Source organism: Corvus cornix, chromosome 6 (genome assembly GCF_000738735.6).
Source record: "Corvus cornix cornix isolate S_Up_H32 chromosome 6, ASM73873v5, whole genome shotgun sequence".
Classification (NCBI taxonomy): Eukaryota; Metazoa; Chordata; class Aves; order Passeriformes; family Corvidae; genus Corvus; species Corvus cornix.
This window is the reverse complement of record NC_046336.1, coordinates 32,291,891-32,396,503: the sequence shown is the minus strand read 5'-3', so window position 1 is coordinate 32,396,503 and position 104,613 is coordinate 32,291,891. Positions and strand designations below refer to the sequence as shown.

General features: G+C 48.5%; 3 protein-coding genes across 7 annotated transcripts; 1 reads left to right on the top strand and 2 right to left on the bottom strand.

The window, feature by feature from the left end:
* Positions 1 to 33,978: 33,978 nt before the first annotated feature.
* On the bottom strand, positions 33,979 to 50,006 carry TSPAN15 (tetraspanin 15). Of its 4 annotated transcripts, none has more exons than XM_039554307.1 (8): positions 49,870 to 50,006; positions 45,482 to 45,667; positions 43,498 to 43,572; positions 41,669 to 41,764; positions 39,972 to 40,088; positions 36,672 to 36,719; positions 35,149 to 35,265; positions 33,979 to 34,845 (listed from the first exon to the last, which is right to left on the bottom strand). In XM_039554307.1, the coding sequence occupies exons 1-8, from the start codon at positions 49,963 to 49,965 to the stop codon at positions 34,693 to 34,695; spliced, it is 888 nt and encodes a 295-aa protein (XP_039410241.1). In that variant the 5' UTR covers positions 49,966 to 50,006; the 3' UTR covers positions 33,979 to 34,692. The 4 variants fall into 4 exon arrangements, with proteins under 4 accessions (XP_039410241.1, XP_039410240.1, XP_019142160.2 ...); XM_039554306.1 differs by lacking the exon at positions 49,870 to 50,006 and adding an exon at positions 49,608 to 49,830; XM_019286615.3 differs by lacking the exon at positions 49,870 to 50,006 and adding an exon at positions 47,479 to 48,403.
* Positions 50,007 to 53,864: 3,858 nt separating this feature from the next.
* TACR2 (tachykinin receptor 2) lies at positions 53,865 to 64,917 on the top strand. Of its 2 annotated transcripts, XM_010400712.4 has the most exons (5): positions 53,869 to 54,998; positions 58,530 to 58,724; positions 61,790 to 61,946; positions 62,587 to 62,783; positions 64,033 to 64,917. In XM_010400712.4, exons 1-5 carry the CDS (start codon positions 54,595 to 54,597, stop codon positions 64,226 to 64,228), a joined length of 1,149 nt encoding a protein of 382 aa, XP_010399014.1. In that variant the 5' UTR covers positions 53,869 to 54,594; the 3' UTR covers positions 64,229 to 64,917. The 2 variants fall into 2 exon arrangements, with proteins under 2 accessions (XP_039409750.1, XP_010399014.1); XM_039553816.1 differs by lacking the exon at positions 64,033 to 64,917 and having other exon boundaries at positions 53,865 to 54,998; positions 62,587 to 62,787.
* A 1,699-nt stretch (positions 64,918 to 66,616) lies between these two features.
* HK1 (hexokinase 1) lies at positions 66,617 to 102,534 on the bottom strand. Its single transcript, XM_039553815.1, has 18 exons — positions 102,367 to 102,534; positions 95,702 to 95,864; positions 90,845 to 90,993; positions 86,041 to 86,160; positions 83,290 to 83,385; positions 81,999 to 82,098; positions 81,724 to 81,907; positions 81,361 to 81,516; positions 79,567 to 79,800; positions 78,061 to 78,365; positions 77,325 to 77,473; positions 77,105 to 77,224; positions 76,189 to 76,284; positions 75,320 to 75,419; positions 73,257 to 73,440; positions 71,344 to 71,499; positions 70,469 to 70,702; positions 66,617 to 69,754 (listed from the first exon to the last, which is right to left on the bottom strand). Exons 1-18 carry the CDS (start codon positions 102,427 to 102,429, stop codon positions 69,610 to 69,612), a joined length of 2,754 nt encoding a protein of 917 aa, XP_039409749.1. The 5' UTR covers positions 102,430 to 102,534; the 3' UTR covers positions 66,617 to 69,609.
* Between the last annotated feature and the right edge of the window lie 2,079 nt (positions 102,535 to 104,613).

Here is a 104,613-nt window from a genome sequence, read left to right as displayed (position 1 = left end):
ACAGCTGTGGAGCAGTGGAGTTTATCAAACCCCATTTACTACGTCCTCAGACATCTGGCTTAGCCTCTCTGGTATCTGATACAAGTTGTACTCACACAGTGTTCCCCTCGATTGTGCTTTTATTTTAACCTTTTTATAAGGTCACTCATTTTTTCCAAACCCTGAGAGAAGTGAAAAGCCTTGGGGTTTTCTCCCTCCCTGCCCTTAGCTCAGGCTGAAGCCAGCCAGCGGGGAAGACACATCAGATGCCCGTGCACAGAAGTGCTGCTGTCGTAGCTCACTTCATTTCTGCAAGAAGCTGACCAAACCCATCACCAGACACAACTGTGTGTAAATACCGAGTCCCTGCTCAATTCTGCACCTACATCCAGAGGCAGAGGGATATGAGTCACAGTAGAAAACACTACCTGGGGTGCAGGAGCACACACCTCTCTCACCATCAGCCTTCTCCTCGTATAGCACGGGATCTGCCACCCTAAAAATAGGCAGCCGTCCGACAGCTGATCCCCACACAAAGGGCCCTCCATATCCCAGGAATTCCACATGGCTGACAGGCAGGGGAGCAGCCCTGCTTTGCGCCCCGAATACCGCTGTCAGCCTGTCTGTCCCTGCCTAGCACTGCAGCATCCCCACAGCTGAGCTCGCTGCAAGCCCCAGCAGCCCCACACGCCCCCACAGATGCCTCTCCCCATGCCCTGCTGCCGAAAAAGCCAGCATGGATTTACACCAGCACATAAAAACCTGCGCTTTTCTTATTCTCACAGGCCAGGCTGATTTTCCATAGAAGAGGTCTTTCCACTCCTTTTCCTTCCTCAGCTAAAACTGTTCTTTTCACCAAGTCATTGTAGTCCTTATGATGGTGCTTTACAGCATCCATGCAAACTACTCAGGGCAGGGCATGCTCATCATAGGAGCCAAAGCCTGCCGAGTCCAACAGCAAGTTAGGAGACAAACCCAGACCCCAAACGGCACAAAGCTGCCTGAAAGGCATCAAAGTGGTGCCACGGGCAATGTTATGAAAAGGTACGGTAGTTTTGAAAATAGCCAGCAAGCTTGGAAAGGACTTGCTGCCTGCTAGGTGCACCACTCTTAGTACTTGAAATATCCTTGTACTGCTAGTGCTGCTATGGCAAAACATTGCAACACCTCGTCATAGTCTTAGCATTGTTAGGTTGGTGGTTTTGTTCCTACTCTGAGAGCAGGTAGGAAATGGAACATCTGGAGACCTGAGGGGGAAGCACAGCCCAGCCAGAGAGGGAAACAGGGGAGGAAAAGCCTAGGTGAAGCTGTCCAGAATGACCAGTGGTCAGGAGGACAAGCCAGGACCACACAAAGAGCCCAGGCACTCTGCAAGAGCAGTGGATAAGGCTGGATAAGCCTCAACTTGGGGCAGCACATGGCAGGTATCACCATAAATTACAAGGGATAGAGCTGAGACTAGCAGGGCACCTTTTTAGGACAGCAACAGCCTTGTGTAGGAGCTGTCTGAGCAGTCAAGGCAGGAGCCAGCGGCTCCAGGCTCTGGCTGGGGGGTCCATCTAAGTGCCACCTGCTATGGCCAGTCAGCACCGCAGAGCAAGCCCACCGCAGATGGACAGAGGTCCATAACAGGCTGATAAATGCCTTATCTTGTCATTACGTTATCCACATGCACTTAAATCCCAGAGCAGATTTCACTGGCTCCCCAGCTGCATTTCCCCACTTGCGCCTGCCAGGCTGGGCAGCAGAAAGGTGCGGGAGCTGCTCTGACACCAAATCTCTTTGTTGTCTATTTATACCCTGCCCTCTGGAAGCAGCTCACTAGCGGCTGTCACTTGGTGTCTTATCTCCTCTGCTTTGCAAACCGTCTCTTGGCAGCCCATGGCACCCCTGCCACCGCCTGGGAGGCTGCTCCCTTCCAACTCACTGAATTTTTGTTAAAAAGGAAAAAAAACCCGGAAAACATCACAAGGCACTGTTTGGTTAAAAGGCAAAAATCCAGGGCTTTATTCTTCTTTGTCAAAGGCATAAGGGTTTGCCAATGATCCCAAGATCCAAGCCCTTGCCTTCATTTCATTCTTGCATGCAGAAGTTGATGCCTCCTGCTGCAGAAGTGGATACCTAAGGCAGGGCACTGAATAAAATTAATCGCAATGAACTCCAGCAGTCCCTGCTTGCATAGCCTTAGATCTCAGAACCCTTTTAAAAGAATTTCAGTATCATTATTCTCGTTTTATAAAAGGCAAAACAGAGTCACAACAGAATCAAATGACTGCACATATGCACTCAAAAGCCATGATCCCAAAGCCTTTGAGCTTGTAAGAGCACCAGGTCAGCAGTGACTGACCCATGGTTTCACATAGCACCCACCTCCCTTCATGTCCCTCGCTGTCACCGTTTGAGGCCTATTCTGTTCACATCTACAGGGACTTCCAAAGAAGCCAAACCACGTTCAGCAACCATGACACAGTATTTGACTCAGCCCAGATAAATTTCCCATTAACCATCTCACCAGCAGTGGCTGATGACACAATCTCCCTCACACAGGAGGCCCACAGCGGCACTGGAGCCCAGCACCACATGGGGATGAGTCCCAGGGAAGGACCATGGTGCACCCTGCTGGGAACCAGCCCCCAGCCCTCTGGTTAATCCCCTTTTTCCCCAGTTCAGGCAGCAGACAGGCATCCAGGCACCAGGACTGACAGGGGATTTTATGAATAGCCCATGTCTCTGCACCCCAGGGAGCCTCCAGCTGTCTCTTGACCTGCTTGCAAAGCCACAAGGCCAGAAAGTGTCAGCTGGGGCTGGGGGAGCCCTCCCTCCCCAGGTCTTGTTGCACAGTCAACCGGTAGGGAGAGAGGAGGATGAGGAGGGCAGCCCCATAGGAAGCAACAGGGCTGTTGGTACCTGCTTGTCACAGAAGAGCAAAACAGCCAAAACAGGGAGTGAGTAGGAGCAAAGCAAAATTCGGGGCTGTGGCCCAGGTGAAAGGAAGGCAATGGGGTGCCAGAGATGAATGATCCCACCACAGCAGCAGGAACATGCACAGGAAGAGTGATTATCCCCCAGGAAGAGAGAATCATCACATCATGATCAGGGTTGGCAGAGACCTTAAATATCATCTGGTTCCACTCCCCAGCCACAGGCAGGGACGCCTTCCACTAGACCAGTTCACAGCCCTGTCCAGCCTGACCTTGAACACTTCTGGGATGGGGCATTCTCGGTTTGTCTGAGCAACGTGTGCCAGCGCCTCACCACTCCCACAGGGAAGAATTTCTTCCTCATATCTAATCTAAATCTCTCCTTTCTTGGTTTAAATATGTTCCTCCTTGTTCTACCACTATTTGCTCATGCAAAAAGTCATTCTCCTTCTTTTTGTAAGCCCCCTTTAAGTACTGAAAGGCAGCACTGAACACCACTGGGGACAGGCTTGCCCATCAACCCAGGAGCCCCCGCTGTCACAACAGTCACTATTGCAGCTCCCTCTTCCTTTCACCCAGCCTGGTCTTCTCTCCCCACTATTCATTCATCCGGCCTCCCAGCTGCCTATCCTCAGAAACAGGCTGGAAATGCGGTCCCAGCTCCGAAAAGCTGCTGCCATCTCCTGGAAAGAGCCTTCTTCCCTGGAGAGTGGCGACAGCGTTCTGGGACCGCCAGGACGCATGCCAGAGTCAACCTGCAGCCACCGGCACCTGCTGCTCCAGGGATGGCCTGATCCTCCCACACAATGTCACACCTCAGCCTGATGACCGAGCGTGATGTCAGAGAACAGGATTACAGGCTTGTACCTCAGAGAGAACAGGTGCAGTCCGTGGGGACAAGGGCTGGGGCCACCCTTGATGTCAGCACAGGCTTCAGGAACACGCTCCTTCCAGTAACCTTTAACCAGTACAACCAAGACTGAAGGCACAAGGACTTCCTTCTCCCCCTCCCAAGTGCAAAATCAGAGCTTTTGAGGAAAGGAAACAGTGCAAGATGATTCCCCCCCCCCACCAGGAACCCCATCACTGCCAGAAGGCTGAGGGGGAAATCATTGTGCTGCCTGGGTCTTCTTTCCTCTGCAGCACCCTGTAGGCTATGCATAGCTGCCCAAAATATAACCTGCCACTTCCACAGCTCCACACAGAGATAACTGGCAGTCCCAGAAGCCTCTCTCTGGTACTGATAAGCATTTTCATAAACACATCTGGCAAACAGTGCTGGGATGGCCTTTTTTTTCCCCTTAAAATAAAAAAAATCTAAGCCTTGTCTTCCTGATGCTGCTAGACTGAGGAGCTCAAATTGCCTTTCCTGAAGAGTGGCGCCTGCCAAGGCACAGCTGATGGCCCCACAAGCAGGCTGCTTGTGCCCAGGAGCCCTGAGCTGGCCCGAGTGAACGTCAGTGCTGTATTTTTATCCTTTTATTACACTTTAAACCACTGGGGAGAAACAGGTGCAGAGCTGTCTGTGAAAGAGTGGCCAGCAACTACCCCCCCCTCAAGCCGTGAGCTGTTATATACACCAGCACAGATACACGCATGAGGGAGGACAGAGCTGGACCTTTTAAATCCCTACTGAGTGCCAAAGTAATGGATGAAATTAGCCCAGGAGGAGGACACACACCAACTCACAGTAAAGATCTGATGGATAGATCAAACACAATTAATCTGACAAGGACACCCTGCTTCAGCCCATGCAGTGGTTCAGAGGGGTCACAGTCAGCTGGAGATACCCCCAAGTGCCTAAGGGAATCTTTTCTGGCCTCTTCAGCAAATAAATCACTGCTGCCCTTCCACTGCCACTCCAGGAGTGCAGTCTTAGGGGGACCTGCTCTCTCAAAGATGCCCAGAACAGGATGGAAAGGCCATTCATGGTGTACATAGGGCTTGGGCTGTACCTCTTACCATGTTTCTCAGCCAGCAGTCCTGTGGAGGGTTGCTGGGGTGAATATGTCATTCCTCTGCAGAGAGGTAGGGATGTCTCCTTCAGGATAAAACTCTTCTGGACACAGACCAGGCTCTGCCCATTTGAGATCCTCTGAAAGATACCCATCTTCTACCTTAGAAGGAGGTTGGTTGGCACATTTCCTCGAGGAGTCTCCAAGGAAATACCCTTTTACAAACCAGAGTGGAGCCACAGCATCCTCCAGGGAACCAGAACAGAAGCGTGGCCCAGGATGGGTAGGTTATCGCCCTCACCCCAGGCAGGATGTCACCATCTAACCTGAACTAAACCTGACCCAGACCTTCCCAAGGCAAAATTAAGGGACAACTGGAAGATACCAGTAGCTTTTTAGCCTGAAGTCAGCTGGAACAAGAGTCAAGTGTCCTCACTGAGCAAATCAGCCGTGCCACAATTTGAGTTGTATCTGGGGACACGTCCCAGCCCTTTCCAGCCAAAAGCACATTGAGAGGGAGCACCAGGTAATGTCTTCAGGTTCACAGCTGGCTGGCCAACACTCACCTTTCCTTAACACAGGTGAAGGGTGGTATTAGGATTAGCAATGTAATAGCCCAGTGCCTCGAGCCTGCCTGGCCTGGGGCAGTAGCAAGCTGGGCAGCAAAATTCAGTAGAAGCACATGGATTCAACTTGCCTGGTTTTCACCGGAACGACATAGGAAGCCTTGGACTAATTGATCCAGCATTAATACTTCACTGCTAGAAATAAAAGCTGAGTTTAGCTTTGAAACTCAGCTTTAATGGATAGAGACATTACCTAGTGCTGCACCATACTGTATTACCCCAGAGCAGGATAAATCCAGGTGCCACTGTGACAACTACTATACTGAAAATGAGCCCTTTTCCTTCCCTTTCTTCCCAAGCAGGGGAGGAGCAGGGGAGATCAATGTCACAGTCCCCTGCAGAGCCAAGCACCTCATAAATCTCCCCTCTGGAAAGCAGGGCAGCCCCACTCTGCTCCCAGGGAAGAAAGCGGGTATTGTTCAGCCCAGGCCTAGGTGCGCCACAGGGAATGTCTGTGCCGAAGCCCAAGCGTGTGTGCTGTGGGCCAGGCTGCTGCAACAGCCAGGGCTGACAAAGGACTGCAGGTTTCCTCCCCGCCAGGCTCCAGAGAATTGTGCTTCCGATTCTTGCATCACACAAGAATAACGATGCACTTTGTAATGTATGAAATGGAAATACTAAGATCAAGTTCACCTCCACCATTCCCCTCCTGCACATGTGATGGGGGTATCTCTTGCTGGACAAAGCTGGGGGGTTTCATTTCCCCCAGCACCATCCCCAGCAAGACAGAGCAAAGCTTTCATAGCCCACTTACCAGCATCCTTCTCCTGGACTTCAAGGCAAAACTCAGGGCACCTTTCCACCCCAACGGCCTGGGTTTGCGGATCTATATAACATCTGGCTCAGCAAGGGGAGACCCCAGTCCTCTGTGTCACTGCCATGGGGAAAATGCTTCCTCTCCCTCCACACACCTCCCCTGGGAAACCAAAGGTCGGGGGAGCCAGAGGGAAATTTATGGGCTTCCCCTCCTAAAAGATTTCTCCAGATGGCTCTCCAGTGGTGGATTTTTTTTCCAGGTGAAGGGAGAGAGGAGGAAGGAAGGAGAGGTGGGGAGATGGGTAAGGACAAGACCACAGGTCACGCTTTTCTTCTCACAGCAAGCACATCGGGCAGAAGGACCAGCAAGCAGCCAGGCTGCTATTCCCTCTCAAGCTGTGGTGGCAGCAGATGTCAGGCTCAACAGTGTGCACAAAGCCAGCCTAGGCTCTGCACTCTCAGCTCATACTAGACCAACAGCAGAAATCCCCATGACAGCAGCCAGCAGCTGGACTTGCCCCCTGGAAAAGTTCCTTGTGCACACAGCAATATTTTGGTGATTTGAAGCAATAGCCCACACTGGGAATAAGTGGTGTTTGAGTTTCACAGAGGCACTGCACTGTGCAACACTCTACCTCTATTTCAGCCAGACCTGCAAGCACCAGCTTCACCAAACCCCTTGGGCAGCAGGGCAGGGGTGACATTATTTCAGTGCCCCTGCTCTTCATACCCATCACCTGCAGGCAGCCAGCACAGCAGGACTGCAAGCATCATCCAGCCTCCCTGGGTTGCCTGTCAGGAAGAGGAAATGCCAGGCATTTTCCAGCTGCTTGTACCTGTGCCAAGTCTAAGTGCCACCCCTAAAAATACCCACGGGAAGGGGAGACATGTAACCGGCCGCTCACCCACTGCAGCCACACGGATATTTTCAAATGAGGCAGCAAGACGAAGTAGCTGAGCAAGACCCAGCCTGGACTTTTGCTCCTCCCCACACGGGTCAGACGGTGACAGCCCAGCATTACCCGCCACAAGGCAGCAGCAGAGCCACGGTAACACATTCAAACTGGCAGGAGTCAACATCCCAGAAGCTGTTCTCGGCATCCACGGGGCACCCCAGGGACTTTGACCTGTGCTTCTAATTAAATTAAGCTCCTGAAATGCTCCTGTCTGACCAGTGGCCAGCCCTGCATTGCTTTAGCCCAAAAAATGTTGATCTCTCTGGCAAAAGACCCCAGGCACCTTGCTGGCTTCCCCAAAAACCACAGCCTCCACTCCTCAGTAGAGATGGGGCAGTGGCATCCACACAGAGCAAAGCTGCTCTGTTTGCATCAACATCCAGCCACAAAAAGCATTTCTCAGCCCCAGACAAGTGCACCCAGTAGACCACAGCCTGGCTGGAGCAGCTCTCCTGATTTTTATTTTTTTTTAACTGAATAGTGCTTTATTTCCAGTTCTGACTTATTCTGAATAAATCAAGATGAAACCATGCAACTCACTAAGAGTTACCTTCTTGTTTTCAGCTGCTTTCCTGCCCCTAACAGGAAGAGATGCTTGGGACCATTCAGGGAGGCATTAGACACCCCACAGCCCTGGAGGGGCACATGGAAGGGCTAAGCTGGGTGTCATCTCCCTGCAGCCTGAGCCACTCCTCTGGGAGAGTTGCACCTCTCAAAAACTGGCACAATCCAGGGCTATCGCATTGCTGGCACTGGGCAGGGAGAGCTCAGCAGTGCCTCTTGCCTCCCCTCCAAAACAGATCCCTGCAGCTGGAGGTACCCACATAATCCCTGACATTGCTCTAAAATGAGGGGGAGCTTTGCCATTTGCTGTTGAAGCAGTGCCACCCTCTCACCCCGGCTCCTCAAAGATCACGGTGCAATCCTTCAAGAGCACCCACACACAGCAAGATGGACGAAACACCTTGGGAGCACCCAGGGGCAAGAAAGGCAACAGCTTCAGCTCAGCAGCCTTTTTGAGGGGGTCATCTGGAAAGGCAGCAGAGCCCACCTCTGCCTGCACCCAGGATATAGAATAGGCAAAACTTTCCTGCCCAATTAATATAGATAATTTAAGGGTTTTAACTTGCAGAGCTGAAATGTCAGGCTGGCTAGGCAGGACTCCGCAGTGCTTATTTAGAGCAAAATAATGTACTTTTTTCTATGCAATGCACTCCTGTCACCTCTTTGAAGCCACCTCAAGCCTTGCTTGAATGTCTGAACTCAGCAGGCCCACCTGATGCCTGTGAGCATCCCAGGACAAAAGGCTTCTGTGAGGATGAAGCGGGTGTCCAGGGGTGGGAGTGTAGAGGCCACCAGGGGCACATGTGCAGCTGCCCAAGATCCAAAGGGATGCACCAGCATGATGGGGAAAATTGATGATGATGAGGGAAGTCCATCAGGCTGCGTGCTGGCCCCACAGATTGATGGCCTCTGCAACGAGCCACACATAATGGCCAAGTTCAGGCTGCAGTGGCCAGGAGCTGAAAGGCAACAGCCATAAATAAGCTGGGAAAAAGAGGGAAGACAGAAAGCTGGCAGGGATAAATAAATACCCATGCTGCAGCAGGGCTGGGGGTAGGCATGGGAAGAAGGGCTGCAGCACCAGAATCGGATGCAGCCCACACTGGGATGGAGATGCTGCCACAGAAATGGCTGGTTTGGAGTGAGATCTCCCCATTCAATAACACTGAGTTGTTTCCTCCCCAAACCATCTTTTCACTCAAAACCACAGCCAGCTGCCAAGTGTGGGGAGGGAGGGTGTCACATGTCCTCCCCCCAAAATATAGTGCAGGGGGACAAAAGTAACCAAAGGGGCTTGGGACAAGGGATTTTAGGGTTATAATCCCACTATTACCAAAGCTCCAACTCACTCTAAGGCTTCCAAGACCTTGGCATCTCAGCAAGTTTCTCCCTGACTGACCTGGCCAGCTGGGCTTTCCTCATCACCTTCCTCAGCCGACAGTATCAACCTCAGACTGTTTCCCCTTTCAGTTATTGCCCAACAATGAATAGGGGAGATGGGGGTAGCGGAGGGATCGGAGATGGAGTTTTCCCTCATTGTCCCCCATCTGCTTCATTCAGGACAGCTACTCTTCTCCGGCGTAAATAAGCCCTTTGCATTTTGTTGTGGTCTTTTCTCTCTTTCGCTCGTCTCCGCCGTTTTGTCAGGAAAAACCTTGCCCAAAGAGCCACTGTGATTTACTGCTGCGTTAACAAATGTCAGAGCTCAGGAGCCTTGTAGGAACCGCTCGCTGGCAGCCTGCCTGGACAAACATACTAAAAGTCAACCCTGGCGTGGATACTTGAGGAATTAGTGTCCATACAAAGATGCATTAAATACAGGGAGAAAGATGGGGGATTTTTACAACAGAGGCTTGAAAGCTTCCTCTGGGCTATTTAACATATGGTGCTTCTTCCCTGCACCTGCCCCTCACTAGAGCAGCTCCTGGATTCCAGTCCTTGTCACTGGACCCAAATGCCACTCGAGTTACCGTTCCCAGTGGGTGCTGCGGGTCTGGCAGGGGCTGATCCACCTGCAGGGTGGGGGTTTGCACATCCATGTGTTAACAGGTAATTTTGCCCCAACCCTCTTAACCAGATGAGCTTTGCTGATAGTGGACACATAGAGCCCTGCTCAGCCAGGCAAAGTTCCCCACTTGCTAACAAAAATATTTTTTTTTATAATTCAACACATAGAGAGAAAAATTTTTTTAAATCCATAAATCAAACATTTTGCTCATGAAATCCTTACATCCAGCTCAGCCATAGGGGAGCACAGACCCAGGGTACAGGCAGGGAGAACCATCAGGAAAACAGAGACACAGTGGCAAAAATAACAATGTTTAAAAGCTGTCAGCATTTCCTCAGTGGCTGCCAGGAGCTCCTTAGCCCTGCCTGTGTTTGGCTGGACCCTTGTTGCCTTCAGCCCAGGCCAATCATGCATCCCACACAACCCCACCACTCTGTTATTGTCATTTGCTCAAATCCCAGGTGCTGCATTAGAGAGGACTATTTTGCGTGTGCGTTGTCTGTATGTTTTAAAAGTTAATTCCTCCTCTACCACCTTCTGCTCAACAGATTTTTCCAGCATCACTGTAGAAAGCAGCCCTGTGCCAGGAGAGATACACTCAGCCTTGCAAAGCATGGCCAGGCAATGTTCCTTGGCTGATGCCAAATTTCCAAAAAACCAAAAACAGAATATAGAAAAATATCACATCCTAAAATTAAAAAATGAAGTAAAATAAATACCCCATGGGGCTCTCAATTGCACAAAACATTTTTCCCAAGCAAGTCCATTCCCATATATGCACTGTCTGGGCAGTGCATGTATGGGAATGAATTTGCTTGGGAAGCAGAGGTGGATGGGGAAGGCTCTGGAAAGGCAGTCGTAAGAACCAATGTGCTGTAAATCTCCCGCATTAAGTGGGATATCATAACCCGTGGTAATTTGGCAACTTAGGAATCATCATGTTTACCCAGCTGACGTGATGTTACCTTAGCTTACCTCTACGTTCTGCCTCCAAAGCAGAACTCCTCACCCATCAGGCAAGACCCACAGGAGCATGCAAATAACCATCCCAGGAGTCCTGTCCCTGCTGGGGTTCATCTTTGGGGGCCTCACAGAGCTGTCTGCCCCTATGCTGTGCCCCTATCACCATTCCCTGGTTAATCCTACACCCAACCCCTCGGCACTGTTGGATCCAGTGCAGGATTAGTGCACACAGACTTTCCCATCTGCAAAGCTTAGTCCAAAGCCACCCTTGCTCTGCAGAGCATTCACTGGCTGAGCCTGCTGTGATCTGTAGGGCAAGGACTCAGGGCAAAAAGCCTATTTATTTGTCCTGCCAGGCCGACAAAGCTCAGCTCGGGCATGAGCCGAGCCCTGAAGCACAGGGAAAGCTCTGGCTGCACTTCCCGCCGCAGGAAGCCCCGGCACCTCTGCGGGGCCATTGGCTCTTCCCCCAGCCACTGGCAACCCAGGTGCCAGCCACATCCGGCACATCCCAGCATCACCAAAGCCACCTCTCCAGCCAGCGCGGGCTGCGGCACCTCTGACAAAGCCCAGTCTGTTCCTCGCCTTTCCACCGGTGCCGCGTATATCACCAGGCTGCCCCTCGGCTATTCCATGGGACACGGCTCCGCGATGAATGGGTCCCTGTTCCGCCCTTGCTATGGGACAAGCGGGAAGGTTTCAGCCTCCGCAGCACTTCCTAACTCGGGATTTTATTAGCCCCCGGCCTCTCCGATTCCGAGAAGCTCTAAAAAGAGACTTTGATTTCCATGGTCTGTTTTTTCATTGGGAGTTAAAATATCTTTCATCATCACGCACAGCAGAGCAGAGTTATAGAAGAGGGGAGGGGAGGGAAATTAAAGTAATTGGGAGAAATTACTGGTATGCACAAGGCCTCTCCAGAGTCATCCCTGCCATGGGAAAGGAGCTTCCATCCCATCTCACTGTGGCAGGAGGAGCTCTGACTGTCCAATAAGCATTTCTCAGCTCATTTGAAGGACACAGAGAAGCTCCTCTGCACAGAGCCAAGGCAGAGGTGTGGTAGGGAGCCCTTAGCAGAGGCTTGGGGCTTCCTGCCATGGGCTGCTTGCTCCCAAAATCCAGCTTTTCAGAGCTTTTACAAGCCCCTAGACTCTCACAGAGGAGGAGCACGGCCATTTAGTCCAGGTGAAAAAAGTTTTTCAGCTGAAAAGTAAGAAAAAGAAACTTAGGAATGCTGACTGGAGTTAATATTGTCATTAAAACCATATAAACAGTAATAAGTGTTGAGAAAGGGCTCTTTAACTTCTATTTTGATACAAATATTAAACCAAAAGTATGTTGCTGTGCCTTAGTGGTTGGAGTACACCCATCAGGTTGTTCTGACAGAGGTCGTGCAGTTTGGCTCTGGAGAGATAAGCCCCATGGCCAAGGTTTTTTATTGAAACGGAATTCTTTAAAAATCTTGTAGGTATATATAAAGATATAAAAAGAACTGGGAAAACAATCTGGCTTCTAGGAATATGAAAATGCTGGGCCAGTCCATACCTGGCTGATGCCCTTCCAAGGTGTCTTACAGGGCAGAGGTGTCTTGGAGGAGCACAGGGTTCCGAGGCTGAAAGCAGGGCTTTAATCCAAAATGCCCTGTAGCAAAAATGCAGCTCCCCAGCCCCGCTTCTGCCAACTCTGTTTCCACGGGTTAGATTATCCTGGGAGGGGTTACACCAACAGTAATCAAGAAGCCACAGGGTTCCCCCATCTGTGTTTTACAGGGCTGACCTTGCCGGGGTGAAAAGTACAGGGGGAGCAGTGGGAAAGGCAGCGCAGCCCCTTCCCCTCCCAGCTGCTTGGATTTTTAATTCACTTTCTGCAAATCCCCACTTCTGCACCAAAGCCAATTCATTGCTGTGGCCTTACCAGGGCCAGCACTGCAGATGTGACAGTGGGAGATGGGATGGAGAAGAGCAGAGAACAGGAGCAGTGCCAGTGGCAGAGGGGACAGACATGCTGCCTTCCCACAGGAATCCCCACGCCAAAGGCAGGCGTGGGGGAATGAGAGGTGGCAAGCATTGTCAGGGCACAAACTCAGGCCACAGAAACCAAAGCTGGCCAGCGCTATAAGAAACGCATGTTTTTCCCCCTCAGACACCTCCCCAACGTTTCTCCATGCACCATTAGCAGATCTTATTTCTGCCTGGGCCAGCCTGCTTGGGAATAGTGCAAATGCAAAAATTGAGCAGTTTGATGAAATAGTAAATTACTGACAAATAAGTAGATGAAGAAATATGTGGGGAGCTGCAAACGATCTCAGCCACTTCAGCAACGAGTCTGGACAGGACAGCCATAGCCATGCCATGGCACAGACCTTCAGGCCGGGAAATGGTCTAAATCAGGCTTCTTCCCTGCAGTATCCTGGGCTGCTTCCTGAGATATTGTTGTTGTTCTTCACCCTCTTGATGTATTGTCCTGCAGCATATTTGGGGGCTCCCAGTGTGTGCCAAGAAGCCTCTGGCTGTGACGCATCAGCCTGTTTTAGGCAGCCAGCAGCCGCTCCTTCCTGCAGGAGCCAGGAAGCCAGGGTTCCCCAGGGTTCCCCCACCCTCTGGTCCAGGGAACCTGATGCATTCATTTTTAACACCATCAAGGGCTGTGGAAAATGGCAATTTGAGGGAACGAGGACTATGAGCAGCATCTCTGTGGCCCTGTGAATTGTCTGGAGCTGTCTGAAAAGCAGGGCCCATTGCGCTGCTCCAAAATGTAAGCCATCCCCTGAGTTTTCCTGGATTTGGTCAAATAAAGATAGGGAAGGAAAAAAAAATAAAAACAAGCCACACCTTTCCTCAACGTGGTTCCCAGACAATAAAAATGTCTTGGAGCAGGAGCCCTGGCTTCACAGCTTGGCCAGTGACGCAACTGTGCTGTGAGCCAAGGCAGCGGGGAGCTCACCTACATTGCTTGGCTTTGCTTTTCCATAAGGTGGATTTTGAGGATCCCAGTTCCCAGGCAGCATTGGCAGAAGTCATTTGAGTAAGGAAATTAATGGTCTTCCCTTCCTAATGCTCCCACGGACCCCTTCTCCTCCTCCCTGTCCATCACCTGCTTGGAGCACTGGTGAACCCCTGCAAAATCCCATAGCTCTCTTGGGGACCATACACCCGGGGCACATTTTTCCAAGTGTCTCTCCAAATATATATGTCAGCTGCAGAGAGGGGAGGAGAGCAAGAAAAAAAGCATTTTGTGAGTATCCGTCTGTTTGCAGATCATTAATTCTCCCTGGGGAGTCCCAGAGCTCTTTCATCTGCTTTTTGCTAAGTTCAGGTCACAGAGGTTTTTGGGTGCATGTGTGGTTCAGGGAAAGGCAAAGGCACTTTGGGCTTTAACAGATCACTGAGGAAGAATTTGGGCAGGCAACAGGAAAGCTCTTTCCCCGGCTGGGAGGCATCCAGTCAGGACAGAAACAATCCTGGCTGCTGGAGGCTTTTACAAAAGTAAGAATAGATGTTTACTCGCAGGAAAGCGAGGAACGGAAAAAGTTATCAACACCATTGTTTGCCACAAATAATTTCACCTTCTCTAGTCATACGGTGCATTCAAAAAAAGCCCTGCTGTTTCTTATTTAACATCTCATACCGGGGGCAATTACGTAGCCCTTACGTAGCTGGGCTCACCCCGGCCAGCCCTGAGGGCTCAGCTCGAGCCCACCCCACGGCAGAGCCCGATTCCCATCACCTCTACATTGCTTTCTTGCTCCCCAGCGCCTGGTGGCCAAGACGACCTGACCTGAGATCCGGTTTTATGACGAGCTGCCCCTCTGCGGCTGCATTTAGGGAGCTGACAGCTCTGTAATTGCCTTTTATGAAACACCCTTGCACAACCCCGAGTGCAAGGAACTTCTCAGTGCTCAGCTAAGAAACCGTCTCTAACACATGCTGGCTGCAGCATCGTTTGCCTGGAGTCCCTTCCCCAGACTGCAGTGGGTTTTGGGGTTCATGAGCGAGCTTAGGCAATGTCAGAGCCGCAGGGGACCAAAAACCTCCCCAAAATACTGCTCTTCAGGCAGAAGTTGTGGTCTGTCCTTCTCTGAGGCCTCCCCGGCATGTTCCTCCTGGGGAAAGGTCCTTCCCGGTCTGAACCACAGCTCCCTGCTTTTCCATCAGGACCTTGTGGAGGGCTCCTTCCTCTCCTGCCATGACCTCCCCCGTCCCCTCGCAGCCCGATGGCTCCCTGAAAAAGGCAGCGTGCCCAAAGCCCGTGTCCGGCCAAGGCCAAGGGCGCGGGATCCCAGCACCACCTCCTGGTAAGGCACAGCCATGCACGGCCCGCAAATCCCCCAGCAAGCCTGGGGACCACCTGGAGAGATAACCCGGAGCTGCGCAGACCCCAGTCTTCCGCGTGTCTGGCCAAGCATGGGCATCTTCCCCTTTGCCTAGCACCACGTCCGGCCCCGGGTGGCTGCGGGCGCAGGACCGCCGGTTGCATCCCCCGGTGAGCGGCAGCTGCCTGCTGTGGGGTGAATAGCGGCGCGGCTCGCCCGAGAGGGGACCGAATTTAATTTGAGATGAATGAGCACCTCCCTGCAGCCCGTGACATTTTCATTGCGGGCTAACAAGGGTTGAAAAATCCAATTAGGTGACAAAGACGATCCCTAATCGGCCGTGCAGCCCGGCGTGGGGCAGCCAGGACAGCACAGCATCCCACAAGCGAGCAGGGACAGACCATGGGAAAACAACAAAACACTCCAAAAGATCCCTCTTGCGATAGTGCAGAGGCCATAGTGCAGGATGGCAAGTGCACTCAAAAAATGCATTTATAGCGTTGCTATTTGCACCCCCAGGGTCCCAGCTGTAAGCCTCCCAGGTCACTGAGATAAAGTGCCCCAAAGTGAGCTCGGCAAGGCAGGGACATCTCTCAGCTAGAGATTCCAAGGGCAGGGGTAAGTAACCTGCAGCCAGAAGCATGCTGCTCCTCAAAGAAAAAATAAAATTTAGCAGATTCCTCCCATGGCACCCACCTGCCACCAAATGTTGAACAAAACCAAGTTCCAGGAGCAGGCAAGGATGAACCACATCTGGGTTTATTACCGCGGCAGCTTTTTCAAACCACAAAAGGTTTTGGATAGCCTGGATTGCAGTTTTTTCCATCAACAGGTGCCTTTTGACAGTTTGAATGCATGCAGCCAGCAGTACCATTTATCTGCAAGCTCTGGTGCCTCAAGTGGGGAGGATTGATGGTGGGACCCCCACACATGCAAAGCCCCCTCCTGCCAAAATGTGGGGGCATTGGGGCATCACAGGATGCAGCAAGGGCATAGCAGAGCACTGGGAAAGGCAAGGGGGCACGCGCATAAATAACAGCTGGGGTTTGGAGGAAGGGTGATAAATGGGAATGCCGCAATCCCTCGGGAATTATTAACGGTGGGGGAGGCTGAAACCTTGGCTTTGCCCCAGGAGTCGGGCTGTGTGGAGAAAGCCGATGGGTGGGAGCGGGCAGGGGGAACAGATGGCTGGGGGAGGCCTGGGGGTCCAGCCGGGAGCGGGGGCTCTCCACCAGCACAGTGCGAGGAGCTGTGGTGAGGTACAGCAGCTGCATCTACCCCAGGACACAACTGGGCTGCACTGGGGGAAGGACTCCTGTGCCCTCTCCTCCCTGGAGCCCCTCAGGTGGCTCCAGCCACAGCTCCAGGTGGCCACCGCTGAGTATTGACCCAGTGCTATCTCAGCTCCCACCTTATCAGGGCAAGAGCCAGCTCTGGGCACCAGCACCTGCCCCATTAATCTTCCCCCTGTCCCGCAGGCGTGAGGTCTTGGTGCCTGAAACAACCTGCCCAGGGGGGAGCAGCCGGGCTTGGGCCCTGGTGCCCAGCACCTGGGGATGATGGATTGGTACCTGGGAGATGACAGGGAGAGAGTTTCTCTTTTCCTCTTCAGCTCATGCTATTGTCCCTGCCCTAGAGAGGGGATCACCCTTTATACCAAGGCATATTGGTGGCAACTTTTTCCACTGAAATGTGTGTACTGAAGACTGGGGATGTGGTGCCTTGTGGAAGAGAGAAAATGAGCTCCACTTGTGAACACAGGGTGGGAAGGAGGGGAGAGATAATTCCCCTGCAGTTTCGATCTGAAATAACAAGCTGAAGCTGGGCGAGCAGCCCACATTTCACCCACAGCCTTTAGGCTTAAGGTGAAGATGTGCCAGAGCTGCACAAAGTCCAGGCAAAATCACATCTGAGGCCCCAGAAAAATGAGGTAAAGCCTCACAGCTCTGGCTGAAATGAAAACAAAAGGCAGTGATTCTTCATGGCTGCAGCTGCAGAACCACTGGCTTCAAGGGTTAAATGCACTCAGAAATATCAGTGGGGACCATTAAGCACAAAACTTCTGTGTGTCCCTCAGGGAGAGAAGCCCCATGCTTTGACCAGGCAGAATCCCCAGCGATGATGGGGGGGCTGAGGTCTCATCCCCAGCATTCTGCTCTCGCCTGTGCCCCAGGAAACACTGCTATGGGGGTGTATGGAGCTTAGAGGAGCCAGAAATTTCCTAGTGGGAAAACTCATACTCCTGCTTGTCCCCACATGGGTTTTCTAAGGACATTCCAGGTGCAAGTATAACCAGGGAGGCAGGGTGACCCAAGGAAAGGCAACACTGAGCTTTTGCCATAAAACCCACCAAAGGACACTGTGTGTCCAGCAATGGAGAAAGATGCTGGGGGTGTTACCACACACCTCCTCACTGCCTCCTCTGGGAAGGAAGAGCACCACTAAATGGTCTAAGCTGGGAAGGGTCCAACTAGCCAGCCAGGAACTTGGATTCACAGGCAGACAGGACCTGCTCAGAGATTAGTTAGCACAGTCTAGCCCAGTTCAAAATACAAGTGCACATTTATCTACCCTTCTCCTGTGCACTCTGAAGCCCACAGCTCCCAAAGGGCAATGCAGAGCAGTCTTGTTAGAAAGCAATGCCATCGCATCAGCACTGCAAAGCCTTTGAGCAGAGCAGAGGACACTGTGGCAGAGAGGCCGTGTCAGTGGCTGCTCCTCAGGGAGCTCACTGCTTGGTCAATGCTTTTGTCCTCTCTTTAAAAGCCCCTTAAACCCTCAGGTTGTGTTTCCTTTGACACAGGAAGGCCCAGCTCTTTTGGTGAGGGCACCACATGAAGGCCAGGCAAGGCTTAAGGCAGCTTAAGGGTACTGACACCCAGTACTATACCCCCTCGTGCCCTCCCTGTCTATGCCATGCAGGCGAGATGGAGTTTCCCCCTTCCTTACACAAACTTGGGATCTCTTTTCAGCCATTGCTCTTTTTTTGTATTGATTTTTAAAAGGAGGCACTGCAGCTTTAAAGAGCTTCCCAGACTTGCCTTTGTGACCGGAGGAGAGGGTGGGGTGGTGGCGGAGGTGGGGACCCAGAAGAATGAAATAAAGAGAAGTACAACAAAAAGAAGTTAAAAGTGTGAGTGACAAGTTTTCGGCAACAGGCTTCAGCCCCTGTGGGGTCGTTTGGGCGAAGAATGGCTACAAATGAACAAATGAGCTGGATTTTCATGCTTGGTGGACGGTGAATGAATAAGCATCTTTTAAAACCCTATCAGGAACTCTTTGGATTGTCATTATGGCTGGGAGGAGGGGGGGAAAGGCAGACTTTTGAAGGCTGATCATGTGAAAGAATCCCAATTCTTCGCCTTTTTCTCTGCCGGCAAGCACGGCTACACTGAAACGTGAGGATAGTGCAGCCGCAGCCAAGCATCCTGCCATAGCCCAGCACAGAAGCACTTCTGGGGGACACTGGTGTGCCTCCATGCACTTTGGAAGAGGTGAGAGGGTCTGCTTTGCTTGCAGGAGCCCCCGCTGGTTCCCAGTGTCCTGGAGAGGACAGGCAGTGGTTTGCAACCTCCTCCTCCAAGAAACCTGACTGCAGTGTCAGCGGCAAACAATGTGAGAGGGCAGGAAGCAACTCACTTAAAGCCATATTTAGAGCACAGAGTGGAGGCCTAAGGTCAAAGGAATTGCCCCGGGATTATGGGAATCACCTTCATTTTCTTGCCAGCCTTCAGACACGAGGGAGCCGACCAGGAGCAAGGAGGAGGGGGATGAGTCTGTTGCTGAGGGAAGGACCTGGGTGTTTCCCCTTCCCTGGCCCTGACAATGAGCCTGGCCTCTCTGAACCATGCCAATAATTTACAGCCTGCGTTTTCAGCTGTTTGTTATCCTCAATCCCCCATTTTAACCTAGACTAGAACAGAGCATTGATGAGACAGTTGCAGGAGGCTTCACAGCCAGAATTTGCTGAATACCTGCAAAGCCAGAGTTCAGCAGCCACAGAGGAGAGAGAAGATTCAGAGGGAGACAGGTATAAAGTCTCCTTATTTCTGCAATAAATGATAATACCGTGTATTCAAAAGCTCATAGAATTGTAGAATTGTTAAGGTTGGAAAAGACCTTTAAAATCATCAAGTCCAACTGATATTTAGACTTTCTTGTCTAAACAAAATGGGACCTAAAACTGAATATTGAGGGCATGAAAATATGAGGTTGTAGCGAAGCATTCTCCCCTGGCTGCAAAAATAGAAGTTGAGTTCACCTGGCAACCAAACCTGGCAGGGCCCAGGTTAAGTTGGTTTTCATCCTGTCGCCTGTAAGTATGTGAGGGCACAAGCCTGTGCCTCTGAAATGGTCGTGGTCCCAGCAGCCACCTGTTTCTCCCACATCAAAAAGTCCGGAGGCCGTTACAGCAGCCGTGGTTATAAAAGCCGGGCACTGGCGCTGGGACTGCCCCATCAAGAGAAATGAGACCATCATGCACTAAACATAGAGAAAAGATAAATGGAAAAGGAGTCTTTCAGTCTTCATTATCAAGTTTCCATGGGTTTGCCAAAACCATAGCAACCAGTTCAAGCAATGATTAACCTAATAATGTGGAGGCAAAGAAAAAAACCGCATTCAAGCCCCTAAAGAAGAAGTCACTAGTTCTCTAGAGGTAGTAAATTCGTCCACCACCACCCCCCCCCCCATCCACCCCCAACCTATAGCCCCACGGCTGGAAGACCAGCCACATCCTAAGTCTCCAGAAAAAAAGAATCAGCAGCACAGTAAAACCCACTAAAGTGACCACTCTCAGAAAATATAGCAGTATAGACATCTTTGTGAACTTTTGTAATACCTGCTCTTCACTGGAGGACTGTCGTGCTCTTCTTGCTCCTTTTCTTGCCCATGTCCACCCTGAGCTCTCTTTTGCCATTTTTCACAAAAATTATACTTTTGCAGATAAGTGAGTGTGTTGCGATCCTCCTCAGTCCCACAGTACATGCAGATAGCAAGGACAATATGATACCTCCTGTAGGGAGATATCAGAGTGGAGCTGCCCTAGCAGGGAAAAAACATTAAATGATTTTATCACCCAAATAATGACGGTGTTTCGCCTGTGGCCACACACAGAGGCCTTGGAGCACTTTGCAGACTGTTAGAGTACGAAAACAATACACAATTCAGCCAGAAGGGGGGGGGGGGGGGGAAGGGGCAGGAATACTATTAGGTCTTTCATTCTGCCTATCTGATCTACGACACAGATAGATCACGTTCGGGACTATAAGAGTACACACAGAGATAGGCACACACGGCCTTTTCCTAGTCCTCAGCCTTGCCCCGTGGCCTGTGTTTCTCCAGCAATGTGGGTATTTCTTCTCAAAGCAGTGAATAGGCAAAAGAGGGGCACTCTGCATAGATGGGCAGGTCCCAGAAGGCAGCAGAAAGTGCTGATCTCCAAAAAAGCTCAAGTGGTAAGTGAGATCTGTTCACCTGGCCTGTCAACACTAGCACAGTGATGCCCTTGCTCCCTTCTCATGGGTGTGTGGGACACCTGGAGCTCCTCTCCGTGGGAGTTTGTTGACCGAGGCTGGATCAAGTGCACAAGTAGAGGTCACTGCTTCTCCAAAATCCACCAAGCCCCATGTGTTTTCTGATCTGCAAAATGTCTGTCTGGTTAACACCAGGGCCATGCCGGCCTCTCCCTTCACCGCAGGACTGGGTGATGTCCCCAGACAGCCCACCTGACAGCACCCCAGCAGCTCCTGGGAGAGACGCACGGGGAGCGGCTCTGTATCACCCCGTGTCGGCTCGGGCAGACCCCAAAGGCTGAGCCCCGTCGAGGGGACAACCGCGCCGTGCCCCCGGCCCGCCTTCAGCACCATGGCCAGAGCCCGCGGCGCCGGTGCGGGACGGGGCGCCGGGGCTGCTCCGCGCACCCACCACCACCACCCAGCCCTCCCTACGCCGCTGGGTCTGCCCCACGCCAGCGCGCCCCATGGCCCTTGGGGAGCGGGAGCAGCGCGCAGGAAGGGCAAGGGGGGGAGGAAGGAGCTCCCCGCGGTTGCCCCCCCATCGGGACGGGGGGTGGCAAAGCGGCGAGACAAGACCGCCGGGATGCCGTACCCGGTCAGGTTCCACTCTCTCCTCTTTTGTTGCGGTGCGGGAGGGGGAGGTTGTTAGGGGGGGGGGGGGGGGGAAGTGTGTTTGTGCATCTTTGTTTCCAGTAACCAAATTTCTTTTGTTCTACAAATTGCCTCAATAGCGTCTCTTTGCCGCGGGCAAACGGGCTCAGCTGAGAACAATTAGCATCACAATGGGCTTTTGGCCTCGCGGGCCGCTTTGTCTAGCGGCGGCCGCCCCGCCGGGGCAGCGCGGAGCGGGGAGGCGGCCCGGCCGTAAATCTACCAGCTACAAATTGAGTCCCGGCAGGAGAGGGCCGGGAAGGGCTTACGGAATTCATGCGGGTTCTCTTCTCACCGTGTCAGGGGAGGTAACGCCCTTCCCATCTCCTGCGCTTTTAGCTGGCCTGACTCTCCCCCGCCTCCCCGCTCCAGCCCCCGCTCACGGCTTCAGGTTCCGACTGATACTCCCGGTCCCGCGCCTGCCCCGGCTAAATTCACCCCTGGGGACGATGGGGTCGGCCCTGAGGCGACGCTGCCCCGGGCACCCGCACCGCTCCAGATGCTGAAGCGCTGTGCCCCAGTGACGTCTTCAAAACAGCCCCGCAGCCGGGCACACCTCACCTGGAGACGGTGGAACGGGATCGGCCGCAGCTCTGCGGGAAAAGGCACCTGCAGAGAGAGGCCGGTTTTAAATCCGAACGTGGGCTTCGATGGGCACACGCCGGCGTGCGCACAGGCGCGGGACCCCGCTGCGCCGCTCGTCTCCCGCAAGGGAGCGACCCCGCACCGGGCACACCGCCCGGGATCCCGAGGAAGCCCCCGCGGGGCGGGCGCTGCCCTCCCCGGCATTGGTGCGCGCGATTTTGAAATCCCGGAGAGCGCTCGTTGATAAAAACACGGCGTTGCACAGGTCTGGCCGCGACACGCTTTATTTTCCTCTTCTTCTTCAGAAAACCCAAAATACAGCTGCGGGTACAGACCGCTGGACCACCGCTGCTAAAAATACTCTTATATACAAAATACATATTTGTTACAAAATATAATCAATAAATACCGATAGCGACAAATTAATATAATTTACCGTTAACGAGTACAAAACCGTGATTTGTTTTTGTCCACCCGCTCCCGCTGCGCTTTCCAGCCGAGCGGGACGGGACGGGGCGTGGGGGAGCGGGGCTCCCACCGCCCCCCGGGGCGCAGCGCCGGGAGTCCCCGCTCCGCCCCGCCGGCTCTTTGAAGGCCGCAAGCGGGGGGGACATTGGCCGGGCGGCGGGCTCAGAGGAAGGCGGGGAAGGCGGCGGGGCCGCGGCGCAGAGCGGCGGGCGGCGGGGCCGCAGGCAGGGCGAGTCCCAGGGCCCTGGGGAGGCGGTGGCAGGGGGTGGCGGCGGCGCGGGGGGCTCGGGCAGGTTCTGCTCGGCCAGGCGGAGGCTCTGTGTAAGCGCCCAAATGTAGTTGTGGGCGAAGCGGAGCGTCTCGATCTTGGTGAGCTTGGCGTCGTCGGGAAAGGTGGGCAGGACGCTGCGGAGCGCGTCCAGGGCGGAGTTGAGGTGATGCATGCGGTTTCTCTCCCGGTCGTTTGCCTTCATGCGCCGGCTCCTCTTCTGCTTGCTGAGCAAGCCTCGTTGCGCGCCTTGCCGCGGCCTCGCCGCGTCTTCCCCTTCCTGCGGGCCGCCGTCTCCCGCGGGGCCAGGGCGGTGCGAGCCGGTGAAGCGCCCCGGCTGCCCGCGGAGCCCCCGCCGGCCGCCGAGGAGGGGTCCTCGGCGCCACCGAAATACGGCTGCCCTTCGTCCGGCGAGCGGTCGCTCTGCGGGGCCATCCTGAGAAGCCAAATCCGCGTTGGCCGGCCCGGGAGAGCCCTCTCCCCCGTGGCTGTGTCTGCTGAGCCCAGCCGAGGCTGCAGGGCAGAAGAGCGGCTCTGGCTGCGCGCCCCGCGCAGCTCCCCCCTCCCCGCAGTCTCTCGAGTGCGGGCAGAAGTTGTGCCGCCGGCACACGACTGCCGTTAAGCCCCTATATATAGGGCCGGCAGACAATGGGGATTTCCCCCGGGTGGCGTGTGCGCCCCCCCGCACGCACCCACCCCTTGGCACGCTTTTATCTTATCAGCCCGACGGGAGCGTGCCGGGCCCGGCACCGCCCTCTGCCCCGGCCCCGCCACGCGAGACCCCGCTGGCTTCCACGCACCGTCGTGCCGCGCCGGGACCCCCCGCCCCCGCCCGCCCCTCTCCCCCGGCCCGGCCCCGCCCGCCAGCCCTTCCCTGGACGGGACCCCGGGGCCGAGCCGCCGACCCGGGCGGGGGGGCTGCACCACGGCCGGGGCGGCCGCACTTTCCGGGGCTCTGTTGGGGTGCAGTGGGGGTCGGAGCGGGGTACAGAGCCCCAGCGATGACAGGAGGCTCCCCAGCACTCGGCTGCGTAGCGCAGGGAAGCGCCGGGCCCCGGAATAGCCGGGCACGCACCGCCGCACCAGGCGGTGTCTCCCCCGGTGCCAGACGTGAAGGTCCACATGGCACCATTCCAGCTCCGTTCCCCTCGGCACAGCTACAACCACTTTCCGCTGCTCTGGCGCCGCAGGGCACTCTCGGGACATCCCCTCCGATGCCGGAGGGGAACCCCGCCGCTTCTCGTCACCCTTCTCCTCTCCCCTGCAGCGCCGGAACATCCTCGCGCATCGACCGGCGGAGCTGTGGGCGCTGCGCTGCGGGCGGCGAGCGCCAGCACCGGAGGGGACGGGACGCCATTCTCCAGCCCTCACCCGCGTCGTGACTTTGCTCCCACAAGGGAAATAGGGGCTGGATCCCGCGGGGAAGGCCCTCCCAAGGGCCGAGGCCACCCCAGCCCCGTCGGCCCGGTTCTGGGCCGGGGACAGCCGCGCTGCTGCCGGAACTCAGTGCGCAAAACGTGCCGGGGACTTTTGCGCACTGGCTTCGGCGGCGGCGGGAAGCGGCCCGGGCCCGGGGCACCTTTCCCCGGCGGAGGACGAGGGATCGAGGGCAATGGGGCCGGGGTCCCCCTGCACGACACGATGCCCCCGGGGGTGCGGGCAGGGCCTCCGGGACGGCGCAGCCCCTGCGGGGCGGGAGTCCCCCCTCTCCTTCACCAAAGCGGCGCGGCGGATCCCGGTCCGGGATGCCTGTGCCGGGAGCAGCCGGAGCGGCCCCGTTGGGCCGCGGCGAGGCGGGGGCAGCTCCCCCTGCCCGGCCTGGTCCCTGGCCCCGCGGGGTGGCCTTGGCCGGCGCGATGCGCGGCGGTGTGGGGCTGTGCGCTCTGCCTCTCCAAGAGCGCGGTACGGCGGGCGGACAGCCCCGTGGGGAGGGCGGGGGAGGGTGCCGAGGGGGCCGTCCATCGCGGCGGCTCGGGCGCCCCTTCTCGAGGGGCGGCTTGGAGGGCAGCGGAGGATGAATAGGAAGGGCCCGGCGGGGTTGGGGGTTTTTTTTGTGCCTCTGCAATTGGATGACAAAAAAATCTGGCGAGCGAGTTTCCAAGCCTCAGACTGCCCACTTCAAACGTCCTTCAAACAAAAGCTGAAGAGGAAAAGAAAGCCCCACCTGGTACCGCTGTTTGCTAAAATAATAATAAATAGATTTCGTTTAATAAATAATTACAAGAGATTGTAAAGTGGAGTGCTTTGGGAAGCATTAATCATGGGGCTAGGGGCAGACATCACCTGCTGGCAAACAAGACAACTTTATTGTTAAATCACCTTCCCACTGCCACTTTCCGATAACTCTCTCCCGTCGCCACAAAGCCCGGCCGGGGATGTTTACTCATAGTTAGCATAACAAGCACCATATTACCACGAACGTGATAAAAACCTGCGGGGGCACTGCTGCGGGCTCCTGCTCACACCTGGCCGGGCCGCCCGGTGCGGAGCTGGCACCCAACGGCCCTTCCTGGAGGGGCCCTGCTGCCGTTTACATTGGCCTGGTTTATGCTGCTTTATAACAGGTTTACTGCAATCCCTATCTCCCGGCCCTATTTGTCTTATTTTATTGAAAACATATGGTAACCAGAGCGGCCCCGGCGCATCCCTCGCCTGCCAGGCGTCGGGAACGTTTGGCGAGCCGGGGCTCGGCCGCAGTCCGCCTGCCCGCCGGGGCTTGTTTGCTCGGGAGAGGGAGGGCAGATAAGGCTGGGCCCGCTCTCCGTCCTGGGGTGATCTCAGGGTCCGGGGCAGCCGGCCGCTCCGTGCCCTCCACCCAGCCCGGGCCACCGTGTGGCCGCCGGCGGGGCCGGTGATGAGGCGGCAGCGGCGGGCGCACGGCGGAGGCACCTGCCCCGGCGCCTCCCCGTCCTCCCCCCGCTCCCCCCGGCCGGGCTGCTCAGGAGGTACCGTGATTTGCGGTGCCATATGTCGGGCGGGTCGGCGGAGCAGCTGCTGCCCCGGCCCTACCACCCGGCGCATAATACCTGGGAGCCGCAGCCCCGCGTCCCCCTTTGAGAGGGCAGCGCGGCGGGGCGGGCCCGCGCCGCTGTTTTGTGACTTTATTGTGGCGCCCAACAGATGCACGCCGGCCCCTCCTGCCCCTCGCCCCGGTGCGAGCGCGCTGCTCGGGACACAAGGAGCACAGATGCCAGGCGCAAGGTGCACCAGATGCCCCCCTTTGTGAATTCAAACAATATTTCTCCCTTCCTCCCCCCCTTCCTCCTTTTCCTACAAGAGTGAGAGAAGAAGAGGCGCAAAAAGAAATATATATATAAAAAACAAACTGGAGAGGAAAGGCGAGCCCCGGCAAGAGGCGGCTGGAGCGCGTCCCCGGCGCCGCCCGACGGAGCGCACGGGCGGGCGCAGCGGCGCGGCCCCGGGGAGGGAGTCGGCCACGGGCAGGGACCAGGAATGCTCGCCGGGATGGAAGGAGCCGCCTCGGGAAGTCCTTCATTACCTGGTGAGCGCTGAGCTGGGCACAACAGAGCACGGTCTGTCCGTTTAATGGGCAGCTGAGGGGTGGAAGTTCCAGAGCGAGCCAATGTGACCAGTCCTCAGCACTTGTTACATTATCATGCATCCAAATGCCCCTTGGGGCCACGAAAATGCCCCAAGAGCTGGAGAACCTCTGCTGTGAGACAATCTGAGAGACCTGGGGGTGTTCAGCCTGGAGAAGGGAAGGCTCTATGGAGACAATATGTTAAGAGCCCATTCTAGTGCCTAAAGGGGCTCCAAGAAAGCTGGAGAGGCCCAGGCACAGGTTGCCCAGAGAAGTTGTGGCTGTCCCATCCCTGCAATTATGCAGGGCCAAGTTGGACAGGGCTTGGAGCAACCTGGTCTACTGGATGGCATCCCTGCCCATGGCAGTGGGGAGTGGAACTAGATGATCTTTAATATTCCTTCCATCAAAACCATTCTATAATTCTGTGCAAGGAGAAATAAGCCCTGGGATAAGGAATGCTGTCACTTCACCAGAAGAGAAGCCCTGATAGAAAGCCCAAGAGTTTTCAGTGTGCCATCCCACTCTACAATAAACCTCTCTCCATACTTATGTGCCCTTAAAACAGCCTGAAAGGAGATGCCTTCATAAGGCTGCAAGAGCAGACAGCTGTTCTGAGACATTCTGGGTCAGAATGCAACAATCTTTAGCATAGAAAAAACCTGAATTATCTCTGGATAGGAGAGAGGAAGGGAAAAGAAGTACCGTGGAGAGAAAAGGCAGGGAACCAATGCCAAGTACAAAAGGGTCAGTTAGGTTCTGGTCTGTGATGCCTACAGGTGAGTCCCGTGAAACCTGTTATCTTAAAATATTTACTCAACCATCCAAGCATCTACCCAGGTAGAGAAGGATGCTCCTCACTTCTCTGGGAGCCAGTCTCTGCCAGGCTTGCTCACCTCCCCATCGTGGGCAAGTGGCTCCTTGCCCAAGCCTGTCTCATCTGCCAGAAAAAAGGGTTTCTCCTCCACCCTGATGATAACCTGAGCAGGCAGGGTGGGTTACACATCTCCCTCACTTAGGTGTTCCAAGTTCTTTAAACTTCACACCAAGTTTGTGGTGAGATCTGGCAGAATCCAACACCAGCAGCAGCAGCACTCAGACTTCACCAGCTGGCAGTGGTCCATTTACCAGCTACCAGTTGGACAACACAGGCTTGAGGCTTCAGTATATGCTTTCATCAACTCTCCTTTGGCCATCAGTGAATAATTACAGACCATGGATATGTTGAGCTCAAACTGCCACCTTCCTGACCAGCCCTTCATTCCCATAAGGATAAAAACCTAACTTCTAGCATTTTGATGCATGGTGGGGTTATAAGCACAGCAGACTGGTCATATGGGCTCTCTGAAACTCCTCACTCTGCAGCTGCCCATCAAACAGACAGATGGTGCTTCCTGACCTCCAAAAATAAATAAAGATGTGCTTTCCTCTCTTGATTTAGAGGCTCCACCTGTCAGACTTTGAACATAGCAGAATGCACCAGAGCTGGCTTTAGAGAAGCAAACAAGTTGCTAAAAGCCAGGAGTTTGGAAGGAAATACTCTGTCCAATCTGGAAAAAAGGGCAGAGGTGCCCTGATGGACTCACATCACTCACCCCTCTACAGAGCTTCATCGAAGCCCTCAACATGAGGCAGAGCAAGATGGGGGGGCTTTAACCCTTTCTTTGCCAACTGAATTTGGTGCCAGGCCGCTGCCACCACAGAGAGATGTGCCCAGTGTGGTGCAGGGGTCACTGCTTAAGCCAAACCCCTGCTGCCAGGAGGGATGTGACTCAAAGTTGTGGTGTGGATATTTTCCCACTGGCCTCACGTACTTACTGGTAACCCCATCGCCATTCTCAGCTGTGCCAGCCATATCTTGTAGCCTACAGTGCTGTGATGACTGGCCCACAGGGCTGAATGTCCTTGCAGCCCCCACACCAATCCCAGCAACACCCACGCTCCCGGTGCATGACCCCATCCTCTCCCTGACCAGCCCTGTGCCAGCCTGGTCTTTTCCCATCTGCTCCCTTCTTTCAGTCTCAGGAAGCATCATCCCTTCCTCTGCTCCAGCTTTGCTCCCTTCCCCACATCTTTACTCCCCTGTTCTGGTACATCTTGCCCTGGTGTCCCTGTCAGGCAGCCATGGTGCTCCATCGCAGCTTTCCCCAGACATGCCTGCCCATCTGCACACACCCTGTGCTGGTACCCCTCTCCCAACCCTTCATCCAGCACTGGGCTGCCTCTACCAAATCCCTAACCTTTGAATTGGAGCCTTCTCGTGCCCTGCGCTTCTGCAGTGCTGAGAAGACAATTTTAGATCCAGATGGGACCATTTCCTTCCCAAGTCCAGGTGTATAAATGAACCTGGGGAGTCCATAAGTAGCAGAACCCCTCCTGCTAGCTCATGCCAGGACCTCTGCAAAGGTGAGCACCCAGCCTGACTCCTGGATCTCAGTAAGAAATTATGTATTTGCAACAAAAATTAAAAAGAAAAGATCCGTGTATTTTCACACAAAACACTGCAGTTGTAAACCAGTATTTTAGCTGCAGCCCAGCTCTGCAAGACAAGTTACCACCAGCCAGTGTGTGTGATTTTGGTGAGCCACAATCTAAACTCATGCCAATAGGTTGCAGCAGGAGAAAGGCAATGATCTCAAGGCAGGTAACAGCAGGGAAACCTCGAAGCACTCGCCACCTGCGTGCGGCCAGAGCACTGCCACCATCTGCCCCAGCTGCAGGGAGGGGAGCGCAGGACCAGCCCTTCCCGCGCAGCTGGGCTTGAGCACGAGCTGGGGGGGATGCTCCAGCCCTTGTCCTCAGGGGTCCCAGCAGCTTCCTGGGTTTTATCAGCAGCCTCATAATTTTCCTTCATTGTCAGGCGCCCAGCCCCAGCTACCCCCCGCAGCTCCCGGGTACCGGTGTTTCTCGGGGTCTCTGGCTCCAGCAAAGCCCCCGTGCTCAGGGACACATTATCTGACATCCCCTCATCATCTGACATCCCCTCTCTCCGGGGGCTACACCTCCCTCCCCCAGCTCTTCACCGCAATCCCCACCATTTTCCACCATCATTTAAGTTTCTGAAGTAATTTCTTTTTTCTTTTTTTGTCCTTTTTTTTTTTTTTTAAGCAAACCATCTACCATATGTTCTCCCCTGAAAGGGGCAATTGTTAACAGATCATTAAAACACCGTGGCGAGTGCTCTGAGATTCCTTCCCTCAGTCTTACGCATTATCCCGTCTCTGTCACCCTTTCAATGCGGCTTTGAGGGCTCTGCTTTTCTAACTTCCTTCTCGGGGGGAAAAAAAAAAAGAAGAGAGAAAGAGCCACTAAAATGACCCTCTTCACAGCTCTCCTTGCTTTTCAATGTCTTTTGCGACACCCAACAATAATTGGGGTGGGGGGCTGGCGTGCCGCTGCTGCTGTCACCAGGCTGGGGGTGGCAGGGCCACATCCTGCCCTGTTCACAAGGTGCCAGGGTTGGGATAGCAGGATGAGGGGTAACAGGGGTGCTGCAGGCACCCCGTGGGTGCTGACAACCTCTCCTTCCACTGCTGGGCAAGGGGACTGCTTGTCATGGGAGGCTCAAACAGCACATCCCACCCAGCCTGGTGCTGTCCCTGTGCCTGGGGTGGGGGCTGTGGAATGACCCCGTGACACACACGTGTACTGGGCTAAGACAGGCAGTATTCCTTAGACAGCTCATTCCCTCAGGTGCATTGGATGCTTTCAGCAGCACAAATACATTTCATATGGAAATAAGCTAACAGCTGGCTGGGAACTGAGCTAAGCCCAGAGATGGAGCTGTTTTGGGGGCTTGGATATTTCACCTCCCTTTCCTGGAGAACTAACACTATTTTAGGAAACGCCAAATGATGGGAAGCTGGGGACCATCAGGAGATGGACCACTTCTGCCTCAGCTTAGTGGAGCACGGGCACAACACAGGAACCTTCCCAGGGTTGTGCCCATGCACCTCCCAGCCCCACGTGCAGGGAGAGGGACCCTGGGAGTGCTCCTTGGATGAGCCAGGAGGACTTGCAGCTTCATGGCACCTCACCACCAAAGTGGGGCAAGGAGAAGACCCAGCAGGGGCAAAGGCACATCCCAACCGCAGCATTACATAGGCCCAATTCCAACGTGAGGGCTGCCAAACTCACCATGAGCACCAGCAGCATTTGGTTGAGGGGCACTTCCTGCAGGCTCTGTACTCTTGTGATCAGGAAGGACAAGGCTTTCAGAACTCACACAGCAGTTCCTTACCTGCATTTTCTCCCCTTCTGCCATGGATTTGGCCATTCCTCCAGAGGATCATGTTCCCTGACCCATCCAGCCAAGCTCTAGGCACGGTTTGTACCTCTGCTCTGGCACAGCCACCTTTCCCAGCAACCAGCATGAGGCCCTTTGAATTTGCACTTCCCTATCCCAGCAAAGGAGTGTGCTGCATGGGACCGGAGAGAGCACAACACCCCAGCTGGCAAAGAGGGGGAGAGGTAGCTGTCCCAGTCCGCAAAATCCAGTTATGTTTGAAAAACCCAGAAACTTCAGAGCCCTGCACACAGACTTCTCCCAGAACCAGTATTCCACAGCAGCTCAGCAACTTTGCCAGTGCCTGCATGTAGCTCCAGGGACCTCAGAGGGCTCCCTTCCTCACCTGGCAGCCTAGTCCATTTCCCCCAGCTCTTGCCCTTCAGCCAGGAGGTTTTCCCCAGTACCCTCCAAACCCCTCAGGGTGTTACATTTATTTTAACCCAGGAAGGTGTAGCCTCAAGCTGGGGGAAATGGTGCTGCTCCTGCTTTGCTCCAGCCGAGGGTTCTGCCCTGAACAGATTCCACTGCAGAGTCCCTGAGCATCCTGGGAACACTGCAGCAAAGCGATGCTCAGCTGCTGCCAGGAGATCCTTGTGCTTGCCCAGGCAAAACCTCCCATCCCAGCACCCGCGGTGCTGACCCACAAGGAATTTCCAAGCAGGGCTGAGCACTGTGGTGGGGGTGGGATCAGTAACCAGTACCCAATGCCCGGAAGGATGAGGCAGCTTTGTCCTGGCGTGCACATCCCAAGCAGGTCGGCTCCTCTCCCCCCCTTTCCAGGATGGCAGCTTTTAGCTCTTCATCAAGGACAAAACTTTCTACAGGAAAAAAGTACCTCCTTCAAAGAAGCACACTGGAAACGCAGAGGACTCCCACTTTCCTGAGGGGATTTAACAGCTGCCTTTGCCGAGGGCTCTTAACACTGCTGTGGGGCAAAATGTTATCCCTTAGAGCTGCAGAGACAGACTTCAGGCCAGGAGCTGAACCCAAACCCAAGCAGTACTTTCATCCGAGTGCAAAAACAGATGGAGCTGTGTCAGTTTTAAGCAGCACGATGGACTGAATGTAATTTTGACAAAACAAACAGCAGCGTGGCTCTCCCACTACAGATGAAGACGCCGCTTTCTCGCCCCCCTCTTCCCCAAAAGGCACAGACATTAAATGAGGATGTAAACCCAAAACACTCTTGTCCTTGTGGTCGAGGTGATCTCCCTGGCCCAGCACAACCCACAGGGTCCCAGCAAGTGAGAGCACCTGCCCTCTGCAGTTGAACACCCACCACATTATTTCTTAGCGAAAAGCAATTCCTGAGCCCACACAGGAACCTTTGAATAATCAGCTGGTGCAGAAAAGTTGTGAACATTGGGAAGTCCTATTGAAAAAAAGAGATTCAGGAACACAAATCCACAAAACAACTTTTAGCTAAATGGGCTTTAGATCTTAAACACTGATATTTTTACCCATCGAGGGAAATTAGCTCAACCCACCTCCGAGGCATGTTTCCCGGGTGAAGTTGTAACCAGCAGCTGTATCCCGAGTGTCCCTCTCTGCCTCACAAACAGATGATAATCACTGCAGAGGTTTGGCCCTATCGAGGGATGTCCTTGGAAGCTGTGCCTGCACAAAGGGGCTCTTGAAGCAGAGCAGGGGAAAGGGCCACTGAAGAAACCCTGGTGCCGTATGGATGTAGAGATTTAATTCCCGGCGAGCAGAGATTTAATTAGTGCCTTGCGGTATGGCATATCCACACCACCAGAGGGAGATCTGCTTGGCCTGTCTCCTCCGGATCTGTGCTAGTTAAAAGTTTTTATTAAGTAGCGGCAGCAGCATATGCAGCAGACACTGCGCACGATGCTCCAGCCGGGCACGCAGCTCACCAGCGTGCATCGCCCAGGTGCTGTGCCAAGTCTGTGCCTCTGTGGCCTCTAGTTACTTGAAATAGAGAGGTAAATCTCTTTTTCTAGCTGAATGGTGATGGAAAGCAGGAACACATGGAGCATGAACCACTGGCAGCTCACAGTTGTCAGAGCGCTTTAAAATTATACTCACAGAATAATCCACAGTTCTGGGATTTTGTGGAGTCATCTCAGTCTTTTAAACAGCAGCCAAGGACCATTTTCTTAAATCAGGTTAAGGATGCATCTGTGAGGAGCAGCCCAGCTGTGGCTGCTCCTGCCAGGAGGACAGGGATTGAATTAGATCAGCATTCTTCACCCATCTGAAGTCAATTTTCTCATCAGCTCTCTGGAGAAGGCAGCTGAGCAGAGAACTGCTGCATCTCTCTCCTCCAGCCACCTCCCAAGAGGCATCATCCCTCCCTCCAGTCACCATGGGCATGTAAAGCCAAGAGTTAATTTCCTCAGATTCGAGGGAATGGGAAGGGTCAATAGTTTTTGAATCAATCTATTATTAAACAAAATCACACAGGGCTTACTTTGTGATTGTCAGGGTGACATCACTCCCACCCAAATACTGTGAATGACAGTGAGCACTGGGGATGGCTGAAAATTCAGCACAGCCCATAAATAAAGCAAGTTGCTCCCTTGTATCCCCAAATACTCTCCCCATTACATTTAAACCACCTAAAATTTAACTATGCTTCTGTCACCTCCTGCTTACCTGGATATCTCATATTTCACACCACCACCACATTTACAAGACACTATTAGGTAAAAAAAATACTTTTGATATTTGTCATTCCCACCTTCCCAGCCCACTCTCCCCAACAAACCAACTTCAGCTTCAATTTTCCCACCCTTCCCCAGCAGTCAGCTCCATCCTCCCAAGATGCTCCTCCTTTTCTCCTTCCTCTCTTTGTACACAAATCCACCCTTAAAACATATCTCGCTTCTTAACTTACTGGAACACATTATCCAAGACCGAGACCAGGAAAATTTGGGTGACAAGGACATGGAGCAATTAAGTAAGTAGTAGCCATGTGCAGGGCTCAACGCTAGAGTGTGCTGTGTAGGAAACGACCTCGCACTGCCCGTGCTAGACTGCGATCTCTCTTCCTAGAAACCACCAGGAACACCAAAGAACTGGATGAGTCCTTTTTTGGTTCCTGGAAGCCCATGAAGTTTGCTCAGAAATTCTTGGTGAAGGCAGTGAGTTAAGCAGCAAACGCTGAGTTTTGAAAAAAGCAGAAAAAAATATCCAGGACAAGAACATTTTTAAAAACAACAACAAAAAGCAGCAAGGAGAGAATAGTATCAGATATTGCCCTGTTTTTCTTAGTGGAGTGTTCAGAAAAGCAGAGATTTAGATTCAGGATATAAATCTGCTTTATTCTCATCCTGGCTTTGGTTTAATTGAAATATTATGATAATTAAGTTTTGCATTTTGCCTGCAGGCCTGGCTGGGGCTGGAGAGGCTGTAGAGAAATGCTCAGGACAAAAGAACACCAACAAAAACCCCAGAGCTCTTGGTAGACTTAGAGAAGCAAGGGAGGCACAGATGTTCAGTGACTCTCCAAAACCCCAGGCAGGCAGCACCCAGGCCAGAATCACAGCTCCTGCTATTTCTACCTTTTGATTTAGTGTTTGAGGGACAGGCTTAACTTATCTAAAAGAATAAAAAGCATTTTAAACAAAACCTATGTGCTTTTTTTTTTTTTTTAAGAAAAACAACTCATTGTTTTTATTTTGACAGTAAATTTTAGAAACATCTGACATACAGAACTCCAAAAAAATAGAAGGTCATAAATCATCTAGTTAATTTACTAACGGGGAAAAATACAGTACATCCAAGACTCAAACATCCTGTAAGTTTATACAAAAGCCAGACAGTAATAAACTGCATTAAAAAATATATCAAGCATTACCTGACCGATTTGACATTGGCATTTGCCCCATTATTAAAAGGCACAGAGGACTGAGCAATGAAAGCGATCAGCATCACATCCATTATTGTCAGTAAATTCATAATGATTAGCATAAAACTCCATTATTAAACACATTTAATATTCACCATGTAGATCGGTAAGAAATCTCTCTTCAAAGGAGTAAGAAAATAAAGTTGGAAAAGGACAAACACTTAAATACGACATCCCAAGACGCAAAGACACTTCCTAGAAATCGACGTTCATATCTTCCCAGAACAGATTTTCTGGCTGTGTTATCACTCAGCAATCACTCAAGAGGAGATTTAATGATCCACAGACCCACCCTCCGGCAGCACCGCGATCTCGTCGGCAGCGCAGGGCCCTTCCGGTGTGTCCTGGGTCGCACCCACCGCCGGCTGCTGGCTGGTTCACCTCCCCACAGTCTGCAACAGGCAGCACGAACCAAAGCTGGTGGGTTTGCCTGGGTTTAGCTGCGTTTTGGGTTCCCCAAGTCACCCCGGGTAACACATGCAGCAGCCAGCTCCAGCTAACTCGGGGGCAGATCTGTGCCGCACATCTTCGAACAGGCTCTCGCTCAGCTTGTGCTCTGTGATGATGTCCTCCACCCGAGTGATGTACAGCAAGGACAGCAGCACTCCCAGGAACTGCGAAAGGAAGGGGCAGCCCCAGTCAGACATCACATGCAGCTTATTCCATCAGAGCATTAGAAAGTCCCAGTTGTCACAGCTAGGGGAAGACTCAAAAAAAACCCCAAGCAAAAGCAAATTACCTCACCAAATCCTGCAAAATATCACAGTGATGCTACTAAATTACCAGCGTGCCACCTCAGCTTATCAGTTACATTAAATTCTAAAAGAAAATGACAATTACAGTCAAATGAGATTTCACATACCGTAGCAACAAATCAGATGTTCCCTCTCACAGTTAACGCAGTGGCCCTCTCTTACCTGGGGCAGCAATATGCCGAGCAGCACGCCAGCCATGATGCTGTAGTTGTCCAAAAACCAAATGAGCACAGCATTCGTGCACCCTCGGACGTAGATAACATGCTGAACACTCAAGCGCTGCAAAATATCAGAGTAAGGGTTCAACAGGCAGTTCCACTGGTATGTGATACATGTGGCAACTCAAAGTTCAGGGAGGCAGATTTGCCTTCCCACCTCTAAACCCACTGAGTTTAGCAAAGACCTCATCACTGATTCTTCCATCTGTTGTTAAGCTGTTCCCCACCTCAACAAATTACTCTATTTTTTTTAAGTTATTCTACACTTGAATAAGTTATTTCATTGTCTTAAACCTGTTTGTTGCAGCTATTTTTCTACAAGAAATGCGCCCAATTCTCATTTAAGACCACTTGGAAAGCAGAAAAGTCTCTCTTTAGCTTTCATCTCTGCTTCCAAGTTGAAAGTACAGCAGAGGAAAAATATAAATTGTGGACCAAGTGCTTTGCAAAAAGACCCTAAAAAGGGCAGGAACAAGAGGATCTCGGATTCAGTCCTGCAAGCTGTGTTGCTCTGTGACCCCAACCCATAATATAGAAAGCACTTGAGGCTGCAGAGGATCCTAAGCAGATGAATGGAGTAAAGTTAAGCATATGCTTAAGTGCTCCGTGTTAGAGCCCGGCTGGAGCGTTCAGATGATTAAGCCATAAATCAAGGAATCTAGATGAAGATAAATTGTATTTAAAGATAACCGGTAATCCCAAAAACCAACAACCGAGGCTGGCATTGTGCTCCAAGTGCCTCAAATGAGCTGGGGAGAGGAGCTTTTTCAGACCAGCACCGCCCCCCCCGCCCCCCCCCCCCCCGCCCTGCCCCAGCACTCCAAAGCCAGGAGTGGAGAACTCAGGGCAGATCCAATTACTGATTTCCCTTCTTAATCACTCCGCAATTATTGCCTTGAGCTGGCAGTCTCTCCTCTGGAGTCACTGGGGCTATTCCCAAAAGGGAAGGCTGAAGGAGGAGGCCCCCATCCCACTCCTGGAGGGAGGAGAAGGCAGCCAACACAACCGGGGAAGTCCCACTTCTCTTCCAGGAATAACTATTATAGGCTTAAAAATAAAACACCCACTACTGGGATATAAAATACTTAAGACACAGCTAAATTGGCTTTATCAATGCCAATTTTACTGAGAAACTTTAGCTTTTAATACTAAGAGCTTTCCCCAACTCAAGTCACTGCTTAAAATTAAGAAAGCAGCTTTTTGTGCATTAATTATGCAATTAACTTGGAGAAGTTGTCAACAAACAAGGAATCGTTGAAAATGCAAAAAAGGGAAGATACAAAAATCAAACAAGATTAGTTTTTTCTCATAGATAGAAATTATTCTGGGGAAAAAAAAAAACATTTTAATTGCTGATTTAACTGCATGGCAGATTTAAGCACACAGAAGACAACTTTATAACAGACCAAAAAAAATGCAGAGAAGCAGCCCTCTCTGCCATGACGGAGTGGGCACTGGCTATGTTACCTCTTGGTCGATGGTTTTGTATCCGCACATAGTGTTGATAATGTCTGTCTGAAAAGAAAACAACAAATATTAACTGCAGCAGAAAACTAAAACCACAAAAATATTATTTTTACTCCTTTGTTCACCCAGCTCATGTAACAGCAATGGCAGGGTTATTTCCCAGTCTGATACCAGTTTATCCCAGCAGCCCCAGTGTCAGATTTAGTTAGAGCTCTACACGATTTTAGAGGAACGAGTATTGTCAGCGTGTCACAACACAAGACATTTGAACCATTTCTAGCCAACAAACCCAGGGTGGCACCAGCAACCAACACGAGCTATGACAGAGCTGTGACACAGCTGTTTCCACAGAATGAACAGCTGGATTTCATTTTAAAGCCTTAATAGCTAAATATATCTTATTACTAAAATCAGGGGTTAACACGGCCTTCATGCCAACACAATGACAAATTTAAGCTTGGAAATATCTTCAGTTTCAAATAATTTCCAATATTATGAATGCTTTTTACAAGACTAAATTCATTACAATATAATTTTATATGCCATTATATATATGTTAATATAAAACTCATATATTTAAAAGAGACTGAGTGCTTGCATTCACCACATATTACTAATGCATTTTCTGTAGCCATGTAATGTCTTCCATGGGTTCTACCTTGAAAGCCTGGAAAAACGAACCTGAAAATACTGTCCACTTACAAATCATCCAACATAAAACCCACCAGCATAAAAGGAAGCAGCGAACAAAGCCAAAGACATGCAGGAAAATGAGAATATGTAAATGAGGAAAATAAAGCAGAACGAACCCTGCATTATTGATATACATTCCTAGAATCCTAGAATGGTTTAGGTTGGAAGGGACCTTAAAGACCATCTAGTTCCCACCCTCCTGCCATGGGCAGGGACACCTTCCAGTAGACCAGGTTGCTCCAAGCCCCGTCCAACCTGACCTTGGACACTGCCAGGGATGGGGCAGCCACAGCTTCTCTGGACAACCAAAAACAGTCCTTCAAAATTAAAACAAAATGTAAGAATGAAGATTTCTAAATGCTGGTAGCCTCTGAGCAGTAGCCTGGGGGTGCCAGGTTACCTTCCCAAGAAGGAAGAGGAATGTTTTCCAAAGATGGAAGACGGATGGTACAAAATGGCAGGAGTATCAGTCAGGGGCAAAGTTTTAAAGACCCCGAAAAAAGCTGAGCTCTCACCTTGAACGTGCAACAGTCTGACAAACAAGGTTCAGCACATTTCTAGAAGAAAAAGCTCAGACTGTTCCACGGGGCTGTTGGGAAACTGTGTGGGGTACCTATCTGCCAACCACAGGTAATAAATACACTTGGAAGTCAGTATCAGTATTAGGCACCAGCATGCTGCCTTGGCTGTGAGTGATTTCATGTTCCCAAAACTGCTGAAGCCTGACTGACTGACACATGGTAACTCTGAAAATATGTGACCACAAGGAATGCAGTCCCACCATTTAATCTGAAACACAGAATTTGCTAACAGGACATTGTGGCATAAGCAACTGTATGCAGAGGAGATAAATGCATTGAGAACAGAGGATTATAGGCATTTGGGACTACCTTCTATCTGCTACACTAGTGTAAGTCTTTAATAAATAATTTGACTTAAACAGTTCCTTTAGAGTCCCCCCAGTACGAGCTGGCTCATGTTAGCAAAAGGCTTTTACAGAGGATCAGAATCCAGCCACCAACATTAGCGGGAGTTTTCCATGACTACAAAACCAATGAGTAATCACAAACCATATCTGTAGCTTTGCAGGACAGAAACCAGCCTGTATTTGGACAGATTTGTCAAACATATAAGACTGATGCATCTTCTGGTTGTTTTTCCCCCAAGGCAGCCATGCACACAGCCCTGGTGCTGGTGTCACCGTGCTGCACTGCCCGGACTCCACATGGCACAGCAACAGCATCCCCCTGCTGCAGAGCCACTAGCCCTCACACACTGCAGCATCTGGAGGAACTACACTTCAATTTGGGGCTTCTCCTTGCCTTTCAATTAACTTCTCTGAGCTTAACACTTCATGGGCTACAAGCAGCCTAATCCCCCCATCCCCAGCTGTCAATGAAGCATATGGAGAATATACTCCCCCTTTTTCCTTGAAGAAGTTTTTATTTCAGTGCTTTCCCTTTTCTGAAGGCAAAATCCTGAGTTGTTCTGCTCCATGCAGCTGCAGATCAGCAGGTACTACTTTCACACACACACACTTCTTCCTCTCAAACACCTAAGACTCAAAGCATAACTGTTTAGCTTTGGTTTCTGAGAATAAATCAAAGCTCATTGCAGATTTAAACAGACCCATTCTCACACACCAAAAATGTGTAAGCATACGTAATAAACACCCTCCTATGATACACATTTCTCAGCAACACCTAGCAGGGTTACTGACACAACCATTGCATTTATTTTTCCTTTTTAAAAATTAAACAGCCATGCTCAAGGCAGATGTTGAAAGGGCAGCCCAAACCAGGCAGCAGCAGGATACCCATCATGAGCTCTACTCTGACATACACCGAATCTCTCTGACTCGTGTTCAGACCAAAGCCCAAAACCCAGTGAGACAGGGACTGCCCGTACTGGAGTAGTTGAGGAACAGTTGTTTATCAAATTCAGCATTATATGCACCCCTCAAATGAAGAGCAGTGAATTACAAAATTTAATTAAAACACATTTACATTAAAATCAATGCCTGCTCCTAGGTGCTGTCAGCACCAGTTAGTACCAGTTCATCACAGACTGAGAAACTGGTCCAGACTCCAGTCCTTCCAGGATTTTAGAGGCAGGTAGTTCTCAAGGATGGGTTGGGGCAGACCTGTGCCCACAAGCATGCCCTGACTCTGAGGTCAGTTGCCCACATTTTTTGATTATTCTGGAGATGACAAGGTCATTCTGTTTGGTTTTTAATTCACACAGTAGCTGGAGCACATAACTCTGACCCGCACCCACAGCAGCAATCAGGTCCCAGGCTTCCTGGCAAAGCTGGAGCAGCAAACCCTGGGGAAAACACCAGCAAAACTGAATTTTAAGCAGCTTGGGTTCAGGCAAGCCATGAGATTAGAGGAGCACCCAATATCCCTTCTGGGGCTGGGAAGTGAGTCACTAAAATGGACCACAGCCAACACATCTAATCCATTATTTTCTCCTTTGCAAGCTGTCAAGACCCACAGATCCACTAGGGGAGGGAAGGACCCATTTTCCTTCACTTCTTACCCCAGACTTCCTAAGTCAGATACCTTCTTAAGTGAACACCAGTGATGCTGAGATGCTGGGATTTACCTTATTTCTGATGCAGCAAGTGTAGGGCACCCCACAGGCCAGTGGTCCTGGAGCTGCACAGTTGTGGTACACGTTTTGGGACCAATCTCTATAATCTTCCCCACCACAGCACTTAAACTGGATTTAAAAAAAAAAAAAGATACCAAACTCAATGATCTTAAAGGTCTTCTCCAACCTAAATGGTTCTATGGTTCCAAAAGGAAAAGGAAAAAAAACTTTTATCTTAAACTCTTTGAATAAGTAGAAAACAAAGTAAGAATAAAACAATTTTAAAAACCCTGAGCTACCAAAAACTTCTTTTGTTTTATCAGCAAGGCATGTATGAATGTATATCATAAATACAATTTAAAAGAATTAAAGATATAGGTAATATTCCTCTGTCAGTCATTGAACTATAACCCAGAGTGCCAGAGCAAAGTACTTGGTGCTAAGTTCCACCTTCCATATTTTCTGAGTTGAAAAATTATCTTTCCAGGTCTGGACATCATTAAGCAATGTTTTTACATTGACTCTATCTTGACCTGTAATCTACCTCTGCAGTTGTTTTCAGGATTATGACTACATTTCCAACTGGGCCTAAAAGACAAAAGCGTTGCTATAAGGCACAAATTAATCTCACCAAAACACTGTGGGTGTAATTTAGAAGAACTGAAATCCAGCAAACAAATACTGTAAAATTACACTGACTTAATATAAATATTCTCTTTATACTTTAAACGAAGGGAAAAGGAGGAATTCATTTAATCACTAACATGTACATTCGCTGTACGTATCCATAATTTTGGGCAGTGCATGGAAACTTTAAAGCGTTATGAAGTCTAATGACAAAATTTCCTCAGGATGGTCTGCTTTTGACAGACTTTCCATGCTAACTTTGTTTTTCAAAGCAGGCTGCCATCTCCATAATGATGTCCTAGAGTATATGTATCACTTCCTAAGTCAATTTTTTTTAATAATCACTACTTGGCACGGTCACAGACATCACATGGGCCCTGACATCACATTTCTGAACACGTTTTGCTTCTTCTATGGTCTCTGAACTGCATGGCAGAGCTCTTTAATAACCCAATAAACATTTCAACAGACTAGCCTTATTAAAAAAAAAAGGCTGTGAGCCAACGCCATGTGCCATTACGTAATGCTCAGCTGGGCTCACCACAATTCCTGAATTTTAATTACAGGTAGATACTCTTCCACTGGTATTTCCTCCCAATAACCACCTTGTCGAAGAGCTCTCTGCATGCCCTCAAGCAGCCACACAATGGCCCAGGCTGTAACAGCCTAAATGCCACCTCACCTCTCTTTATCCAATGCCTCCTGTTAACAAGAGGCTTCTCAATGTCTTGGACCAGCCAGAAACGCTTAGTGCAAGGCCGTGGGTGGACTTTAGACTGAATTTGTCTGAATCCAGCTGTGGGGCCCCTATAAACCTAGAGGTTTGTAGGATCTGACCTTGAGCATCTGAATTGCACCTGCCAAGGCAAAAGCTGCATTTTGGCCCTCTCTTTTGCAGTGAGGTAAGAGGGTTTTTAATCCAGCTGGAATGCTGGATGAGCCCTGACCTCAGCAGCAACACCATAAGAGATGACACACGAGATCTCATCCCCCTCATCAGTAACAACTTGATTGTCACATCACTGGAAAAACTCAAAGCTGTGGCTGAGTTAGTCCAAGGAAAAAAAAAAAAACCAGCAAACCTGCTTTTGAACAGAATCCATGATGTTCTTGAAGTCTAAATCATCATAGTAATTCTCAATTCCTCTTCTAATGTTATCGTTCAAAAATTTGATTGTCTAAAATGCAAAAGGAAAACAAGATTTATGCGTTGCACAATGGGCACATGGGCTGGAACAAAATTAGAAGAGCATGATAAAGTCACAAGTGTAACTGATGAGCACAAAAGAAAAGGTGCTTTTTTGGCCTTTTTTTTAGAGGAAAAAACAAAACACTAGTTAAAAACAAACCTTAGCACAACCCTGCAGAGACCAACCATCTGTTCTCTTTTATAGAAGCAGCCTCCCTGCTGGGTTTGGGCTGGGAAGTGCCAGCAGTGCGACTCCTCTCATTGCTGAGACTCTCCAAGCATCTCCCAGAGATGGTCCCATTATCCCCAGGCATGATCCCTCCCACTGGGCACTGGGGACCCTCACCATCTTTTGGGTGACAGAGCAGTGGGTTTGGGTGCTGGATCTTGGCACTGTGGTCTGCACCACGCCCTGAGCGACAAGGCTTGACTGTGTCACCACCATGAATTTTATTTTCCATGAATTTTCCATTAATTTGATTTTCCAAAGAGTCCATAATTGCCAGATGGAGAGCTTTATTCCACATTAAGTGGAAAAAAAGGTGTATCTGTATGTTTTACAGTGGTTGTTTTGAGAAATATGGCAGTGGGGCGATGGCAGATATAAAATGGCATCTCCTCAGCATGGCATATTAGAAATTAAATCAACAAAGTGTTTTTAAAGTTCAGAAGATGAGTGAAAAGAAAAAAAAGAGCATTTAGTTTTCAAGATCCAGCACAATCTCAGCACAGCAAAACCAGAGACTAATCATAACCAGAATGTAACAACTTTTCTTTCAATCCAGCTGCTGAAATGGACAAAGTTAAAGCCTTACAGGTCAGAAAACCTGAAATACACCCACTCATCTTCTCAGTATTACAAACTGCAACACTTACAAACTAACCAGAACAAAAAGGATTATTGCATCAGTGACAAGAAATAACACGGGACCCTCCTAACTGGTCAAGAACCTCATTTAGTCTCTACAGATTTGAAAAGGAAGTAGAGAAAGGAATGGGAAAAATGGATGAGACATGCAAAACAAATAGAACTTAAATAGAGGCTACTACCCTAGCGTCCATAAATGCTTCCTTGCCCTCCCTACACTGACCCAAACTTCTCCATTAACCTTGAAAAACAAGGAGAGAAACCTGTCCCTAAGCACAGCTGTCCAGCTATAAATCAGAGCATAGCAATCTAGTACTTGCCATAGTGAATACATTTATGTTTTAAAGCATTTCTAACTTTAAAAAATAGTCTGCTGCTTTCTGTGCAGAAAAATCAAGGATTTAACACAGTTATAGCGTGCTTGTCAGTGATGGAGTCTCCTATATAAGTTAGTTATGTTGCTTATGGATGTGGGCAGGGAAGAGCTGTCCTTTAACTGAGGCAAAACATTTTGGCCACTAACAAACATCCATCCAAGTCCATCTGGAAACTTCCCAAATCAGCAGTCAGACCCAGACGGCAAAGCAGAAGAAAGCATTTTTTCATACACGAAGAGCTGGAAACTCATTTTGCCTGTATTACACATTTGTAGTTACCAGATTTTCTCCAAGTTCTTTAATCCAGAATTCATCTCCAGAATGGTGGCAAACCCCACCATTGCTGAACCCTGAAGACTCTGTCTGGAAAGTCTGGACCTGTCTTCAGACCTCTATCAATTAGTGCTCAGGTGACAACTTGAACAGCTGTTATTTAGCATAGCTGAATGACATCAAAACCTAAAGCAAGCAGCTCACCTGGTTCCTGAAGATCAGGGCCACCACTCCGCCTGTCAGCTCGATCAGCAAGCAGATACCAAGGATGTACATGAACTGCAGGAAAACAAGTGCAAGTGAGTCATTAGACAGAACAACTCCAATTACTCTTTCAATTAGTGCTCTTACATCTAGCATTCAATTGCCAACAGACTTGGCTTTCAGCATGGCATTTTAAAGGAAAATATAAAATTATGGGGTTGTTTTTATAAAACTGTCAGTGTCACAAGAAAGCCTTTTTTCCTCACTTAAACTGTTCCGGGCTTTGCCCAATTGGCAAGCACATTATTCTTCTCCTTTGAACAGACTCAAAACCATTAGATCTAATTACCCTGCCGAGATACTCCTTTCCACAACAGCATCCCAGAGAAACACATTGAAGGACTGCTACAAACCACACCAAACTTCATGATTTTATGTCCCCTACAAAACCAGTACTTACCTGTTAGCTTCCAATTAGTGGATTAAGCAGCACCTTAGGATAATCCAAACCTACCACATTGCCAGTGCTAAATCAAAGCAAAATTCCAGGCTTTGTACCTTTTAGTGCTTCCCAAATTTATTTACCTGTGTATATACACGTGCTCACAAATGCACTCACACACAACCATGTGTGCACCCATGAGTGCCCACCAAAGCGTGTGTAAAATGTGAAAAATATGAAGAAATCCACAGCACCGTGAGAGAGCTGCAACATGCCAGTACTTTAAACGTTTTTCCAACCCTTCAGGCATAAAAGTTGGGCATTATGTGAATTCAGGTCTGCTGTGTAACAGTGAACTGCATCAGGTGTGAAGTTTTATGATCCCTCATCTGAAAATAATCCCTAATTCTCCCCTCTGAAAGCTGCTTTAACTTCCGTGTGCTCAGTGTCAGTGTCAGGAATTCGCCAGACAGGTATCTTTTCTCCTGCTAAATCTGGAATCAGCCTGGGAAGCTGGCACCAGGGACTTGCTTTGTTGAATACCCAGCTGGGTTTGCTACCAGAATGGGAACAGAAAATGTTCCCGGCATCTGACACACCACCACGCTCAGTGGGAAAGGAGCCTAAGGAGGGGCTCTCAGTAAAATTCCAGTATAACTTCAAAATCCATGGTTATTTCTGGCTTTGCCCTCCATAACAAACCACGTATTTAGCACTTTGTTAGACTGAACTGACATGACAAGGCCAGGCTGGGCTGTGTCTTGAGCAACCTGATCTAGTGGAAGACGTCCCTGCTCACTGCAAGGGGGTTGGACTAGGTGGCCTTTAAAAGGTCCATCCCTTCCAACCCAAACTCTCTGTGATTCTATGCAGGTGAAAACTAAGTTTGCACACTTTAATTTTAATTAGTCACACATGCAGCTTCCATCTGCAACCACAGCGTTACCCAGGAATTTCCCTAAAATTCACCTTTTCAGAGGCACTGGGGAGAAAAACCACGTCCCTTTCATTTCACCCTCAGGGCTCTTCTTGCAAAGGCCCGAGCTGCACATCTAACTTTGAACACACATTTCTCCATCTCCCCACTCATTCCACTTCCCAGGGGAGGACAGACAGACTCCAGCTACACTGGCCTGCCGGACGTCAGCCTGAGCCAGGCTTTCTCTCTTGAGCTACTTCCTCTGGGTTGAAACAAGAAGCCAGCATCAACTGGTACGTCAACAGCTGAGTTTGCACAAGATACACACCGACTGATAATTCACATTCCTGATTATTCTCCATAAAACCTTAACTACTGGGAAGCTGCTTTTCTCAGCACTGGGCTCGGACTCTGGCTGGTTCTGTTGCTGGCAAGACCGAATGTTGCTGCTCCCTGATGGAGGGACCACGGCCACTAAATTCAGATTTAATTAAAATGTTTTAAAAAGCAACTTCAGTAAAATATTTTTCAATGCAGACACAGTTCTGGATATGAATTCAGAGGACAGTGAAAAGCAAAAGCAACAAGCCTCAGAAAGTAGGAACAAAAATCCCAACACTTACTGCTTGCAGAAGGCATAAATTATCTCTTAGAGAAGCCAGTACACCCACAAAGGATACCAGGAACATTATAATGCCCAAAAGTATTAAAATAATTGCTGGGGCTAGAAAGGCACTTTCTAGAGTTTTGTACTTCTGTCTTTCAATTTCTGCATAAATCCCAACAGCAAGGACGAGGGCTCCGATCACCTGGAAGAGAAACAGAGGAGAGCACGGATGTTACTCTTTCTCACAGTAAACACAGAGGTGACAGGTTGTGAGTACACAGGAACCTGTCACTGCTCACTTCAGGATTCATTATAAACAATGAAACTCCCAAAGCAGAAGTTTGGATCAAAAAAATTTTAAAAACCTCAAAGACTAAAGCAGAAAAAGAGATGAGTTGGGAAAAAAATGAAACTTGCTCATTTCAAAAACATATTTCATCATGTTTTAACATTCTGGAAGTTAAACAAATCAAAATGTACATCACTGGCTGAAATGTAATTTATTGCCACCTGAGATCACATATATTACGTATATGAGCAACTGCCATGGCATTAATGACCCTCCTCTGAGTGTCTGTCTGTCTTTCTCTGTGTGTGTGTATAAACATATAGAAATATACATGTGTCTCTAAAATAACACAGTTTCTAAGCTGGTCTGCAAGCAGCCTATCTGTCCCTTCGTATTATCTCCTATTGCCTTTAGGCTCAGTAAATACAGTCAGGTATTTCCTATACCTCCACTCCTCCTGCCATCAGGGGAAAGGCACCAGATAAAAAACTAAAAAAAAAAACCAACCCAGGTTTGAAATTATGTCACTTTCTTGAGCAACTATCAGATAAAGCTGACAAGTGAAATAGGAAGAGACATATTTCATTTAACAAGGTAAAGCTATTTCAATCAAAATAATTAATTAAGTTAAAATCATTTGGTATTAAAACTATGGTGTGCTGCAAATCACTTTGAATTATGCTGAGTTAATTAAAATTAAAAATAGCCCACAATACTTAATCACAAAAATTGCAGTGGAAAAACTTTCCTGCCGACTCCAACAGCCAGACACGTCCTCAGGGAAGAGACCAGACAAAAATCAATCATTTTGGCAACCTGATAAACAACATTCCCCTTTCCTGACCTGACATTTCCACAGGAAACACGAGTCTGCTCTCTGCACACCAATGCTTCTTAATTATGCTTCTTAATTTTTAATTTCACTTCTTAGTTTTGGGTATGACACACTATAACCCGGACAAAGGGCTAGAGGGACCCATAATGTGAGTTACAAGTTCATGAGCCAAACAGGTGAAATACTTTTTAAATTATGAGATATGTTAAAATAAATAACAACTTACTGAAAGTTCTTGATTTTCTATGGGAATGAAAAATAACACCAAAGGACAATATGGAGGGAATGCCACCAGCTTGTCATTTAAAGAGAGAAAATTCTCAGAAGGGTTCATCCATTAAAAGTAAATATACTGGAGCTATTTTAAAAGCAACTGAAAATTTGACCAAATTGAGAGGAACCCCAAAACCAGATTCTCCTGCAAACACTAAAGTGCCACTAACAACAGTAACTCTTGCCTGGTAGATCCCTTGCTTAAAAAGTAAAAAAGCCAAACACTGGACATAAACCTCAAGTATTAAAGCTTGATAGGGATGGTCAGAATTTCAGGAGAAATTCTTGTTGTTTCAAGACGAGAACTTTTTACTGAAATGTCTTTTTCTTAACCTTAGTTTTCTCATCAAAGCATTAAATTTCAAGGGGTTTTTGACTGAAAGGTGCCTGTAAGTAAAATACAAGATACTTCCTACTTTAAGAGCTTAAGATACATAAATGCATCTTTATGTACACATATCTTCACCGCTTTTCACTTCCATTTTTGCCCCCACACCCTCCAAGATTTAGGCTTTCATTACCTTCTATTTTTTTAAGCATTTAATAAAAATCTTTTAAACCTTTAATATGGTCAAACCAGCAGCAGCAATTATTTATGGCAAGCAGATGTGCTAACCCAGAAGTCATCCCTCGAAGTCTCTTCTCCGATCTGTGCTCTCCCTTCCTGTGCCTGGAGGTGGAACACAACTCTTACATCGGGAACCCACTGACACACAGACTGTTTACATCCTGCATCCTTCACAACAGCTCCCAGCTTGGCAATTCCAGCTGCGTACACCGGAAACATCAACCGCCCTTGACTCACATTAAATGAGCATCCACCAGCAAATACCAGGGGATTTCTCAGGGGCTTTTGCATGCACAGAAGCTGCTTTCCCAAGAGAAAAGAGAAGCATTTATTTATTTATAAGCAGAGGCATTAACCCTGTATTTACAGTTCTTTTTCTTAAATAAAGCTCAACAACAGCACCTTCTGTTTAAAATGCTGGATTTTGTTTCAGCTGGGCAAGTAAATTACATTACAGCCCCATTCACCAGCAAGAGTTGTCTGGAAAAGTTACAGTGACAACTAGTTTTTTAAAAAGCCCTGGGTGACAGGGGAAGACCACAAGGCCTGTAGCAAACATCCCCTCCAACACTCCCAGCAATCCTTTAATTTTCTTTCTGCTTTGGATAAGGCTGATCTTTATTTCCTGGTGGTTTAAAGCCATCCTGGGGCCTCAAATCTGGGCGTTCATCACTCATAACGTACCAGAGGCACAGCAACAGCAGGGAGGGAATTGAATGAACTCAGCATCCAGCAGGTCAAAGCCCCAAACAGCAGCAGAACATCACAAACCACCCAATGTTCAAGCAAGCCAATACTCCCACAGCCAAGCTTTACTTCTATTTACACTAATCAAAGAAAAAGAAACAAAAAACAACAAACTCAGCAAGAATAACAGTGCTGAAAAGAGAACGAGGCGACTGACATTTACAGCTGATGAGATCTGCTTCGCTAAGCTGGAATAAAAGAAAATTCTGAGAGCAAAGCCCACACGCCTCACACAATCCAGCGTGTGCTCGGCCCCAGCGCCAGCAGGATGCTGCCCAGCGCCAGCCTTCCCAGGGAAATTCCCCGTCATTCCCCATCCTTCCTTTCCCCTCTCGCAGCCCCCATCCTCCCCCCTCCCAGAGCAAACCATCTCCCTGGCACAGCCAACAAATGGAAGCTCTTGCTTGTAAACGAAGGCAGAGCATTGAAAATCCAGAGCAAGCAACTACAAAGAGTAAATAAAATCCTCAGGCTGCCTGAAAGAGGCTTTGTCCTCCGAGGACACTCTGAGAATGGTTTCAGAAGGGCCCTTTCTCTGCCACCAGATGAATGTTTACATCCCACCACCAAGGGCCCTTGCTGTCAGCAGAAAACGCAGAGCAGACAACGCACACGGTCCTTCAAGAAGGACATACTGCGAAAAAGGGGTTTGAAAAATAACAAATTTGAATTTCTCTTTTCTAAAACTCACAACTGCAAAATAGCTGTGGAGGAGCACGGGGAGTGCCAGGAGCCTAAACCTAAGGGTTGGTTTGTCTGCTAAGACAGACAAAGGATAGCCAAGATCCTGAAAAGCCTGAATTACACCTGAACACTTTGCATTTCAATCTTTGTTCATAAAATCATAGGTTGAATCTGACACTCACTATCAAACTTGCAGGATCTAAGCCTCTTCTCCCACGCAGCAAAGCAAAAGCCTTATGCTTCCAACTGGTAAATACCATGTCAGACAGAAACAGACCAGCCAAACTAGAACTTAAGCAACGTTTAAAGTGAAAACGCCAGAAAGAAAAAACCCTGCCTGAGCACCTCTGACATCAGCACCACCTGAAGCCAGCATGTTCCCAATACCCTAGAGACTGAAAAAAAGCACCTTTTAAAATCACGGTGCTTACAGAGAGTACATGCAAAGAGCCCCAGGGGCTCCATCAGCCCACGGGGTGCCTGGTGTGGATTTACCACATGTCAGAAGTCGGTGGTCACAGTCTGGACCCATCATCTGGGACTTTCTGGCTTTACCAAACAGCTGGATGAGGACAGCAAGTGCCACACATCTGTAAACTCTGAAGCGTGGCAGCCTCACCCTGCGAAGGCTCAGGAGAGGACATACCCAACACACCGAGGAGTGACGTTGTAGGGCAAAGGCTCTATTTTCCCACCTCCCCTGCAGGAGAGAGCTGCATTTTAATACGCACATGAATGATTTTTACCTGCCAAACTTCCAACCTCTGCAAGTCCCCATCCGCCAAAACCAGTTTGTCAGTCCCTCGGGAAGGACGGGGCGCTGCACCCACAGCCACGGGTGTGACACCCGCGACCACGGGCGTGACAGCCGCCACCTCAGCCGCGGAAACATCCATCTATTGCTACACCCCGGAGCCTTGCGCAGGGCGGACCGCGCTCCCCGCGGCACCGGGGTGTGGGACTCCCCGCTCCGAGCCGCGCCCCCCGCACCCCCGGAGCGCCGCTCACCCAGAAGGTGGTGGAGTAGGTGATGAGGGTGAGCTTGAGGCAGAGGTAGGAGAGCCGCCCGCAGTACCGCGCCTGCTCGGGGTCTCCCGCCGCCATCCTCCCGCGGCACCTGCCGCTGCCGCCGCCCCGCCGGGCCCTCCGCCCCTTCCCGGCCGCCCGGGAGCGGCCGCCCCGACGGGCGGGCCCGGGGGCGCCGCCGCTTCCGGCAGCGGGGCCGGGGAGCGGCACGCACGGAGAGCGCGGGGGAAACGTCGGGAGCGACTGACGAGCTCTGGCTGCGGCTTCTCCTTTCGTCTTTTTCTCCTCTTCGCTTTTTCTCTTCTTTTCAATTTCCTCGGCAACATCCCGGCCACTCGGTCGGGATTAGCCCCGCAGCTGAGGCGTCAGGAGAAATAGATCTGGCTGCTCCAACAGGAATGTCGCAGTACTGCCAGAGCCCTGCACGCATCCCCAGACCTCTGCCATCGCCATTAAAACAGCCGGGACAAAAATACAGCCATGGGAAGCTGCTGCATGGACGCTCAGATTTTTGGTCGAGCATCCAAAACCATGGGAAAGCAGAATCCCTACACCCTACACCAGCACGAGGAGGCATTACCAGGGCATTTACCTCTCTTTATGTCACCCACGCGATTGCACATGCAAAGAGGGTCACGTCCTGCCAATAACAACAGCTACTGGGCATATTGCACCGGCCACGTTTTGTGCCTACACCGACGTTCATCCACGTCCCGCTGCTGTGACAGTGGGTCGGTGTTGGATCTGACACAGCGATCATGAACTGCAAACGCCATTCATGCCTCCGAGATGAAATAAGCCCTTTCAAGCCCGCAGTACTGCACTCCTGTCCCACAAAGGGCTATTTTCCCCCGGGGAAAAAAGTCTCATTCAAAGTGGCAGACAACTGTCACAGAGTTGGTTGTTTCATCCTGGCCTAGAGCAGAGACAGATGGCATTGAAAATCAGTGTCTGGTGTCAGAGGAGATGAAGTGGGGCAGCATTTATCCTTAAGTTACCTAGCAAACAGACTGGAAAACCTCTGAGCTGTGTATGAGAACTGTGTAAATGTTCAGTCACACATCATTTCTTTAGGTCATACAATACACCAAAACCCCGTTTATAAAGGCTAAAAACAATCCCTGGATAATTCTATTATTAAAAGTACCATTGCTATTGCATGCAGTGCTACTACATTCTGCTTCTGGAAAACAAGCCAGCCCAGGACACTCCCAGCAACAGAATAGCTCTTCACCGCTAATGTCTCTGACAGTAATACAATGTACTAAAGCATTCACCCTCTAAAATATCAACAACTTCCATTTTCAAAGAGATTTGCAAATATCCCTGACACTTAGCAATGGCAGGCTGGAAATCTCATCACATATAGTTGCTGGGAATTAGAGTCTGTCACATGGTCTTCATGTCTCATGGGCATCATTCATATCCAAGCATGTTCCTGTCAGGCATCTTCCTCGTTTGAGTATTTAACTAAATTCATTGTTCTGGTTTGACTTTTTTAATACCTTACCTTGTCATTTGTGCTGATTCCTGCACATGAAATTTCAGGACATGTCCTACTGGATGGGGAAGCTGAGTAAAGCTGTGCCTGTTTTCATGTTGTTTTCCCTCTGAACTGAGCCAATGTATCAAAACAGGTTCCTGTTATGAAACTGCATGAAAAAAATTGAGTAATCCCTTTCTTTTCCTGAATCCCAGACTTCGTCTACACAAACGGCAAGATTTCTGGACACAATTATAGTTTAGCAGCAAATGCTGGTTAAACTAAGATGTTATGAACTGCCTGAGGGTCCGTCATGGCTGTGTTCTCTCCCCCTCAGCCCAGTGCAGCACAGGGCTGCAGTTTTCCAACCAAGAGCCTGGCAGATTGTGCATTACAGTATCTGCTCCTGGGACCATCCAACAGCTCAACTAGCGGTGGTTTTGTTTTGTTAATATTTGTGATATTAAAGATCAGTAACCCTCACATTTCCTCACTCATCTCCAGGGGTTGTCCTAAAGACAGTCACCTAAAGCTATGGACCTCAGAGCATTTGACCCAGGGCTTTAGGGGCTCTGCAGAAAGGAAGTGAACCACAGCTAGCCGTGCACCAAACCATGTCAGAAAGACCCAAAGCCTTTCAGTGCTACCAGAGGCATTTTTGCTGCTTCCTTCCATCCCACATCTGACTGATGAAGTTGCAGGCCAGCTGCACTTTGTCCCACCCAAGGTGGATGCTCATGGTCCTCACATCCTGCTCTCAGAGCTGTTCCCTGAACAAAGGTTCTTCCTCCAAAAGCAGAGTCCAACTTGCAAAACAATTAAAGCCTCTACTGCCTACATTATCTGGTATTATGTTTCCAAAACACCCCTTAATCACCCTTCCTGACCTTGCAGACCCGCATCTTTTGTTTGCATCTCTCACCCTTTGCTCAAACCTGGGATTGGTGACTCAGCACGGTAACTTTTGGCCTTGACAATCCTGCCCGTAATAAAAGCAACAGTGAAACCAGCCAAACCCAAACCCCCTGCTCTCAGACAGTCCCTTTCTCTGGTATAACTCCAAAACCACTGGTGAGGCAGGTTTACCCACTGTCTCAGGCAAATGCGACTTCCCTGAGGAATCTGGAGCCAGCCTGTGTCAAAAATTGCTCCAGTTTTCAAGTCAAAAGTCTGATAGCACACACTAAATCGCTGGCTGGGCTCCAGGATGATAACCTTGTCAATGCACAACCAGCAAACGAATAAAAGGTGTGGGTGTGGATACAGGAAAGCAAATCCCTCCTGACTCATATGATGAAATGTTGACCAAAGGGTGGCTGCTCTTCGATTATCACCTGAGTAACAGATCAGGGACCGGGGCAGATGGTTCAGAAGAAGGTTCCTAAGAAACCTGAGCACCTTGACCATCTTCAAAGTCAGCCAAGAAAGGTTGCAGCTTCACCAGTGAAGGGTAAATAAGTGCAGCCCTTTTTCTAAGTGATTGCTTGTGTTCTACTTTCCGTAACTGATAAAGCACTTTAGTGCACTCCCAGCTGAATGTACGGAGGTTTTGCTCCTATTCTCCTTCAAATTTGCAGAGATTTGAGAGAGAAGATAAAAAAAAAATCTGAAGAACACTATTAGCTGTTGAATTCGTATTGCAAGTCATGAAAGTCACATTTGCCCTCCTGAACTGTGCGGGGAAAGTGAAAGGTCCAAAGCTGTTTAGTGAAGTGTCAGTGTAAGACTTTGAAGAAGCACCCAGAACAGCTTTGCAATGCACATCAGAAGATAGGTACAAGTGCACCTTCTCAGTTTCTGGGTAGGGAAGTGAGAGGGATTACCTGCAGGGAAGTCTCTCGTGAAGAGAAGGAGACATTACATGCAGGACTACAGGTATTAATTTCTTTAAAAACACCACTTGGGCAATATTGTATCAGAGAAAACCTGTTTGAAAGAGTTGGTTAGGTGATGGGTTAACTCAAGGCTGCCTCCAGAAATTAATGAAGCAAGGAAAGATTCCAGGCTGAGCTGGTGCAAAGGATCCTGAACTGATAAACACTGCCCTGTTACAGGAGAGCCTGGCACAAGCTGCAGCTCCAGCAGCTACAGGAGCTGGAAAACTACTGCCATCCCAGCACAGCAGGCACTTCTGAATCCTGAAGGCAGGTCTTCATACCTGAAACACCTTCAGCTTCCCATAGAGCAGGCATGAGTCAGTGCCAAGTACTCTTGGAAATCTCAGCCTCAGTGTGTCCCTTATGTTTATGTCCTTAGCTTCAAAGCTGACAGCAAGCAAGAGTGCTGTGCTCTGAGCAGAGTCAGCGGTTCCTCTTTCCTACAAGAACCTGAAATTTCTGCATGTATGCATTCCTACAGCAGACACTGGGAAAGGGGATGCAGCCATCCAAAAGGAAGGGTCTTGCTGAATTGCACTGAATATAATTTCTCTCTTACAATGGGAGCTCACAAGAAGTCAGGCAGGGTCCTGGAAACACGAGGATTGCAGGACTGGTAAGCCTGTAAAGCCCTGATAAAGCAGCATGGCCATTTCAGAGATTATTCAAAACTAACTGAGAGTGGGGATGTGGGGGGGAAGCTTCATGTACCACTTTGCCACATTTCTTTTGATGTTAAATTGATTGTTTAGTTTCCCCTGCAAGAGACTCCGCCTCCTTTCAAAGTCCCCTTAAAACCTGCAGAGATTTTATCCCAGTGCAACTCCTGCTTCGCGCTTAATAGTTACACAGGGAAAGAGCAGCAAATGTCCTCAGTCCCACTGCAGAGGATTCAGACACCTGGTGCTTTAGAAAACTGCTGCCCTGACAAAGAATTTCTACTTGCATTGAAGTGTTTTTTGGCTTCCATTTATGTTTTCTTGACTCTAAAAATAATTTAAAGGAAGGCATCGCTTGTTGCTGGCCTGGAAAACACCTTCCTTTCCCTTTTTTTTCTTCCTTTTTTAGAGTGAAAAGAAACCTGAAGAAGAGAGTTGTTCTTTAGTTTCTGCTCTTCAAGTGTAGGTTAAAATGCCAGGCAAGAAGGAGGAGGCCCTTGGCATCGCTCATCTCCTCCTGGAACTGCATTGCATCACTCGGAAAACAGGGCGAGAGGACATGAGACAGCTCATCCCGATGTCTTTTTAACAGCTCTTGGTTAAAGGCATGGAAATTCATACCACCAGCATCTACTGCAAGAAAATGAGCAGATGCCAGAAGATTTTCTGTTACAAGGAATGAAAAGCCATGGGTGTGTTTTCTGTTTTTAACACCAGCAACATTTCGCAGGCTGACTCCCTCGAGGACAGCGGCAACTGGACGGCAGCAACCCAGTTCACCCAGCCAGGATGGAGGATTGCTCTGTGGGCCATCACATACTCCTTCATTGTTATCACATCCATCATTGGCAATGCCACCATCATCTGGATTATTCTGGCACACAGGAGAATGAGGACAGCTACCAATTACTTCATCGTTAACTTGGCTCTTTCAGACCTGCTGATGTCCACTTTCAACACCATCTTCAATTTTATCTATGCCAGTCACAATGTCTGGTATTTTGGTGAGGAATTCTGCAGGTTTCAGAATTGGTTCCCCATCACTGCAGTGTTTGTGAGCATTTACTCCATGACAGCCGTGGCTGCAGAGAGGTAAGAGGCGAATGAAGAAGAAAAGGTCCGAAAAGATCCCCTGCAAGTCATAAAAAAATCATTGCAATAGTTTGTGCAATTGGCCCCCACTCTGTCAGATGCCTTATCAGCAAAGTGGGAAGAGGGCCAGACTGTGGGGTTTGATGCCTATTATGGCATGATCTTCTGTTTTATCCCTGGTCTGAAATCACACCTAAATCTGTAAAGAGGGGAAGTGGCTGGTATTTTGTTGTTCCCACATTATTGACCATAAATTTTTTCCCAGTCATCCTGAACACTCTTTTGTGCGTTTGTTGGGTTTTTTTAAACTGTGAGACAGATATACCCGGAAAAAGGAGAATATGCTGCAGGCTGCTGAAACTATCAGCACCCCCAATCCTGCTGTGAGTCCAGCAAACCACTAGAAATAATGGGAGTTAGATCAGAAATGGCAGAATCTGCTCCCCTGGTTCACTAGAATGACTTATTCCAAGAGGGAGGGCAGTAATTACAGTGATCCTGTTTGACTTCTGGGGTAATTTGGTATTTTCATAAAATTCACTTCCATCTGCCAAGTCACTTTTACTTGAACTTTCATTTCTGGAGTCTGACTGTGTTTACAGCTCATTGTTAAATAGCATGAAGCTGTTTTGCTTTTTACAAGAAAGTGACCAAAAGTCTATGGAAATTTCCTCTCTTAAAAGCGATAGTGTGTGCAAGAAGCAGAGAAGGTTATTTCCCTTTAGGCTCTCTACCCTCCTTCCTTCCATCCCTCCATTACTTCCGCCCTCCCTGCTGCAGCCTCACGGTGAAGGACTTCCCTGGGGCAGCCTGACCCGGCACCCAGGAATACCGGCAGTCCTTTATCGAAGCCCTGCTCTTGACTTTGCAGTTTCCTTCAGGTTTCCTGTGATCCTTATCAAGCGCCCATATCCACAAGGGTCCTTCCAGCTCCCTCGGGAGGGGAGCCAGCGTCCCTCTGGAGCCGTCCGAAAACTGAAAAGCATTGCTCCCTGAGCCATCAGGGTCACTTCCCCAACTCCCCCCCCAGCTCGCTGCTCAGATCACCCCGGCACACCCAGCCTCAGGAAGCAATCACGGACCAATCACACCAGATAAACAGGCTAGGAGAGGGAAAAGGGCTTTTCCGCACGTGTAATGCCCGCTGACACCTGTGCAGGAGCTGGGGGCACGGCACAGTACAGGACAGCTCATGAGGACAGGGCTGAGGGACGTGTTTATCAGCCTGCAGTTGTCCAGATGAAAGCAAATCCCTATTTAGAATCAATGGCAGCTCACTTTTAGACTCAAATACTCTTTTGCTGCTCCTGGCTGTAAACCAAGGGTTGTTGATAACTGCTATTTTATACATGTTGTCTGCCAAAGAATACATTTAAAAAGCCTGTCCTCATAGGTTCCTACTCTTGTTCCTTGGGGATTTTTGGTGAAAGCACCTATATAGGCAAAATCTCTTTAGTCACATGTCACGGATCAGAAAGAAAACTTGGCACCTCACTGCAAACCATATTTAGCTATTCTTTGCTTAGCCTTAAAATAGATCCTGACACAGTCTCCTGGAAACTCAACACTTCCATTTATTGTTATGAGAACCTGTGTTCACTCCAGCTCCAATGTTTAACTTTGATAAAACAACATCTTTTGAAGTGGTTTATTTTAAGGAAGGAGGCTAAGAAGTGACAGCTCCAAGTGATTTTTGTCTGCCATGGAGAAGACCCTGGTGATTATTGCTCACCATTGGAGTTTCCCCATTACCAAAGCAGCTGTTTCCACTGCAGCACTCAAGGCAGAAATGGAGTCTTCTCAATCAGCTCAAGTTTCACATTCCAGTTAACAAAGTCCCCTATGACCTGTTTGGAAAGTGCACAGGAGTGTCCAAAATTCAGCTTGTTTCGTCTACATGGATGAGGACCAGAGAAAGCATGCTAAGATTGTGGTCCCAGCATCCTGGGATGTCACACTGAGAGAGGGCACAAGGAGCACAAGCAGCAGGGGAGCAAAGGCAGTGCTGCCACACAGCATGAGGGACCAGGAGATCTCAGCAGGTTTGGTAAATCTCCCAACTTGCAGGAGCTTGCCTTGGGGGTGCATCCCTGGCAGAGTGGGAAAGCCTCCACCCAGCCCTGAAACACCTTTGATGTCTGCAACATGGGCTGCAGTGACAGCACAGTGGCTGGCATCATTTATTCCTGGGACTTGCCATTCATTGAGGGCCACAGATCATAGTTTCAGGCACTTCTGTGGGCAAATACTGGGGAGAATATCCACCAGTGGATTCCTCCCTGACCAGACTCGAGCACTGTGTAACACTGCCTGTGGCAAGCTAAAGAAAAGTGAGGTGACATGAAAATTTTATAGCTAAATAAGGCCCTGCTGCTGTGCAGCCCTGGACTGCTCACTGTGCTGCCTGTCCTGCAGCAGTGGCTGGGCCAGAGCTCCCTACCAACAGCCTGGCCAAGAGACAGCACAGTTTGTCAGATTTTTGCTATGAAAACCAGGAGGCAATGGGCATTTTCCACTCTATTTTGCCTTTGTAACATCCATGACAAAGAATAGGGAAAGCATGACAAGAAATGCATAATTGATTATGTACTCATTACAACACTGTGCATTTCCACGCAGGGAACTTAAAACCAGAGAGCGCCCCGGGCTCATGAGTAATCCAATAGTCAGATGTGCCGTGAGGGCTCGGAGCAGGTGTGGGATGGAAAGACAGCCCTTTCCTCTGCTGCAAGCACAAGTGCTCAGGCAGTCACAGACAGAGGTAGACAGCACAAGTTTTCCACAAAAATCAGCGGGGGAAAAAGTCGAGGTAAAGGATACTCGAGACCCCAGTCTGCTCTTGTGATAATATGAAGCATCAGAGATTGACATAATTAGGAGGAAAGAGCACTCTTGGGTGGGCAATTTTTGGTAAGGCACTTTAAAAAGTAATTAACAAAAAGATCGAGAATACTTTTTACAAGGGCCTGAAGTGACAGGACAAGGCGGAATGGCTTCCTGCTGATAGAATGTGGGATTAGATAGGATACTGGGAAGAAATTCTTCCCTGTGGGGGTGGGGAGGCCCTGGAACAGGGTGCCCAGAAAAGCTGTGGCTGTCCCATCCCTGGAAATGTCCAAGGCCAGGCTGGATGGGACTATGAGCAATCTGGTCTAGTGGAAGGTGTCCCTGCCCACGGCCAGGGGATTGGAACTAGGTGATCTTTAATGTCCCTTCCAATCCAAACCATTCTGGTATTCTGTGAAGAATTCCATAAAGGGAATGCTTGCAAAGACTATATGCAGAAGACATAAAGGACTGCTTCCTCCTCACACCAGAAGCATCCATCCATGTGGGTTTGATGTATCCTGCCCTAAGACTTGCTATCATTCTCTTCAGAAAGAATTTAGTTCCTTATTATTTATGGCCTGGAGCCTATCAAAATGTCTGTATTGATAAAGCCCACTATGCTGTCCTGTGAGTTTTTACACTTGCTGCATTTGTTGTAAAGATTGCCAATTTCACTGTAAAAGCACTACATGTTTCTTGCAGGTACATGGCCATAATTCACCCCTTCAAGCCCAGGCTCTCTGCTGGAAGCACCAGAGTCATCATTGGGATAATCTGGCTGGTGGCATTCGGGCTCGCCTTTCCGCAGTGCTTCTACGCCGAGATCATGATGGACAATGGAACCATGAAATGCATCGTGGTCTGGCCTGATGACGTTGGATCCAAGCACCAGCTGACGTAAGAGAAGTGATAAAACTCCCAATTCAGGCAAAAGTCAACCAGGAAAATAATTTCATCTCCAAACTGTTGGTTATGAGGAGTGCTGGGAGAGAGAGCAGGGGGATGTGGGGCTGGGGCAGCCCATCTAAGCTCAATTTAAGCCAGCTGTGGAAAAAGCTGCCAGGTGATCATGGGTCAGGGTAATCCTGAACCTGCCATCCTCCCCTGCTTTGAAAACTGGTTATATTATCTAGAACCCCTACATACAGGGCTCAGGGAATTGAAAAGAAACCAGGGCAAAAAGTCTCTAAAGAAGCAATAAATCCTGGTTTCAGAGATTCTGGATTTTCTTCCTCCATCAAGCAGGAGGAAACTGGGTATCTTTAATGCTGAAAAGTCACATATTAGTTAAAAATTATGCTGTTCTTTGTGGGGGTAAAAGGAAAATAAAACCCGAGAGCCGCATGTTTCAAACATCCTAAGGTTTTATAGACAGATTTATCTGGGTACACATCTGCGCTCCCGAAAGCTCCTAAGCCTCACAGCTATTTCCTCCTGCTTGAAAGCAAGATTGTTCAAACAGATGAAACAAGCCATGCCCCGCATTTAGGGGATCTGCTGTGATTACTCGTTATTCAAAGCACGCGATGCACGGAGCAGTTTGACAGCTTTATCAAGCAAAATATATTTATACAAAGTAGCAATGGAAGAACTGAGGAACAGCAACAAATCGATTAACAAAGTGGAAACAATTTTTCAAAACCAAAACCCGTTGTGAAGGCTTTTGCCCTGCTCCATGCACGTGGGACATTTTCCCACACTCAGTCTTCATCTCTGGCAGACAGCTGGATGCCTCCTCAACTTAGCTATTACCAAACTAACTGGTTTTCACACTAACATATGCCAGTTCCATGAGCTTTGTATAATTTTGGCCAAGCTGCAGCATATTCAGCCAGTGGTTGTCAGTTGTTCCCAGTTCAGCAAAGAGTAAAATCAGGCTCGAACCTCTCATGTTGGGTGATGCTCCTCCTGGGTGTCCTTGTTGGTACCCCTTGGCACAAGCTGGGGAACAGTGTGCGCCAGGCTCCTGTCAATTGAGGAGGAGGGAGAATAGATAAACACTAATATGTGAGTCACTGATGACTATTTCATTCAGATGAAAGGTGTGAGGTTTATTTCTCCCACATCCATGGCATGGAAAGGACTCAAATGAGTTCCCCAGCATGCTGACAAAATCCCTGTGGGCTGGAAAGGCTGGTCCTGAACATGGCAAATAGCAGGGCAGATTCTTTCTGGGATGTCCAGCTGAAGAGCAGCAGCTCCTGACCAGAATACATCACTCACTAGCTCTCTCTCTCTGAACAGCCTCAGATCCACAGGTTTTCATATCTTTCTAAGAAAGGAAGTTGGAAACATCGCTCCCCAGAAATCATACTGAGTGACAGGTTTGTTGGGACAGATGCCTGCAATACAGACCATGGAGAAAAATCCATGTGCAGCCATTCATATACTAGTCCAAATAACAAGGAAAAGAAGTATTAAGAAACTCAAAGAAAAACAAAAAAAAATTGAGAACTGGGTTCCTATGTTGACTGTGGGTCCTCTGAATCCTTTGCAGTTGACTAAAACCAACTTTCAAAATTTCTAGACTTCAGAACAAAGGAAGATCTTTTTCTGCAGGAAAAATGTGTTTAATTATGACAGAAACAAGTAAAAAAAAAATTTAAAAACCCAAAGAATGCACTACTGACTGCCAGTGCCTGAAAAATATTTGATATAAAGGATATAGAAGTTTAACCAGAGTAAAGAACCTTAACCACACAAGATTGTTTTTTTTTTTTTCTGGTAACAGGTTAACTTTGCAGCAAAGTAGTAAAGCTACAAGACTAAAAGTTTCTTTTTACATGTGCCCAAGCTTAGGCTCCCATCCTCCCTTCCTCCTCCCAGGATGGGAACCCTAAAAGGGCTTTGCTGCACTCCACACACAGTATTAGACCTTCAGAAGAGGCACCACTCTGCAGACAATAAGAAAAAGTGGAAGACGGGCAGGGACAAACTCACCACATTTCACAAATACAGTATTTTTCCTTATGCAGCCACCAGTCTGGTATTTGCAGCCACCCCGAGGAGCAGATACCCCTGTGGACCCAAACACTCATTCCAACAGTGCTCTGCAAAGCAGCTGACCCCCCTCACTAATGTCAGGAGTAACCCCAGAGCCTTGTCAGACTGAGAAAGACCACTTGCACCCACCCAGCCTTTTGGGGTCACTGCCAGCAGTGTATGCCACAGCCCTCCCGCCTAATCCTGCTTTTCACACTGTTTATGTTAATTTGACAGTTGCTGTAATGGAGTGAGCAGGTTGCTCCCTTCCCATAAATGGTGGTTGCTTAAACTAATCAGCCCCCAGCATGAGGGAACCGGCAGAAGTTTGTGGGGTGACATGGAAAACTGGAAAGGGCTGAGGTAAAATACAGCTGAAGGGGATGCCAGTGCTTTCAACTGGAGCAGTAACTGCGTAGCCTGTTGGTGATACATTAACCATGTGTGCTCACACAAATAAAAACAGCCAGCTACACAAATACAGGCAACATCCCTTCCTCACTGTCTGCAACTTTGTGCACCCTGTTAGCAGCCAGATACCTTCTGCAGTCCCTGATCCAGCTTTTTTTCACTCTTGCCACTACCACATTCATCAAGTTACTCTGTAGTTTTTGGACTATTCCTTTTCCATACCTGTGATTTAAGGGCTTGTACTTTTACAGCTGTCTCTCTCTCCCGACTGCAGTGGGATAGCAAAGCTCAGTGCAGGTGGCCATGGACTGCAACCCTCTGCTAAAAGATAGGTGATGTTACCCTGTCTTGAAAGAGCAGTGAATCCAGCCCAAGGACTCCTCATCACACCACAAGAGAGAGATGAGCTTTTGCTGCTTACAGAAGTCCCTGTAGCAATAATTATAGGCAAAATTTCTTCTTTGTGGTTTTGTTACTAGAAGCCAGCATATATATCCAAAAGACAATTCCTGAAAGAGCCCTCCAAGAGCCATACTGACTGTGAAAATCTGCTTGTTCTTCTCTTTCAGGTATCACATTGCCGTGATTGTCTTGATTTATTTACTGCCTTTAATGGTGATGTTTGTTGCATACAGCATTATAGGAATTACTCTGTGGAGCAGCACGGCTCCAGGCAACCACCTGAACAGAGTCTGCTATGAACACCAAATTAATGCCAAAAAAAAGGTCAGAAGTGAAGCTTAAATATAATTAACCCCAGCACACTAGCCCTGCTAGTTCCAGTTCCAAAATGGAGTTTGTGTTTGATATGAAATCTTGTGGGATTGGGCATGAAAGGTTAACAAAATATTTTGGGTCCAGGGTAAAGGGCATCACCCTGCAAGTTTGAAAAAAATGGTCATTGCATGCACCAGCCAGCCTTCAAGGAAGAAAGACTCACAGCAACAAGCTGGCTGCCAGCAGCCCTTAGAGAGTAAAGTCTGGTGTCCAGTGAATCCACAGGTTGCAGGATAAACCAGGGTAAAACTCTGGACAGGGTGGAGCAGTCTCAGTATAACAGCTGATATCTCATTTCCCTGCACATCTCTCTGATGTAGCTACAAGCAGTTCCTCTACAGAGTCCACTCAGTGCACCAGGAAACATTTGCTTTAACCCCTCCCTGTTCCCATCACCAGGGCACTCCCTCCCTGTTCCCAGTTTTCATTACCAGGGCTGGTTTCTTTGCCACAACAGTCCGGGTCTACATTCTATACACTGCACTTTGGGAGAGCAAACCAGACTCAAAGTGAAACCAGCACTTCCCATTGCCCCAGCAAGCCCAGTCACCCAGAGCCCAGCAATAACCCCTTGCTTTTGTTTTCCTAGTTTGTGAAGACGATGGTGGTAGTGGTGATCATTTTTGCTGTCTGCTGGCTGCCCTATCACATATACTTCATCCTGGGGAGCTTCAAGGCAGACATCTACCAGCAGAAGTACATTCAGCAAGTGTATCTTGCAGTCTTCCTCCTTGCCATGAGCTCGACAATGTACAACCCCATCATATACTGCTGCCTGAACCAGAGGTGAGTAGTGTGCACACATATGCACAGAGAAAACTAAAATCTCAGCCTGAAAAAATGTGAATCTCTGGAGGTGAGAACAGCTGTGAATTTCAACTACAGTTCATAGGCCGAGTAGACAATTTATCCTCTGCTAATAACATGAGGTGGGATACCCTCTGAGTGAGGTTTTGACTCAGCCCTTAAGATTTTCTGTCTCCAAAAAAAAGCACAGACAGTAGGCATAGGATCAGCACAGCCACATTTTCACCCATTTCCACATGCAGACCATCCTACTTGCAAGGGAGGAATCTTTAATCCCTGCAATGCATCTGCTGAGCTAATGCTGGGCTGGCTCAGCCACCTGCTCCTCCCAGGTCGCCCCACCAGCACAGCCGTGAGCCCCCCATGCAGCCCTGGGCTCACCCCCATGGGAAGCAGGAGCAGCCCACGGGTGACCTATGAAGGTCCCATCGGGCCGTGTCACCATGAGGGAGCAGCTAGGGGAGCACAACCCCAGCGTGCCAAGAGATGTCCCTCTTGCTCTGCGCTGAGAGGGCTGCAGGATGCAGAGCGCAGGGAGCTGCTCTGGCTGCCCCGCGGATCTCCGTGCCAAATCCTGCATCCATAACTCCCATCTCTCTTCAGCCTCGCTGCATGCAGTGAGCTCCAAAGGTAATAAATGCTTATCAGCACATTTCCTGCGCAGTTTCACTGGGATTGCACCAGCCAAGTTTAACTCCAGAGCGGTGCTGCAAGGCTCACTCCTTTGAGCGCTTCAAACAGCATCCTTGCCTGTGAGCTTGCAAAAGAAGACAGTTTTGCAGCCTATTCACCCAAACTGCATTTAACAAGAAACACACAAACGTGTCTTCCCCCTCCTCTCTCAGAAAGCAGACAGCTTCCTCATTTAATTATTCATGGTTTTTTAAAAAGCTCCCAGTGGGTAAACACATGTATTTTCCTCAGATGCTCTGTATCTCACAAATGCTGTTACCAGCACGGTCAGCACCATCTACTGAGCACATCAAAGATCCTGCCATTTCACTGATCTTTTATGTTTACTTAAAATACATGGAAATCTGATCATAAACTCCCATTGCACCTCCCTCCACTGTTTTATGCATTTAGCTTTTCACTTCATTCCTTTGATTTCAGTAGAAATATTTATTTCCATAGTCATTCATAGGTAGAACCAAATAATGAGTTTGTTCATTCTCTGTGCAATTAGAAAGATCATTTCACCATTTAATTTCTTTTCTCACTTCTACAGGTTTCGGTCTGGCTTCAAGCTAGCCTTCCGGTGGTGTCCGTGCATAAAAGCAACAGAAAAAGACAAACTTAAACTTATGTCCCCATCTCTCTATCAGACAACTCACAGGAAGTCAAGAACAACAAGTTTCAACACAGAAACTCAGCTGAATGAGAAAGAGAAGACATCATTCACCCTCACCCGATTAACACTTTGATTTCCTGCTCCTGGTTCTGGCTCTATCCCCAAACACCATGCCAAGGCAGCAAATCTGCAGAAGCCTGAGCCTCTTTTTCTCTGGAGCAACTGTTTCCTACAGGACCTCTTTAGATGCCATCAGCATGAAAGGCAGTGTGTTGATAATACTTACATCCATGTAGGTCCAAATATCACCCAGCTATAAACTCATAAGTTTAGCCCTCCCTTACATCAACAGCTGCAATACAGAAAAGACATCATGCCCAGGAGGCCAAAAAATCAGTGGAGCAGATCTGAGGCAGGACCAATCAGTAGAATATAAATTATTCTCTTCTACATTGGGATCTCCTGATTTCTGTTCCACCAAGACACTTAAATTCAGAAAAGAGGCGATGAAGTAGAAAGGCTGGGGCTCACATGGCCCAGCTGGGATGGACCCCCGGGGCTGTGTGGGCAGCTAAGTCCCATGGCTCAGCAGCCCCAAGGCAGATAACATTGTGGACCAAAGCCTGTTTACAACAAAGGCAAATACTAACACATCCAGACTGAAAAACACAGCTTGCCCTCAAAATTTCCTGAATTCTGGGATTTTCATGCCTGCAATTTCACCAGCAGAGAGAAACAATTCCTTAAGACGTTGTCATTACATGAATTTCTACAACCTTGCCCCAAAATATGTTGTTGTCCTATTAAACTGTGCTCAAGTGACTCCTCCTTCACATTAATTGTGGTGCCTAATTTGGAGAGCAAGGCTCTCAGAAGAGTCAGTAGCCAGGGATACCCACTGGCTTGGTCAGGGCTCACGGATCCAATCAGAATCCACCTCCTTTACCTCCTTTTAGTACTAACAGCAGTGACCCATTGCTGTCTTTTTCCAGATAGTCCCTTCATCTTCCCAGACGTACCCCATATTTACCCTCACTGCTCTTCCTAGATACGAAAATAAAAGGCTGAAATCTGTCATCTTCCCAGCCTGAGGCATTATGTGCAGGCATGAAAAACAGGAGAAGCTGAAATATAAACATTATATGAGAGTAATACAGCATTTGATAGTGGTGTGATAAGTTAGCACCTCACAATCACCTTCACCTCTCATGACAGGGTTGTAAACAGTATCACAGAGCCATTAAAAAGCTCCTGTAATGTTGACAAGATCCAGTTATTTGAAATATTCTCCTTTGCTCTGTGAAAACCAAACTACAAAGTGCTGCCAGGCTTAAATTCTGCAGTAAATCCAGAGAAAAGGTTCATGGCTTGAACCAAAACAGTACTCAGGGATGTGATTTTCCCAAGCCTGTTCCAATACAGGAACCAGATGCATGTTCCTTCTCCACTTCTCCACCTCCCTGGCTCTGTGGAGACAATTATGTTATGCAACAAACTTGTCCCACTAATGGACAAGAGAGCACAGGCCCCTCTGAAAAGGTTCATCATTTTAAATCATTCCAGCAGGTAGTTCCTAGTCCAGATGTTACCCAGCCAGCCTTCTCCCCTGGCCAGCCTGCTCTTCCCACAGCTGCACTGCTGGTGTGTGAGCAGGGCAGAGGGAGAGCAGCAAGAGGCATTTACAGACAGCCACCACCAAGCCATTCTGCCAAAGGGATTGAGAACCGTTTGGGAGGGATATTCTGCCAGGCACACATTGCTGGGACCAGGCTAGGCATGGCAAAGACTCCTGCTCTGAGGAACTGAAGGACCTTCTCACAGAGTTCAGTATTTGATACACATGAGCTGTACCTCCCCCTGCCCAGCCGGTGTGATTCTAAGGCCTTTAAACTCTGCAGCTTTCTAATGCAGAGCTTTTTAGACCAAACAGGCCTATCTTGAGCATCCCACCTTCCCCTCCCTCTTCCATCACACCTGAACAGCCACCCAGAGCCTATTCCAGATGCCCTGGTGTCACACATGTGCTGCCAGTGCATCCCCTGTGCAGTCCCTGACTGGCACTGATGTTCTCTGACAGCTCAAGGCATCTCTTTCTCTTGTTTGGAGCAGAAAGCAGAGGATGATTTCTTCATGTTGCAAAAGGAATTCTGTGTCCTGGAGGACTCACAGTGCAGATCCTGAGGTTTCATCCCATAGAAACAGCAATAGCTAAGGAAGCAGAGATACTCTGAGCCCTTGCTATGTGGAAGAAAAGGCAGCTCAAGGCAGGCTACCTTATTCCTGTGATACATGAGGCAACAGGAACACCATGCTCCATAGTAAGTACATGCAATTCTTCATATAAATATAGACAGGACTAAATACCATGCAGCAATAAAGACATCCAGGTCAGCAATAAATCCCTCCTCTGCATGCTTACTCGTGCTCTATGCAGCAAAGCAGTCCCTGCAGTCAGCAAAGAAAAACACTTGAAGAATCTCATTTTTATGGCAATGAAATGAACAAAAAGCACAGAACGGGGTTCAGAAGTTCAGAAACACTTTATTTTGCCTTCTGCTATTTTCTTAAGAAAACAAAACAAAACAAGGTCTGCTTATTTTAAAACCCATTCAAAAGGCTTCTGAGAGAACCCCAGAGGAGTAAGGAGCAGATGACATTACAACAGTGGTATGCAAATAGTCTTTTCCCCAGGAAATATAAGATTTTTGTGTTCATATTGCAGTAATTACAGCTTAACAGTTAAGAGGACTGTGATTTTATTCACCAAGCCTAAAAGCTTAAAGAAAGACATCTCAGTCATTGCTTGGATAACATTGGAGACATTTCTTCAGACAGTTATAGCTTGTGATTCACTTGGAACAGTTTCCTAGGGGTAAGAAGTAGTCTGGAAATGAAAATCCCACCAGGTCTCCCTTTGGAAAAGAACTGCCATGTCTTATCAAGTACATCAACTATGGTCCACGGTAGGAAAAGTTAGAAACACAAACTCACTCCCTATTTGTTATGAGCTGGATCCAATAAACAAAACGACCTATGCCAGCATCTCCAAAATTCACAGTCACCCTGAGACCAAGTTTAACTTCCACTTCTTGTTCACCCTCTATCCTGCACTGAGCCTGGCCCTCAGATGCCGAAGAGCTCCAAACCCAGGTCCCCAGGCACGGCTCACACCACCCCTACAGCACTGCCGACGGCAGGCACAAGATTTGCAAACCTTCAAGCAATTCAAATGCAACGTGTCCCCTGTGCCCAAAAGTTTCTCACCTTCTTCTGTCTCCTGTTTGGGGTCATAGCTGCACATCAAGGCTGTCAGAGATTATTCAAGCTGTAACATAAAATGGGTTATTGGAGAAGCACAGCTTCAGTGTATGAAAAAGGGGCTTTCATCTACAACTCCAACACAGGCTGTGCCAACCAGTGGTATATGAGCACCTGACACCAGGACTCTGCAGACATCAACCCTATGCACACAGGGAGCTCACAGACACGTTGTATCCATCACAAGCCTAATGTAACCACACCACCCTTGGTGCAGCGCCCCGAGGTTTTCCTGCACTGCAGATCCCCCTGCACAAGACAGGGCAGGAGGTGCACCCAGACAAGCTACACAGCCCCTAAGATTTGGGCACTGTCAGCGCTGTGCCTCTGCTGAACTACATTAGGAAACACGAGGCATGGGGACCTGTGTGAATCTGACCCCGAATGCCCGGGAATAAAAACACACACACAAAACACAGGCACCACTGGGATTAGGTTGCAGCTCTCCCTACACAATAGCTCTTCCCAAAGCACTAAGCCACCAGCCAACAGCACCTCTTCCAGAAAGAACCACTAAACACCAGTTAACGCACATCAAAAAAGTTTAATATTTTCACAAGTATCACGTAACACTAGTACCGGAGCTACTAGTGTGCAAAGTAAAAAGACCCTCTACCTTTGCAAAACCAGTTAGGCATGCAATTTTTCAGGTAGACACACACTTAAAGCTGCAATGACTGTTTGTGACTCACAGGTTACTTTACAACATTCACTCACAGTGCACCATAATGCATATTGAAATGTTATCGATAGGTAGGGCAATCCAAATCTTAGGGGAGTGGAACGAGAACAAAGAAGAGTAGCCTGCAAATTTCCATCTACTTTCTGCAGGAAAAGGCAGCAGGGAAAACCATGCGGACATCTCAAATTCATTTTTGGTAGAAGAGTGGGAATTAAGGACTATTGTGTGGTCTCCCTCTTTGCAGAAAGTGGTGTCACTTGCAAATGTTACTCGACATGTACCTTCCTAACTGCTTCTCAATTTAAGTGATACAACTGGTATGCAGATATAATAATGGCATCGACTGGACAGAGGACAGGGTACACCATGTGTAAATGATCCTTGCTGTTGCTTTCATCCTTGGAATAAGCTGCATCCAATTTTGGCTTTGTGGGCTTTTTATGCACCCGGGTCCTCAAAGGCAAGATCAAAACGCAACCCTCCTCTTCCTTTCTGCGCACTAACTCTAGCTGAGTGTTTGTGTTCTGAGTGACTGCTGGACAGTATTAAAGATTAAAGCTCTGTGTGGAAGCAAATACCCATTTAAGGCGAGAGACGGGAGTAGGCGCATCTGAGGGACGCAGTCAAGCTCCAGGTTCGATGGAAGGGCAGCTGCAGTGCCCTGACCCAGACTAACAAGAAGAGAGAGGAAATACTTTTTGTAAGAACCTAAAGAGAAGAATACAGCACAGCCGTGTAGGGACCATAGATCTACCGATTTCACAGGTCTGGAGATTTGGATTACCCCAGTCACCAACCACTTGGCTTTACTCTTTAGGGATTTCTCGCCGAAACGTGACAGATTTCGCCCAGTAATACAACACTACTCACATAAGCAATGGGGAATACCAGTGGAACCAGATCTGTGGGACAAGGGCATTTACTTTCACCATGACAAAAGAGGCAAGAAGGAAGCGAGTAAGTCGCGGTGTCAAGTCCCACTATAGAGTTACGTGCGTGCACAGTGCTGACACACCATAATGTGTTCACAACCGCTTTAGACGAAACAACAGCAGGTAGATATGCAGGAGGGAACTGTTGCTTCCCCTTCACTTAAAAGCATCAACACCCAGGTCTGGTGGTCAGCGTGCTGGCAGTGCGCTTAACAGGGATGCTGCAAAGAGCACGTTTGGTACGATGCAACGGTAGCTCTCAATGCACATCACTTGGGGGCAATTTCGTCTCAGACAACAACTGATTTTTGACAACTGCAGAAATTATAGACTGTTTTTTCCATGACCTACAGATGGGGAAGGTACCAACAAGGTGAGTAAGAAACATGCAGATTGGGGTCCAGAAACAGGAGATATTATTAACAGCACACATTCTATCTTGTATCCTATTTTTTTATGTCATTAGTTGTAATTTTCTTTTCCCCTGATAAAGCAGTGAGTTCTGGGTTTTTACCAGTTCTGACTATGCAGTCGCTGCTTTATGAGAAACACAAGACAGAATTGGGGCCAGGATTGTGGAATTCAGTTCTGCTCAGCCTCACGAAGCCTGCATCCCACCGCTGTGATGAGCGCTGCCCCTTTCCCGCTGCCGTCCTCCGACAGCAGGAAGGTCACGTCGCAGTTGGGTGCCAGGTCTTTGACTGTTTGGTGCATGATCCTCGAAAAGCTGTGAAAGGAAACAAGGGCAGTGGGTGAGGAAGGTCCTGCAGCACCTGTGGAGTGGAGCACTGCCACGGGCATTTGCACTGCATCCCCTTTCACTAGGGTAAGAACTAAAATACTGGAAACTAGGGTGGATTTGAAGCCTGGGAGCAGTAGGAGCTAAAGGAAAAAAGCACTTGCATCCCAGCCCTGCCTGCGTGAGGTTAACTGGGATCACTGATATCACAGGAAACGGAAAAGAACAGACCACATTAGCCACCTTCTTCCCACCCATCTGCCTCCATGCACACCAGAGGTGGGCACTAGTTCTCTTCTCCTGCCCCCAGCTCTTTTAGACTCCTGCCCTCACATGCATTGCTCTGCAGCAGCTCTTCTCCGCTGGACACTGAACAGAAACATCCTCTAAAGAGGTACCGGGCATTTCAGCACTGCTCTGTCATTGCCTGTCCAGAGCCAAGAGATCCTTCCCTTGCTATACAGCTTCCAATTCACTCAGCAAGCTGTGTCCCCTTCAGTTTGTCACCACCCCAAGAATCTTTCACAAGTCATTCTTGATACTCTCATTGCCCTTCAGAAAGCTCTAAGCCCCCTGATTAAGACCTTTTTTTTTCCTGGCTCTTATCCCAGCAAGTGAGAGAGTCCAGTTTGGTGCGTCAAGAGGAAGGACGTACACGCAACACGCTACAGGCAAACGAATGCTGAGAAGGCAAATACTCACTGTGGGTGTAGTTTGTACAGGGTGCCATCCACACCAACCGTTATCTCCAGGTGCTCTAACCCTCTGTTCTCCCTGATTTTATCTACGATGGCAGCCATTCCAGCACCACACAGCTGAGCTGCTCGCCTTGACACTGCTCCGCAGACTGTCTTGACAATGATACTGTCATCACAGGTGCTGTTGAGCCCCAGCTGCTGGAGGATGGTTCGCACCTGCAGCAAGGCTAACCTGTCACTGTAGGAGGAAAACACGGTGTTACAGGTTTCCCTCAGTGAAGCCATAAACCCCACTGCACTGATGGCATGCATGGATCCATGCACCCACAGCAGGCAGCAGCCTCTACTGACAGCACAAGTGACCTCAGAGAATACAAATTCAGTCACCCTGCACTGTGCTGCAAGCAGCAACAGAGGCTCCAAGTCCAGCTCCACACTGTCTCCCCTTCTCTTTTTAATTACAACCTTGGGGGGTTTTTCCCCCGTGAAGCCTCAGAGATTGCTTTAAAATACAGAGTCCAAGCAATAAAAGCACAAAAACACCCAGTAAGCAGTGCTCACTCAGCTAGTGTTCATTCAATTCCACAATCGCAGCTAAACACACACAAGGGGCCCAGGAAAATGGCTTGATTTCCAAACAAGGAAATAAAATGATAGAGTGAGGGAATCCTTGACAGCCCTTCCCAGGGTTTAGAAGTGAGCATTGCTAGAAATTCAGTTGATGTTGTAAAGAATCCTCCTGCACACACAGACTGAAACAAAAATTATCTCTAGAGAAGCAAGCAATGCTCTCCAGCTGTCCCTCCCCTCCAGCAGTGTCACCAGACGAACACTACCACACTATTTCACTCCAAGCAGCCTCCCCTGCGGTGCTCTTACCTCTCAATCTGAGAAAGGAACTTGGTTTCAAAGATATGTCTGGTCTTCAGTGTCTCTGAAATCTGGCCTCGGAACAGGAAACCCCGTTTGGTGAAGTCGATCAAAATGTTGCGGACTATTTCCCCCAGGTACATCCCACTGATCATTTTCTCATACCTGCAAGGAAAGACAGCAGTCCAGCTCAGAGGGAACCTGCCCATGTTTGCAAAGGCAGCATCACAGATGTGCTATCAGCCAGGTGTCCTACCCACAGAGGGCTGCAGGTAGCAGCGCTGAGCATTGCTCCTGAGACACTCCTTATCCTGTGCTAGAAAGGTCTGCCAGTGGAAGATATTTCTTCTCTCTAGCTTGATGCAAGACAGCAAGTGGGAAACTTGGGTCCTGTGTGCAGAGTTGGGGGCTGAGAGGGCTTCAAGACAGCTTGGTTCCTCCCTGTGGTTTTGGGACTACTGGTTTCCTACTGGAAACCAGGTGCTCAAATTAAATGAAGAGCATAAACCAACCCTGGACCACCAGCTTGCCAACTTGCAGGTCAGTGGTCCTGTGAACAGGCTGGGCATGCCTTTTTCCATCCTTTATCTTGCACAGGGCTGCTTTTGCAGCACGGGACTCCCTTAAAAACACTGCATTTGCAGTGACTGTACCTTATGGCTTCCCTGGAATTTTGCTGCATGGAGCCACTGAGCTTCTTCTGTTTCAAGATCTCAGTTGTGTTTTGCACTCCCTCCCTTCCAGCATCACTCTGGTTTGAATGGAGCATTTTGGGGTCTGTGACTTGTGTCCTTACCAACAAGAACTGAACAGTTCGATTTCTTGAGAAGGACATTCAGTGCTGAATCCTTTATTTCACCTCCTGAAGCTCTACAGCAGGGTTTGTGCCCTGGGTTGAGCAGAGCCCAGCGCACCATCCTGCTGGAAGCAGGCCATGCAGTCCATTTAATACCGTGAACTCTCTCAGGCTTGTACCCAGCAAGTGTCCTCCCTCTTGAGTACCTAACTATCTCTGGAACAAATTATTCCCCCTGGCAGTCTTCACTACTGCCTTTGGCTGCTTACTCCATGCCAACCCTGCTGCTGCATCAGGTTTGCTCCACGTCTGCCTCTCTGGGTCTGTTTGAGCCTCAGCTTCTATAGAGCTTCCCGTGGGACTTGCCAACTTGTCTGTATTCCTCAGGTTTTTGTGGACAGATTTACTCTAGTCACAAAATCTTTTTAAAGGCTCCTGGCATCAAAGCACTGCTGCAAAGAAATGGTGAAAAACTCTAGTCCTAGCAAGCAACAATCTCAGCCCAGTTTTATCAGTGCTGGGTACACACCTCCCTGTCAGCCTTTTCTTGAAGGGGACAGGGAAGCACTTGCCCAAACGCTGAGCCCAAAAAAGGGGACCAAACTCCAGGAGCAAGAAAGGCAGGTCCTCTAACATGACCTAGTCCATCCAGAAAATTGTCTGAAACAAGAGCTGGCAGCAACTTCTAGAGAGCTTCTGACTGCTTTACAGTGAGCAGTTCCAAGCTTTAACCAGCTGGTGTATGTTCAGGATTTCTACAGGCACAGTCCTCTAAAAAGAGCATTCAGCTAAAAGAGATTAACCTGAGACCCTGAGCAAAAGAATGACCAGCCATCTTATCCCCCCTCAGTACAGCACAGGATGAGAAAAAGGGTCTCTTCATAATTTCAAGACTTTTGAAGCCCTCACCAAAAGCCCTGCTGTGGAGTCCCATGGCAGCAAATAAGTCACAAAAAAGCAGTGACCAGGAAAACCACAGAAAGAGGAGATCCCACAGGATAGCAGGACTGCAGTAATTTTCTACTCTTAACCTCTCCTTTCTCAACTGGGAGAAATCCAGTTCTCTCTTAAAAGCACTTAAGGCAGCCTGGCTTATATGCATAGCACACCATTTATCCTGCAGTACCTTTGCTTTCCAGCATTCAGTGAGAAGTCATCAACTGCTTTGTCATATATTGTCCTGATGTCGTCCAGGCACCCGTTATCCCCGAACGCTCCCCACTCCGTGTTCACACACATCCGCCCTTGCTCACCATCCACCATCTCTATGTTTCTCATCTCTTCCATGTAACAAGCATTGCTGCCCGTTCCTGAAAGAAACACACACTGAAATTATTCTTTGGTTGCAACAAAACAACACTAGAGCCAGCACCACAGCCCTGATAAACCTTCTGAGAGATCTCAAATGTGTTTTTTTTCTGAAAGAAGTAGCTGAATCATCATTTGAAACATCAGAAAAAAACCCAAACCCCCACTCTTCAATAATCCTAAACTGAAGGAGAACATTACTGCTGTGGTGCATTGCTCAGGGTGGCTCAGAGAGGAAGCTCACCCAGGCCAGCTGGCTGAGGGTCCCACACAAAACATCACATGCTTCTGACCCCAAAACTGCAAGAAGCAGACAGCTGGGTTTTGCAGCTCGGAACCACCTTCCACAAAGCCCATGGACCCACAGAATTCAGGGGAAAATGTGCTGAACTGAAAACCTCAGCAAGTTCTGAGGCAGCAGAGGTTTTACCAGCTGATTGCTTGGGGGGTTTTTCTGATTTTAACTGCTTATTTTCTCTGGCAGAAAGGTTACTCCCATGTTGAGATGAGGCAATATCTGATACTTCTTACAGGGGATCCTAAGGAATGTGGCTAAATGCTCCATGTACACAGAGGTCTTGTGGAGCAAAGCTTTATTAGCAAAGAGAGGCAGCTTTAGCTGCTAATCAGGGCAAAAGTTCTCTTGGAGTTACTTGAACTCATTTAATCCTGCATCCCATATTCTGTACCAGTTGCTACAGCAAGTCTGTTTTCTTCTGCCATTTTTTAGGGAATTATATCAATACAGTCTGAGCTAAAATAGATCCTCCCACAGTACGCCCCTGCTGCAGGAGAGCTGAGCCACAGCGCAGGGTTTGGCGGGGGGAATGTCTGGGTTTGCAGACTGAGAGCCAGGTTTGCAGGAACAAACCTGATCAAATCCAATTGCGGATTGCCACCAGCATCCAACCTCCCTCAGGTGCCATCAGCCAGGCAATCCAGGCAGGGCAGAGGGAGCTGTCAGGGCCCCGGAGCTTTCATTCCCATTATCCTAGATGTACCCAGGCCACCTCTGACCCCCTGCTCTGCACACAGACATGCTGGCTGCACAGCATATCTGGCAGGGCTGCAGCAGACGGTCCCCAGGGGATGTTCTCAGCACCCCAAGGACACGTTGTCCTTCCTGTAGGGAACTCTGATTCCTGAAAATGCCACCGATGGAGCTGCGCAGACACGGCTTCCTACCCACACTGCACTGTGCTGACTCATCCTGGACATTTTCCAACTGTCTGGAGGAGAAATTGGTGGCGTTTTATTTTCCTATAAGCCACCTCACAACTGAAAGCATTCTTAAAGCTTGCAGGTTCCTTGTCCCCTTCTCTCCCATGGAAAACTCATTTCTCTGGAGAGCTCTGGGAATTCACACTGCCCCGTGACTCAGGCTCCCCAAGCGTGGCATTTGCAAGGGCATCGGCAGTCGCCTGTGGAATTACTTCAGCTGTCTCACTGCCGGGAAGGGAGCTCTGCGTCACTGCACTCAGTCTATCAGAGCTCTCCACCACATGCCATTTGGGAATTGCGGCTGCACTTTGCACGTTTACTCTGAGACACCACATGCTTGAGGGAAGCTGTGGACCACCAGAACACCCCAGCAGGGAAACTCTTACAGGCTAAACTAACAGCAGCTCCAGGAGCCCACATCTGCTCTCCTCCCAAGCAGCACCATGACTTTACCAAATAAAACAGGCAGAATTTATTGAGCATCACAGCCTCTGCTTATCTCAACTGATTGTGGACAGAACCAAGTTGGCTGTTGAATTCTGCTCTCTTTTCCTCCTGGATATCCTAGGTTTATTTTCAGTTAGCCACAGGGATGCCTCCATGAGAATAGAGACAGATGTGTGGATGTGCTGTTTAATAAAATGCAGCTCTAACACATACCCACAATGAGTCCAATCTCACAGTTTGGATCTTCATAAGCACAAGTCATCATTGTGCCCACTGTATCATTCACCACAGCCACCACATCCAAGTCAAATTCCTTTGGGAAAGAGAAAATAGTAGTGAGAACTCTGGGCTAGGGGCAGTCCGTCACACCAAAGGGGACACGAAAGGAGCACACCAAAGGGGAGGCTGCCAAAACACCCTGGAAACAAACAACTGAAATTACCAGCCTAATTTCACACATGCAAAAATAGGAACCTTGTCTACCAGCAGGCAGCTAAGGTACATGCTCTACCTATGACAGACTGTCTTCAGAATGAAGTATATTCCTGGCTGTTCTCCTTGGCTTAGGTGTGTTTAAGCACACATCTTTTACACAGGCACATGGTATAAACATTCAATATCACAACAATTATGTAGCAATTCCAGTAACAAAGGTTTTAAGACTTCCTTTTCACTGGCTGGTAAAAACTGTGCAAAAGTAACATCCTCCTCAAGCTATTTTTCTTCCCTTCCTAGAAAGTTTTGGCTAGACTGGTTGAGGCTTTTTCAAGGTCAAGAAGAGGAGGAGAAAATTGTCCTTTAGGGTGCACTGAGGCGCATTCCTACAATCACCATTTTGAAAACTCCTGCTTTCTCCATGTGTGTCACAATTGCCACAGAGTTTGAAAGAAGCCTTGAAAGTTCAAGCAAATGTGAAAAGCTAGAAGCCTCTGGGGGAAAAAACAACCATCTGTGCAAGACAGGAGACAGCCCATGTCTACAAGGCACACAAATCCTTTGAGAGGGAGCCAGCTTGACCCACAAGGTCTGTCCATTCTGGAGAGGAGCAGAATGAGGAAAAAAAAAAAGAAAAGAAAAATCACCTCTCTTCTTTTAATTCCTTCTCTAAGCAAATATACCACATCTTCTCCCTCACAGTCTGTAGCTTTGAAGCCTTTTGTCCAATTGAGAAGGATACCCTAAAAAGCAAGAAAATAGGTTATCAAGTTGCTAGGACTCAGATGTTATTCTGTACACTTAACATTTCAAATGCTTTAGTGCGATGTTTTACGGAAGAGTCCCTGTGAAAAGGAATATCTCTTTAGTATGTGGAATTGTCATCTAAAACAACTAATTGTGATCGGGCTCTAAATTTCCAGAGCAATGCAACAAACTAAAAGAAATAAAAAAAGTGTGACAGGAACTCAAAAACCCAAAAGTGTTACAGAAATTATGCCTTTCATTAAAAAAATCCCAGCTAATAGGAAACTATTAACAGCTGCAGAGGTTGGGCTGGTGTAAATATGTGACAGTGAAGTTAAACATGTAAGTGAAAAGAACACAAGTCTATTTGTCAGGGATGTGCTTCAGGCCACACTGTCACCCTTAGGGTGACACAGCCCACAGATTCTGGTGCAACCACTCCATCCAGTGAGACAAGATCAGCTGGGAATAGGCGCTGGCAGCAGGGTTGGACTTTTGCTTACTGCTTGCAAAACCAGGGAAGTGTCACACACCAGCAGGTTTATACAGTTGGAAAAAACACAATGTCTTAAAAAAGGGATATGACCACCATGGAAAATTTAAATGCTCTTATCTGTCACAGTCACGGGCTGAGCAGCATTTGCATTACTACCCTTAAAGGAACTATTTATAGGAGCAGCTGCACTGGTCAGGGTCAGAGCATGAACCTTCCCCTTGTATGACCTTCCTGTAAGTGTCACGTGGATGACATGAAGGCAGAGAAATCAGGCCTGGCATAAGCACAAAAGCAGATTCAAAAGGTACTAAGGAACTTACAGCATCCAGACTGGTCTGCTTGCAAGGGAAGGAAAAGGTGAAGCCAAGAGGAAGACGTGCGCCTTTTATCCCCATATAATCCAGGAAGTCAGAAATGCAGGTAACGATGTGATCAAACAGCTTTAAAGAGAAAAGTCATAATATTTGAAGTTGTACATGTTATGTGCTCTTAAGGAGCTATTTAAAAAGCAGCAGTGCAGCCAAAGAGAAACACAAATACCTCTTCTCCTGTTCCCTGCATCACCTCTATGGGAATGGCATAGATCTTGTTGTGCATCTCAACTGTTCTCCTTTTACCGCTGCGGATTTTCACCAGCAAAACTCTGAAGTTTGTCCCTCCAAGGTCAAGTGCCAGAAAGTCTCCATTCTCTGTAAAAAAATATGTGTGTATATTTGAAGAACCACAAGTAAAATCTGAATAAATGCTTCTCTCAAAGTATTTTGATAGAAAATCTCCTAAAAACTCAGTTGGGAAGATCTTCATCAAAAGAGGACTTTAGATGCGGCTCTGATTATTCCAGCTTTCTTTTTTTTTTTGTTTTATTTTTTGTTTTGTCTTCCTTTAAACCAACAAGCAAAAAAGGACCCACACGACTGTTCCAAGAGAAAGCTGGAATTTGGCCAGCCACCCTGAAATGTAAAGTACCCAAGTAGTGTGAACAGGGTTCATGTGGGTTTGGGTTTATGATCCCAGTTGTGGTTTTATGATCCCAGCTGTGCTTTTCTCAGCTCAAGCTGTGACTTTGCTTGCACCCTGAGGCAAGGACAGGGGGCCAGGCTGCCAGCAACCAGCACAGGCCAGCAGGGCCAGTGCTCAGCTCTCCTCCTTTGCACAGCTCAGGTTCTTCTTTGGTCGCACCAGATCTGCTCACCCTCCACCAAACCCCACACTGGGAGCCCGTTTCAGCGCCCTGTAGCTGAGCCAGTGTCCCCACTCCAGCAAAGGCACGCTCTACCTGTCCCATCCGGCGTGCTGCGGACGAAGGTGGGCAGCATCTTCACTTTGGCAGTCTCGTGAGTCTTCTTCTTCAGCCCCGCTTCCATCTCCGCCCTCATTCTCTTCTTCACCTGCAGCAGCTGCTCGTGGGTGAGCTTGAACTCAGCCAGGGTCTCGTCGATGAGGCGGTGCTGCTCCGACAGCCGGTACGCCACGGCCGTCACCATGGCCGCTCCCTTCCCGCTGCCGCTCTCCGACAGCAGGAACCGCACCTCCGAGTCAGGCACCAGGCGCCGCGTGGTTTTGTGCAAGCGCCGGGCGTACCTGTGGGGAGGAGAGGCTGCAAGCCCGGCCTCTGCACTGCCCACGCCCCAAAATCTGCACTGCATCCCCCCAAAATCTGCCCTGCCCACACCGACCCACTGCAAGGGGAATGGGGAGACTCACCATGCCCAAACTAGCTACAGCCTCCCAAGCAGAAAAACTAACAGGGAAGAGCAGTTCTTCCCTACAGCCTCCTTCCTCCTGAACTTCTAAGCAAAGCCAGAAAAATGCAGGGGAGAGCATCAGTCTCATCCCCTGAACCTGATCCTGGATGGGAGAAACTCCCTGGCTGCAATGCTGCTCCAACTCCTTCTCCTGGGGTCCTCTCCTGAACTTGCTGGTTTAGATGGTGTGGGTAGCAGTTAAGAAACCAACAGTGCCCAGTGTTTATTATCTTAACAATCCCCAGACCTTGCCCCGTCTGGAAGAGCGAGTCAAAACAGCATTCTCGGAAATTTTTTTGTTTGCTGAAATTTTATGGGTTTTTAAACGAAGGAAAATATCTTTTTCAATAAATAATGAGAAACTGGAAAAGAAACATTAGGCATATTTCTCCTTTCAGAAGTTCACCCACAAACATAATTTTCTGATTTCTACAAAAATCTATACAGCTGTTTCACTAAAAATGTAACTTTCAAGATGGGGGAAAACAAGACAAAGTCAGTTTGTTACAGGCCATGGAAATCTAAGCACCATTTCTTCCCCTCACCCCAGTTTTCAAGCGTATCTTCAGAAAAGACTGGCAAAAATAGGGTTCAGCATGGGCATTAAACTGGAAATGGAGATGAAGGTGAATTAATTTCCTCAGGTCTCCTCACAGCCCAATCAATGGGCACAAAGCAATGTTTTGTACAAAGAAACTCTCCTTCCAAGAGGTCTCTTGAGGATCCCTTAAGTTATCTATTCAAACCACCATAGTTTTCCCTGACATTGCAGTATCCAGTTACTCAGAGGTTTGGTTCTTTTCTGTGTGGTTTTGTCGGGTTTTTAGAATCTGACACAAATTTTTCACTTAAAAGATGTCTCCTTTCCCCCCTAAGCTCCCCAGCTCAGACCTAAACCCCCATGCCCATGCTTTGGGTTCATCATCTCACAGCCTGCCTGGGTGACGTCTTGGGATGACATGCTCACCATGCTCACCCCTTTGCAAACCAGAGCCCGTGGCAGGTGAAGTGTTAGTGGCAGGAGCAGAGGGACTCACTGTGGATGCATCTTGTAGAGGGACCCATCCACCCCCACGGTGGTCCGGAGGCGGCCGACCCCCTTGTTATCCCGCAGCTGGTTGAGGATGGCACCCAGGGTGGAGGCCACCAGGTTGGCTGAGCGGAAGGACACAATGGTGCAGACGTGCTGGACAGCGATGCAGTCCTCGTGGGACGGCTCCACCCCCAGCCGGGTCAGGATTTCTTTGGCTTTGTTCAAACCTTCTTTGCTCCTGCAAAGTAAAGGGGACTCCTTAGTGGGGATGTACTGGACTGCAGGACTGAGGTGCATCCAAACATAGGTGTCCCTGCCTGGGGTTTGAGAAGGTTAGAAAGAAAATTTCTTAGAGATCTGGACTAGAAAGCTTCATGAGGCTTGAAATAAAATGCTCTAAACATGCATTCATTCACAGATGGAAAAGCTTTCCATTAAAGCCTGGTGCAAACATGCCACCTACAAACAATGCAATTCCAGGTACTACAGCAGCCGCACTACAAGGAGGAACTGGAGAAATTAAAATGCTTTTTCATTACAGTGATGCTTTAAACTGCAAACAGCTTCTCTTGAGCATGAAGCATCAGCCCCACAATTCAGCACGGGCCTGAGCACACACCTAATCCCACACTCATTCCCTCACATGTCTCCATAAATTAAGCCCAGTGCAAAAAACAAAACCCTGAGCTAAGGTTGCCTAAGCAATTTCATGCTAACGGGTCTCTTTTCAGGCTTTTACAACCCCACTGAATCCCTGCCTCTTGCATTGCTTTTTTCCTCATTAGCACCCAGCCTGAGAGCAAAGCTTCTGGCAAAACTTCTCCTTGTCCAGCTCAGTCATTTCCCAGACAAAAACACAAGGAATATATCTTGTCATCCCTAACTATACTCCATACATCTTTTTAAGGACTCTTGCATCTTGCTAGCACTAGCCAGAAATTTGAGGCTGCACAGGAATGTTCCCCCTACTTATAACCAAAGTTAGGTTCAGGAAGCAAGGTGGGATTTCAGGGCAAATTTTTCCTCTTAATAACTGAATTTCTCAACAATTGCATTTTTCTCACTGCTGTTCAACATTACCTTGGTCCACGACACAGACCTCTGTGGTTAAGACAAATGAACACACACATTTAATGGAAAGTTGTTCAGGTAACATGGTCTGCAGGGACAGGAGTAAAATGTGGCAGGAGGAACAGGCATTACAGAAGTTACTGGCTGTTCCCCTAGTGTTGTACTTGCCATTTCAAAAAGAAAATCCAGCCCAATGACTATGGTACAAACTATCCCAGTGATGTGAATTTTAAAAACACGGGGGGAAGAGCCTGTAAGTACTGACCAAAGAGGTGATGACACTCCAAGAAACCAACTGGCACATAGCTCAGAGGTCACCGTGCAGCACCCGGCACTGCCTATGGGACTGAATGCTCTGCCTTGTCATGCTTGTTTTCTTTCTGCCCAGCAATCCCAGGGAAACAGCAAAGAGCAACACAAGTATTTGCTAGGAGGCACTAAGCCAATTCATTTTGTGAGCAGCGAGAGAGGTACTACAGCTCATACCCTGAAAGCTGCATGGACTGGCAGACTTTATAGTTCCTCCCAACACAGAAGAAGGGAGAAATCTTGGGGTGGAGGGCACAGACTGTCTGCTGAGGGTCCCCACACGCCAGCTCTGCACGGGCAGTAGAGGATGGCAGCCACCTCCAATGCAGCATGCCTTCCCACAATGCAAAGAGAGCAGGAAAATTAACATTCAGAGTTGCTGTGAAGTCCAAGGAGTGAAAAGGGATAGATTACTCACTTTTCAATGGCAGAAACATGCTTCGTCTCAAACTTCCCTTTGGTGAGAAGCTCAGGGGTGATTCTCCCCTCAAAGAGCAGCCCCTCCTTGGCCATCTTCACCAGGATGAGCCTTACAAGCTCCCCCATGTATAGCCCACTGACCATCTTCTCAAACCTGCAGGAGAGGACAGCAGTCACCCACAAATCCATGGACAACACTGGGAAGCAGGGCCCAGCTGTGCCACCATAAAGCCTGGCCCAGCCAGAGATTTGCTTCACCACAGGCAAAGCTTTATTGAACTGCAGAATCCCTAACACAAGTGGGAAATGGAGCACAGAGCAGAAAACAACAGAACAGTTCACAAATAACTGCCTCACTCACAGCTGCTTCCCAGGATTAAGGGATCCACGGTCGATCTCTCGATCAAACTCGGTCCTGATGTCTTCCAGCGAGCCATCATCTCCAAAGGCCCCCCACTCCGTGTTAATGCACATCCTGCCCTCATCCCCTTCCACCAGGTCGATGTGCCGCATCTCCTCCATGTAACAGGCATTGGTGCCAGTGCCTTGGGAAAAAGGACAGCAGAAGGTACTGACCAAGCTGGCCAGGCAAAGGCAGACAAGCCCCGCGCCCGCCACAGCCGCAACGAGCGTTACCAATGATCAAGCCAACTTCACAGCGCTGGTCATCAAAGCCACAGGTCATCATGGTCCCGACAGTGTCGTTCACAACAGCCATGATATCCGCATCATAGTCCTGGGGAGGAACAAAGCATTACTTGGACCTCTGGAAAACGCTGCTCATGTTCATCACCAGCCTGCTTTTAGCAAATAGTTTCACAAGGAACAGGAGATAAATCATCTGTCTGAATACCACAGCTCATCTTTTTAAATATTCCCTGTTCTGTCTGCCAGTTCCCCATCCCACGCGCCCAAGAAGGCAATGAGAGCAGACTAATGCAAGCAATGAAACAGCACTAGGATCACTCTAGAGAGCACAGGCCTGCTCTCACATAAGCGCACTTAGGCAGGAAAGAAAAGGGCTATACATGAGGGAGAAGGAACTTTGCACTGAAACATCATGGAACGATTTAGAGCAGTTGCTTGAGGAGTCAATCTAGAAAATACTTCTTACAGAATTCACTTAAACAATCTATGTGTTTTATATGAAGTGAAGATTTTAATACAAAAATAATGCGATTAAATAAATAACATGCAGACATTCCTTTCTGGGTGGAAATTCACTGTGTGGTTCTACCAAGTCTAATGATAGTAACTGACTCTAGTAATGTTGTTTGGTGACAGCAAAATTCAGGTTTCCTTAAGAGTCCACAACTGCCCAAAGAAAGCAAATACTGCCCAGTTTCCAATGAATTTTTGGAGGCTGAGTAATCAACATATCACCAGGCTGCAAGCATTATGCAAACCCTCTCATGCTCAGTGCCTTTTTATTTGTTTAAATCAGCAACCTGGTCACCTTAATTCTCTATAAAGTCAACAGTGAGAAACTCAGGGAGCAACAGCTCACTGAGCCTGAAATCCCCTTCTCTTCTACTCTGCTCCTCTCCTGCTCCCAAGCACAGCAGGTGCACAAGTGAGCTGAGCCCAGTCCATGAGACCAACTTTCTCAGGAATGGGACATGTTGGCGTCACTGAAAGGCCCCAGCACTGCCACATAGCACTTTTTCAGTTTTTGGAGAATGATAAAAATCACTGAAGGTTGCCAGTGAAAAGCCACAACACAGCAACTCAGTTCTCTGCTGTGAGGAAAATCACAGCTTCCACACAACAACTCTGACACGGCTTCATTTTTCCAGCAAACCCACACATTTCATGCAAGAAAGCAGAGTTCCACCACCACTCAGACCATCTGCTCAATGAGTGACATGAAGAGTGGTCCCTGGCAAAGCTGAGATACAGCTAAAAAAGAAAAAGAAGTGCAATTTACCCCACGTTTCTTGATGGCCTTGTTAAGCAGCCTCACGACATCTGCTCCCTCCACTCCGCTCGCTTTGAAGCGCTTTGTCCAGGTTATCAGAATACCCTGATAAAACAAGACAGCAACATTCAACAGGATGCAACCATAAGATACACACTGATCATTTCTCTTCCTTAAAAACGAGATTTTATACTTCAAATGAATCTTCAGACCTCTGTTCTTACATGACCTCTAACAGCCCAACCTGAGACAATTGGTGGTCTTAAGAGTCTAATTACAGTGAGCTGAAAGATAGAAAATTCTTTTCCCCTCCCTTGCTAGAAAATGGTGTGTTTGCATTTTGTATTTTCAGCCTACTCTTCTCCCTGCTACTCCTCGACAGTTTTTCTTGGAAAACCATTTAATCGTTTTGGGCATGGAAATAGACTGCTTTCAGAAAAAGCTGACTCTACAGGACTGACTACAGAGCAGGGATATGATATTGGTAGGTCCAGGATTTGGCTGCAGTGGGGATCAGGCTGCTGCACATTTACTGCCTGGAGTCCCATCTGTCTGGGCTTGTTTAACTGTGGGATCGTGTTTATGGGTTGAGGCAAATGAAAATACTGGAGATGTAACAATGCATGTCCCTATTTTACAGCACAGTTCAGAAAGAAAATCCTGGTATTGAATTCCTTGTCTGCAAACTTTCATAAAGAGCCTGCAAATACCCCAGGGTAATGACTACACTTATTTATTTGCTATTTACATAATGCCTGGCTGAATCAGAGCATTCAGTGTACAGGTAAATAATAACAAAAGAAAGAAAAGAGCATTGACAGTAATCAACTGACAGAAAGACAACTCAGACCAGCTCAGCTTTCCATACCCACCACAATATTCACATCTGTCACAACAGGAGTCCAAGAAGCTAAAAACCAGAAAAGCTGAAGCCTGTAGGCACAAGCAGCCATTGCCCAGGTGTGTGTTTGCCCATATCTCAGCTTAAAAATCAAATTTGCCCTCCAAACTGAGATAGCTACAGGGCAGCTCTTTCCAGACCAGGAGATACTCTCCTACCCCTAGACCACAAACTCAGTTTGTGTAAGTTTTGCCAATGTGCTGCCCTCATGGGCATCATTCAGAAGCCCATCAAAGCCCCATGCTGCTGTGCAGGGAAACTGTGGGCAAAGCCTGCTCTGCTGGCACAGCTTTCATGGGCAAAAGGGCGCCGTGCTTCACAAAACTTTTATAAGAAACTGGTCAAACCACAGTGGCAAAGAGCAGCTCCTCTCAGCATGACTGGCCACTGTGCTGGAAGGAATTTTTCCTTCACCAGCAAGGCCTTGGCAGCAGGAAGGAGCCCTTGGAATGCAGCAGGGTTGAGTGGGGCCCAACCATGTGGTGCCCATCTTATCACCCTTGGAGAAAACAGGGACTACCCTGCCTCCTTCTGCTTACCAAGCACAAGAAAACAGCACCCAGGCAAGCACAGCCTCACAGAAGCAGCAATCCAGGAACAAACCTGGCCCACAGAATCCAGAAAAAATGTATTTTTAAAACACTCAAAACACATCACCAAAACTGTCAGTATTTTTTTGTTGTTGTTGGCTTTTTTTTTTAAGAGACAGCCTCCCTTGTCTCTTTACTATCCCGTTCCACTCTGCCACTGCTCAGGTGTCCCCAGGGCACCCCACATGCTGCCTGCCCCACACAAGCACAATTCCATCCCAGCTGGTTGGAGCAAACCAGCCCACAAACAAGCACCTTTCATCATGCAGCTAAGCAAACCTTTCCAAGGGCAACTCAACTTCACAACCACATCCCCAGCACGGCTCTGCTGTGGTCAGGAGCCTAAGCCTTACCATGCACGATGGCCAGATGGGAGAGCTGCCCCAAGATCAACTCATCTCTTCTAATGTGATGCAGTTAAAGGCAGCTCTCTGCTCTGAACCGCTTTCAGACCCTGAGTTAGTCAGCACCCCTGGGTTCAGCTCTCAGCACTGCTCAAGAAGTATGAAATGTAATAAAAATCATGCCTCACCTGGCCCTCCTCAGCACCAGCATCTGAGGGGCTGTTGCACCAGGCAAACCTAGAGACCTGCAAGCTGGAGAAGCAGGTCGTGCTTTAACAGGGCAACCTCTCCGTGTTTTGTGCAGATTTAACTTTCCGCATTCATTTGCTACACTGTTGCCATGGCAATGCTGTACCGGGAGGCTGCTGAGTCATTTGTGGTAGAACGAGCAAAAGGAGGAAAATACCACAGCATCCTTGGCATGGGAATCTCTCCAAGGCTGGTTATCCCCATCCCTTTGTAAAGCAGGCTGGTTCCAGGGGACCTGTCCGACTGCCCTCAGTGCCCAGCCAGTGGCACGGCTCAGGACTGTTGCTCGGCAGGGACACCTGGATCCGGATCTGTGTGCACTTGCGAGGGTCAGCAAAACCCGAGCAAACCCTGCTGGGCTGGGTCCTTCCCAACCCCACCCTCTGCAGAGGTGAAAAAGGCTGCACAGGAGGCACGGAAAACCACTGCCATGTTTAGAGGGTAAACCATAACAGCAAGGAGCTCACGCAGAGGCAGCACAAAACATCAGATGCCTCCTCCTCATTTGTTACCCAGCTCTTTCAGGCAGAAACATAAACATAAACACAGTCTGACAGTGAAATATAATATTCATTTATCCCCAAAATGAGACCTGTCTGGGACACTGCTTTCATGGCAATGTTTTAATAACATGGCAGCTCTTTTGCATATTAAGAAAATTGTGAAATCTTCTTACCTCATCTAACTTAGATTGTCGACAAGGGAAGGAAAATGTAAACCCAACTGGCAGTTTCTTGTCTTTGATTTGTTGTTTCTCCATAAAGTCTCCCAGGCATTCAGCAACATGATCAAAAAGCTGTAAGAAAAGTATAAAACCACCATGAATATAGATACAGCTTGAGGGAGAAAATGTTTCAAACTCCATATGAAAACTGCTCTGAGTGAGAAGAAAGGAGAAAATAGCTCTCCATATTTTAAAGGATATATAAATGGCATAGCTATGAAAATACTCTGAAGCAGGGTATATTAACACCTTAATAACTAATACATTATGAAATACACTGTCCTTTTACACACCTAATTCTGCAGGCATATTTTACACCCATAAAAAACACTTCCTGAAACAAGAGGCTCAAGGCTCTTGAGTCTGCTGTAACCCTTCCACTTAACATTTGATGAGAACAAAAATGTTCTTTTAACCTTTCAATAACAGGAAGGAGCAAGTCAAAAGAACATTTGGGATCCAGTCCCACAGGAGGTTGAGCACTTTTACAGTGATGTAGAGAAGATAACATCTGCTTCACTCAAGCATTGCTGAGACCAAAGAACCCAGCACTTTGCAGGAGCCACCCAAAAGAACATCATCTCTCAAATCTATTCCTAAAGCACACAACAAACAAACAAAAGGAAACCCAAGGGATTCATCTAAATATTTTCCATGCTACGAGAAACAACCCAAAACGGGGACATTTTTTGCGTTTTCTGAAAGGTCAGCTATGCAGGCAGCCTGCACCAGGCTTGGGGGTACCAACTCCCACCCAGCTGCCTCAATGGCACCTGTGACCATGGCACTATGTGTCCCTGCCAGCCAGGCCAGGAACCAGGGAGGCGCAAAGGCCTCTCACACTGAGCCATTTGGAAAGTCCCTCAGGTAGAGTGCAACGCTCAAAGCTGAAATCAAGCCTGAGCAACTGAAGCAACAAAAATACACATTTGTATTTACCAGCACCAGAAAGCCAGACATGCCTTCAACTGACCCATACCACAAATGGATGGCAAACTATTAACAAGTCACTGCCTGCCCCAGGAGATAACAGTGCTTCACATTTTAACTCCCTGAAAAACAAAGGCCCAAACAAAATAAATCCAATCCTATCTGCAGCATTGTTGGGATGAGAGAACATAATCTGCCCAGAAGACTGGGGATAACTGGGAGGGAGTACAAAAAGACATCTGTTGGTTCCAATTAGCCCACACAGCTTTATTAAGAACAATTAAGAGTCTTGGAGAGACAGGAATGTACTACAGACAGACTGCAGCAATTACAGATGATGAATATTTTGTCCTTCAAAGCAGGTCAAGAAGCAGTGTGTGTAATATTACAATTAAAGTGAACACCTTAAACTCATGCCTTAAATGAGGTCAGATTTGATTAAGGAAAAGTACAGTGGTTTCCCAGGGAGAATGTTGCCATTCATTGTCCTGGGCAAATCAAGGACATTTTTCTGAACCCACACAGAGAAACAACATGGGAATGCAATGTACACTGCTGCACTTCTGGAAGACAATTTTCAACTGTCCAGATGAGGGATGGAGGAAGAGGAGTTACGAAAAGAACTACAGTTAAGTAATAAAATATGGCAACTTCTCCAGGAGGAATACAGAAATAGCAGGAGTGTGTTCTGGTCATGTTTTCCATCTGAAAGTATCTTGCTGAATACTCAATCCTACTAAACTTTCAGCTGCTTCCAGGATTACAAACAAAAAACCAGGGGCCAACCTCAAACCCCTCGGGAGTTCAGAAAGCAGGAAGCAGAAATGTTGACTGTGTATGTTGTTACAAAAATCCCTCTCATGCAACAAACTACGAATGCATAGAGAAAAGACGGGATCTGCTTTGTAAGTCTAAATGCAAAAAATTCCTGGGCATTCCCAATAGACTCCAAAAAGTCCGTGCACCTGCTGCGTTTGCCCACACAGTCCTGGCAGGACCTGCTGAAGCCCACCTATGTGAGTTAGCACTACACTGTAAGGGCAGACAAATGCAGTTAACTATTAGCCACAATTTGGACACTACAGGAGCTGTGTCTAGTCAGTGATGCACGGTCTGGCTGTGCTACTGTTGTTCATAAACCACAGAGGGAAGGCATGGCTCAAAAGCAGAAAAAAGACAGGCATTTATTAGTTTTGCTGCCACTGACACTGGTAAGATTTTTCCTAAAGAGACTCAAGGAAGCGTCTGTGTGTGCCCATGCCCATATTGACATCCAAACCTTACCAGTGCCAAATGACTCTGACTGGATAGTAGAGGCAACATATAAAGTTCCAGTAGAATTTCATTAAAGTAGGGACGGTGCACTGAGGAAAAATCCAAATCTTCTTTTACCCACAGATTTGCAGTAGGGAACAGTGTGAGCCAAATATTTTATCATATGTCAGAGAGATGGACAGAGTGAATGCCACAGACGAGAGGAAAGGACCTGTCTGATTTATAGAGCAACAGACCAGGCTTAATTCCCCTGACCATGAAGTTGCCTGCTCAAGCTGGGCTCCAAGAGGTCTCCACAAGGATGCATTTGGCCAGCAGACAGAAGACTTTGACAAGCAACTGAAGATCCAAGCTCAGGCTCAAGCCCCTCAATGGGGATGATTTAAGGAGCAAGGAAACCACAGTTTCAGATCAAGAGAACAGCCAAATCCATAAGCTACCCCCAGTGGTGGCAGAACACAAAGAGCAGCACCAAAATCAAGTCTCAGGCACATTCCCATTCACTGAGCTGACACAGGAGACAGGTTTCTTACAAATTTTAGACCTGCTATGACACTGCTGAAATCAACAAGAATTTTGCGCTTGACTTTGATAGGGAACTGTCCCTGACTGGCAAAGCTGTCAGCCCATGCCTGACAGATGAACAAAAATGGAAGTCTGAATGCCATGAAGTAGAAAATATCAAAACGAGCCATGCTAGTGAGACGTGAAGCCATAAATCACAATCCTTCAATAAGCTGATTATGCACTAAGCTTTAGGAGTGTAACTCAGCAAAGTTAATGGCACAGCTTGCTGGAAATCATTAGTAGCCTACCCCACACAGGCAGTTCAGTCCAAGTATTCCACAAATCTGGCTCAGACATTTCAGAAAACCTCAAGCATATACATCAGTCATTAGCACCCAGTCATCAGCTGCCTGTCTGCCTCCTGGGCATCCCCCATGCTTCCCTGTGAAGTCACACAGCAAGCACTAGATATTGTCATGGAACAACTTCAAATCCGGATGCTATTCTGATGACACTTCCAAGTTCTCCCCTCATTTTCCTGGTACTTAAATACTGTGCCCATGGGGTCAGGGGAAGCCTTGTTCTCCTTTCTTTCAGCTTAAAAGCCATGACAAAGACTATCAGCCTGAGCTCCACACTGCTGCTTCCCAACAGCCAAATGGCCTTTGGATATTGAAAAATGAAAACACAGATATGACAAAGACATGGAAAGAAAGCAGACCTGATGTCTCCCTTCCTGGCTTCTCCTTACCACCCTTATCATGTCTCCATCAAGAACCCCCTTAAGCCAGCTTGCCTTGCCTCCCCAGCACAGACACTTGGGTGTGCAGACAGCCCTGCTGCCTGTCAGTCTCCAGCTTCTGATACCCATTCATGGACAAGCAACCCTCTGCTCCCAACCTGCCTCTGAGCACCCCTGCCCTCACCAGCCACAGGCAGCTCAGCTCAGCTCCCCTCCAAAAACACCCTGTGGGAAAGCCACTGCGTGACCTTTTGGCCCAAATACAAAGCAATAAGGTTAGGAAAAGTCCTTCCAGGAAGGTTATTTTACTGCTGTGGTCCAGATATCACTGGAATGATAAAAGCAATGCTTTTATCAGTTCTATTGACAAGCACTAATTGCCATCTTACACTCATGGCTGCATGAGAATGCAGCAGCACTTATTACATACAGACAATAAAGGTATCAAGGTAACTACAGAAAATATATTAAAGGTAGAAATGCTGTTCCCATAATTTTTCTTTTTCTCCTCTTTTGTTTATTCTTCTGAAACAAACTTTAAGTTTCCTGCAGGTCTCATACTCCTAAACAGCACCTCATTCTACTTAAAAGTGTGAAAACCTTGCTGTTTCCAACAATGAAAATTACTTGTTTTGCCTTATGCTGACACCAAGACAAATCTGCCAGTGTAATCCACTTCCTGATCATAAAAAAAAAAAAAAAAATTCTTCCAAAGAACTCAATTTGAAGTCCAAGTGAATGGCTGGAAATATTTTCTATTCTTGGAACAGGGAAGACTGAAAAAAAAAAAGCCTTCCAATTATTCAGCAAAACTTATGTTGAAGCTGTGCCAAAACATTCTATCAGCTTCCCGTTATTTTTCTAATGTACTTGTACTTTTCATGAATGCTGAGTTGCTCAGACTGCCAGCACAGATATGTGGCTGTCATGGGGATTTCTATCCCTCATCTAACACTACAATTGCAGGGTTTGGTCATGTTTGTTGCTTACAAAGACTAAGTTGTTTTCCTGCTCTCCATTTGTATTCATGGAAAGTAAGTTCACTATAAAAGTCAGAATTTTTATTTCTAAGCCATCTTTTCCCTAACTTATCCAGAAGTCTCCCACATGATGACAGCAGGTCTGCAGCACCCGTGCATGCTCTGTTAAACTAAGTACTGCTTATTCATTTTCAGTATTAACACTGAAGTTCAGTTTGCATGCTGCAGGTACAACTGTTAAGATGTTAAGCTTATTCTTGTGGGAGGTTTCTAAAATCTAAGCAGCTAATCTTCAGAGAGACACCAAGGAAGAGATGCTTACCCGTGTTCCACTCCCGTGCATGATGTCTTCTGGGGTATTATAAATTTCACTTTCCATCTGCACCGTCTGCTTTTTTTCATGCGATACCTTTACCCGAAGAATTCGGAAGTAAGAACCACCAAGGTCCAGTGCAATGAAATCTCCTTTCTCTATGTGGAAAACAAGACACAAGTGATTAAAAATTGTATGCAACATAAATCTGGGAAACATCAAGCTCGGTTAAGTGCACCACCAAAGCAAATGCCCAGTCCCTACAGCAAGGAAGTTCCAGCTGCAGGACATCCACATGGATCTGATTCCATTGATCTGATTCCCCACAACTTAACATGAGCTTGTTGCAATGGCAATGCCAACCACCATTGATAGACAGGCAACTGCAATGAGGGTTTACCCGAAAAGAATCCAAAACAGTGGACAGTCTGTATCCAGATCTCATGATGAAGCTGGCAGAGCAAAGATCTCAGGAGAAAGACAAAAGAGATGCTGAAAATAGAGACAGTAAAATGAAGGGATGCCAGACCACTGACAAGCAGCCTTTTGCTGTAAATAAACCTGTGTCACTTTGGCAAATAGCATTGAGTGGTGGCTGCTCTAAAATCAACAAATTAAACACAGATATAATTAAAGTAGGAACCACCCCTTATCTCATGTCCAGAAAAGCTGAGAGTCACTGCAAACTGCAGACAGGTAAGAGAAGTCAGAGAAACAACAGCCTAAGAAACCAGCCCTGTACTGCTGCAGGAGTTACTCAGAAGTTGTGATGCCTTGCACAGAGCTCCTAATATCTGCCCAGGTGCCAGGGAAAGAGTGGGGGTACCTCCATCTCCCTCTGTGGTGGAGAGACATGAAGTCAAAGCAGTACCCTCCAATCTCCACAGACTCCAGAGCACAGCTCAGGCAACAGAGGCGCGTGGCCTGGCTATCTGAGGAATGACACCTTCAGCACCCCTGGAGACATATTTGACTGACCTGCTCATGCTATCTCACCTTATCAATGAGGGAGCAAAGACAGCGATTGTCAAAGTCTGCGAAAGGATAGTATTTAGGGAAGCAGTGTGCACAACTTTCTCACACAGGAGTGTGTGTCCAGGCTGCAGTTAATCACCAGGGCTCTTTGCAAGCATTTGTGTCTGTGCACAGCACCCCTGGGCTCACCGAGGCTGCTCAGAGGGCAGCAAAGCAGAGGCACATGGTGTTCTCTCATCCTGCTTCCTCATCAGCTGTGACTTTCAGAAGGCCATTCCTAACATCTCCATTTTTCCACTCCTACCTAAATTCAAACTGGAAAAACCTCTAGCAGCTGGGAAGATTGTTTTGACATGTTACCTAAAACACACTCAGCTCCCAGAGCCTTTTGACCCCAGACTGTCACCAAAATACCAGGTATGCAATTTATCTATGAGGATCTCCAGAGCCAGACTTGCCTCTGAGATTACTCTGTCCAATCTCATATCAAAACTCCTAAAGTCTGACCTAATGATCTGTTCCTCTTCATCACCCCACGCACCTCTGGGAGCCTCATCCCACTCAGAAAAGCTGATGAACTGGACAAGGTGTCCCTCAGGACAGGATCTTTAACAGAAACAGATCAAGAGAGGCAAAAACACACTGCAAATGTCCTTATGGTTTTCCAAGGTTACAGTGTAATAGAGAAGCAAAACACTGTCATGTGAGAAACCACAAACAATAAACTCCATACACAAAAACATAGCAAAATGACAGTGGCAGCCCACAACTTCTAATACACCTCTAATTTTACTGCACTGCAATGCAACTTCTCCTCCTTGCTGCTCAAGACATGGGCAAACCCAGTTTGCCAAAACACAGATCCTGCAGTGCTTCCCTACCTGTTTCTGAGCAGCGTGGCATTAAACACTGCTTTGCACCAGTACAAATGTCATTTAAAGCATGAACATAGACAAGCTGGAGATGCAGTTCCTTTTATTTGGCTCAGCATAAAAAATTCATAACCCCCTTCACTGCAGCACGTCCAGAAGTCAAACACTGACCACAAGTTTCTCATTAAGCCAAATACCCAAATAAGCTTTATCTTATGGGTATCATCTGTTGAGTGCAAGCCATTACCTCCAATCACTAATGGGAAAATCAACATTGGACCAGATGGCCCTTTTTCAAGCCTAAGTGCATACCTCAAACAAACACTACACTTCAGAAATATCTTCCCTGTAAATAAATTAACAGGTTAGGGTGTTTGATTTCCAGCACCATCAAGCTCATCGCAAGGTAAAAAATTATTAAGAATCATCCTTCACACTTTAAAAGATCTCTGAACTAGTGTAAAGCTTTCTGCATACAACTAGAGTTTTCTTTTAGAGTACTTAAGGAATTAAACCCAAAGTAGCAGCATTTAATCTGTGCTTTGTAACACCAAGGTGCAATCAAACCTGCTGTGAATTTATTTAGCGTTTGAAAGCATTTTGAGTTAGCTTGAGGTACCATTCTGGGCACTGTGGACAGAAAATTCTTATGGCTTTTGTGAATTAAACAACTCTGAATGAAGGGGGGAAAAAAACATGTTAACATCAACACCTCCAGAGTCTCCAGAATTACTGCTCACAAATTTCTTGTTGAAAAAGTACACAAGCAGAGATCTGAATCTAAACAACAGTATTTTTCTGAACAGTCAGCTCCCATAATAATAATTGAACTCAGAGGAAAGAGCTTACAAGGCAGTAATTAGAGACAGGCCAGAGAAAAGGGCAGGCTTTCAGCCTCTGGCTTTTACGGAGGGACAGCTGAAGGCAGAAATTGCCATCTTTGGACACATCAACACAGCCGCATCCGTGAGGGGCCCCCGGAACCCTTTGCAGGAAGAGGTAAGGGGGCTCTGCGTCTGTCCTGGCTGCATCTGTGCGACGGCCAGGCCAGACATGACAGGCACACACGGGTGAGTCAGGGAAAGAAATGCCACGACACCCCCTCACAGCAAATATTGCTCATACCTGGGGTCAGAACATAACCTTTCAGAGAAAGAATGGAACGGCTCTGCCTGCTTTTCTAACACCTATCCAAAGAGGCTCTCGCCACCTACACATACAGATCACCACTGAGTTCTATAGAAATTGTCCGGGGCAAAGCACTGCCTTGCTCTAATCCATACTGCAGAGCACTGCCAGCAGGGTGCCCAACCTGGACAGGCTAGCAGGAGCCAGGCGGGCACAGGATCAAGAACTGAGAGCTCTGTACACAATACATGAGGTTCTTTTTTAAGTAGGTGCGTAATGCATGATCTGAAATTAATGCCTTGACATACAGACATGCCTATGCTCAACCAGGGCTACTCACTGCTCTGGCTCATCCTCGGTCCCAGCAGTGTTCAGCAATCTCTCACATCTCTCCTGACCATGTGCAGATCCCTGTTCTCCTGTGCCATCTCTAAGTCTTCCCAGTTCATACAATGTAACAATTTTCAAAATTATTTGACTCACTGCAAGCAGTTCAGATTTGATACCCTGCAGAGCCTGACGAAGCAGGGAACTGGGGACAAGTCGCTACTCAACTGAACCCAAAACAAACATGAATGAAAAAAAAGGGATTTTGGAGCCAGTAGAAATGCTGGGATTCCACTCAAAAGCCCTCAAGTCACCTCACGTGCAAACCCTTAGTGCAACCTCTGCTGGTGACCCAGCTGTGCGTGGCAGCTTCTGGCTTTCTCAATAGGCTGCAAATTTCAACACAACATTTCAACATAACAGCCAGCAGTGCTAAATTAAGGGAAACACAGGATTCAAATACATTGTCCCTTTGGGTCTTTTTCAGACAGCAAATCACATCTCAATGAAATAGCTTAAGATGGCAGAAAGCAACAGCAAAGCAGAGCTATCAAAGAATTCCACCTGCCAGACGGCAGCACAAAGTTATACAAAGCATCTGGCCTCATGTTCTTTCACCAGTAAATTCTCATTTTTAACTCAAAAAAAGAAAGCCTCAAAATAGGTAATAACTCTGTTATGCAGTTCTTGCAATTTCTGCACACAGGTAGGCACCAAACTAGTTAGTTTGTGGTAGGCACGACAGTAGTTAAACAGCTACATGAGAGGGAAATCCAGTGTTACTACTAAATAATAAACACTATCATATAATGTTTATAAATATATTTAGATACACTATATATGGTATTTTTTACAAACATCTAGTATTTTATAAGTAATAACAATAAGTAAGAGAGGCAATCCTGGCCTCAATTACCAACACAACACCTTTTTGGTGTCTGGTAGCAGTTTGTGCCGCTTTTATCTGGTACAGTGGGCATGGAAAAAACAAGTCCTGCATTTAGATGGAAAAAGCTTAGCACACCAGAGCAGCAGCTCTGGAGCCACATGCTACAGCCTCCTCAAGGTCTGTGAGCTTTCCCCCAAGACAATCTGGAAGAGGAAGCTACAAAATGCAAAATGAATGCCAGGAAACTCAAATTCAGCCTGTAATGGTTCACACTTCCACTGGGGAAAAAGTAAGGAGAAGAGATGTTGAAGGAAACAGCAAATGACTAAATGACTTTAAGACTCTAGGTCACATGAGTGACGCATGAATCAAAAATCATTCTATGCAAAGTATTGATTGTTGGCAGACAGGCCCCAGAGTAAATGTACTGACTGATAGTGAATTGACTGCTAGAAGGGCCCTTCCATTGGCATCAAAACAGCTTTGACAAAGGAATCACAAAATCTTCCAGCATCTGCGGGAGCAGACCTGCACGCAAAGGGGAGACTGCCTTCGAAATGCTGTCTGGGCTTGCCAGGAAGTAAATCCCTCTTGTTCTTGGTCGCACATTGTGTATTTCTAACAGGTTTCCACAAAGCATACCATGTTTAATACGGAAAACACTCAGCTCCTTACCTGAACCATCAGGAATGGACCTCACAAACGTGGGAAGCATCTTCACTACGGCTGTTGGGTTAAAATCCCTGGAGAGGCCGTTCTTCATCTCTCTCCTGAAGCGAGCCATAACGTCCAACAGTGTTTCATCAGAGAGCCTCATGGCATAGAGGTACTTATCAATCTGGGAAAGACACACACCACCACGGAGTGAAAGGCTGCCCTGAGGTGCCCAAGCAGGGCTATATCTCTCCTTAATTGCAAGGATAGTGTATAGCCCCAGCATGGCCCCAGGGCTCTGGCCAAGCTGACAACACAGCCACATGCTTCATGCCTTATCTTCTCACTGAAATCATGGAAAATGTACAAGTCTAGGATCTACTGAGGTGAGCTCCATCCTACTGTTTTCCCAAGGCACCATCCAGTCCCACATCACTTTGCCTCCTCTTTTCCACACAAAACCATCTGCTCACAGCCTCAGACTACTACCTCCAGCCCTTGCCCCACTTCTCAGCTTTCCTGACTGTCCATGAGCTAAACAGCTGGAGCTAAAATCCCCTCTTTTGGCACCTTGTCCCAGCTGGGGTGATGCGGGTATCAGAGGTGCTTAGTGTTTAAAGCCTTACATTGGGAAGGACTTGCCACAGTAGTTTTGGGGCTACATCCCAGGCTGAGAAATTATTTTTATGTAGCAGACCATTTTCCCGATCCCACTCCAAAGCTGCAACAACCAGACGGTCTGGAAAGACAGAACTTGACTGTGGGCAGGTGGCACCTTCCTTCTCAAGACAAAATATCAAATTAAAAGTTGTTGACTTCTCCCCTGTGGCTTCCAATGACAGGAGCTTTCTTTACCTCCGTGGAAAAAGGAGGCAGCTCTAGTTTTCCAACAATATTGCTTTCCATAATTATTACAATCACCTTCACTGTCAGGAAGACAGAGATGCTTTGATGCCTGAAAAATACAACATAGCCTTGAGGGGTTCTTGCCAAACACACCTCCCACCGTTTTAACCTCAGTAGCTGGTCTATTCTTGCCTTGTTTCTTTACCTGCCTTGGAAACTTGGTTCTGCAAATGGCTCAGATCAAAACCACACCTTTGGGATCACTTTTGCTTGCAGCTTAGCAAGACTGAAAATATAAAGCCCTGCCCATGTTTTCTGTCCTCAGCAAAACTGGAAAAGCCACCTCATTTTAAAATCCAGGCCAGCTCTGTGCCAAGGCTCTGTGTGTCTCCTTGGCTGCTCTGGAAGCCTTGAGAGCAGCTCATCTCCAAGCTGGCATCACGTCTTACAAGACCAAGGCCACAATAAAACACTTTATGTGAAACATACATACACAAGTGCTCCATATACCAGGGACTTTGAGACGGAAGTGATGAATAACGCCCTTTACCAAGGAAATGCAATCAAAAGGTCATTAAACCCTAAACTGACCATAAAACCGGCACCAATTTAATTGCTCGTACAGAAAGTACTCCTGCCCATCTACTCAAGGTCTCACCAAAGACAGCATCTCCCCGAGCCAGACACCCTCGGCCATGACCCAGCACTTATTTATACAGACAAGGAAGAAGGCATGGATAGTGCTGCTGGGCACAGCTACCCAGCCCAATCCTGAACCACAGGGCTGGGGGTCCCCCTACACCACAGGGGACACAGCCGGAGGCTGCACAAGCTGTGAACTTTTCAATGTCATTGCTTGCAGAGGAACAATACCATGATTGATAATACCACGATGAAATGAGACCATGCATTTTCCCCACAAACCGGTGACGTGACAGTGCAGGCGTACAGCTGAAGGGCAGAAGAGCTGAGCTCAGGTTCCCTGCAACAGAGGCCAAATGCAAGACCCAGGGCAGCATCCCCACATCCCAGCTGTGTCCTGTGCCACCCTCATGGACCGACAGCCCCTTCAGAGCAACAACCACAGCCAGCACTGACATCATTTCCCTCCAAGAATAAAAACCTGGATGGGATGTGCCCTCCCTGCAGCCCCAAACGCTGTGGGGATAGATGCAGAAGCTGGTGTCTGGCTAAGCAAAAAGGTCTCTCCTTCGTGGCAAACCCTGCTATGGTTTTTTTTAGCAGAGTGTGTAAAGCCATGATGTCAGAGCATGAGGATATTCCCTTTTAAAGGAGGGAGGGAACCAACCTCTTTTTCAGGCTGAGCTTTCAGCAGCCCACGCTGTCGCTCAGAGGGATGATTCCCCAGATCTCCCAGAGAAAGCTACAGTAAACATCACTCACAGTCAGACCTCACCGTGCAATTAATACACCCCTCTACAAAGCCCCACTGCTGCATCCTCCTCCCAAAACCAGGGCGGAAGGATTCCCGCTCACCGAAAGCCCTGTTGTGAACGCAGGCTGTGGCGTTTGCACAGTCAGGACTGACGAGCCCATTCTCCCCACCTCTGCCCCTGTGCTGCCCTCAGCAGCGAGGGAAAACGGGAGGGAGGGCTCTTTCTGCTCCCGTGAAAGACCAATGAGCGCTGTCAGCGCCCTTACATAATTGGGCTGGACCCTCCTGCACGCAGGGAGCATCGCGTTTCATGGCACCGAGGCCATCCATCTCCACCGCCGAGATTCCCGGGGCGGGGACACTGAACCCCTGCTTGAAAAAAAATCACTCCTATGTGTTACAGCTTCCAAAACCAGGAAAAATGGGGGGGGAGGGGGGGGGGAGGGTAAGGGGGAATAAAGGCCCGGTTTTTTCTCCCAGGTGCGAAGAGGGTTAGTCATTCCAGCGGTGTGGCAGCGAGGGAGTAAGTGCAGCCCTCCAAGGGAAAACTCCCAGCAAATAGCCATAAATAACTTGAGGCGGGGGGAGTCGGAGGCTGGATTATGGGATGGAGGTTTAATAACTCCCTGCTCTGCCTGCAATAAAAGCCGATCACAAAGCAAATCTCAGCCGTATGCACAGGGAAGCTGTGGAAAGAGTGGCCAGGACAGACAGGAGCTGCCGACACCACCCAGGCAGACCCAAAGCCCCGCTGAGGCTCCCACGGGAGACTGGTGCCAGCCCTTCCCAGGGGATGGCAGAGGGCAGGAACAATTTCAGGCAAGCAGTTGTGTGGGCAAGGAGCAGAAAACACTCCTTTATTTAGCTGCCACCTTTAGATGCCCGAGGAAGGGCATCTTCCCAGAGTGCCACTATGGGAGTCCTCCAAGAGCTCAATCACTTTTTTTTCCTCTTTTTCTTAAAAAAAAAAAAAAACCAAACCAGAGACAGAATCTGTGAGCAATTTTTTAAAAATAGGATTTCATAATCTGAACCACATTCACATAGGAAAGACAGAGTTTGTACTTGGGGAAAAGAAGTTTCTGAAAATCCAGCCACTGCAGCAGTTATAAATAATTATAATGAAACAGGCAGCACGAAAGGCTTAAACCTACTGGCCATCCCTTAAACACATGCCTCATTCCCCGGACACTGACAACAGTCAGTGGTATCCAAGAAGAGAGAACTCCCACAATTTCAGAAATCATTAGCACCTATTTTACTGACACAGCCTTCATACCAAAACCCTTCACCATGAAAACATTCTTCTGCAGAGCTAATCATACTCCTTTCAACATAAGGAAGATTCATCAGGAGGCAAAGCATGTTAAAACAAGTAGTTTAGACATTTTGAAATTGTTCGCGCTTACTTGAGATTTATCAGATTGGTTCCTAAAAAACCTCCATCGGGGCGGGTCACCAACACAGGGCTCTTCTTGATACTAGTTATTACATTTTATACTCCATTCCATCACGTTTTTTTCAAGGTTAAACAACATCTGAATGTCACTCCTGGACTGCAAGATCTTTTTCTTCACTCAGGTAAGACAACAAAAACATACTGTTCCCCTAACAGACAGAAACCAGGCAACACCTAGAGGCTCCCTTTGCTGGAGCCAGCTACTGCAGGTACAAACCTGTTGGAAACAAAAGACAGTTTTACAAAGCTCTCCTGCACACAAGCCAGTGGCACAGATGCCAGGGACGCTCCATGACTCTTATCCCTCAAGATGGGAGTCAGCTCTTCAGAGAAATTGGGGCCTCAGTTCAGTTTGGGCCAAGTCCCCTGTCTGAGCAAGGATACTGAGCTCCTACTGCTGTCCCCAGAATGTCACAAACATTCAGGGAACAGATGTTTGCAAAAACAGCTGGATAATTTAAGCTGCTTGGACCATATGTGTATTTATGCAGTACAGGGCATCACACATGGCCAGCTTGCTGCTGCACACTAGGGTGACATGGAAGTGCCATTATGAGTGGTTTCACTGGAAAATGCTCCCTTGCAGGGGCCACAGGGTTTGTGCAATGAACAACCCCTTCCTTCAATGCTACATATCCACCCTGCCTACTCCTCCTGCTTGCCACGACTCATCTTGAGAAACATTCCAAAAATGACAAATTTGAAAAAAATCACACTGAAACTTAAGGGAGTACATACAAATCCAACAGAACCAGTACAGAAGCACTAGTTCCTAGATGCAGGGTATCCCCAGGGCCTGAAACCACCAGTCCCATTCATGGACCTCGCCAGGCTTCTCACTGTAGAAAGGCAGCTGCAGAGCATTAGTGCTACACAGAGATGGGAATCAAAAACAAGAGAAAAGAAGGTCACAAGAGAAGAAGAATGTTCAGCCTTGGCTCATCAGTACTTTTCACACCCCTCCTGTGACCCACAGCAGCATCCTGAAGGTGACCTGCCACCTGTGCCACCAAACACTGAGCCGACAGCCGTGATGGACCAGCAAGGCAGAGGAGCAACCACGGCATTCAGGAGCCCCACGGGGCAGCATGGAGAGCAGGGACAACGCCTTGGTTGGCAGCCCTCAGCCACAGCACGTACCAGCAGAAAGTGCTGCTCTTCCGGAAGCGGGGAGGAGAGGGAGGGACCTGAAATGAAGCCATGCAGACATGTATCCTAGGAGCAGCACACTGATGGAGCACAAACCTCACAAGCAGCACACTGAGATGGAGCAAGAGCACTTTTGCCCCACGGGGAACCAGGGAGTGGAGCCCACCAGCTCCCCGCAGCTGCAGGCAGCAGAGCCTCTGGCTGCCACAGACACCCTCCCCTACAGGACAGCCAAAAGTGAGGAGGACGGAGTCAATATCCGTTCCAAAAGGATACAAACAGGAAAAGATGTCTTACATCCTCTAAAAACAGTAGCCTGCTTTCTTGACTTGTCAAATGGGTATTATTTTTTTCTTTACTTTTCCAGACAAAACCAGATTGATCCATAAGAACGCTTTACAGCTCCCTGGCCAAACGGTTTCCCGTGCTGTCAGACAATAGCAGCCCCACAGTGCCAAACCAGCCTGCAATAAATAACCTCCAGAACACCGCAGAGTTTCCCTGTGCCTGCATGCTCCTCCTGTGCCTTCCCCACAGCCTTTCTGCCGCTCCTTGGCCACCACACACACTTGTGCTTATCTTGGCTTTCTAAATATAACACACACAGCAAGGCAGAGAAGGCCTTACCCAGGCATGCACGCCTGGCACCAGCAGCAGCACTCACAGATCCTCCAGGAAAAGGAACATAGTGGGTCTGGGGAGCAGGGAGAGCCACGTACGTGTGGCCAGGAGGTGCAGAACGCTGCAGGCTGAGCGCAGCCTCCGGCTCCTCGCGAGAGCCGCTGGGCGGAAAAGCAAAAGACCTGAAGCACGGAAGGAGATGCGGAAACCATGGGGAACCGGCTCAGGTTTTCTCCGAGGGAAGAGTGGGCATGGGTGAGCGTGTGTCCAGTAGGGCAGGATGGGTCACCCACACACTGGAGCTGAGGTCTCCCCAGGAACAGTCAGAAGCCCAAAGGAATGAGGTGCTCTCCTCCTGCTGGGGAGATTCTCAAGTCCCAAGAGCACTACAAATCAGTACTACTAATGCTGTCATTGAGGCTTTCCCAAAATATTTTAGGGATGCCTTCAGCCACACGCCCAGGTGGGTCACACGGCACCGCCGGAGGTGGCAGAGGGGAAGCCTCTGCTTCCTGACGTCAGCCCAGCTCATTGACATTTGCAATTATTTTCCCAATTTGTGTCCCCACATCCTAGCCCCAGGCTCCCCGCTCCCTACAGCTCTGCAGTATGCTCAGCCAGGACCTAACTGCCATGTTTTTATTTATCCTGTGCTCCGCACCCTTTTCCTTGTGGCAGTGCTCGATCCCAGGGCTGCACCAACCACACAGCAGGAACCACCTAATGCTGAAGGAAAAGAAGCCTATGGAAATGCTTCTTTTTAAGCACAACTGACAACCATTTCCTGTAAATTGCGATCCTGCAGCGGCACATAATTCAAAAACTACCTGCTCCTCGCCTGCTGAAGTAGCAATGCTCACAGGTACCCTTGGACAGAAGGGGAAATCCCCTCTCCAGAGATGCTGGTGCCTACGAAAACCAGGAAAAGCCAGCACCTCCACCCCTCACTGCCAACCCCCCCCCAGGTCCTGCCTGACCGGCCGCTGTGCATCCATCACCCACACCCCACTCCCAGCTCCACCGGCGATGCTCTGGAGCGCTTAAACCCGGGGTTATCTCTCCTTTCTCCCGCAGCTGGGTGGCTCTGGGGACAAAGCAACAAAACCAACGTACGGATAAAAAAAAAAAAATTTAAAATATTTTTTTAAACAATTCAAAAAATAAATAAAGAGTGTGGGCGGGCGGCGGCCCTCGGCCGGGGGATGTCCATCTAACCTTTTTGACCTGGTCCTCCTTCAGCTCCGTGAAGTAGTAGGCCAGGAGCTGGGCGGCGATCATCCTGCCGGCTGCAGCGGCGGCTCCGCGCACGCAGCGATGCGGGGCCCGGGGATGGCCGCGCCGAGCCGAGCCGAGCCGAGCGCCGCCCCTTCCTCCTCCTCCTCCTCCTCCGGGCTGGCCGCGGCCCCGCCCGGCGGGACGTGCCGGCTGCGCGGCGCGGAGCGGAGCGGAGCACCTCGGCACTCTTCCCGGCCCGGAGGAGCAGGAGGGCAGTGCCCTGCCGTACCCCAGAGGCGCTCTGCAGCAGCCATGGAGACGGGCTGATGAAGGTTCCCTGGGGAAAAAAAAAAGAAAAGGAAAAAAACAAAAAACCTTCTTGGTGGCCAAGGCCAATGGCATCCTGGCCTGTGCCAGGAATAGTGTGGGCAGCAGGACCAGGGAAGTGATTCTTCCCCGGTATGCAGCACTGGTGAGGCTGCACCTCGAGTGCAATGTCCAGTTCTGGGACCCTGAATTCAAGAAAGGTCACTGAGGTGCTGGAGCATGTCCAGAGAAGGACAAAGGAGCTGAGGAAGGGTCTGAAGCCCAAATCTGATGATGAGCAGCTGGGGGAGTTGCGGTGTTAAGTCTGGAGAAAAGGAGGCTCTGGGATACCTTCTCACTCTACAACTCCCTGACAGGAGGGTGTGGCCACGTGGGGGTCAGGCGACGGGACGAGAGGACATAGCTTTAAACTGTGCCAGCGGAGGTTTAGATTGGACTTTAGGAGGAATTTCTTCATGGAAAGGGTGGTCAGACATTGGAATGGGCTGCCCAGGGAGGTGGTGAGTCACCTTCCCTGGAGGCATCTAAGGAAAGACTGGACCTGACACTTCATACCATGGTTTGGTTGACATGGTAGTGTTAGGCCTAGGTGGTCTCAGGCACACAGTGTGATTCTTGCAGCAATCCTGAGCAGAGCCAGGAATCAGACTCAATGATCCTTGTGGGTCCCTTCCAACTAAGGATATCCTATGATTCTGTGATAATACACTGACAGAGAGGGCCTCTCCTCCCCACGTGTGCTGCTCACAATTTTGCCATGTTGGAGCACATGTCAGCAGCCCATGGGGCTCCTGGCTGCACCCTGTCCATCCACAGGGACAGGAACACACACCCATGCAGAGTGGTGATGCTGGAGGCGTGATTTGCATACAGATTGTCTACCACAGTCTAAGTGATTAAAAATCTGTTTCTTGAGTTTCCGGCTTCCTTTTCAGTGCTGCTTTAATTAAATGGTTTCACTGGCCAAAATCAAGAGCTGCTTTGGCAGACACGTCCTCCTTCAGACTGCCCTAGTCACTGCAGGCGGGGTGGGCAGGATTTCCTTCTCAGGCTCCAAGCTCAGAGAGATTTTCATCAAGTGTTTCACTGCTCTGCACGTGTCACTCCTGCTCATTTTCTTGGCAAACTAAGGAGCAAACCCTCCCGTGGTCCCCGGTGTAGCCAGGCTGCCTCTCTGCAGAACAGCGGCAGCGCCCTGCCACCAGCACAGCTGGAGCTCACGGGTGGCACAGGGACATGGCGCTGAGCTGAATCATCCCAGTGTCCAGCAGCGTCACCCAATCCCTTACACAGACTGACCAAACTCTCCCTCAGATATAATTCACTGCTCAGTCACGCTCCTCCTCTTCTGCTCGTCAGAAACTATCTTTAATTCCCAGCCAGGCTTGCTCCTGTTTTCAATCCATCTGCCATCTGCTAAGCCTTGTCTTTCATCTGAAATCACTCTCCTCACTCTCGGGTGTTCGCTTTCTATAAATACACTGAAAGTAACCCTACACATTCTCAGCTTTTGCTTCACTAGGTAAGACAGTCTTAGCTCTTTTTGGTCTGAATGCTGCCTGATCTTGCTCAATTCCCACAGGTTTTATGTTAGTGGAGCTGCCTCTGCGTGAGGTTTACAAGTGCTACTATCTTCCCCCTCCAGCTCAGACACCCTAAACACCACCTACATATACAACACTCCCCTCAGTTACCTTGCTGCAGGAATGCTTATTCATTTAAAACACTTGGACACAAGCTCAAGTTGTTTTCAACTAATCTTTTGACCAAATGAAAGGAATTCAAAGCATCCCCTCTGGCTCTCAAGGAAGGAATTTGAATCAGACAACTAAAATATTCACAAGTGGTCTTCTCTTTAACATGACACCTGTTGTAAAAACAGGCAAGAGGAGGACATTTGTTTTCTTTGTCTGCCAAAAT

Excerpts from the sequence above, each read along its gene's own strand:
- TSPAN15 (XM_019286615.3), bottom strand. The coding sequence starts at position 47,721 with ATGCAAAAGCCCCTGAGAAATCCCCTGGTATTTGCTGGTGGATGCTCA. Across the intron at positions 45,668-47,478 it reads CTTCGAGGGATGACTTCTGG|GTGATCGGAGCCCTCGTCCT; the intron begins GTTAGCACATCT and ends TTTCTCTTCCAG. Across the intron at positions 40,089-41,668 it reads TGGATTCTGTTCAAAAGCAG|TTTAAGTGCTGTGGTGGGGA; the intron begins GTTTGCTGGTTT and ends TTTTAAATCCAG.
- TACR2 (XM_010400712.4), top strand. The coding sequence starts at position 54,595 with ATGGGTGTGTTTTCTGTTTTTAACACCAGCAACATTTCGCAGGCTGAC. Across the intron at positions 54,999-58,529 it reads ACAGCCGTGGCTGCAGAGAG|GTACATGGCCATAATTCACC; the intron begins GTAAGAGGCGAA and ends TGTTTCTTGCAG. Across the intron at positions 62,784-64,032 it reads TACTGCTGCCTGAACCAGAG|GTTTCGGTCTGGCTTCAAGC; the intron begins GTGAGTAGTGTG and ends TCACTTCTACAG.
- HK1 (XM_039553815.1), bottom strand. The coding sequence starts at position 102,429 with ATGATCGCCGCCCAGCTCCTGGCCTACTACTTCACGGAGCTGAAGGAG. Across the intron at positions 73,441-75,319 it reads TGAGATTGGACTCATTGTGG|GAACGGGCAGCAATGCTTGT; the intron begins GTATGTGTTAGA and ends TGTTTCTTTCAG. Across the intron at positions 71,500-73,256 it reads CTGAATGCTGGAAAGCAAAG|GTATGAGAAAATGATCAGTG; the intron begins GTACTGCAGGAT and ends CTTTCCTTGCAG.